Here is a 138,105-nt window from a genome sequence, read left to right on the forward strand (position 1 = left end):
TCATGAGGATCCATGGTTTGGAAACATGTTTTTTCAGTGCTGTGGCGCCACAAATTAATGGAGGCATGATTTTTCTAGTGCTGCCGATAGTCTAAGAAAGGATCTACAGCATAATGTTGGTTTGATTTCATTTCACCATAAAAATGATATGAATTCATGAGGATCCATGCTTTGGAACCCTGTTTTTGCATTGCTGAGGCGCCACGAATTCGTGGAGGCATGATTTTTGTAGTCCTGCCTGTAGTCTAAGACAGGATCTACAAAATAATACTGGTCTTATTTCATTTCAATGTAAAAATCATATGAATTCATGAAGATCTGTGTAGATCCAACTTTTACCCAGACCCGCATTTGTAAAAGATCCTGCCTTTACCAAACAAAGGGCAGTTCCTCAAAATGAAGTCCCCCCACCACCAAGCCCATTCCATATCACTCACTTCCTACCATCATAATAGACATACCTACCCCTATGCGGCTGCAAAGAGGCTTCTGATTCCACAGGGGAAATCGGCAAAGTCATCCTTGGTCTCTTATTGACAGGCTGATCATCTTCAAGGGCTGGCAGCGGGCGTTTTGAACATACAGGTCCCTCATCAGAGACCACCACAACTTCCAGGCGTGTTTTTTCCATAGAGGTTTAGGCCTCACTCCAAGACATTCAACTATGCACCCCTCTCTCCCTTCTCTGAAAACTCAGGAAACCTCGCTGGCCAATCTACAGGGGGAAAAGGGAAGCATCACCAACCTTCAGGGACTCTCCCAGAATTACAAGTAAGGTTGCCAACCTCCAGGTGGTGGCTGGCTGGAGATTTCCTGGGAATAGATTATCACCAGGCAACAGAGATCACTTGGAGAAAATGGCCACTTTGGAAGGTGGATACTATGGCATTATACCCCACTGAAATCCCTCCCCAATCCCCCCTTCACAGGCCCCATCCCCAAATTTTCCAGGTATTTCTCAATCCAGAGCTGCCAACCCTAATTATAACTGATACCTATACCAGGGAGCTTAGTTTCCCTGGGGAAAATGGCAGCTTCAGAGGTTGGACTATACGCCATCCCATCCCTGCTGTGTCCTCCTTTCCTTCCTAAATCTTATCCTCCCTAGCCCACCCTCCAGGGCTCCAGGAACTTCCCAACCCAGAGTTAACAATCCTAAAATTCCAACATCCAGGTTCTTTTCCTATGTTAATTATCTCCCCAAAGCTGCATAAAAGCTCATCTTTAAAACATTGACTGTGTTATGCACACTCTCTCCCCACACACAAATGGGCCTAACCTGTGGAAGACAAAGTTACCTCAAAGCAAATAAAAAGGGGTGAGAAAGAAAGAGCTCCTACCCAGGCTGAATTCCTTTTCCCCCTTAATCTGCCTTTGTGGAGGCGGGGCAGAAAGAAGCCAGCCCAAAAGGTGGAGTCTGAGAAGGGACTTCTTTCTGCATTTGCTAATATCAGGGCCACTCGCATGGTTTTTAAGGGCACACCAACAGCAGCTGCTCCATTCAATGGGATGAACACCAACACGAGCTCTTCCTGTTGGCAACAGAGGATAGGACTCTCAATAATGGGTTTAAATTAAGGGGGTGAGAAGTTACTGGCTGGATATTAGGAACAACTCTTTTTTACAAGCAAGAGTTGTTCAACAGTGGGATCAACTACTGAGGAAGGTGCTGAGCTCCCCCTCCCTGGCATTCTTTAAACAGCTGCTGGACAAAATGGCAGGTGTAGGCCCTTCCAACTCTGACTGTGATCACACACACTAAATACTGCACTTTCAATCCTCTTTCAATGCATTTTCCAACTGGATTTTGACAGTTCACACAGTAAAATCCAGCTGGAAAGTGCATTGAAAATGGATTGAAAGTGCATCATTTAGTGCGTATGATTGCAGCCTTAGATTCTATATTTTGCTTGCAGGGCAAGACATTGCTTGTGCATGTCCACTTTCATTGTGAATCCAAAGATGAGAAATCTTACCTGTTTAATTCATTTGAGGAGATTTTTAAGGAATGACCCATGGAATCTAACTTTAATCTATTACATTTCTATTTTGAATTGCAAATAATATGTGATAGTACACTTACTTTCCCAGCCTTGGGCCAAAAGAAAGACCCCCATCTTAGATTTAGAGCAGCAAAGAATATTCTGTTGTCAAGTAAACAAATGCAGCAAGGCAAATGCAGAGAGGGAGAGGGGCCCAGGCAGGGATCCTTGCTACAAGAATGCATGCAGTGAAGCTGCCCAAAAAGCCATCCTGAAAATGTTGAGAATGCCCCCATGGGAGCAGTGCTCTACTGTTTCAGCCAAAGATGTGATGCTTTTAAACATGCTTTTAATCCACTTTCAATGCACTTTGGGGATCATTTGCACTTGGAGGCATGGAGGTATCTGGATCAAATGAACAGCAAGTATCCAGACAAAGGCCTTTTTAGCCTGTCCAGCTTTACCTAACTTGGAGCTTTTTTAACAGTTCAGAATCAGCCACAGAAGAGAATTTGTGAATGCTGAGGGAGGGGGCGTCCTCCCCCAAAGCCTGGGTAGGATGGAGGGGCATCTGATCCTTCGCCCCCAGGGTTGCCCTTCCATCTTATCCAGCACTATGTGCTCTTTCATCTCAGTTTCATCTCTAGAGAGCCAGTTTTGTGTATTGCTTAAGTGCACAGACTCTTACCTGGGAGAACCAGGTTTGATTCCCCACTCTTCCACTTGCAGCTGCTGGAATAGCTCTCTCAGTCCCACCTACCTCACAGGGTGTCCGTTGTGGGTGGGTGGGTGGAGGGGGGAGGGAAAGGATATTGTGACCGCTCTGAGATTCAGAGTATAGGGCAGGATATAAATCCAATATCATCTTCTTCTTCAGTCAGAAGCTGCTACAGGGAACAGTAGTGGAGGGGAGGGGAGTCCATTCATCGCCCATTCTGCTGGAGATAGAGAGCCCCAAATTCACCCCTTAGAGTGGCCACACGAGAGAAGTCCAGTTGCTTCTTTTAAACCCTACAACAGAAATTTGTTTGATGCATTTGCTACATCTGAAGAGGTGCAAATGAAAAAGTAATGATTGCCTCTAAAATGGCAGGGAAGAAGGCCTGATGGCATGGGAAGGGGCTTATGGGGGCAGTGTCTCCATCTTTCAGTCTCACAGGGTAGGGAAATGCTGGAGATTTCAGAGTAGAGGCCGGGGAGAGTGGTGCAGTTTGGGAGGAGGGGAGAAGGAGAAGATTGGATTTATACCCCACCCTTCACTTGGAGTCTTCAGAGTGGCTTACAATCTCCTTTTCTGTCCCTACAACAGATGCTCTGGGAGGTAGGTGGGGTTGAGAGAGCTCTAAGAGAACTGCTCCTGAGAACACAGATTCTCCAGATTAGAGTCTACTGCTTTTAACCACTACACCAAACTGGCTATCTAGAAGGAAGAGGAGATTGGTTATACCCCACCCTTCAATCAGAGCGGTTTACAATCTCCTTCTCTTCCTCTCCCCACAACAGACACCTTGTGTGAGTTAGGTGGGGCTGAGAGAGCTCTTTAAGAACTGTGACTGATCTAAGGTCACCCAGCTGGCTGCATGTGGAGGAGTGAGGAATCAAACCTGGTTTTCCAGACTAGAGTCCACTGCTCTTAACCACTACACTGAACTGGCTCTCAGGATCATTGTGAGGTATATTGCCATAGAGTCCACCCTCCAAAGCAGCCATTTTCTCACCAGGGGAACCAATCTCTGTCACCTGGTAATTCTGGGAGATCTCCAGGCCCCAGTGGCCAAAGACCCACCCACTTCTTTCAAAGCAAAGGTGCAAAAGTACAATAACAGCTAGGGTGATAGCTGACAGGTCCCTTACAAACAGAACCACTCAAATTAGTTTAGGTAAGATTGGCGGGAACTCTAATCTCACCTGAAAGGATTTAAGTTGCTTCCAATCATGATATGAGGGGGGAGGACTTTCACTCCCTCTTTAATTAAAAAATAATAATTTCCAGTAACTATCCAGATTGGGGAGAGGAGGACTAGTCAGGCCAACAGAGCTAACCAGTTGGTAACCTGCTTCTTCCCCAGTTAAGTTTACCAGCTCCAGATTGGGAAATACCTAGAAAATTGGGGGGTAAACCTTGAGAAGGGCAGGGTTTGAGGAGGGACTTCAATGCAGTATAATGCCATAGAGTGCATCTTCCAAAGGGTCTGTTTTCTACAGGTGGACTGATCTCTTTCACCTGAAAATCAGTTATAACCTTGGGAAATCACCAGCCATCATCTGGAGGTTGGCAACCCTATCCCCAGCCCAGGCAGATATATGTAATTCCCCCTCTTCTTCTCCATGCATAGGCTTTGCTTCCGTGTTGGCCATCCTCCATAGGAAGCTTTTGTATTTTTACCTACATTCCATCTACTGTTCCTAGAAATTGAGGTCTGGTAGGAAGTCATTAATTAATTAAGCTAGAAACAAGTGAAAGGAGGCCGGGCTTGTAGAAGAAAGACTGCAGGGTTCCGTGAATGGAGGAAGGGGAGAGAAGCTATTGAGCTAGGCTGGTGGAGCAGAACTCTGGACTTACAGAGAAGCCTCTTTTGCTCAACCAAATTGTTATGTTCCCCACATCATCTTGCCTTTGCACTGAAAGGACTCAGCAAAAATATTTACGCTGCCACTTCTTAATTAGCAATTTACACCACTCAGGAGAGCCTGGAACTTGCTAACATGGTTTCACCTGGGAAGGGAGCAACACTTAACCTTAAATATGCTGTGGCTGTCTAGGTTGTTTTATGTATTTCTTTTGTTTACTTGATGTAAACCCCACTTTTCTCCCAAATGAGGCACCAAAGCAGGTCACATCATGCTCCCTTCCTCCATTTTATCCTCACAACAACCTTGTGAAGTAGGTGAGGCGGAGAGTATGTGACTGGCTCAAGGTCATTCAACTAACTTCCATGGTTTAGCTGGGATCTGAACCCGGGTCTCCTAGATCCTAGGCTAAAACTAACTACTGACATCACACTGGTTCTCTCTTCAGAGAACTCTACATTCCCCAGATTCTTTTTTACAGACTCCCGTGCCTTCAAAAGTAGTGCTGCACCAAAAACAGACAACCCCATAACTACTACAACAAAAAATCCTCCTCTTGGGTTGCCACCTGTTTACTCTCCTTTACTTTCTTGCCCCACAACAAACACCCTTGAGGTAGGTGGGGCTGAGAGAGCACTCACAGAAGCTGCCCTTTCAAGGACAACTCTGCAAGAACCATGGCTGACCCAAGGTGGGGAATCAAGCCTGGTTCTCCCAGATAAGAGTCCATGCACTTAACCACTACACCAAACTGGCTCTTAGGAGAGACCAAGTACGTAATCTTTTCATTGCTCCACATCTGCTTGGGCTGAACCCTGATGCCCAAAGCAAGTGCTGGGGCTAAGGATGATAAATCCTGCCTTAATTTGAGCCTTCTGCATGTAGTACTTCAAATGCAAAAACTCTGCTTACAGAACTCCTTCTAACAGTGAAATGATTAAAATATTTGCATACACTTTCTTTACACATGAACATTAACATGGCCGCCATCATCCAGCCCCATGACTGATCAAGAGTTCTTTGTAAGCCGCTCTGAGACCCCTTTGGGTAGTGAAGGGCAGGGTATAAAATCCAATCTCTTCTCTTCTCTACTCGTGATATCCTGGCCACAGTGAAAGCAAAGAAAATTCCTTTTGTCCATTGTACTCATTAATGAACAAACATAGATAGCCCTGACTCAGGAATGCCATTTTTGAGACAAGAAATTTACTGTCAAAGTGGTTGAGAAATTAAGCACTGGATAGGTTTTGATTGTGGCACTGTGGCAAAAATCCAAGCACCATGCTATTTTTACTTTGTAAAAATTTTATTGTACACACCCTTACAACAACCCTATGAGGTAGGTTGCTTTTATTACCACTTCATACATGGGAAACTGAGACAGGAATGCTGAGGTTACACAAAGGGTTACAATCCTTTGAAACCTGAACTTGAATCGCCACTGGACACAAATGGTCCCAGAATCTCTGTTCTACCCATTGGATTTTGTTTTGCCCTCCTTGATTTTATTAGTAATAACATGTACCAAATGTTTCTAAACATGCTTACTCACCTGTAAATCCTGCCACATTCAGCAGAACTTACTTAATTAAGAGAGCACAGCACTGAACTTAGTGGATTTGGTTCTAAGCAAACCCAGACAGGTTGCTAGTCTATCGCTTTTTCCCATGTAGTCAAAGTTTAGGTTTGCTATCTTCATCATCAACCCCTTGCTATGTTTTCCGTTGCCCCAGACGGTCAGGCCAGAACCAACGGGTTGAAATTAAATCAAAACAGTGTTTGACTAAACATTAGGAAGAAGTTCCTGACAGAGTGGTACCTCAGTGGAACAGGCTTCCTCTGGAGCTGGTGGGCTCCATAATTCCCTCTAAGCTGCGTTAGGGGATGCTGGTGCACAAAATTTTAACAGGCAGCTCAGGCATTTCTGCTTCAGCCCACAAAGCATTGTCTCCCATCCACTGGAAACAATGGAAGATGGGAGCACCTCATTCTGGGTACCATAGAATTGGACCCCCGGTACAGTCTTTTTAAAACTTGCACTGTTTTTTTAGGAGAGGCATCAGGAGTTATGCTGCAAATTTTGTGTCTCTATTTCAAAAAACAGCCCCTGGGATACCCCAGATTGATTCTCCATTATAGCCTGCTGACTATAATGGTCCCCATAGGCTACAATGGAGCTGGAAAAGAATTTTTGCACACCCTTGTTTTGTTTTTCGGTATGATTTGTAAGCTGCCTCAAGTCACAGGGAAAAGTGGTATATTTATAAATATATGAATAAATATGTAGTTTGGACAGGTTGATAACATTTAAGCAGCTTCCTGTTTGTTAGATTAAGTAGGGTTCTGACAGTGATTGTTTCTCCTCTGCGCTACTTGACCAGTAACGCTGGTTGCTATATTTCACTTTAAAAACCCTAAAGTAGACTGCAGGAGTTCCCTCTTCCCCAAAGTGCTGGTATGTTTTTTAAGGCTCAGCGCAAGCCAACGGTCCAAGGCCAGGTCTACCAATATAGTGGAAAGGAACAGGTCATCTGTTCTCCAGAGGCCAGGTCTATGAATGTCTACCAATATAGTGGACTGGGATGGGTAGACCTGATCTGGAGATCAGGTCTAACAATATAGTGGAAAGGGGAGGGCAGACCTGTTCTCCAGAGGCCAGGTCTACCAAAAAAGTGGACTAGGGCAGCTAGACCTGTTTTCCAGAGGACAGGTCTACCCATATAGTGGTAAGGGGTGAGTGAAATTTGACTTGATTCTGTTTTCTCTTATAACGTTTAAATTTTTCTCAAAATATAGTTTAAATATAATTTAAAAGAATTTATTCTTTCATTTTACAAGATTATGGAAATAATCTTCTAAAAAACTAATTTATGCAATAGTCAAATGTAGACTCGTTCACAACTTTAATGCTACTAGCTTTTTTTTGCTCATGAGGTAGAATTTCTGCTTACAACACTGTGGAGCTTACAGGCAGCTCAGGCATTTCTGTTTCAGCCCACATGTTGGGCTCTCCTTCTTTGGAGGTTTTTAAACAGAGGTTAGATGGCCATCTGACAGCAATGCTGATTCTGTGAACTTGGGCAGGTTATGAGACAGTGGGCAGGAAGACTTGCAGCAGTGCTTAGGTCTCGTGGTCCCTTCTTACATGCCCAAAGAAACGCTGATCACCACTTTGGGGTCAGGCAGCAATTTCTCTCCAGGACAGTATGGGCAGGGATCCTGGAGGTATTTTGCCATCTTCTGGGCATGGAACAGGGGTCGCTGGTGTGTGTGTGGGGGGAGGTAATTGTGAATTTCCTCCATTGTGAAGGGGGGTTGGACTAGATGACCCTGGAGGTCCCTTCCAACCTTACAAGTCTATGCCTCAAACACCAGCCTGATGCAAGCAGGAGAAACCTTTCCTATCTCAGTGCAAGGAATGCAATGGTGTAGTTAGGTAATTTTAGACTCTGGATAGGGGAAGCAGACATCAGACACAAAGCTGTAACTTGCTTTAGGGGACCCCCAGCTGAACCTTGGAATTGGGGTCTCAGACTGAAAATGGAACACTCATTGTTCCAATCGAAATGCCTCACCCGCTAACTCTGCATGGCATCACTATTGGCAGGAAGAGTCTCAAAGGCAGAGTGACTCCATGGATAAAGTCATAGGTACCAAGTCTTGCCATCCCTACCCAAAAAGATCTCCAATAGCAGACCCCCACCCAGGCATCCATCCACAGCTAGTGTCAGAGCTTGGGATGGTCAGGCACCTGCTGAGGCCCACAGCCAACCACAGTCACCTGGCCGAAACACTCTCACAAGGAAATGGGCTTGTGCAAAACTGGCTCCTGCAAAACTGTCCTAAAGCAAATGGCAACTGGGAAGGGCAACAAAAGAGCCACATCTGCATGATAGGGCTATCCTCCACCTCCCCAAGTGCTTCAAGACAGGACAGACTTCTGCCCCCAAGGAGCCCAGAGGGCAGAAGTCTCTGGTGGGGCACCTGCCCTGTCATAGTGAGGAACCTGCTGAGGCCTACAGGCCACCAGATGGCCTGCTACTGTCTAGAGATGCTTGGTCCATCCTCAGGAAATGGGAGATTCTTTCTGGGGTTCTGGTGACATCCCAGGGATCTCTTGGACAATCTCCCATTTTTCTGAAGGGATGAGTGCTTGGGGGAGTCAGGGAGGGAGTCATCTTTGCCAGGTCCCCCCTACTACCGGTGGAAGGTAGGGTTGCCAGCTCCAGGATGGAAAATTCCTGGAGATTTAGGGGTGGAGCTTGGGGAAGACAGGGACCTCAGTGGGAAACAATGCCATACAGTCTACCCTCCAAAGTATCTATTTTCTCCAGGGGAACTGATCTCTGTAGTCTGGAGATTAGGAGATCCCCAGGCCAGGCCTCACCTAGGGGTTGCCTTCCCTAGTTTGCAGGAAATGGGACCCTGCAGCTTTGCAGAGGCCCCTGGAGTTCATTCCTATTTCCTGCTTGGATAGCTGCTGGCAGAAGCACAGAAGTGACTGCGGAAGGCAACTTGGAGGCCATCTTGCCTAGGGACCACACAAGCCTATGGCAGGCCCTGCAATGACCAAGAGCTGGAGTAGGCAATATAGCTAGGTGAATCAGTAGTAGTCCAGCAGTTTCATACGTGATGGCGACAGAAGTCTTGTAGAAAGGTCTGCAGCTTTAAAGCAGTGGTCTTTCAACCTCTACTTCAAAGGAGACCACACCAGAATAAAGTGGCAGAGGGCTACCATGAGTGGCTTTGGATCCATCCTCATCTCCTTTCTTCAAACACAGATAGCAGGGCAGGAAGTTTTGCACAGTGGAGCCTCCATCAGTCCACTGGGATCTTGCTGGTCTAAGATCCCCTCGCTTGGCTCATGATCCTCCTGCCGCCTCTCATTCCAGTATGCATCAGCTACAAACAGTAGAGCAGCTAAAAGGATGCCAGCCCCGAGTCCAAGCCGCAACATGTTGGCCTTGGTGAAATCAGTGCTCCTGGAATGGGAATCTTTCAAGACACAGAGAGGGGAGAGGAAAATACTTTACATTACAACACAGCAAGAAGAACAGAATTTCTAAAAAGTTTCCAGAATACAAAGTAGGGGGGCAGGGTTGTTATTTTATGCGTAACACACCAAATCCTTGCATGGGCAACTCCAAAACGGGGCAGATAACATCCCTCCATGGGCTATTTTGGCTCAGGAGAATGTCATAGGTGGGGAGAGAAAAGGAGGAGACCTCCCCAGATACCATGGTCCTGAGCTTTTCACAAAGTTCATAGAAGCAGAGTCCCCCCGCCTTCCCCCAGCCTTCCTCAATAACTTCTCTCATGCCAACACAAGAGATAGTGGAGGAGCATATTGACCTCTCTCCCCACCCCCACTCCCCCATGATGGGTGATTGGCAACCCCATTTTACAACAGGACCCACACTTAACTTTTCAGCATCAACTCTTTCACCTCCCCTTGCATTGAGATTTTTCACTTGAAACACTCTGTCTCTCTTTTATTACAGCTGACTTATAGCAAACCTGTAGGGTTTTCAAGGCAAGAGATGTTCAGAGGTGGTTTGTCATCGCTTGCCTTTGCATCATGACCCCAGGTCCCAAGAGGTCTGCCATCCAAACACTCAGGGCTGACCCTACTTCACTTCTGAGATCTAATGATCTGGGCTATCCAGCCTGGGCCATCCAGGTCAGGGTTTTGTTTCTCTAGTACAGGGGTGGCCAAACTGTGGCTCCAGAGCCACATGTCGCTCTTTCACACATATCGTGCGACTTTCGAAGCTCCCACCACCCTGTTGGCCTGCATGGAGAAGGCATATCTCTCTTTAAATCGTTTCTCCAAGCCAAGCCAGCTGGCAGCTTAGAGAATACATTTAAAGTTCAAGTTGCTTTCTTTCCACCTCTCCGTCCCCTCTATTTTTGTTCCTTCCTTGTAGCTCTCAAACATCTGATGTTTATGTTTTGTGGCTCTCAAACATCTGATGTTTACTCTGTGTGGCTCTTATGTTAAGCAAGTTTGGCTACCCCTGTGCTAGTATATCTTTAACCTAAAAAACCATCCCTGTTTTTTTTAAAAAAAACAGTGGCAGACAAATGACTGCAGAGCAAATGGACAGAGTGTACAGTATGCAGAACCCCAAATGGGTAGCATCTGAGCAGAGAAGCTCGGGCAGCGATCTTGGACCGAAACAGTGGAATCCTAAATAGAATCATACCTTTCTAAGCCTGTTGACTTTTTGAAGGGTATAACTTTGTTTAGAGTTGCATGATAAGAATGTCACAGGCATGTCTCTATTTTCTTATTGAAATATTTGAGGGTATTTCATAGCTGAGAGGGAAGATGGCATGGGTACATCATGATCTCATCAGATCTCGGAAGCTAAGCAGGTCAATACTTGGAAGGGAGACCACCAAGGAAGGCTCTGCAGAGGAAGGCCATGCCAACCACCTCTATTTCTCATTTGCCTTGAAAGCCCCTAGCTGAGGTCTCCATAAGTCAGCTGTGACTTGATGGCATTTTAAACACACACATTTCATAGCTAAGATGCCCTCTATTCAACATGGGCGACTGAGAGTTTCTTCACTATGCCTTAGAACCTTGTTCTGGCATAGCAGACTCTAATGCTATCGTTTCCTGACTATATACTTATTGGGGCTCAAGGCTGACTCAGCCTTCCATCCTTCCAAGGTTGGTAAAATGAGTGCCCAGCTTGCTGGGGGGAAAGTGTAGATGACTGGAGAAGGCAATGGCAAACCACCCCGTAAAAAGTCTGCCATGAAAATGTTGTGATGAGACTTCAGCCCAGAGTCGGAAACAACTGGTGCTTGCACCTTTACCTTTTTATTTTGGTGCCTAGTAAGTGCCTGTTTGAGTATGGCTGCATATCACCCATTTTGCTTCCCCATCCTGTGGACCTCGTTGCATCCTCACCAGGTCCATCTTTCCATATGCACACATCATCCCCCCAATTTGTTCATCCCCCTAACTCTCTGTTCCCCTACACTTTCTCAGCATCTCCTGGGCTCACCTTGCGTCCACGCATCAGTGTCATTGAACTGATTTAAACTGTATTGACAGCTCAGCTCTCCTGTGATGGTACTGAGGGCCTCTTCAGTGAGGTTGAAGTTGGCAGTGCTGCCATCTTGCCAAGCTCTGGTCTCAGCAAACAGCTGCCCATCCTGGTAAAGATAGAACCAGCCTTCACTCTTGGACGGCGCTGAGCAATTCACGCGATATCTCCCTGCAGAGTCCAGCCATACCTCCTGGTAAATAGGGACTTCCCCTGCATTTGGAAGAAGAGACCAGACAGTTTATAAGACTGAAGTAAGAAATCTCAAGAAAACCTCAGTGATGTTACAGGGTTCCCACTCTTTTAGGAACAAGTTTCTAGTTCTCATAGTCATACAGCTGTACTTTTAAAAGATTAAAGCTGCAAAGGTATTTTCTGTCATTTTGAGTTGCTGGCCACAGCAACTCAACTTACCTCAGAGCATAACTGACAAATAACAAAGTAATTCCCATAAAGTCAGGGGTGGTCAGTGGACAACAGGGGTAGCTGCCCTGGGCCCCATGCTGAGTGGGGAGGCATTGGCCCACAGCCCCACCCATTAAAAAGAAGGGATATAGAAAAAGGAGAGCAGGTTCCTGCCACTGCTTGCACCTGTCCCACCTGGTGCTTGGGTAGCTGGCTTCTGCCAACAGCGGTGGCTCCTGCCCACCTTGAATAGGGTGAGAGCCACTCCTTGCATAGCCCTGGTGGTGGAGGCAGCAGAAGGAGCAGTTTGCCCAGGGCTTCAGACTCACAGATACCAACTGTGAATAAAGGAAATTTGGGGAAGTAGCAAGTGTGTGGTGAGCATGGGTAGGTTTAAACAATCCAGCATCCTTTCCTGCCTTTTTTGTACAAATGGCCAAAGAACTGTGCATTCAAACCATTCAAAATGCAAGTTTCAAAATCTCAGTTCTTTGCTGGGAACATTTTTGTCAAAGCTGGATGCCTGTAACCAATGGTGCATACTTTATTTTGAGAATATATTCTTTGTTGTTTGCTTTTCAGGACTGACAGTTTTGGAAGAGTACAAATGAAAAGCAAAGCTCACAGCCAATTGCTGCAAAATGGTCTTCTCTAGTGTAGGTGAGTTTTGGAAGAGTGTCAAGCACAGAGCATGCTTGTGGCCTCCGCTGCATCGTCTCTGCTTTCTTGGTTACAGGAAATCTTTGATTGCTATTATTATTAGCTACATCTATAGACCACCTTTCTCACTGGTGGATTACAAAACATAAAAGCAATTCAATCAGATAGCAAGAGCCTTCAATAAACAATGCAGTGGATCTAGAATTACAGAACTGGAAAACAATGAAAACAAAAATACATGAGATTCAGCGTTTAGAAACCATACTATATTCTGTATCCTCCTGTTCGCATCTTCTGATGCTTCCAGTATAAGCCAGTCTCAGCCTACAGCTACCATCATCCCTTGTAATGTTAGATTTCCGGCCCCCATCCTTCAGAAATACTAAGCTTTAATCAGCTGCAGGCTTGCAGTGGCTATAATTCAGCGGCAGAGCATCTGCTTTGTATGCAAAAGGTCCCGGATCCCAATTCCCAGGATTTCATTTAAAAGGCTCAGGCAGTAGGCAGGGTGAAAGCCCCAAGAGAGTTCCCAAAATAACAAAGGCCCAACCTGAGGCAGCACAAGCCTTCCAGGAAATTCCTTACTTGTTACTCTCAGCTGTACTGGGTTGCTGGCATTGGACCAGATGAAAGGTTCTGCAATGCTGTGGTAATAGCAGGTGTATCTGCCTGTGTCAGCCACGGAGACATTCTTCAAGAAGAATTCAGCAATGTAAGAGTCTCCCCGGGGGGTAACCTCCATTCGGAAGTCCCTGCCTTGGTAGAGGACATAGGCCACCCCTGGCAATGGAGCCCAACAGCGGATTGTCCAGTCCTGCCCTGTAGAGACCTCAGTACCAGGACTCACTGCGATGAATGGCCTCGGGTAATGATCTGCCGGAGACAGGAAAAAATCCATCTGCTGAATATCAGATCTTATTCTCTGCTGGCTTTCCTCTACACTCCTCAAGAGCTTCTTCTCTAGTAAAACCTTCCTAAAGCAGCCCAAGCTTGTGAGTCCAGGCTTATTTTTATGTTGCAAAAAACAATAGCAGGAACTTATCACTTTTGAATAGCCAAAGGAGGTCGACTTAAGCCCTGCTCCTGACACAGAAATCCCCAATTTTGTTGTAGTCACCATTGGTAGTGAAAAGTTCCATAAAGTCATAGCTGGCTTATGGCAACCGTGAGCCAGTTTGGTATAGTGGTTAAGTGTGCGGACTCTTGTCTGAGAGAACCAAGTTTGATTCCCCACTCATCCACTTGCAGCTGCTGGAATGGCCTTGGGTCAGCCATAGCTCTCATAGGAGTTGTCCTTGAAAAGGCAGCTGCTGTGAGAGCTCTCTCAGCCCTACCTACTTCACAGGGTGTCTTAGGAGGTGGGGAAGGTAAAGAAGATTGTGACTGCTCTGAGATTCAGATTAAGAGTATAAAGTAGGATATAAATCCAATATCATCTTCTTCTTCTTCTTCCTCTTCTTCCTCCCCCTCCTATCGCTAGTGATGGGCAGATGTGGCTTGTTATTGCCTGCCTCTGCATAATAATCCAGGCCAACGCCATGCTGGGAATTATTAGGAAGGGAATTGAAAACAAATCAGCCAGTATCATAATGCCCCTGTATAAATCGATAGTGTGGTCTCATTTGGAATACTGTGTACAATTCTGGTCACTGCACCTCAAAAAGGATAGTATAGTATTGGAAAAAGTCCAGAAAAGGGCAACTAGAATGATTAAAGTTTTGGAACACTTTCTCTGTGAAGAAAGGTTAAAACGCGTGGGGCTCTTTAGCTTGGAGAAACGTCGACTGCGGGGTGACATGATAGAGGTTTACAAGATTATGCATGGGATGGAGAAAGCAGAGAAAGAAGTACTTTTCTCCCTTTCTCACAATACAAGAACTTGTGGGCATTCAATGCAATTGCTGACCAGTAGGTTAGAACGGATAAAAGGAAGTACTTCTTCACCCAAAGGGTGATTAACATGTGGAATTCACAGCCACAGGATGTGGTGGAGGCTACAAGCATAGCCAGCTTCAAGAGGGGTTTGGATAAAAATATGGAGCAGAGGTTCATCAGTGACAGCCACAGCATATTATTGGAACTGTCTGGGACAGTGATGCTCCATATTCTTGGTGATTCGGGGGGGGGGGGGGGGGAGGGGCAAAGTGGAAGGGTTTCTAGCCCATTTGTGAACCTCCTTTTTTTGCCATTGTGTGGCACAGAGTGTTGGACTGGATGGGCCATTGACCTGATCCAACATGGCTTCTCTTATGTTCTTATGGCTTTCTTGGTGTTTCCCATGCAAATACTAACCAGGGCCCGGCTGATCCTGTCTGGTTTCCAAAATCTTATCAGATCAGGTTAGCCTGGACCATCCAGGTCATGGCACAATAACCATTACTTAAATTCAAAGTTCACACTCCTGGCCCATGCTTGAGCTGGCCAAGTAAACCATGCTGCCATTCAATATTTCCCAAATGTCCATTGTATCCTAACAACAACCCTGTGAGGTAGGTTAGGCTGAGAGTCTGTGACTGGCCCAAGGTCATCCACTGAGCTTCCATGGCAGAGCAGAGATTCAAACCTGGGCCTCCCAGATCCAAGTCTGACACGTTAACCACTATACCACACTGGCTCTCAGCTGTAATTCCAGATTTCCAGCCCCACCCTCCACCAGGAGGCTGGTAACCCTACATATATTATGTATTGACACTTGACCTTATTTACTGGTTTACATCAAAGGTAGGATTGGGCCTTAAAGCTTTTATTTTCTTGGAACCTGCCCTAACCCAGTGTTAGGCTAGGCTAGAATAAACAAACTGAATCTCAGTCCATTAGCATATTGGTCCCAATTCTTTCCTAAACACGAAGGCACCCAGGAGACTTCCAGAGATAAGTTCACCTGGAGAAAATGGCCACTTCGGAAGCTGGCCTGTATGCCATTATTTCCCATTTAAGTCCCATCCCTCCCCAAACCCCACCCTCTTCAAGCTCCACCCTCAGATTTTCCAGCTGACAACCCTGTCTTGTATCATGTAACCCTCTTATTGGCCCTCTTATTTCACCGGGCAAGTAACTCCTGGCCACTCACCTTCAGTGATATTTGCAGGGTCGCTGCGTGGGGAATGAACTGACTTCTCGGCCTCCCAAAGCTGATAGTTGCAATGGAATTGCTCACTGGAGCCAGAGCTGTGGACTATGAAGGTCACTTCGGACTCTGTGGGCAAGGCTTTCTTTTCAGCCACGGGTTCTTGGCTGCTTCCCTGATACAGGGAGAACAAACTGCCCGCATATTCCTCTGGAGATACACATCGAAAGTGGTGCTTTCCTTCTGGAGCCTGGTGCCAGAAGATAGACGGTTTTGGAAGAGCTAGAAGAGAAAAAGGGAGATTGGCAAATCCCAGTGATCATGGATTCAAGATTCCCACTCTCTTGGGAATGGACAAAAATTGAGAGCTGCAAGCAGTGTTCCCTCTAAGCTGAGTTCACGTGAGCTAGCTCACAGATTTTTTGGCCTCCAGCTCACACATTTTTGTCTTAGCTCAGGAAGGATGACCCCAGAGCACACTAATTTATGCAGTAGCTCACAACTCTAATGCCAGTAGCTCACAAAGTAGAATTTTTGCTCACAACTCTGCAGCTCAGAGGGAACATTGGCTGCAAGACACTCTGCTCAGCGGGCCTGACATTGGGCATTAGCTCACCTACTGCATTATCCCCCAAACTGGAAGCAATGCAGGAGGAGACAGTTGGTGAGCTGACCCAATCTGCCAAGGATGATGAGGGATCTGGGGCAAGTCACCCCCCTGAGACTTGGGCAGAGTTGCTAGGGCTTGCCTCTGCTTGTTCCTTGGCCTCTAGGGAAATTTCCCTGTAAGTTAAATGGCCAGTTCGCCTCCAGTTCCTTCCACCTCCTGCCATCAGATGTTAACCTACATGACTGAGCCAATCATAAGGTTTTCCTCAGGGTTCTAGCAATCGCCAGCTAGATGCCCCTGGGACGTTCACAGTCAGGACATAATACCTAGGCCTTGACATTCTCCTACCCCCTGCCCAACACACATTGTTTTTAATCCGGAAGGCTGTGAATAACTATTATCCATGGCGGGGGGGGGGGGGTGAATTAACATTTGATCTGATTAATAATTCTGGGAAACCTAAAGCATTATTATGTGTCATTAAAAAACAAACAAACATGTTTTTTGTTGTTAAGTCCCAGGTGATTTATGGTGACCCCATAGGATTTTCAAGGCAAGAGACATTCCGAGGTGGTTTGCCATTACATGCTTCTACCTAGCGACCCTGGGCCTGTGGTGGTCTCATCTCCCATCCAAATACTAACCAGGTCTGACCCTGACTTACTTCTGTGATCTGATGAGACCAGACTAGTCTGAGCTATCCAGTTCAAGGCTTACATATCATTAGGTTGGTCCAAATACAATGGATTGTGTTCTTGTTTTATTTTGAATTTTCCTTTTGGCCCAACAGAGCTGTAAGCAACGTATCCCACTGAAAGAGCTGTCTCCTGTTATTGTTTTTTTTTTTCATCCTCTTTTCAACTAATCTAAGCAGACGTCACCATATGTTGTGATAATGAATTCTGTAAGTTAATTATGCGGTGTGAAGACAAACTTCCTTTAAAAAAAATCTATCCTGAATCCACCCCATCACTTAAGGCAACTCTGAAGATGCCTTTTGACTCCCACCCTCTATTCTGATGAAGAGCCTATTGCCAGCCTGGGAAAGTTGGGTGCCTTTGCTCCCTGGCCCTCTCTTAAAATCACTGTCTTTATCCTCCACCCCCCAAAGACCCCAAACACTAGGCTCTTATATAATTAACCCATTCTTTTACATAAACATTATTTTTGCATGTTTGCAGACTGTGACCCTTCACTTCTTTTTCCTTAACTCAGAGGGTTCTTCCACTTATCTTCCTGGTTTAAGATTTATCACCATAGTTTCACGTCCCAAGGATTATCCCGAGGGAAAACAGAAAAATCTCAAGAGACACCTTCCTAACTACGCGTGGATATAGAGAGACAAATTGTACTCACAGATAGTAAGCAGTAAGAAGGGGAGAGTAACAGGCATCCTCAGAACATACAAGGCGTCTTCAAATGAGAACTAAAACATCTGGAACTCCAGGCACATAATGCTGTTCAGGAAATGATCCATCATCAACCACAGTGGAAAGAAAAATGGTACTTCTCTTTTTTGACAAAGGCAGGTGTAAATGAATGCTGATACAAAATTCACACACACACACTCGCCCTCCAGTCTATTTTATCTTGGGGACAAAAATCCTTCAGCGTGAGTTCTGAAACTGGACACAAAAACTGATGGAGAGTATTTCACAGTCAGTGAACTTCTATGTCTATAAATGTGCTTTTTTACTGGTGATAAGCAGCAGGGCTCTCAGAACCATCCCAGTGCCTGGATGCAGTCGTTCAGTGGTTAAGGGGGAGCTGGTTGAAGTTGAATTAATCCAAGACAGAGGTCATGTCGCTGGGAAGATGCTAGCTGGAGGCAGGGCTGGTCCTAGATTGTCTGGCACCCTAGGCAAGGCTAACTTCTGGTGCCCCCCTGCCCTGATAACATCACTGAGTCACACGGGGGGCACCCAACTTGGTGCCCCCAGAAGGCCGGCACCCTAGGCAATTGCCTAGTTTGCCTAGTGGCAGGGCCAACCCTGGCTGGAGGGTCACTCCCAAGACTCAGTAGTGTCCAGTTGACAGCTGTGGATTCTGTAAGGCCCCCTTAAGTGTGGCTGGATTCTGTGCTGTCATTGAATACACAAATGTCCATGGTAGCACAGTCAGTGTTTTTTCACCTATACCTAGCCTGCCAGCTGGCTCCTTATTTGTCTGGGTCAGACCTTGCCACATTGATCCTTGCTACGGTCCCCTTCAGACTGGACTACTGCAATTTGCTCTACATAGGGCTGCTCCTGAAAACACTTCAGAAACCTCAAGTGGTTCAGAATGCAGCTGCCAAGTTGCTGACTGGAACATTGTGGTGATCTTATATTACTCCAATTCTGTGGCAGCTGCACTGGCTACCAATATGTCACCAGATCCAATTAAAGCCCTTAATGGTCTGGGACCCTCATACCTATGGGACCACCTCTCCTGTTACAACTCCCTGTGCTTCTTTTGGTCATTGTCTAGGGGTCTCTTGCAGATGTGTGGCTCTAGGATGGCTCAATTAGTTGTTACCAGGCCTTCTCAGTTGTGGCCCCTACCCTGCGGAACCACTCTCCTATGACACCTGAGCCCTGCCAGACTTGTTTAGTTTCTGCAGGGCGCGCAAAGCTGAATTGTTTAGGTTGGTACCTGGAGGGTAACCACACGTTTGGGCTGTTTTAACAGTGGTATGGTGATAGCTGTGTGTTTTAATATTTTAATGTTAATCTTTTATATTTGTTATTGTGTTGTTTTAATGTTGTAAGTCACCAGGACACCCTTCCGGTGAACAGAAAAAGTCTAATGGTGATCCTCCATACTCAGAGGCAGTTCAACTCTGAATACAAGAAGTTGGGGCTATTGTCATCTTTCCTATCTACAGGTTTTCACAAGCTGGTTACTACCACCGGCCAGGGCTTTTTTTGAGCAGGAACACAGTTCTGGCTGACTAGGTGTCAGGGGGTGTAACTTAATACACAAATGAGTTTCTGCCGGGCTTTGCCTACAAAAAAGCCCTGTGCACATCAATGGTGGGGTAGGGGGTGTGGCCTAATATGCAAATGAGTCCATGCTGGGCCTTTTCTACAAAAAAAGCCCTGCTACCAGCTACTAGTTATTGGAGAGGAAATAGGTATAGCTAGATCTCTCCACCCTGGACTTCCTTGGTAGTTTCCCATCCAAATACTAATCAGGGCTGACTCTGCTTAACTTCCAAGATCTATGAGATCAGACTTGCCTGGCCTTAAACAAGCTGCCCCCTGTCAGCTTTAGCATTAAATCTGCAATATAACAATACTTGCCTTTCTTTGAGGACTGTTGTGAGACTGTATACATGCTAATTAGCATATTATTATTGTTTTAAAGACTGGGTTCAACCTGGAAATAGTAATAATAAGGATAGGGGGTGTCTCAGAGTAACCAGGGTCATCCCTTACAAGTTTGGTGACTTGATGGGGTTCCTGAGCTGGGGCATGCAACTTCTGAGTCAGCCTGTGCTCAGATCCCCGTCCCTTCAGACCCTAACTTCCAGATCCTGCTAAATTCTACTTTTCATTCTACAGCAACGTTCCAGAGCCAAGCAGAACAGAATATTTTTATCCGACCGTCCAGTTGTTTTGAAGGGGAACTGAACATGATGTGTCCTCTTTATGTCAAGACTGGACAACAGAATAAGTTTCCTTCCCTTCAGAGCTAGAAAAAAGTCCCTAATGACTCAAAGGAAGCAGCTGCTAGACAGTATACGAATGTGCGTGTATGACAGAAAGAGTGATTGTGTCTCTTTTGGGATTGGGAGGTTGGGGGGAGATGGGAATGTGATTCTTTGGAAAGATCATGGATCCTAAGGAGTTAATTGCTGAGAAGTTAAAAGGTTAATTCTGAAAGGAAAAAGGAAAGGTCCCCTGTGCAAGCACCAGTCATTTTCAACTCTGGGGTGATGTTGCTTTCACAATGTTTTCACGGCAGACTTTTTATGGGGTGGTTTGCCATTGCCTTCCCCAGTCTTTTACACTCCCCCCCCCCCCCCCCAGCAAGCTGGGTACTCATTTTACCGACCTCAGAAGAATGGAAGGCTGAGTCAACCTTGGGCCAGCTACCTGAATCCAACTTCCACCACAATCGAACTCAGGTCGTGAGCAGAGAGTTCAGACCATAGTACTGCAGTACTGCTGCTTTACCACAGGGACTAAAACATGGGGTCTAAAAAGCCCTTCCTGAAAAAGAGACAGCCCTGTTCTTCCAATCCTTTCTGAAATGTGAAGGGATTACTAAATGGGGAGAAAAATGCAGTTTGCACAAGCTCTGGGGGGTAGGGCTGCCTACCTCCAGGTGGACCCTGGAGATCTCCTTGGATTACAGCTGATCTCCAGGCTACTGAAATCGGGACAGGGTAAAAGCTGGAATCGCCCGGAATGGGCATAAAACAATGTAGACTGTCACAAAAAACACTGGGATACATCACAGACACTCGAGAACAATATTCTAGAACAGAAAAAGTGGAACTCACACGTCCTTATTACTCCATTCCAGACCAAAATGCCACCAGGACACCCCAGGACAGGCCAGAATGGGCATCAAACAACCTGGGCTGCCACAAAAAACATGGGCATGCATCACAGACACTCAAGAACAATATTCTAGAACAGAAAAAGTGGAACCCACATGTCCTTATTACTCCATTCCAGACCAAAATGCCACCAGGACACCCCAGAACAGGCTGGAATGGGCATCAAACAACCTGGGCTGCCACAAAAAACATGGGCATGCATCACAGACACTCAAGAACAATATGGGCCAAAATGCCTCCAGAATACCCCAGAACAGGCTGGAATGGGCATCAAACAACCTGGGCTGTCACAAAAAACACTGGCATGCATCACAGACACTCGAGAACAATATTCTAGAACAGAAAAAGAGGAACTCACACATCATTATTACCCTGTTCCGGGCCAAAATGCCTCCAGAACACCCCAGAACGGGCATCAAACAACCTAGGCTGCCACAAAAAAACACTGAGATGTATCACAGACACTAAAGAACAGTATTCCAGAACAGAAAAAGCAGAACTCACAGGTCCTTATTACCCCATTCCGGGTCAAAATGCCTCCAGAACACCCCGGAACAGGATTAAACAACCTGGGCTGCCACAAAAAACACGGCCATGCATCACAGACACTCGAGAACAATATTCTAGAACAGAAAATGCAGAACTCACTCATCCTTATTACCTTGTTCCGGGCCAAAAGGCCTCCAGAACTCCACGGAACATGCTTTAAACAATTAACGGAATAACATTTTGGAAATACAAATGCAAAAATGTCATTCTGTTATTTTCCTGTTCCAGCCAAAATGACTCCAAACTGGCTGGAATGAACATTTAACAAAAAAAGCTTAGCACCAACAAACATGGGATTCATTGAAGGCGCTTCAGAACGTTTTAGAAATCCAAATGCAGAAATACTGTGTACTTATTAACCTGTTGCAAGTTAAAATGCTTCTATAAATATTGTGTATTCATTTCCTCTTTCCAGGCCAAAATCTCTCTGGAACAGGCCAGAAAAATTATTAAACAACAGTTCCTGCAAGTTCCTTAGGTAGAGCTAGGAGCATGGAGAGATAGGAGTATAGGTTTTTACAGATATGAGGGATGTCTTGGTTTGTGGAAAAAGCTGAAAAGTAGATTTAAAAATGCAAATCATGTGCCACAGCATAGCCAACATATAGATTCCAGCAAGGGGATTTCAAACAACTGAGAAGCAGAGATGGTTTGCCATTGCTATACTATGCCACTTTCTGTCCCATCCAAACTAGCCATCAATGTTTAGGAGGCTGAAGTTGGTTCCTTATTCGCAGATCCTTATTCATTCCTTATTCGTGAATTCAACCAAAAACACTGAAGAGAGTTTGAAAGCTCTGAACCACAAAATAAGCTCTGGACCCCCATATATCAAACACTCCCTTGTTCAGGAGATTCTGCCCTTTTAGAAGACAAGTCCTGCCTCATGGTCCAATCAGCGGTTCTCGTGCCAGCTGCTCCAAAACAAGGTGCCCCCAGGACACTCAAACAGACAGACACTGGGGACAGGCTGTACCCCAAAACAATGTTTGGACCACCCCAAGTGACACATCCCCACACTCAGGACACTGTCCCCTGCAAGAAGACATGCAGTGCTGCCCAGTCCAAACAATGGTTCCGGTCCCACATGAGCATTTGGCCTGGAACACAATATTTTTGTGTCTGGATTTCCAGAATAGTATTCTATCGTGCAGTTAACACATCTCAGTTTGTCAGAGTACTATTATTTTTCTAATGCCTGTTCAACCCTGTTCTGGAGGCATTTTGGCCCAAAATGTGCTAATAAAGACCTGTGAGTTCTGTTTTTTTCTGTTGTAGAATATTGTTCTGGAGTGTCTGCGATGCATCCCAGTGTTTTTTGTGGCAGCCTAGGTTGTTTGATGCCCGTTCCGACTGTTCTGGGGTGTTCCAGAGGCATTTTGGCCCAGAACAGGCTAATAGAGACGTGTGAGTTCCACTTTTTCTTTTCTACAATGCTGTGCTCGAGTGACTGTGAGTCATCCCGGTGTCTTTTGTGGCAGCCTAGGTTGTTTGATGCCTGTTCCTGCCTGTTCCATGGAGTTCTGGAGGCCTTTTGGCCCGGAACGGGGTAATAAGGACGTGTGAGTTCCGCTTTTTCTGTTCTAGAATATTGTTCTCGAGTGTCTGTGATGCATGCCAGTGTTTTTTGTGACAGTCTACGTTGTTTTATGCCCGTTCCGGCATGTTCTGGGTGTTCCAGAGGCATTTTGGCCTGGAATGGGGTAATAAAGACGTGAGTTCCACTTTTTCTGTTCTAGAATATTGTTCTTAAGTGTCTGTGATGCATCCCAGTGTTTTTCGTGGCAGCCCAGGTTGTTTTATGCCCGTTCCGGTGTGTTCTGGGTGTTCCAGAGGCATTTTGGCCTAGAATGGGGTAATAAGGACATGTGAGTTCCGCTTGATCTGTTCTAGAATATTGTTCTCGAGTGCCTGTGATCCATCCCAGTGTTTTTTGTGACAGTCTACTTTGTTTTATGCCCATTCTGGGCTGCTCCAGCCCGATCCGGCTTTTACCCTGTCCCACTGAAATTGGTTCCCGTGGCGAAAATGGCTGCCATCAAGAGCAGCAAACTATGGCATCCCTCTGAGATTCCTCCCCTCACCCTGCCCTTCCCAAACTCCACCCCGACATATACTAGAGATTCCAAACCAGGAGTTGGCAACTGTACCTGGGGGTTACTCCTTTCCCGTTCCTATTTCCAGGTGAGTCAAACAGGCATCAATCAAGCGTCTATTATTTCTAGTCTGGGTCAGTTTCATTTTGAGATCACAGAGGGTAAAGGGCCGACGTACTACATCATGTCTAAAAGAAGCCCGAACAATTACCCTTTCTCCCTCAGGCCCAACGGGGGAATAGAATGGAAGAATATCGTAATTTTTTCTCGCTAATCGTTCCCCATACGAGAGTCGTCCCATCCCTACAAAGCTTGGGGAACAAGAGATAAAAGCCATACATCCTTGTCCCAGTATTGCTCCCTTTACGTTACGATTTGAGAAAGCAAAGGCGCTTATTGTGGATGCATGGAAGCAGCCTGAGAGGCGGAAAGTGAAAAAAAGAGCAGACTCCAGCCTTCTTTATTTATGACAACCTGCAAATGTTAATTAGATAGCAAACATCTGGATCTGCTGGAGAGATTAGGCCATAAACCCCGCTCTTTCCCTTCCCCCGGAGAAAATGATTTCAGCTTGCAAATATTTAAAAAGGCGCTACAAGACAAAGACGAAGGGAGGTAGACACCCAGCGGTACTTTGAAGGCATTTATTCTGCATGAGGGTTCGTGAGGCAGGGAGCCGCTATAAAACTACAATTCCCAGAATTCTGTGTGCTTGCCGGACCAGTGGAAAATGGCCGCTTTTAGCAGTAAGTATGGTAATAGTTGCGGTGCGTTTGCTTGGGGAGAAAATGGTCATTTGTGCTTACGTTAGGGCACTTAGGGGGATTCCCCCCCACCCTTGCAAAAGGCAGCATGGACTACGAATGGATTACAGATGTAGTAGTAAGTTGTTTCTAGCGGGTGGAATGAAATGCCAAGAGCGGAACATCGACAAATGACCTTTGGTCAGTGGAGAAGGGATGCTGGACTTGTGAGAGTGGAGAACATATATGATTGTTGAGTTTTGATGAACATCCAGTCCTCCGGATGCTTTTCCCCGAGAACATCAGCTTTGTTTCCATGAGATCCTTGACTCTGTTGTGGTTTAGAAAACCTTTCCAACGTCATGCTCCTATTTTGCTCATTAACTCTGTGAGATTGCTGCTTCTGATACTATTATGTCCATTTTACAGATATGAAAAGGGGGGTGGTTATGGGCAAACATTGATTTTGCTTGAGGCGATCCAAAGTCAAAATGTTTTGAGCATCTAGGGCCCCTGGTTCCCAGCACCCCGTCACGGCACATTAACCATAAAATGTGATGATCCCCTACCCCGCCATCTAGTCAAGCCTCAACAGATTAGCCCAGGAGTGCCCAAACTTGCTTAACATAAGAGCCATATGAAATACACATCAGATGTTTGAGAGCCACAAGACATTAATGTCGTAGGTAGGTAGGAAAATAGATGGGGAGGGAGAGGTGGAAAGAAAGCAATTTTAAATGCATTCTCCAAGCTGCTGCCTGGCTTGGAGAAGTGATTTAAAGAGACAAATGACTTCTCCAAGCTGCCTGATGGGTGGTGGGGGCTTTAAGAGCCATACAATATATGTGGAAGAGCCACATGTGGCTCCCGAGCCAGTTTGGCCACCCCTGCATTAGCCTCATAAAGCAACATTATAGTGCTTCACTGGAAGAGTGACGCTGCTTTCCTACTAGGTTGTTCCAGATGACTCTGTGTAGATGAGGCAAGTAACTAAGGGAAGATCAGAGTAAAACCTGTCTTTTAAACATCGTCTTTCCTGGGTTTCTGTAGCTCTCCATTTGCTGCTGCTGTTATGCATTGGACTCTGGTAGTCCTTTGAAATAGAACCAGCTATTTAAAACCATTCTGTTAATTATGCATGTTTCTGGTTACTTCCACAGAAATTGGTGCATTCCTGAAGAATGCCTGGGCCAAGGAACCTGTTATTGTGGTCTCTTTTGCCATTGGCATTGTAGGTAAGTGGGGCTTACCCATTTATCTCAGAAACCCTTACTGAAAACTCCCCTCCTTACAGCACATTCTCAGTGGTTATTAGACATGACTTCTAGATAAAACATCCAAGTTCAGAGACATTGAACCTCAGAATGCTAGTTGTGGGAGACAACAGTGAGGGGAAAGCTATTGGGCTGATCCAGATGCATCTTTGGTCTGATGCAACAGGGCTGTTTTTGTTTTGCTTAGCATGGGATATGTTCTTCATGCCTTGTTGACCCACATCTTTATTCTTCCTTTCCCTATTTCAGCTTTGACAATGCCCTTTGTCAGCCCCTACACGAAGTACAGCGCCATGATCAATAAGGCTATGCCGTACGTATATCCAGGTATAATCACCAATCTGTAATACCTGCTCTTTTCTGGTGCAATTTCTGTTTTTATAGGGAGAAAAGAAGCTATGTGAGTGTTTGACCTTGGTCTCTGTTGTGGGAAAGCTGAAAATGTAGGTGGAATATAAATATTTCAAGCAGTTTGGATATTTTTTTTTTTTTGCCATCAATGAGGTAAAAAGCTGTGAAGATAGATTCCCATGTGAGTTCCAGCTGCTTGAAAATAGGTGCACTCATGTAATTTTCTTTGAGTGGTTGGAGACAGTTACATGAATGGCAGATCTGCATAGTATGCCTCAGAAATACAGTTCATTTTCCCCTGAAAGAACCCAGAGTTGCCGGAGTCTTATTAAAACTGATTCCAGAGAACCTTAAAGAAAACAAGATGAAATCCGACAGACAAAAACAAAACACCGATCTGTTATCTTAAAATATCCCCCTAGAACTTCGCCAGTTTGTGAGTGTTTCTAGAAAACTACTGGGGGGGTGGAGATCTTAATTTCTGGAAAGCCTGTCCATAGTTTGGGAGCCACCACCATGAAGCCAGGGCAGTGGTCAATTTCCCCTGCTCATGAAGGACTTGCTTTGCTGACTGGGGTTACCAGGTACTTCCCAGCATAATAAACTCTTTTTTGTAAAAGCAGAGCCAGTTTGGTGTAGTGGTTAAGTGTGCGGACTCTTATCTGGGAGAACCGGGTTTGATTCCTCACTCCTCCACACACCTGCTGGAATGGCCTTGGGTCAGCCATAACTCTGGCAGAGGTTGTCCTTGAAAGGGTATCTGCTGTGAGAATCCTCTCAGCCCCACCCACCTCACAGGGTGTTGTGGGGGAGGAAGATAAAGGAAATTGTGAGCTACTCTGAGTGGAGGGCGGAATATAAATCCAGTGTCGTTGTCCAGTGTCATAAATGAGTGACGGCTAGGCACATTGAACAGCAGCTGGGAGACACAGTGTAGGAAGCTGCTCACAGATGCCCCTTTGGGCCTGTGGTTAAATCTGTGTGTGCGCTCCCTTCCTGGAAATAGTTTGCCTCATCGAAACTGAATATGTACCATTGTGCTTGATTCTCATTTCGCCTCCCTCCTTTCTCCACAGTGCCAATTCGGGATAATGGAAACATGCCTGATATTCCCTGCCATCCTTGTGACAAGGAAGGCCCAAGCCTCGAATGGCTGAAGAAGTTCTGAGACCTCACAAAAGGCATACTGAAGGGTCCACCAAACTCAACTGGCACCACATTACTACCTGCTGTTTTCTTCTAGATGTGCATCACTTCCAGAGTGTAATAAAACTGCTGTTAACTTGAAAGACAGTTTTGTGGAGTTTTTTAGGGAGCTTCTCCTTGATGGGAGAAACAGACTTTCTGAACTCCCCAGAGCGTGACTGGGTCAATGCGGTTCAGGTTTCATAGCTTCCTCCCTCAAGGTGTGCTTGGGAATTATACTTTTGCTGAGAAGGAGTTAAGAAGCCTCCTGTAATCCTCACAAAACAGCTGTAGTTGAACTTCTCTGGGCAAATCACTAGCACCTCCACGGCTCTTTCAAAGTCGTTTAGTAGGGAAAATATTTTCTGTTGATACCTGATGCTCACACAGCATTCCTCATTCAGGGCTACATTTTCCAAAGCTTTTTCATTTAAAGATTAAAATTTAAAAAGCCAAGTTTGTAGTGCTTACAGCTACAACAGTTAACTGGAACATGCATAGCACTGCCAAGGTAGGATTTTTGAGTACCTTGTACAGCTCAAATGATTCTAGTCACTTTTAAAACAGTATGCAGGAGCCATGGGTGGGTTGCCTCAGTAGACCTCAGTTGTCTCTCATCTTCCAGTCACAGAAGACTCACAGTGTGAGGAGACTTAGCACTTCTGTGGGTGGGCTCGACTATCTCCCCACTTCACTCTGCCAACATGGAAGACTTAGGAATGTTAACTACTAAATATACATCCCTTCCTCTTGTCTGATATTAAGCTGTACATCAGAAACAGAATCCATTCACATTTTAATATATACTGGCTTGAATAATTCTATTACACATTGACTGTCGAGTTTTATCATTTCACAAAATGTAGTGCAGTTGACTGTTAGTCTAGAGTTTCCCTAAGCAACACTGGCTCAGTTCTGATCAGGTAAAAGTTGCATGGTCCATTTTTCTGTCCCTTAAAAATGAAGAGATGCACACTTACAGGATCTTCATGGGAGAACAGAGTACTCTTAATCTAGGAAAAGGTGATTGAAGTGCAGGTATATAAAAATCTCCCCTTGAGGTTTGGCAAGGGAGCCATTGAGAGATCCAGCTTCAGTCAAAATCAGAACAAGCTCCAGGACTAGAGAACTTGGGATAATGAAGTAACTTGTCCTGAGGACTAGACTGCTGCCACGTAGGTGCTAAGACATCCTCTTGCTCACAGTGGAAATCCTCTTCAGTCTTTATCTGTGGTTACAACAAAACCAAACAGTTATTTGAAACATTCTCAGCCCAAAGATAGAACTGGCAACACTTGTGTGGGTACCATATTGGGGAAAAGCCACAGGTGTTATGATACAGCCATGTGGCTCCCAAGCCACTGAGTATCACAGGGCTAGAGATTTGCTTTAAAGCCAGAATCAGCCACTGTGCTGCTGATGTCTATGCTATACAAAAGAAGAAGAGAAGAAGACGACATTGGATTTATATCCCGCCCTCCACTCCAAAGAGTCTCAGAGCGGCTCACAATCTCCTTTGCCTTCCTCCCCCACAACAAACACCCTGTGAGGTGGGTGGGGCTGGAGAGGGCTCTCCCAGCAGCTGCCCTTTCAAGGACAACCTCTGCCAGAGCTATGGCTGACCCAAGGCCATGCTAGCAGGTGCAAGTGGAGGAGTGGGGAATCAAACCCAGTTCTCCCAGATAAGAGTCCGCACACTTAACCACTACACCAAACTGGCTCTCCAGAGTCTGTGACTGGCTGCCATGACATTAGGATACATTCCTGAAACATCACCTGGGAAGCCAGGGCAATATGGCCATCTGTCAAGATTAGCTGTGAAAGCTCCAATACCTGAGTTGGGAATTCTTCCATGGGAAGTAAGGCTGGTGCTGCTCGCCGCAACCTTGCTTCCTTTTCCTCTCGCACATGGCGCCGGCGCTTCTTACTGGTTGGCCCCTCAGTAGGTGAGGGACTCTCAGTTTCTTGGGTAGTTAAAGGCCCTGGAAGGCGCTTAGGGGTCTCTTTCTCAGGAGGTTCATTTTCTGTGTTGCCTGGTGTGGAGGCATCCATGCTGTGGTTTCCTTCATCCTAAAAAGAGAACAACTGAGCTAGAATTCTCAATTCTCACTCTTCTTTTCGTCTATAATAAGCTGCAGTGAAGGGAATTTGCTTGATTTCTTAAAATACAGGGTACAACTATAGGGGGAGCAGTCAAGTTAATCAGGGAAGTTTCCCATAGAGAGATGTAAGTTCAGAGCAACAGGCCACAAACCACTTTGAGCAGCTGGTGTTGAAAATTAGGGGTAGGAAGCAGTTATGGAGGACTACAAGGGATACAGGTAGGAAGGTGGAGCCTGTAGGAAGAAGGGTGGTCAATCTGGGGAGGCCACAAGAAGATCCCTTGGCCAATATGGGATACTGAGTTTTCAAAGTGGTCAGTGGTCCAAGAACTGGCAGTGTATTTCTTCTGTACCCTCTGCCATTTAAAATTTGGTCTTTTGCATCTTAAAGCAAATATTTCTTACCTCCAGAACTATATCAAGGTGGCCCTGCCTATAGTCATCACCATAGGAGTCCAGCACTCTCATGAGAGACCTGAATTGAAGAAAAAGCCTGTAAGGAAATCATCCTCAGGAAATGACATCAACACCCACTTTCTTCTAGTGAGAGGCTACGAACAGCAAGTCCTGACCTATTTGCTCACCTCCTTTCCTGTTTGAGCCTCAGTGTTATTCTCTGGACCTGATGCAGCCGATTTAACATCCTCTCATTCACCTGTAATCATCAGTAGAGTTCACAGGGAAACATAAGAATTGTATTTATTTTTTAAAATTATGAGACCATTTTACTCCCAGATAACCTGGAGCCAAGAAGAAGAACAATAAAATCAACACAAAATAACACAATTCTATGAGGAACAGAATTAGAACTACAGGAAGGAGGAGATTGGATTTATACCCCGCCTTTCACTTGGAGTCTCAGAGTGGCTTACAATCTTCTTTCCCCTCCTCTCCTGACAACAGAAACCCTGTTAGGCAGGTGGGGCTGAGAGAGCTCTTTGAGAGTGCAGCTCTGAGAGAACTGTGACTGATCGAAGGTCACTCAGCAAGTACATGTGGAGGAGTGGGGAATCAAACCCATATTAGAGTCCGCGCTCTCAACCACGATACCAAACTGGTAGCAAATCATAAGATCCAACAAGTAATTGCAATTATTCAGGACAACCATGAAGCAATTAGCTCAAGAAACCATGGGCTCTTCTAAAGCACTCTGGTTTTACAAGCCCTCCAAATCTGCAAGAGGTGTACATCTTTCAGAAGTATATTCCACAGCATGGGAGTTTGTTCCAGCCTTCCTTCCACCAAATTCTAATTAAAAAAACATTGGCACAAAACAGTTTAAAAATAAATTCAACCAAAAAAAATCCTAGCATTATACAAATTAAGCACAGTAAATAAAATATTCACAAATATGAACAAATGAAGCAAACCATCTAGCCCAGTACTGTTGTCTATCCTGATGGGCAGCAGCTTTCTAAGATTTCAGGAAGGAAAGATCTTTCTCCCCGGAACATCTACCAGAGACTCCAAGGACTAAGCCTGGGAACTTCTGCATGTAAAACATCTGCTCCACTACTGATCCACAGCCACATCCCCCAAAGCATCGTACAGATATCTTTTCTTTTTATTCGCTGAATTCATAGTAATTGATTTCCATGTGCTTTTAGTAACTACACTTAAATTATTTATGTTATTTACAGTCTGCCATTAGAGCCAAAAATGAAGCACAACTTACAGATGCATATTAATTACACCAAGTGGTATGTGACACTTGTTTCTCAATGCCAATTCTACATGTACACTGTAAACATCTACTGTGATTTAAAAAAAAAAAAATATCCCAGCTGGGTAGTTTTTATTTTCTGTCAAATCATAGCAAACTATGAAAGCACTATAGAGTCACCATAAGGCAAGAGAGTTCAGATCTGCCTTTATGTAGCACCCCAGGACTTCCTTGGAGTCTCCCATCCAAAATCCTAACCAGGGCAGAACCTGCTTACCTTCCGAGATAAGCCTAGTATGGGCTATTCAGGTCAGTTCGAGTCACCAGCTGGATTTTGCTGAGTCTGTTTAGTTTACTGTTGTAAACCACTGTGATTTTGGTAGGGTGAGCTAGAAAATTTAAAATAAGTACCTGCTCTAATTCCTTACAGTGCCGAGCAAGTGCCTGGCATTTACGTCGTGTCATTTCCTGCTGCCGCAACACTCCTTCCTCTTCCTCCTCCTCCTGCAGCCCTCCATCAGCAAATTCCACTTCTGTCTCTAGCTCACTCTCAAGAATATTACCACCAAAAAGAGGGGGAAGTGCCAGTTCTGAGCCAGGAGGCACTGAGAATTCTTCAAATCCTACACCCGCCATGCTCCTGAGCAGGGAAAGTAAAGGGAAAAGAAAGTGGCATATTGACTCGTGATGGTAACCTATCCATTATTCCACTGCTTCCCCCTCCAAAATGAATGCCTAATGGCAAGAAACAGTTTATTCAAACACATTTCCCAGTCCCTCTCCATACCACACTGAACAGAGTAAACAAAAAGAAAGGACTGTAATACAGTAATCAACAAACAGAGCAGCCAGTTTAGCATTTCACTACAAGGGATTTTTAAAAAAATTACCACTACTGAAATATATTTCTCCCAATATCCTTCCATACATGTACATATGCTATACATTTGTAAAACTGTTGTCAAATACTCAGATTTTCAAATTTCTGTGCACAGTAGGAACATTTTTTTTAAATGAATCCACTAAATTTTTGAAATCTAGTTTCTAATAAAAGTGTGTAATCTCAGCCAAAGAGGTTCCATCTGTAGAAAAAGAAATTATGTAGTATCTCACTAATTTGAACCCAGAATAAAGTTAGAGTCCAATGGCACCTTTAGGACCAACAAAGTTTTATTCAAGTTATGAGCTTTCACATGCCCACGCATTTCCTCAGATACACAGCAATGGAAGATAACCATTCAAAGTTACAAACAAAGGCTGAACAACAAATTAACTTGTAACATGATGCAAATTAGCATGTAACGTGATGAAGATATTTTAAGATATGTGGAGGCAAAACAGGAACAAGCTAAGTTCATAGGGTCATGTATCTGAAGAGGTGTGTATGCACACAAAAGTTCATACCTTGAATAAAACTTTGTTGGTCCTAAAGGTACCACTAGACTCTAACTTGTTCTATTGCTTCAGACCAACACGGCTGCCCACCTGGATCTGAACCCAGAATGATGTACAAACTGTCGTAGCCTTGGTTTTAAACTTTTTTGCAATCCCGATAGATACAATATACAATTTCGGAATCAGAAAGAACTGAATTGAGTGTCTCGGTCCCAGTTAAAGACCCAACTGAAAATGGCTGTGAATACTCGGCTCTCGTTTTGGACAGTCTCCAAGAGAAGAGCTGGACAAGATCCAAGGGCGTCTCTGACTGCTCCCCACGCACCAAACCCACCTAAAGATCACCTTTGCCAACGTCCACGACTCTTCCAAAGGATGCAAGAAAGTAATTCGTCGCACGTTGATTACGTACCAAAATCCACAGCAACCGTGCTAAATTCTTCAAACACAAGCTAATGAGGGGCGGGGCCACGAAAAGGAAAATGTCGCACTCCGATGGCGCCCAGCTTCCAGCGCGAAAATTCTCCCGAGCTCGCCAATAACCTAAACACGGGGGCGGGGCCTATTCGGTCGCCTCACTGAAAGTGGCTAGAGCAGTTGTGAAAGGAAGCTGGTGCCCGCGCGACAGAGGAACGTCGCGTCATCTCGCGTTCGCCGAGTATGCAAAATATAGAATTTTGTACTGTTTGAAACTCCGATAAAAACTGAAATTCGATACAGGCCACGGCTTCGTATGGACGACTAATGTGGCGCTCTAGGTCTTGGTTTTGTCTATGGTGAAATCTCTCTATACTTTCCATTGGAAAAAAGCCATTTCCGTTTTAGATCGGAAGTGCGGATTAGGTTGGCTGTGGTAACTCGCCGGCGTTCAGGCCTGGATAGTTGTCAAAAGTTCGTCGTAGAATAAAACGGAAGTCGAGGCTTTCATGAGGCAGCGCTCGGGGCAGCTGTCTGGGCGGGGCGGGGCCTGTGTGTGCTGATGCATAATATCTAAATAATAATAAATTCTAAAAATCTCGGCGGGGCGGGGCCACTCGTCAGTTCTACAAATCTATCAGAACAGTTACTGCTTCTCACTGAACGTAGCTACATGCGGTCCCACATCCAGTGCAAAATATACCATTGAAATAAATAAGGGTAGAGCGGTCTATTTGTGACCTGACGTAAAAGTGGATACCGGAAGTGATTCTCCACAGTCTATTTTGTTACCGTTGCGGGACTACAGGCGCTTTCTGATGACGGCGTAGAGTGACGGATTGCTGAGCGTATGGTGCACGTATTGTGGGACTGGAAGAGAGAAATTAGGTGTAGGAAAAGGAGAAGGCCAAAGGCTGTTGCCAGAGGTGCAGAAGAAGCAGGAATCTAAACTGGAAAGGAGGAGATTCTGACGCAAGTGAAGGCGGCGGCTCGTGTTTGGGTGTGTGCTTGCTCGGTGTGCGCTCAGAAGGAGGGATGTCGTACTGGAAGAAATTTGTTTGGTCCCCAGAATGCTTTTTAAAGAAGGGTGGGAGAGAGATATGATGGGTTGGTAGATGCACAGAGCTCTTGTTGTGGATGTAAAACAAGTAATACTCGATGCTGGTTGGCTGAGTGAGCTAGGTTGGAAAAATAATTGACATGGAGCTTGCTTACTGGATTTCAGCAGAAAGAGGTAGCACTGGTGGAAAAAGAGGTTCCTTTAGGGCTGAGTATTAAATGAGAAAAAGATAAGCTCTTTGGGAACTGTAGAGGAACTGGATGGGATTTAGCAGTTGAGGAATCTGCTGCATCAGTGTGTAGTATTACTAGATGTGCTACTTTCTGGGGATTTCTTGGGCACTGCTGCTGTCTGCAGGAGTACACAACAGTTGGAATTGCCGGATCAAACAAGGGCTGGATACACAAGGAAGTTTTCCCGTTCTATTGTTCATTCTCTTTTGCAGATTGATCCACCATGTCTTTAGCAGATGAGCTTCTGGCTGACCTTGAAGAGGCAGCTGAGGAAGAGGAAGGAAGCTTTGCAGATGAGGAGGATGAGCCTGCCATTGAGGATGTCCAAGAGGAGATGCAAATGGATCTGGCAACTGATTCAGTCAAGAGTATTGCCAAGCTTTGGGACAGCAAGATGGTAAGAGAAAAAAGCCCGTTTTGGTGTAGCTCAGCATTGCCCAGCTTGATGTTTATGGTGGGGGAGATGGTTCTGTGCAGCTGAGTTGCTAAATGCGGCATGATGGTCTCCATCTATACCAAAGAACAATCCACAGTTTATTGCTGAGTATTGTATTGTTAAAAAGAATTTGAAAAATCCATGCGTCTAACTCAGTGTAACATCAAGGATTACAATATGACAAAAGCATTTCAGTCAAAGCTTACGTTATATGCCTTCAGAGCAAAAATTCAATGTACAGAAGTCCTACTTCTCAGTATGCAGAGGATAATGTGCAAATAGCTTCGCTAGCCTTTTTTTTGTGATAAATTATCTGACATTTATTTGTCTACAAAGTTCCCATTGTCTGTTCACCTAGTAAGTCCTGCACCTGATTCCAACCTGACCATTTTCCATCAAAATTAAATAAAGCAGTTATTTCATGAACAAACATCAGCCTCTCATGTGCCATTATCAAACCAGGACCAAAATAAGGAGTATAGTCTTTCCCTTCAGTTCCCTAGGCTGGGTCAGCATCTCATAACATACATTTAAATGACTGGGTGGGACAGTGAGAGTAAAACAAGGAAAAGGGGAAAAAAGGGTTGCTCAGCAAGAAAGACGATAAAGAGGGTGATCTAAAATAAGGAACGGTTTTGAGGTTTGTTTTAGTCAATTATCTCTGTCTTAGAGGTTAAAATACATAGAAGAACTTGATTGGGGGTTAACTTAGCAGCTGGTCTCAAAGTATGATTAACAGCTTTTGGCATGTCCTCTTTGCAGTTTGCTGAAATCATGGTAAAGATTGAGGAATACATCAGCAAACAGCCCAAAGCATCAGAAGGTAATGAAACACCCCTGGTTCATCTTATTTTTTAAAGAGAACTGCGTGCAGCCCCTCCCCCCATTTCTTCAGTGTGGTGGCATCTGCTGCGGCTCTCCTTCACTCTGCAATATAAAGTACACACACTTAGCTTTAAATACCCCATATGGTTGCTTATTTTGTTGTTTTTTCTCCTTCCTAGTTCTAGGCCCAGTTGAGGCTGCTCCTGAATATAGAGTCATTGTGGATGCCAACAATCTTACAGTGGAGATTGAGAATGAGTTGAGTGAGTGCAGGGTCTTATTGCCTGCTTTTGTGGGGGGAGGGGGAAGAACAGTAGAGTATGTTGAGTATTATACCTGCTGTTGTTCAGTGATATATGGCTAGCAGATTGAGAGAGAGACTGGGTACAGTAGCAAGGGAGTGCAGTTGAGTAAGTAGAAGAGTTTAAGATGGGGAAGGGTTCATTTTTATTTATACTTCTGTTTTGTTTCTCCATTTTATCTTTACAACAATGATCCTGTGAGGAAGGGTAGGCTGAGAGAGACAAAGGGGTGGGCTACTGAGATCACACAGTGAGTTTCAAAGACAGAATAAGGAGTAAAACCTCATTGTCCCAGATATCCTACTCTGATCTTCTAACCACTACACCATTCTGGCTCTCTCTATGTGAGCCTAGTGCCTCAGATCAGTTTTGATGGAAGCTTTTGCTTTGCCAGGAAATCTTGTCTATGCTGGCCAATTTGTGAAGGGGTTTATTTCCTAACAGGATGCATGGGCTGGTATTTTCCTAGTGACTTGCTTTTGTTCTCTGGAATGTAAATATATCCTTGGTTGCTTTCTGTTTTGATGGGTCTCTTTTTGCCATTTCTCTCCAGACATTATTCACAAATTTATCCGGGATAAATACTCTAAGCGATTCCCAGAACTGGAATCCCTTGTTCCTAATGCTTTGGATTATATCCGAACTGTCAAGGTATTGGCTGTTTTGAAATATATGAAGTCTATCTAGGCTGTCTTGAAGAAGCTGGGGCTTCATGTGGGTAAATCATGTGCCCCACTTCTGGGTCATGCCTCCTTCCTTCTTTACAAAAGCTTAATCCAAAATTTCAAACCAGAATTCTTCAGGGGGAGGTCCAAGAGTTAAGTTTTGGTTGTAGTACATTTGCAGTATTTCCTAACCTAATATGTTCAGAGATCTTCAGTTTTAAGAAGTCCCTTTATTTATTCTTAAGATGTCTGTTGCTTGCAGGAACTGGGCAACAGCTTGGATAAATGCAAGAACAATGAAAACCTTCAACAGATCCTCACCAATGCTACCATTATGGTGGTTAGTGTCACAGCATCCACTACCCAAGGGTAAGAGGGGAATCTGAAGAACCCAAGCAAGCATTTGGGAGGTGAATGTGATGTGGCCTAAACTGATATGAAACAGAATAAGTGGAGAATAACAGAATTGTAAAGTAGGAGGAGTTTAGTGTCTGGGACAGGAGTGTTAACTTGAGTCCCTGCTGAGCTGTGAAAGCTCAAATGGTGGCTTTTTTCAAAAGTGTTCTGTGCATAGTTGATTTGTATACTTTTTTAGTCCATGCAAGAAAGGGAAAAGGAGACTAAAAATGTAAGATTGGTCTTTCATAGTATATTTTGGGGGCAAATAGTAATGTGAGCTACACTGTACCTGGAAATCTATGAATATTGCTGCTACCCCACCATGGATACAGAGGTATGCTTTCTTTCAAAAAGGAAGACTTGCAAGCCTTCAGAAGTATTTCAAGTACAGACATTTCATTCTCCAAGCCCCTTCCTGATACCTCTCCAGGTTGGGTTCCCCTATCCCTTTGTTCATTCTCTCATTTTGTAACGCATTTACCAAATAATGAAGAAATTGCTCCCAGTAATAGTTGTTGCTAATAATTGTGACTTTTGGAGTTAGATGTATATTCTTGTCCAAATGCACACAAATTTTGGGAGGAGGCATAACACAGGTAGAAGGTGAGATGGTTAACTGAGAGGAAAGCACAGCAGATATAACACACTGCAGACTTACACTTTGTAGAATTTAACAGGCAAAAATCACTGTGTGCTTCAAGGGTATAGAACAAATTGGTTGGATGCTAATTGAAGGGGTATTAGGTTGCAGTCTGATTAGAAGTGAAGTGTGTGTGTACTGGGCTGAGGCCATCTTTTGCTGCTCTTCTAGAGGCTTCCAGTGTGAATGTTCTGAACTCATGAGAAGCAGCTGCCAGGGTCTGTAATGGTAGCCTAGAGTACTTCTTTTTTGGGGGGGGGGGTGTTCTTAAAAGTTGATAAGGAGACTGAAAAAATCACAATGTCAATTCTAGTTAGAGCTTTTTTTAAAAAAACTTGCTGTCTCCTACAGGGAGCTGAAGCACAATGGCCGAATAGCTGGCCTTGAACATTGCCTTTCTCTCCCCACAGGCAACAGTTAACAGAAGAAGAACTGGAGCGCATTGAGGAGGCCTGTGACATGGCCCTGGAGCTGAATCAGTCCAAGCATCGCATCTATGAGTATGTGGAATCCCGCATGTCCTTCATTGCGCCCAACCTGTCCATCATTGTGGGGGCCTCCACTGCTGCAAAAATTATGGGTGAGACTCCAGAAGAGTTGGCTTTCATTAGATATGTGTGAATTTAGCATGTGTTGGGGACGGAATGGAGCTAATCCCTTGTGTGAAACCTTAGGTGCTTTCCCACATGCTGACTAATGTGCTTTCACTTCATTTTCAGTGCAGTTTAGTGATGGTTCACAAGTGGGTTTTTCTGTTTCACACAGTCAGATCTAGTTGCAAAGCGGTTTCTTGTGTTTCCCTTGTTCAGGAGAAATGAAGTGTGAAGTTCTCCAAGGGGGATGTGAAACAGTTCTTCAAAAAGTTTTTTCCCACCCCAGAATGTGGGAGGGTCTTTTCTTCACAATGAACCTGGCCATTAGCTTAGGTTAAGGTCCTCTTTTGGGTGCTCAAGATTATTCATTAGGGCAGGGGTCCCCAGCCTTTTCAAGGCTGCAGGAACATTTGAAATTTAGAGGGGGAGTAGTATGTGCCACCCCAAATTGCTGCTACAGGAGGTGCAGCAGAATGGAACAATCCCTCCTTATGCCTCCTGGGATGATGGAAATCTGAATGGGAAATGGAACTATATGTGGAATAAGGAAACCCCAGGCACTTAACAGTTCTCCTGATTAAAAACCATTTGAATAAGGGGAGCCAGTAATATGCCTTACCTTAAAATGGTCCCACCTACTTCATAAAAAGCTTGGGAGATGCCTTGATGCTCGTGGGCACCAAATTGGAAAACCCTGGTTTAGAAGAAGGCATTTGCAATAGAATTTTGTCTCTGTTGGAGGGAAATGCCAGGAGTGGCTGATCTAAAAACTGAAACCAACTTGGCCTCTTTGTCTTGGCTTGCTCATCCTCTATTTTCTTTGCTTACCAAGGTATCGCTGGTGGCCTGACAAACCTCTCCAAGATGCCCGCCTGTAACATCATGCTTCTGGGAGCCCAAAGGAAGACCCTCTCTGGATTTTCCAGCACTTCTGTCCTCCCTCATACTGGCTACATCTACCATAGTGACATTGTACAGTCGTTGCCTCCAGTATGTGCTGTCTCATAGCCCCCACACCCTGCCCAGTTGGTTTGTTAGCATGTGACCTTCTTCACAGAAATTAACAAGGCAGCCTTTGGTTTAATTCTCCCATTGCAGGATTTGCGGAGGAAGGCTGCTCGCTTGGTGGCTGCAAAATGCACACTGGCGGCACGTGTGGACAGCTTTCACGAAAGCCCAGAGGGGAAGGTAAGGACTATTGCATGCAGAAGGCAGAGGGCAGCTGGGAAATTGAAAAATGTACAGGTATAATTGAGGTACAATTGTGTCTCACAATAAGAATGTTAGAAGAATACTGGGAGCCGAAATTCACTCATTCTTTTAGAACAAAGGGGCTAGGATGGAATTGTCAGATCCAGGACCATGGGGAGAAGAGGATTTGTGGTGAGGGTCTCAGGCAGGGGTGGAGAGTGAGTTGTTAAAGCTGGGTAGGGCCAAGGAGCTGCAGTTCCTGACCCCTTCAGGGGTGGAAGACTGTGGGATGGGATGGGCAGAGGTGAGGTTCATTCCTGTAATCCAAACAACTCCTCTTCCCCCCCCCCCCAATTTCCATTACAATGCAGGTTGGTTATGACCTCAAGGAGGAGATTGAAAGAAAATTTGACAAGTGGCAGGAACCCCCTCCTGTTAAACAAGTGAAACCACTTCCTGCACCTTTGGATGGACAAAGGAAGAAGCGTGGAGGCCGAAGGTATGAGTGGAACAGGAAATAGCTTGAAGGGAAGAGCTGACAGATTTGGGACAGTTAAGGAAATGAAGCAGGATGGAATGTTGGGCATAAGTGTGAGGAAGGGAGATGTACATTTTTATTTGGCTTTCATAAAGTCTAGCATTTGTCACATTGGCTTTTATCTGTTCCTGGATGCTTGCCATTCATCTTGCTGATCTTGAACATTAGGTTTTCTTAGATCTCAAATAATTACAGACATTTAGTTATTACACTGAATACAATTCAGGCATCAAAATCTGAAGCCTTATTTCTCTCTTCACTGAATACAAGGGTCCCTAAGGGCCAATGTGGTGCCATACTAAAATCCAGGAGACCCAGGTTCAAACTCCCACTCTACCTTGGGCTAGTCACAAACACTCGGCCTAACCTACCTCACAAGGTTGTTGTGAGGATAAATGGAAAAGAGGTAAGGTCCCTGTTGAGAGAAAAGATGGGATGTAAATGGCGGGATGCAGATGAAGTAACAAAGTTGTGGGATCAAGCTAGTGGAAGACTCAGCTGTCTTCCACTAGCCTCACCTTGTGCTCCTTCGAAAGGCTTCCTGGCAGACAGACATAACCAGTTGTTGGCATAACAGAAAAAAACAACTCCAAAGGAATTTCAAAATGGGACATGCAAAACTTAGCTAAGAAAAGTGGGGCAAGGTATTTCCCTACCTGACTCCATTTTTAATTTCTTTCTCATTCACTGCTAGGTTACCTTGTTAACTTCCAGGTTTTTCTTTTGGGTTCATAAAATGCCTGCTTTATACTTTCAGGTATCGTAAGATGAAAGAGCGTCTGGGCTTGACAGAAATACGTAAGCAGGCAAACCGGATGAGCTTTGGAGAAGTAAGACATATCTTATGTCTTGTCTTCATGTGAAACTTCTTGGCTAGTTTTGTGGAATGGATGGTAGCTTAATCTTTGGCAAAATGAGGAGGAGGAAGCAGTTTCATTTGTGCCCAGGACAGATGATGTTTCACAGTCATGTTATGTAAGGAATGCTCTTCTGCCTTAGAAGATGAATGTGCTTTTGCTGTGTGCAGGTCCATTGTGCCTAAGTGATGGTTACATATTTGTACAATTGATGCACATAACTGTAAACAAGTAGGCTTCCCACTTTTTCTTCACAGAAGCATGTCGGGGAAAATACATAAAGAGTGTTTAGAGGATTAATTTTATTTATTAACAATTTTAAGAGTTGGTGTTTCCTGCAGTTCTGAGGTGCTTAACTATAACCAAACCAAGTGCAAGAGGGCCCCCTTCTGCCTTATGATTTTGTCTGCAGTCCTTTCATTCTTGTCAGATTGCATACCTAGTGATGGAATGTCTTCTAGAAAAAAAGCAGAATCCACAAGGAAATCCAAAGAAGTCTGTCCCTATTTGAGTTCTAATACATTTGGTATCAAGCTATACTGGTCCTCAAAGCACTTACAGTCTTTCACAATATATGTGTGGAGGGATATCTCCAGGAGAGGAGAAAAAACATTGGTTTGCTTTGTTCACCCACCCCCTTTTCTCTGGCTGGTCTTTCATTACATGTATTTTTAAGACTAACCTCTTGTCATCTTGGCTTTCTACCTTGTTTTTAAAAATGCCATGTATACCCAACTCCTTCCTCACCTTCTCTTTCCCTCCCTTTACCAGATTGAAGAAGATGCTTACCAGGAAGACCTTGGGTTTAGCCTGGGCCACCTGGGCAAATCAGGCAGTGGCCGTGTCCGACAGACACAAGTCAATGAAGCTACAAAGGCGCGGATCTCAAAGACTTTGCAGGTTAGGAAGCAGGGATTGGATGAAGGAATTTCAGGCACTGCCAGTCCTATCTTGGTGATATTCTCTGTAGTTGTGTGGGTATTGTTGATACTTGAGATAGCATTACTCTTGCGCACACAGGACCACATCAACTTCTATACTAACTGCAGTGTTGAGTAAGGTCCCATCTTACCTGTGGCACAATTATGTGGCATTTCTCTGTCCTGTTTTTGCTTTGTACTCCTCAAGGTCTCTCAGTGCAAGATACTCCACATGAGGCTGACCTTGAAGACTGTTCAGATGCTTCAGTTTGACATGATTGGGCATCTTTTTTTTGGCAACATTCACTGCTTAGTTTGATAGTGGGTGTGCAGAGTTGAATGCAACTAGATTGTTTGTGCAGAGCCTGAGAAGTGTTCCTTTTAATGTTAAAACAAAGCTTGTCTGTGACTTAAGACTGAATATACTGGAGTGATGAGGAATCTGTGGAGAGATGCAACAAACACCTCTTGAGCTATTTGAACAGCTTGTTCACCCCAGAATTGGCTACCTTCTCAGCTTTAGCTTCACTCTTCACTGCACCCTTGCAAAAGCCCCTGACATCTTCCTTTTTTGCATTTGTCTTCCTACCCAGCGTACACTCCAAAAGCAGAGTATGGTGTATGGAGGGAAGTCGACCATCCGGGACCGCTCCTCGGGTACTGCCTCCAGTGTGGCCTTCACTCCACTGCAGGTAAACCCTGTGATTGGGCTCATGTGTGTTGCCTTTTAAGCACTGGTAACAGAGGCTATGCTCCTTCAGGGGATGAGGAGATAGGAAGATCTAGGCTGTTGGCTGTTGATTGTGGGTGGCAGCATGTGCAGCACTCATGGGCACAGGAGAAGAAAAAAATCACCTTACAGAAGGCATGGACAGTGGAACTCACTGTCTTACAATTATGAATTATCATGATCTGCTTTGTGGCTTTTGGTGTTGGTTGAGGGAGAGGGGCTGTGGCTCAGTGGTAGAGCATCTCCTTGGCATGCAGAAGGTCCTGGGTTCAGTACCCTGGATTTCCAGTTAAAATGATCTGGCAGTAAGTGCTATGAAAACTGCTACATGAGACCCTAGACTATCAATCTGAGTAGACAGTATTGACTTTTAACGGGCCAAGGGTCTGATTCAGTGTAAGGCAGCTTTATGTGTGTGATGCTGAAGAGATGACAGCCTCAGGCTCTCTTGCTTTGCTGAGATATATCGTGCAAGCATTTGATGCCTGTCCAGGAATGTGCAAGTTATGGGCTGCATGAACTTCCCCTTGGACTCTGATTTTTCTCTCTCTGTCTGCCCTCCTCCAGGGTTTGGAGATCGTGAACCCACAAGCAGCTGAAAAGAAAGTCGCTGAAGCCAACCAAAAGTATTTCTCCAGCATGGCTGAGTTCTTAAAGGTGAAGAGTGAGAAGAGTGGAATCATGTCGACCTCCTAATCTTCTCTTCCTCCTGGCATGGATGCTGCTTCTCTTAATTTGCATAAAACAGATTCAGGTGGAAGGGTTCTGTATGCAGGAGGCGGGCCTTTCCTCATGGACTGACAAAGACTGGGGAGTTCTGAAGAAACGGGTGTCACCTCAGGATATCATGGGCCAAGTCCTCTTCATTATTTTTTTTCTTTTTTCACCAAAAGAATCTCTGTAGAGAACTTCCTGCTCTTGTTGCAGCTGTCTGTTGCGTAATAGAGAGCATAGCCCCAGGTCTCATTCCCAATCAGGTTGATACAGTGTGAGCTTTTTTTTTTTTTTAAGAGGCTTGGAAGGGCTAACTTAAGGTAGCAGCTGAGAAATGATTATACCCTCTGTCACTTTTGATCCTCCTATGTTAGACTTCCACTGGGGGAATCTAGAATTTTCCTTTTCTTGAAAACATTTCTATATCCTGGAGGATGAGGCCTGTGTCAGAGGAAATAAATTGAACAAGATGACTCTGGAGTGATGTTTAATCCCTTTGCTTGTTCAGTTGGGAGCCTCCAGCAATTGCTCCTTCACCTACTCCTGCCACTTGCTGCCAAAAGGAATCTTCTGATTGGTGTTGAATATACATCTCCATGTAGAAGTAGCTTTGTTTGCCCTGCATTTGGAGGGGAGGTGGGAACCCTGCTGGGACTTGGCAGATTATGATGAGTTACTGCATTGAATAAGGACACCAAACTAGTGAAGTAACTTGTATAGAGAAATCTGAACAGCACTGAATTGTTCCAGATAGCCCCATATGCATACAGATATACACAGGGTCCCCTCAAATATGCAAGAATGAATAGCTCTTCAGTAGATCAGAAGTGGTGCGGAAGAATTGGAAGATAACTGAATTGTGGCTCTCCCTGTACAATGCCTAAGCAAGAGACCACATTTTCATAGTGTTTTACCTGGTATTGTGGATGGGGAGAGAACAGATGCTACAAACTGTGGTTACCTGTTTTTTACAAGGAGGATGTCTGGCCTAAAAAAATTGCTTTCTATTTAGATTTGTATAGTCTAAGTTCAGGGACTCCTGGCAAGAAAGCAGCAGCTGAGTTTGTAGAGTGTATTTAAACAGCTGTAACATCAAATTTTATTTGTCTCAATGTGTGAATTTTTTTAAAAAAGAAAAATAGAAATAGAACTCCATTTGAACCTGTTTGTAATCCAGTTCTTTTGTCCAGGTGGTGGGGGTGGGCACTGGGCAAAACTAAGGGAATTCTCCAGATTTATCCTGTGATTTGTGTAGTTTTGTGACCTGAAAGCTTATTTGGCACTATAAACATCTTACCCTTTGCCCAGAACTTTACCTTTCTGAATTGGGACACAGAAATTAAAATGGGAGGGAGGGGGAGTTTTGATTTCTAGCCAGCCGACCAGTATATCTAGAAATAGATATACAATGGCTTTGTGCAGCTGTTATGTGCTGCTGCTATAGTATAGTTCTATAATTAGTTCCTGGGTGTTTTGGTCATGTTTCCTTCTGTGTCTCTTCCTAAACCACCAATCAATACAAAGTGTTCGGCTGTCCTGAGGCTATGACAGCAGTCCCTTAGAGCCCAGTCTTTGAGAAGATTGGCCATCATGCTTAGAGGTGTAGATTTTCCAAAGGGTGGTGCAGTGGGACAGGCCAGGGGCATGGAGGCAGGGGAAGATGGTTCATTTTGCCACTTAGGTGGCTCTTGGGTGGTGTTTACTGCCTGTGAAATGTATTGCACCATAAGTCAGCAAGTCTTTGTAACTTTATCTCTGGTCTTTTGTCTGCATCCTCATCTATGGCCTACTAGGTTGGGAAAGGGACAACTGGTCCCAACAATAAGCAATGGGAAGATTCTTTATTTCTTTGCTCAAATGTGGACAGGTTAGGAAATCTGTGTGTGTTATGTGTGGGTCAAGTTACCTTCGTTTTCGTCACCTGCGAAGAGTTCTTGCAAGAGAAATGTATTATTGTACAAACAACTGAAAACATCACCTACCTGCTCTCTAGGGGTGCTGGAGGGTTACTCTTCTTGAGTAAAGGGAAGTTGTTCCAGCCTGTCAGCTATGGACACTGTTGCACAACAGGCCGGGTCATGTTAAATGTATGTGAACTATTTTGATGGTGGCAAATTACAAGTTTATAATAATAAGGCTTGATTGGGACAAGCAGCAGTCCGGATTGAGAGTACTGCTGTTGGAGGCAGGTCATTTCTTCCCTTTTCATTGGCTGTTGTCAACGTAAGTAGCAAGTTCCATGGGCCAATTAAATGCCTTAGAAGCTATCGTCTGTTTCCTCCGCCCCCTTCCCTTCCTCCACTACCCCGCCCCAAAGACTCCCAGCCAATAAAAGAGAAGGGGTTTTTTTGGGACAATATGGTAATCCAATGGGAAAGCAACATGTGAAAGCTCGCTCGCTTTCTTACAAAGGGGAGGCCACAGCCGTTTCCGGAGCTGTATCCACGCCCTTTTCAAAGGAGCAACCAATTATTAAAGTCGTTAGGTTGAGTGATGGAAGTGAAATCCAGTAACACTTGGCTTGCTCAGGAGGCCTTGCGTAGCGAAAAAGCCAATTATCGAAGGGAATTGTTTGATGGGCACGTCTAATGTCCATTCGCTGATCCACTTTGTCACAAAGCCCACCCCATCAGCTTGTTTTTCGCGGACTTGGAGGCGTGGTTCTTCTGAATACATCCGCACCTACTTAGCCAATCAATACACGGAGAGGCTTTGACGGACATCTCCCTTGGACAAATAGGCCTTATCCATCCCTATAAGTGACAGCTGCGGCCGCGCAGCGTCGTCCCGCCCCTGTTTCCCTCCTCCGTCCCCCTTCACCAGCATCCAATCGTAACCGAAGTTGTGTTGAGCGGCGGGTGGCTAAACCCATAATTTCTGGGGAGAGGCGGGACTATAGGAACGAGAGGGGGGGAGGGTGCCGCCATCTTGGATGCCGCGGAGCCCGAAAGAGGGGGGGAGAGGGAAAGAGAGAGAGGGAAAGAGAGAGAGAGAGAGACCCGGACACCCGGAGCCGCCGGTGAGAGAGCGAGAAGGGGCGGGGCAAAGCCCTAGGGGCGGGGCCTAGGCGTACCTGCGGGAACTCCGTAGGGAGTGTGGCCAAAGGGGGTCTATAGGGGTTCTGTGGGGTGGGGGCTCTGTAGGGGAGGAGGTTTCTATAGGCGCCAGTGGGGGGATCTGTAGGCCAAAAGAGGCTATATAAGGATCTGGATGTTTCGTGGTGCAATTATGTGAACTAGCTATAAAAGGAGACGTGAGAACGCGACCCCATAGGAGGAACCGGCATCTATAGGGTGAGGTGGGAGTGGGACCATATGTATACGGAGGACGGCGGGAACCGGGGGCGGGGAGGATAGTGGTAGAAGGGAACCCTTGACGTTATATAGGGCCACGAGTGGAGGGGGGGGGGCTGTCAATGCTGAGATTCTGTAAGAAATGTGGACATGTACTTTTCTCATCTCATAGCTTAGGGGCTATCAGGGGCCTGCGAGCCTCTGTGCTAAACGACTATACGGAAGTTAACAGTCTGCAAAGAACTTCTCATGTGAAAGCCACCATCTTTCCTATGGGGCATGCAAGACTTGGTTGTGGGTGCATGCTGGGAGTTCTATAGGAACTCTGTGCCAGAGGGTTTCCAGTAGACTGTTGCAAGTGGGACGTCCTCTCTTAACTAGGATCGACAAGCTGCTTCAGGGTGACACCAGTCTGTAGTACTGAAGGACTCTCTGTGGCTCTCTCTGCAAGTTATCTAAATAACACACAGTAAAACACACTTACTGCTTATTTCCCCTTCTTGATTCTGCTTTTGCTAGTCAGGGCTATGGACAGAGACCTGGCAGTAGACACCCTTTCTCTGTTTACAAGAAATCTTCTGGGCTTTTGCAATTTCAGCAGACATTGCCCCCACACACACATTTTACAACCGGTATTTGCAGTCCTAACAGATAGACACTTGCTCTTTTCCCCACCTCAGAACTGAAAGCTGAGATTGTCAGGATGCTGAATTTTGTACTCATTACCAATGTCTTCATCGAATACACACAGTGACAGGATTCTGTATGATCTTTATTTCAATCATCTCAGCAGCACGGTACAGTTAGAACAGGGCCAGAACAGTCTCAGCAGTATGGTAATCCAGCTGCTTAAAAATGCCGGTGCCTGAACATCTTTTCCAGAGTGTGATGTAAAAACCGGGGCTCATAGGATAATAGGAGAATCTGAAATAAAAGTGCCAGCCTTGCAAGGTGGGTCATATCAATAATGCCTAGGTGATGGTAGACATGGTCAGCCCCAGTGTGATGCCTCTCAGTTCAGGACTCTGCAGCAAGTTTAAGTCTTGTAGAGTAGAGTGCTTCACGTTTTGGTTCCAGGTTCCCTCACTACCACTTCAGTGGATTTCAGGCAGTGGGCCTATGGATGACCTCTGTGAGAGTCGTTGCAGGCTAGAATAGCCTGGTATGGATGGATGAAAAGAAATCTGGCTCTGTAGAAGGCAGCTTTTGTAAATTCTGTTATTGCCATTTTTCAGAAAGGGTATAGAGGCCAACAGAGAGATTCTCTGTGACCCTGCATTGAGGCAGCTACTCAAATGCAGTTTGAATTCCCAAGTTTCCTGGGACAATATTACAATATTCTAATGATGAGGCAGTCCCTAGAATACATGACACTTGAAAGCAGAACGTTACCAAAAGATAAAATCAAGAGATATGTTAATCTTAGGTGGTGTGGTGACCACATTCCCTTTTATGTTGTTGTTTCTTGTTTCTTTTTGTTTTTGAAGTATAAAATCCAGATATTTTTCATCAGAGCAGCACTACTGCTGCCACAAAATTGCTTTTCCTCAACACTTGACACTGTAGTGTGCAGTTGCTGAGGAAACGTGATTTTCCTATAATGAGTACCAGGTCAATTGCTATTGTGACTGCATTGTGGAAGCTCGTTGTTTATGTGCCATGGGGCCAACCTATGGGACAGTATCCATGCCATCATTTGAGATGAAAAATGTAAATTCCTCCCTTCCGTGCTATTGTGTTAGAGGCCTATTTAGCTATAGAATTTTTTTTAAAACCCAATTTTTAAAGCCTGTGCAGCTTCTTGGTGTATCGCCAATGTATAGCAGCTCCCACTGAAACCAAACATAAAAGAAGCTAATATAGGCAAGACCGTTCCTTTCTGTACAGAAAAGCATCCTGTCCCCCATAGCTTACCTCACTTTTCCTATTTTTGTAGGTGTTTTTGGTTTGCTGCTGTCAGTGTCCTTGCCCCCAAATATTGAGAGCAGGAACTCTTTTAATTTAATCTTTTTGATATCATTTGTTTGATATTTATCAGATGTCACCTGCAGTTGAGAGAAGATGTCTGGCCAGGCTGTTGCCTCAAGCTAAGTTGTCCCCACCAAAGGGTCACACAACAGTGGGGCTCCAGTGCTGGTAGGCTGGTCGCACGCTGAAATGTGTCAGGCTAACCAGGGCCCAGCAAATAGGAGAGAACAGCAGTACCCCAGCCTGTGGGTCCTGATCCAAGAATGGGTCATGACGCATGTGAATGTTGTCCTGGGCTTTTGCAGGTTCACAGATTCGTTCCTGTGCTGTTTTTGTTCTTGTCCTTTTTTAACATAGAACCACGGGGCTTAGAGCACTATGTGGGGCAGGGAAGAGGAGCAAGAGTTGATTTCCTCATCCCTGTTGTTATTTAGCCCTAACCTGAGTAGGCCAGGCTAGCCTGATCTCATCAGATCTCAGAAAGTAAGCAGGGTTGGCTCTGGTTAGTACTGGGATGGGAGACCTTCAAGGAATACCAGGGTTGTGATGCAGAGGCAGGCAATGGGAAACCACCTCTGTTAGTCTCTTGCCCTGAAAACCCTATGGGGTTGTCTTAAGTCTGCTGCAACCTGATGGCAAGAACAAACAAAAAAAATATTAAAAATTATTGTCAGAATTTGCACATGGCAGCTTGCGGCTGGATACCTTAAAATCAGTACTGTGTTTCCTGGTAGACTTCTTGCAGCTCCTCTATAGCAAGTCCCCATTCCATGTGTATCCCATGTTGTGGGGACTCCAGAGTGCTATGAGGGAGAATTGTGCAAAAGAATCACCAGTAGTTTGCTTTGCAAGGATTAAGTGGATGAGCTGTGGGATGACTGGTTAGAGCTGTAAATTATCTCATAATTGTGAGTCTGTTAATTGTCAGCAGAATGTTATTGAAGCCACCATAAACAACTCCACTCCTGGGCCATGTTTTCAAGACAACCCACAGCAGCCACAGGGCACTGGGGCTGTTCTTGAAGGGTGCCGGACTGGAAGCAAGTCTCATCAAATGAAACTGGACATGCTTCTGGGTAAACAAGCATTGGATTGTCTGCTCTACAGATGCCTCTCTTCCCCTAGCAGTCTGGTGACATCCCCTCTAGCAAACCCCCCAAATAATTCCAGATATTCGTTTTGCAGCAAGATTGGTGGCTGGGAGCCTCTAGATCTGTTTTTAGGTAACCAGAGAACGGGAATAGAGAGAATATTCTCTCTCCAAACTTGGCTCATCCTATGAAATCGTGGCTCAGGACAGTCAAAACAAAATGTTTCTAGTTACATTGCATTGTTAGCCTGTAGAATTTTTATTGCCACAAAATATAGGGGTGGAAACAATGTGAGAAGAGACTTTAAAAATCAAACTAAGTTTTGGAAGACAAATCCAGGTGGGCAGCCATGTCGGTCTGAAGCAATAGAACAAAGTTGGAGTCTGTTGGCACCTTTCAGACCAACAAAATTTTGGGAATGTTAAGCTTTCATGTGCTGAAAGCGCACTTCATTGGACAAAAGTATGGGATGGAATTAGCAGTCCTACATATATAGAATTAGCGAATTAGTATGCAAAATCTTGAAAATGTTTTTAGCAGGTGCTGCTGGACTCCAACTTTGTTCTAAGTTTTGGAAGGTAATCTTATCATTCACATCTATTACTTCTTCATAGCAACTATTTGTTTTAATATTTGGACCTGAGGAGCAATGGTTTGTGCTAACTTCTTGGCATCATGATTTGTTCTTTTTTTCCTGAGAATTTAGCCAAGATTTGACTTCTGCTTGGAGTATTTGGTTTTTCCATTCATTCTTTTAAAAAAAGTTCTTTGTGCTGGATCAGGTCCAGCCATTCTTGCACACACACTCCTTAATCAGTGGTTGAATGCTGTGCAAAAATAGGTTTCTTCCCTTGCTCTGCCTGGATTCCTCTCTGTGATTGTAGACAGTCATACTTCTCAAGGTGTTCTTTCCACTATTTACCAAGACACACTGCCGTTCAGGCTGCGCATACTAAGTCTTTTCTCTCTTCCAAAACAATGAAGGAAAAGATGAAATTTTGCATCAAAATGCCAGGAGCTGGGCTTGGAAGAAGGGTGGGGGGGAGAAAGAAATGATACGTTTAAAATCAATTTTTAATTCATGGGGTTGGATCTCACAGACAGAATGGGAGTCAGTTTTCACAGCTTCTCCCCTCTTGCTGCAAACCTCTGACCCCTCCATGCTGTTCCCGGGGGTCCCTCATCCTTGAGGAGTAGCATGGGTGGGGACATTTTGGGCTGCATTGGGAGGGGGGAGGCAAAAGAAGTCATGCTCTGCTAACTGAAACATAATCTCGATCCAAGCCACAAGTTAAACTGTAAATGCTGTACAAACCTATACCACCGACCTCTGATAACTGAACCTGTGGCCCATTTTGATGGAGCACATTTCATGCCAGCCACTGTTGGGCCAATCCCTTGTTTCTTCTTTTAAGATTCTGGTTTTGGACATCTGCACCAAGGCTCAACAGTTCAGATAATTGACCAAGCCTAACTTGCTCACCTGTGTAGTAGAAGCTACAATGTAGTTGCAAACGGAGATGTTTTAATTGCTATAGCAACCATTTAGTATGCTGGCTTCTTCCAGTAGCAGAAAGTTAGTGACCAGATTTAAATCAGCCCTTGTGGTTGGTGATTTTTATCAGTCCCTCCCTGGCCATGTACAGAGCCCCGTGGCACAGAGTGTTAAAGCTGCAGTACTGCAGACCTAAGTTCGATCCCAGTGGAAACTGATTTCAGGTAGCCGGCTCAGGTTTTCCATCCTTCCGAGGTCAGTAAAATGAGTACCCAGCTTTGCTGAGGGGAAAGTGTAAATGACTGGGGAAGGCAATGGCAAACCACCCCATAAAAAGTCTGTGAAAGCAAAGTCACCCCAGAGTCGGAAACGACTGGTGCTTGCACAGGGGACCTTTCCTTCCTTCCCTGGCCATGTATAAGGCAGGCCCAGTTTGCAGAGAAGCCTATCAGTGTCTACCAAGTTATCCTGTGACTTCCCAAAAGCATGCCAGAGACTTCTTTAAAGAGAAGTGGCAGACTTGCATCTCAGAAAAGTGGGAATGTGTTGGGTGTTCTTGACAAAACAGGACAATAGCAGAGCCTTACCAGGCCCAGCCACACTACATATTAACCTATTAGGTGCTCAAAAACATATTCTGGGATTCTTTGCAACAAGCAAAGTGTCAAACTGATCTAGAAGAGGTTCTGGATAATAGAAATTTTGAAAATCAGTAGGCTGGTATTTTGAACAGATGGTGGTAAAACAGTAGTTCTGCTATAGTCAGAGAATCAAAACTTGCCAAATAAGTTCACCCAAAGACTCACAACAAAGCCCTTGGAAGGGATCTGTTCGTTTACAGTTGTCTTGCAAAAAGCTCAGGAATTCTGCTATCCAAGCCATAGAGACTGGGGGAGCGATCCATGTTCCCATTTGCTTAGCAATGAGGAAAAGGCCTCACTAAGAGTTGGTGTTGATAGTTGGGAGTGGGGGGGTTGTGCCTGATGATGCTTTAGTCTAGCCTGGGTCGGGACCAGAAGAAAGTGGGCCAGGCCTGCTCCTGTGCTGTAAAACAAGGAACTTGATGTGCAGAAGTCAGGACTGTTTTTAGCTGCTTCATGTCTACAGGCAAAAAGTCCCTGTTAAAGACATTGTAGCTGGGTTTTTTGTTTTGTTTTTTACAGTACTGAAGTCTAGCTCTCTTTCTCTGGGCAGCTCTTTTCCTGTCCACCTTCCTCCCTAGCTTCCTGCAGAATAACAGAGTTTTAATTTTGCTCCATAGCAGATGGAGAATGAATAGGGTATATTTAAAAGGTGTGAGCACTGATTTCAGGCGAGACAGTTGTCTGCTTACTGGAGAGGAACTCTTTGATCTTAGTGGAATTTACTTGTGACTAACTGACGTTGGATCGGGCTGCGTGTGTTTCAAAGGCAGCTCTAGGCCCAAGTCTCTTGCTTGTTAAAATGGGCATCAGGAGTTTGTATCCAGGTCCACAGTTGCCTTTTTGGGCCTTTCTTTCTCGTATGTGTGTGTGTGTACCTAGAAGTCATGGTGACCTCAAGTGACTGACCCCTACTAGAGGCCTGGAGGATATTCAGAAAAGTGGCTGCATAAAGCCTGCCCCTGTTCTCCTGACTGCTGGTATTCTAAGAAGGTCTCCCATCCAAGTACTTGCCAGAGTCGACCCTGCTCAGCTTCTGAGATCTGACAAGATCGGGTTTGCTTGGGCTATCCGGGTCAGGGCGTCTTTGGGGTCCTTTCTGAAGAGAGGGTTATTTGTACTGAAGAGGGCCAGCTTGGAGGTGTGGACCCCTGACTACCTTGGGAGGGACAAATGGCTGCATAGGGTCTTATCAATGGAGAACAGATACATTGGACCACCAAGCCCCACCCCACCCCCAGCCCGCCTCTCAAAGGAAGGCACAAAACAGGCAAGTAGAAAAGGATCAGGGGCCCAGCAGGAGGTGGAATCTTTGGGAAGAGAAGCGAGTTCTAGCAATTTGGGTTGCACTGACAGCAGAATTCAGTCCCAAGGCAGTACAATGGACTGGGCTGCATCAGACGAACAAGGAATGCATTTTTAAATGTATGTCTATATAAAACAACTCTCCCTCCCCCATTCCCTGAAGGTAGAAAACCAGCAAAGCAAAGAACAGGCTGAAGTAGAACTTTTCCCCATGGAAATAATTTTCTGTTTTTACAAAAGTAGGCAAATTTTTGTTTTTAAAAAAAAAAACCTTGGAGGAATATCCCTAAATTATATCACACACACCACCTGCTGCTCTAATGACACTTATAGGGGGTCCCTCAAGAGGAGGAGCCAGATACTCAGTGCTCCAGCTCTTGTCATTTATGCAGAGGGTCCAGCTCTCAAACATTACCTCTCTCATGAGGTCTCTCTGAGACAGCAGGGTTGGTGGTGATCTCGACAGTGCCGGGTTAGACGGCCAGTGATCTTCATGCAGTAGAATGCAGCTTGAGATGTTCACAGCTCGGTCCCATCTTCTGCCTCATATTGCTTCCTGGTAGGAAAAAAAAATGCACACCAAAATTTAGTTCTATTTCTGCTCAAATCCACAAGACTTCTGAGTTTTCAAAGAAGGGAACAGAAGCTGGGGGGAGAGCCGAGAAGATTGCAGAACTCTGGGCCACTAGGCTGAGCTAGTAGACATTTACGCTGGCTCATCTTCCCGGGAATAGCAGTGTAAATAGTTTGTGGTGTCTCCCCAGCCTGATCAAAAAAACTTTTTTTCCATCCAGTTTGCAAGCATGCTCACCTGGATATGATTTTTTAAAAAAATCATCTCCCAAAAGTTAATGGGCAAAGGCTAGAGATTGGTCAGGCTGCCACCTTTTTTTAAATAGAAAAACTCCTGTACCTTTAACAGCTGCAGACAAGAAAACAAGTAATTGAGACAGGCTCTTGATATGAATGTAACAATGAAGAAAGCTTTACCTGTTGGATTTCTGCTTAAGATGAGACTGTTAAAGGGGGAGATGTGGCCAGACCAGCAGTCACATTGGGAAGCCAGAGGTTATGTTACCTTGATACCCGCTCTTCAGCATCAGTTGCTCTGGGCTGCAGCTTTGGGTACCAGGGTACTTCCACAGCTGGTTCTCTGGGTGCCTAGCATGCCTTCTGCTATGACTGGCTGCTGGGTGGGGGAGAAGGAAGGTGAGGCTCTTCCTCTTGCTAGTCATGTGTTTTCCTCACCTGCACAGGAACCTGGCTGGAGAGAAGCAGAGAGCAAGCACCCAGGGGCCACTAGGTAAGTTGCAGGCCTTACATTGCTTTCTTTGGAAGGCTCTGGGCTCCGCCGCTTAAAGCAACACAGCTAAATAACAGAGTCTGGAAAGACAGACACCCCTTTCCCCACCCTGAAGCTTCCCTCCTCCCTATCCAGGTTGCAAATACACCTGGGAGAGGCTTCCCAATGAAGGTGCAAGGAAGACTCTTTGCGTTTCAACTTTGGCAACTAGTTTTTACTCCACACCCCCAATGAATCAGCAAAATACACCCACCAAGACTTACCCCCAAGCTGTTTTGAGTTGTGAACGGTCCCAGTTTGGCCCATGCAAACTAATCACAGCAACAGGCAGGCCAAATTTAAATGGGAGTTCAGGCTTGCTCAGCCACCAGAGAAGGAGCCGGGGAGCCATTGCTTAGGGGCACCAGCCCCAGTTGAGCCCACTCCCTGAGTCATTGGGAAGGGAAGCGCTGATTGGGCAGAGTCAACAAATCAGTTTTCCTCCTCCTTTTTGGTATTAAAGTAGAGGCCCTCCCCCACTTGCAAGGCCTGGGGCAAGGGATGGTGCCATAGAACACGACTTAAGTGCCCTGTAACAAGTTTACTGCCTCAAAGGGATCCTAGAGGTGATGGCAGGTGAGTGGGCATAACCCCTCCACTAAAGCCACCCCAAGCTAGGATAACCACTTTTTAACTCAAATATAGCTGCTGGAATTGCCTATCCTGGCATATACAATAAAGGGTTACCTTTACCTGCTGAACTTCTGCCTGTTGCACAGTTGAGTGGAGTCCTGCCAGAAACAAACGCTGCCATCTTTAAATTGTGACTGTCCTAGCTTCTGTGTGGCTGAGACCCCGTGTATTGTGGCAGTTAGAATGCTGGGCCAAGGAGTCCTGGATTCAAATCCCCGCTCAGCCATTGGAGCTCGGGGGCTGGTTTTGTGGGATAGAAATTGCGGTAGGCTGGAGTACCTACTCAAAGCATCCCCATCCCCAGTCCTTCTGGATGCCACCTCTTCCTGTACATGAACAGACGGCCAGTGTTATCATCATGTGTGCAACAGGCAGAATTCCACCAGGGATGTTGCTTCCGGCACACCAGTGTGGAGGTAGAGGAAGTCTTGCTCACAGTTGCTCATGGCAGCAAGCCTCACTCTGCACGTTTGGTTTTTTGAAATGCCCCTCCTGCTGCCTCACCCCTGTGTTCCTTGCTTCCCTCCCACTGGGGGGCGCCTTTTCACCTGACCTCACTTCCTAACCTGTATCTCTTGCTTGCTCTCCTTGAAAGAATCAACGCTCTATAAAGTATGAAGAGAGCCCCTCTATAGTGAAGGAAACATGGCAGACAAGAGGAAGCTACAAGGTAAGAGAGTCTCCGGGATCCTTTCACCACTTCTGCCTCAGCTGGGCGCTTGGGCTCTCTGGTTAAGAGGGCGGGGCTGTTGTCCTAGAGAGGCAGGCCCTTCTGGGTCTTGCTGGCTAAAGGGGGACAGAAGCAGGGGACCTGAACAGCAGAGAAACCAGGTCGCGTACCTGTTCTAGAAGCTGCTTTGGAACAGTAGAAAGTGAAATCTGTGTGAAATGGAGGGAGGGAGTGGGAGGAGCTTTGGATTCTCAGATGTTGGGTGTGTATTTTAGTGGACTGAATAGTCAAGGAGGGGGGGAGAGAGAAAAAGAAGAGATCTAGTACTTCCAGATTCTCAACTTTAATGGGAGGGGGGAGGAGGACAGGCAGGAGCTGAGCTTAATGAGCTGGGGATGGCAGATCGTTGCTGTGATTGCTCTGAGCAGCCCTCCTCTCTTCCCACTCCCAGGTGAGATTGATCGGTGTTTGAAAAAGGTGTCCGAAGGAGTGGAGCAGTTTGAAGACATCTGGCAAAAGGTGAGAATAGTGGGCTCTCTCCTTTAGTCCTTTCCTGCTCTACGCTGGACTCCCTAATCAATGTGTCTCATCCAATTGTGATTTTCTTTTGGCTGGCCCAGGGGAAGTTTTGGTTCCTCTTTTGCCTTTTAAAAAACTTTCATTGCTGTGGTTTTCCCTCCCTGCTTATTGCTGTGATGTGATCTTTGCTCCTCCCGTGGCATCTGGTCTCTGAACTTTTATCATGTCCTTTTTCTCTCATTATGTTGTAGCTCCACAATGCAGCTAACGCTAACCAGAAGGAGAAATATGAAGCCGATCTGAAAAAGGAGATTAAAAAACTCCAGGTAAGCGTCTGCTGCTGCTTTCGAGATTCTTTGCTACCCGACTCTTGGAGAATGGAATTAGGTGCCTTGCTTTGTTGGGGAGGAAGACATCTTGAGAACTAGAGCTCCAGGAGAGCTGACAGAGCTGTTCTCTTAGGCTGGTTAAAGCAGTGGGGTTATTACGGACCAAATCTCCTTTGTTCCCGCTGCTGGTTTGGGGCAGGTGACTAGTAATTCATTCTTTCCTTGGTTTTTTACTCTAACCATTATTCTCCACTGCTGAAATCTGTGCGTGGCTATGTCGGGGGGGGGGGGGGAGTCTCTTTTGAATCTCCCCACCCCCGTTCAACTTACCTTCTTCTGCAGAGATTGAGGGACCAGATCAAGACGTGGGTTGCATCCAATGAGATTAAGGACAAAAGGCAGCTAATAGAAAACCGGAAACTCATTGAGACGGTAAGAGGAGAAAAAGTCTGCTGTTTCCTTGATTCCAGAGTTTTGCCCTGAACTTATGTTGTCCCTTGGAGATGTGCTTAACACTTGGTCTGCCATTTTTCCCTGGGTCTTGCTGCCTCCTTGGCCTTCCAGTCAGCTGGATTTGGTTCTTCGTGCCTGATAACGTGTGGGTTTAGTTTTGCTTAGTTCCTCCCCCACATGGCTGCTATTGGCTAGCTGGCTTGCCTTTGTGAGGTCACACTGCCTGTTAGCCATCACAGTCCAGATCTAGGCTGGGTGAGCTGCTGAACGGAGGTTCTGTTGGGAGCCCCGAGTCATCTCGGTGCAGGTCTTCTGCGTGAGGCAGCATGGGATAGAGAGTAAGGAGAGGGGCAGTAGAGGGGTGCCTAGAGTTTGGGAGAGGGCACCTGTGGGAACTAAGCCCTTGGGTGAAAGAGTATGGTCAATAGCTGCTTTTATCTAGAGCATGTTGGTTTTGTCTTTCTCATGCTTGTGTGAAGTCATACTCTGCCTGGCACAATGCAGATGCGTGGGGCCCATCCATACTTTCTAGTGCAGGGCTAGAGAGGCCAAGTGGTGTGCCTTCCTCTTCACCTTTATCTGGGTGGTCACTGACCAATACTGTGCATCTGTAGTACTTACTGCCAAGTGTCAGTGTGTCGCTGAGGTCATTCAGATTGGGGGTGCTGCTTTGGGCATTAAATGCAACATGTACATTTACTAGCGTGCATGTTTGTGCGGCTTCTACAACCACCGTGTCTTGGCAAATAGCATTTTGGGTAGACACAAGAATTTTTATGGGCCCTCCATGTTAAAATGTAATATGCAAAGCTGTTCTGAGTAGCATTTCTTATGCTCAGGGGTTTGCATCTGAATAATGGAATCAAATGGCTCTTTCCAGGATGGTGGTATTTCATGAAGTACAATCACTAGCTTGGTGTGCATTTGTTTGCAGAGGTGTCAAGATAAAAAAGAGCTGTTGTGGAAGTTGCCCATGTAGTTAGAAGAGTAGGGCTGAAAGCCAGGATTCCTGGGTAGAAAAGAATCCTTGTGAATTCCAGCAGATGACTGGGGAGGTAGGATTGGCAGGAAGATTCCCAGAAGGCTATGAAGTTGGGAGGGGGGGGCAGTGTTTTGTGTGTGTGTCTGGCAGTGGAATTAGATGATAAAGTCCAGAGGTGGTAAATTGGGATGGGGGAATACCATTCTTAAATGTTTTCCCCCATGCAAGATTTCTCTCCAGAAAGACAACTTAGTTCTGAAAGAGCTACAAGATTTCCTATGTTGATTTCCCTGCCAGAAGGGAAGTAGCACAGTAAGGAGCCAGGACTGAGCTAGGCTACAGTCTTCCTAGCTGTGCTCATTTTGTACTTGCAGAGTGATCTTTAAATGTAGGAAGCATTCCAAAATTGCTATCCCTTGTCTGCCACCCTGAAGTGGTATAGTCCATTCTGCTGCCGTTTTCCTGCACGTGTGGATCCATCTGGGCTGTGCGTTCAGGAAGAGCAGAGTGGCATAGTCCTATCAAGGCTGTGCCTCTTCAGAATTCCGGAGAAGAGGGGGTTCAAATTTGTTCTCTCTTCTCAATACATTTTAAAGAATTGTACTGATTTTATTTTAGGCATGGCAGATTAAAATCCTCACTCTGTGAGTATGCATTGGGTTGAAAGCCAAGGCCATTTATGGTCTTCTGTCTCTACAGCTGTGGACCCAAAAGTGTGTGCGTGAGAGAGAGAGAGAGAAAGAGTCAGACAGAGTTCTGCATGAAACAGCCTGTGGGCACAGGGTGGAGGGCAACATGGCTGCCACAGGAGGCAGAACCAAATCAGGGAGGGAGATTGATCATAGCTCTAAGTAACACTTTAACATTTCATGCAGGAACTCTATTCAGTAGGATGTCTTTTGAAATGAACATTTAGAAAAGGATTTGCTTGCCGTACGCAACGCAGCAAAGATCCTTGTGCTTTTAAAAACGCTGCGCAGCCAATCAGATTTCCAGTGGCCCTGCTGGGCAAAAGCCCTACCCAACTCTGCCCATTTTGTGAATCACTTGGTGGGCACTACCTTGGGGACCTCTGCTCTCGTGCCCTGTGTCTGTCTCCCTTATTGCCCTCCTGGGTTTCTGTCCCTCCCCTCCGAAAGGCTCGCAGAAGCGGAATGGCCTTGGACGCTCCCTTGTCCTTGGGTCTGCTCCCTGCCTGAGCAAAGCTTGCTGAGCCTTCTGCTTCTCTCCTTCCAGCAAATGGAGCGGTTCAAGGTAGTGGAGCGCGAGACCAAGACGAAAGCCTACTCCAAGGAGGGGCTGGGCCTGGCACAGAAAGTGGACCCAGCCCAGAAGGAGAAGGAAGAAGTCGGGCAGTGGCTGACGGTGAGAATGAGGCCAGGCTGGCTGGGGAAAGTGGGTTGGAGTAGCTGCCTTTAGTACAAGATTCGGAGGCATAAGGAGGGAGCAGAGAAACTCTACTTTTTTTTAGATTATTTTAATAAGAGGCCCATATTTAAAGCATCGCTTTTGTTTCTTTCAAATATTTCATTGCATTTAAATTGTCAGATCAGAAGGTCATACGTATTGTTAGTGTGATCGTGCACCATATATATAACATAACAAGCTAAATAGTTTACACCTTAAAACTGATTATAAAGTTTTAACCTTCATATGAAAATGTACATATCTCATTTATTCAAACTTATTAACGATGAACTAAAGGATAAAGCATCGCTTTTTACGGCATTGGAGAGCTACAATGAGCCAAGTCAGGCTCAGTGGCTCTTCTAGCATTGCAGCATCTAACTGTGGCTGATGGAGGCTATCTGAGGTCTTGGGGAGAGGGAAGCTTCATCCTGGTCCTGCCCACTGAGAAGCCTGGGAAGACTTCTGCTTGTCCAGTGGGGTGGTTTCGCTTTGTTTCCTTTGGCTCCTGCATGGCTCTTGGGAGAGCTTACCTTTAGAATGGAGGTCAGGATGTGAGAGCAGGGTTGTGACTCAGTGGTAGAGTGTATGCGCAGAGTGCAGAACGTCCCTGGTTCAGTCCCTGGTGTCTCCAGTTAAAGAATTTGGCGGTAGGTGCTTTTAAAAGATCTCTGTCTGAGACCCTGGAGCACTGTTGCCTGTGAGAGCAGATGAACCGATGGTCTGATTCAGTCTGATTCATGGTCTGATTCAGGCTTCATGTGTTCAAGAGGCATTGTTATAACAGAAAGGGGGAAAGTTGCAGAAGTTGAAGGCGGTTGTGAGCTCCAGTAGTAAACAGTATCAGGGAATGGAGTACACCTGTGAGAGTGAGAGAGCTGGAGCCAAAAGAGTGTCTAGTCCTTTCGCCTGCTACGAGGCATTTTACGGGATGTCATAACCTGTAACCCATTCATTGTTGGTGGTTTTACTTATGTGACTAGTCTTTTGAGTGCAAGGAGCAAAGATTGAATAGGAAGTGATCTGTATGCCTCCTTTCTCTCTCGCTCTCCCTTCCGTAGAATACCATAGACACCTTGAACATGCAAGTGGATCAGTTTGAGAGTGAAGTGGAGTCACTCTCGGTCCAGACGCGGAAGAAGAAAGGAGACAAGGATGTGAGTTGATGGGCATCCTGAGAGGCTGTGTGCCTGGAGCATGTATGGGAGGGAGGTAGCATGACTTGCCGATTAAAATCAGCTGGAAACTTCTGGGTTCTTATGGACAGGATTAGAATCCTAGAATCATAGAGTTGGAAGGTACCTCTAGGGTCATCTAGTCCAACCCCCTGCACAATGCAGGAAACTCACAAACACTTCCCCCTAATTCACAGGATCTTCAGGATTGGGAAACAGAGAGCCCAGACAGGGTGAAAGGAAGGCACAGAAGCCAAGTTATGAGTTATCCAAGTGGGGGAATTGCCAGCCATTGATCTATTGGCGGGAGGGGGGGAATCTGTATTGGGTTTTGTTTAGTGCAAAAGGCGTTAATGATTTTCCTTTGGGGTTGGAGTTGGAAGGGAAGCACTGATTCTGGAAAAGGACTGAAGGTTGGCATTTATTTTTCTTAACCCTGTCTCAAAACCCTGGGGTGCATAAAGACATTTGGAAACCACCAGCACTTATGCACTTCTGTGCGTGCCTGCACTGAATTATTTCTAGACTGGATGCGGTGAGGGAAGGGCTTAGGACCCAGGATCCTTTGGTCCTCAGCCCTGTTCCCATGCTCCTGCTCCTTCTCTTCCCTGATCTGCAGAAGCAAGACCGGATTGAGGGCTTGAAGCGACACATTGAGAAGCATCGGTACCATATTCGGATGCTGGAGACCATCCTGCGTATGCTGGACAACGACTCCATCATGGTGGACTCCATCCGCAAGATCAAGGACGATGTGGAGTACTACGTGGATTCCTCGCAGGACCCTGATTTTGAGGAGAACGAGTTCCTCTATGATGACCTCGACTTAGAAGACATTCGTAAGTGCCTCTGTCAGGCAGGCTGATTTGGGGTAGTGGTGTCTGTTACCATTGGGGAGGGGTTGTCGCTCAAGTGCTAGAGCATCTGCTTGGCATGCAGAAGTTCCCAGGCATGGTTCCTGGCATCTCCAGGTAAAAGGGCCAGGTAGTAGGTAATATGAAAGACCTCTGTCTGAGACCTTGGACAGCTGCTGGCAGCCTGAGTAAACAATATTGACTTTGATACTGGACTCTAGGATAGTTAGGTGGATAGGGAACTGGACTAGCGAAAACTTTCTTACAGTGGGAGTTGTTCAACAGTGGAATCAGCCCCCAAGGGAGGTGGTGAGCTCCCCCTCACTGGCAGTCTTTAAGCAGAGGCTAGACAAACATTTGCTGGGGATGCTGTAGGCTGGGGTGGCCAAACTGTGGCTTGACAGCTACATGTGGCTGTTTTACACATATTGTGTAGCTCTTGAAACTTCCACTGCCCTGTTGGCTAGCTTGGAGAAGGCATTTATCTCTTTAAATAATTTCTTCAGCCAACAGCTTTGAGAATGCATTTAAACAACTGACTTTATTGTATGTGGTTCTTACGTTAAGCAAGTTTGGCCACTGCTGGTCAATGCTGATCTTGCATGGAGCAGGGGGTTGGACTAGATGGCCTGTATAGATGGTCTGTATGGCCCCTTCCAACTCTATGATGGTATGATGGGCCAAGAGTCTGATTCAGTACAGGGCTGCTTCATGTGTCTGTGGGGTGAAACTTGATTTGGGTCTCAGCAAGCCTCATTGCTTGAAGTATTGCAGGGCTTGTTATGGGTAGTTGAAAGGGTCATAAACCCAAACCAGTCAGGTCAACCAGGTTTCTTCCTCCTCTCTTACAATCCATTCCTCTGGGGGCTATTTTGAGGACATTTTTTACCCACCACCACACACACCAGCTGCAGCCTTTCCTTCACAGACACGGATGCTTCATTTGATGAGGGTTTGCTGTAGTTCTTCGCAAGGATTATTGCTAAAGAAGTGTGCTAGCTCATCTGCCGATTGAAACTGTGCTGTTTGGCTGGTTACTTGGTGGGAATTCTTGCTTCCACAGAGGAGGGAGGTGGGCATGATAAAGGCTGTGTGTGCCAAGATACTTCAAGATGTGCAAGCTTCTGTAATTTTTCTTTGGAGATAGAGAAACAAGATCGGTTGGTGGGATTTGGTAAAAAGGATACAACTTACTACTTTAAAAAAAAATGCAGTACCCCACTGCTGCCACCATGTAAAGGTAATTTTCTGTCCCAGCCTTCTGACAGGGCTGCAATTCAGCAAGGGGAGCTCACTTGGGGGGCTGGCGAAGAAAACTTTTAGCTTAGCCCTCAAGTGAAGCCTACTGTTGGTGAGCTTGCACTGCAATAGTTGTAGATGACTCCTGGCCTTGTTTTGGTCAGTTAGCTTCTCTTTGCTCTTCACCCTGCAGCACAGGCCCTGGTAGCCACTTCCCCACCCAGCCACAGCCACATGGAGGATGAAATGTTCAACCAGTCTAGCAGCACGCCCACGTCCACCACGTCGAGCTCCCCGATCCCCCCCAGCCCTGCAAACTGCACAACGGTAAGGAGGCTTTGTTGACATCCCATTTTTCTGCCCATCGGCTGGACCCAAAGCAGCTCTTTTTGGGCGAATGATAATGGGGGTGGGTGTACGCTTATGGAGTCCTTTAGAAAGGCAGATTGTAGCCCAACTTCCTCGGTCTCTGGCTAACTATTCCTCTTGGAGCATCACTGAATTTAACCTCCCCTTAGGAAAACTCTGAAGATGACAAGAAACGGGGACGGTCAACGGACAGCGAAGTGAGTCAAGTGAGTGTGGGGCCCAGGGCTCATCTCCTAGTGGGTTTGAGGGCAAGGCAAAAGGAAAGGGGATGGTGACCCAGTTGTATCACTTCTGACATGCTATGGTCCTCTTGTGGATTCAGTACTCCTTCCCAAAATGCACAGTGTTTACTATGGGGAATGCCTATGAACCTAAGTCTCCTCTCTGTCTTAGAACATAAGAAAAGCCATATTGGATCAGGCCAGTGGCCCCTCCAGTCCAACACTGTGTCACATGGTGGCCAAAACCCAAGTGCCATACCAACAGGGCCCTGTTGCCCCCCAAGCATTAATAATACAGAATACCACCACCCAGACATAGTGTTCCACCTATATCTTGTGGCTAATAGCTGCTGATGGACCTCTGCTCCATATGTTTATCCACTCCCCCCTTTAAGCTGCCTATGCTTGAAGCCACCACCACTTCCAGTGGCAGTGGATTCCATGTGTTAATTATTCTTTGGGTGAAGAAGTACTTCCTGTCATCTGTTCTAAGCTTACTGCTCATTAACTTGATTGAGTGCCCACAAGTTCTTGTATTATGAGAAAGGAAGAAAAGTATTTCATTCTCTACCTGTTCTTTCCCATGCATAAATCTGTAAACCTCTCTCATGTCACGCCTCAGTCATCACTTCTCCAAACTAAAAAGCCTTAAGCTCTTTTACCTTTCTCGTGGCGCAGAGTGGTAAAGCTGCAGAACTGCAGTCAGAGCCCTCTGCTCATGACCGGAGTTCAATCCCAGTGGAAGCTGGTTCAGGTAGCCAGCTCCAGGTTGACTCGGCCTTCCATCCTTCTGAGGTCGGTAAAATGAGTACCCAGCTTGCTGGAGGGGAAAGTGTAGATGACTGGGGAAGGCAATGGCAAACCACCCCGTAAAAAGTCTGCCGTGAAAACATTGTGAAAACGTCACTCCGGAGTCGAAAATGACTGTTGCTTGCACAGGGGCTACCTTTACCTTTTTTATAGGGAAGGTGCTCCATCCTCTTAATAATTTTCATTGCCCTTTTCTGCCCTTTTCCCAGTGCTATAACATCTTCTGTTTTCTCTCCCTTACCCAGTCGCCAGCGAAGAACGGTTCAAAGAGCCTCCACAACAACCACCATCAGCCGCCACCCGCCATCCCCCCCAGCTACCCGATGGGCAGCAGCTCCAGCACTTCGTCCTCGCTGGGGAACGGGCCCGGCTCCAACAGCAATGGGACTGTGGCTGGCAGTGGAAATGTGAGCAGCAAAGCTAACCCGCCAGCAGGGCATGCGCCCACCACCCCAACTCCATACGCCCAGGCTGTGGCACCTCCACCCACCAGCACCAATGCCTCTCAACCCAGGCCCCCCAGCACGCAGCAGAATGCCAGCAAACAGAACGGGGCGACCAGTGAGTGTCTGCGTTGGGGGTGGGACTGGGGGTGGCTCTTGCTTCAGATTCTCCATAGGGGCAAAAGTAGCAATTTTTCTGCTTCTTGAAGTTGCTGAGATTAATAACTAGGGTTGCCAACCTCCAGGTGGTGGCTGGAGAACCCCTGTTATAGCTGATGTCCATGTAGCAGAGATGAGTTCACCTGGTGAAAACGGCTGCTTTGGAAAGTGGACTGTATGTCATTATACCCTGTTGAAATTCCACCCTGCCCTTCCAAAGCTCCAGCCCAAAAATCTTCAGGTATTTCCCAGTCTGGATCTGGCAGTTCTACCTGGGACCCATTTTTAGTTCCATTTTACAACTTGAGCCCCAGTTCTAACTCTTAGAAGGCATCTCTTTCCCTCTCTTTCTTGGAGATTTATCTAGACTGCAAATAGTCATGGGTAGGGAGCCCTCGGAATCAGGGTTTCATATTTTCTTCCTATGTGGGCTGGATCAACAGGTATCTCCTCACAGAAATCTTAGGAGCTGCCCTACACAGTGGTTCCCAGGTGAAGAAAAACTTGGACAGTCCCTCTTGTACAGAAGCAGTGTGAATGGGTGTCATTCAGACATGCCCCTTCCCCCACCCACTTGTGTCACTGACACAGTCCATCTTGTGGAACTTGACCAGTGGGTTGGAGACCAGTGCTGGAAGGAGCCTGAGTTTCTTCATCTCTCTCTGTGTAATGCCGTGCCTTGTCTGTGCTGCATCAGGGCGTAAATGAAACGACTAGCAGGCCCTGGACCTCAAAGGGTTTGTTAATTGTAAAGGGTTTTTTTAACAGCGGGGAAAGAACAGAGTGGTACAAAAAAGCAAGAGAGACATGTAAGCCAAAGCACTTGTGCATGCGAGCCAGTTTGATGAAGTGGTTAAGTGTGCAGGCTCTTTTCTGAGAGAACCAGTTTTGATTCCCCACTCCTCCACTTGCACCTGCTGGAATGGCCTTGGGTCAGCCATAGCTTTTGTAGGAGTTGTCCTTGAAAGGGCAGCTGCTGTGAGAGCCTTCTCAGGGTGTCTGTTGTGGGGGAGGAAGGTAAAGGAGATTGTGACCACTCTGAGACTCTGAAATTCAGAGTAGAAGATGGGATATAAATCTAATATCATCATCATCATGCTAGGGTTGCCAGTCTGCAGTGGAGGCTGGAGATCTCCCGGAATTACAACTGATCTCCAGACTACATATATCAATTTATTAATTTGAACATTCTTCCGTTTCTTGGAGAAAATGGCCGCTTTGGAAAGTGGATTACCTGTCATTGTGCCCTCTCTCAGGCTTCACCACTCCAAATCCCCAGGTATTTTCTGAACCTGGAGTTGGCAGCCTTTCTTGCACCAGGCACATCTACTTAGAAATAATGTCCACTGTTTTCAGGGAGGCTTGTTCCCACATAAACATAAGGATTTGCAACTGGGGGGAGGGAGTTGCCATTGAGAGTTAAGGTTGACAGGTGAAATAGTTCTAACTTAACCTGGAGGGGGGTTGAAAATGTCCTGTCCCTTTAATAGAGCATAGATGTCTGCAAGGAGGTAAAAAACGTCCCACTAAGCCTCTACTAAGAGGGACAACACATTTTCCTCCAGGGCATTTGGCAGCCCTAGGGTTAAGCCAAGGACTTCAGTTAAGGTATGACGGGGGTGGAGGGGGGGAGAGAGGTGTGGTGGAGGGTTTTTCCAGGTCTGAAGAGCAATACACAAGTATAGCCATTTGTTACTTTAAAACTAAATTTTTATTTTTAAAAAAACCATGGTTGTTGAAGAAAAGTGAAATGTGGGGTGTTTTTTCCGTTTGTTTTTCCAAAATACGCAATTGCCGGGGTCAGCTGAAGACTCTCTGGGAACTTGAGTGCATTCTGGCCTGCTTTTCTTTTAAGAGCCCCAAGTGGGGATTTCCACAGGTGTGGCAGTGACGAGGCACCTGCTGGCAGCTGCAGAGCTCTTAAAGGGGCAGGAGCCACGGTCTGACTAGAACATGGCTTGCCCTTGGTGGTGACAGCTGGCGACAGGGCCGACCCCAGGTCTGCCTCTGTCCTCTACAGACTTATTTGCCCAGTCTCTCTGCCTCTGTCCCTGTTTTCTGTCTCTGCAAGACAGCTGAGAAGCTGTGTTGAGCACTTGGGGGTTTCCATCTTGTTCGCTGGCAACACTGCCAGGCAGCGCTGTCTCAGAAGACATGAAGACAGCATGTTTTGCCCGCTGCCTTCTGCACACCGAGATGCTGTCAGAGGCTGAAGAGCAGGCCAGACGGGGTCAGTTGGGAACCCAAGTGGCAGTGCCATGAGAGAGGCTACTACAGAGTGGGAGTGGGCTGAGGCAGGTGGGGGCTGTTGTGTCCCCTCACATGCCATTTGTGGCTGGGTAAGCAAGTGAACCTTGGTCATGGAAGTGCTTTTCTCTGGTCTGTGTAAGCTTCATAGGTTGCTTAGCTCGAAACTGGAAGCCAGGGGCTTATCCTTTTTTGTCTCCTGGGCAGGTTACAGCTCTGTGGTAGCCGACAGCAACTCAGACTCGACATTAAGCAGCAGCAGCCAATCCTTGCCTAACCAGACGGTGTCGCACAACCCGCCCAGCGCTTCCACGTGAGTTTCCCCTTCCAACATGACTGTGTCTGTACCCTTTCTTTTTCTTCCCTACCCTGGGAGGCATTTTAGGAGCTTACCAAATATAGTTACCAACCAGCCTAAGAAAAAACTCAAAAGTCATCTGATTTCTTTCACAGTTCTTTGGATTTGGCTCAAATTTTGCCTTTTCAGTAAAAACTTCTATGAAGGCTCTGGTAGTGACAAAGAATTGCCTACGTCAGGGGTGTCAAACATACAACCTGCGAGCCGTAACTGGCTCTCTCTCATACTTCCTTCTCTGGGGCTGCCACCACCACTGCATTGCAGCTCGCTTTTGCCCAGCTCCCTCTTCCTGGTTCCTGCAGGAGAGAACCAAGCCAAGCCTCCCCTTCCTTCTATTGGCTGAGCACTCCTCCTTTGGAAGGAAGGGATGGGGAGAGAAAGGAAAAGCGAGTGCTCGTGCAGGACAAAGAGCAAAGCCTGACTCCCATGGATCCCTTAAGATCAACAAAGTTTTATTTCAGGTATAATCCTTTGTTTTCTTCTTCAAAGGGAAGGAGGGTGGATGGATGGGTAGATAGATGGATTCTTCTGCCAAGCCCAATTTTACATTGAGATTGCCCTGCTATTTTCTTTGAGACTTGGTAGGTCTGTGTCTCTCTCTCACGCGCGTGCACACACAAACACACGTATGTGTGTTAAAAGCAAGGACACATTGGGATAAGGGGAAAGGAGAATAAAAAGGAAATTATTGTGGCTTATTCTGGAAAAGTTTTTTAGATTTCTTAGTGCCTATCTGGGATTTTGTTTTATTTCAAAAAGACCCTGATTAGGAATTAGAACACTTGGATTGGATTCCATTGTTTAATGACTGGAAGTAGATGGTTAAGCATTTACAAATACATTTATGGTTCTGTATGTTCCAGTTCAACACATTTCCCTTCTGGCTGCCTTTCTTCACTTCCTCTTTGCTTCTGATGCACTAGCATTGATTTTGCCCAGACTGAAAGCAATGTGTTATTTCACTTGGAGAGACCCCCCCACTCCATTTTAAGCAGATGAAGGAATGTAACAGCACACTTGTCATCTTAGAGGAAAGGAGCAAAAACCCAGTAGCACCTGACAGAACTTGTGGCAGAGCTTTCATGAGTCACTGCTCAAACACGGCTAGAATGGGAGTCCATTGGTCTTTATATCTTGGAAAGCAGAGTAATTTCAGATGCCAAATTGCAATAGCAGGTGTTGGTAATAAGACAGGAAACCTAAATCTCAATTCAGTCCTGGAGGATTCATTGATCATCATTATCGGTTGCAATTCAGCAGCCTGTTTGTAATCTGCCTTTGAAATTCCTTTTTTAAGAACTGCTACACTTAGGTCCTGCAGTTTCTAATGTCAGACTTACATCCACTTATTCTTAGCATGCTCCTGGATTAAATCCTCCTGGACCCAATTGAGACCTAAGTTTCCTGTCTCATTACCAATGCTGATATCTCCACACCTACTACCCCTCTGCATTTCACACAGTCCTAAAGCTTGCTATTGTGATTCACCTGCTCTTGCCATTCAGTATCTAAAATTACTTTTATAAAGTCTATCTCAATGGTACCTTATCGTACATTTTACGGCATAACCTGGCCTGACAAAGGGGCATTTTTGTCAGATATGGCTCTCATAACAAATGAGTTTGACACCTCTGGTCTAGGTCATTCCTGTTCCATTGGTCTGTTTCTCAAAAACACCTCAGGGGCTGCTTGCAATCCCAGGGTAAAATATAAAGCAACATAATCAAGTGCCAGATGACCTGATTTTATACTGTGAATTTTAGAGTTCTGGTAAAACTGGAGTCACCTTAAAGACTAACAGTTTATTCCAGCAAAAGCTTCTATAAGATACACCTGGGGAAGCGAGCTTAACTCTCAAAAGCTCATGCTGAGATAAATGTTGTTAGTGTTTCAAGTGCAGCCGGACTCCTGTTTTATTTTTAGCAGCTACAGACTTAACACTGTTCCCCATTTGGAAGTAAAACTGGGTCAAAATCTATAAAGAGTAATAAGGAAACTACTTTCTAGAGTCAACATCAACCAGCATCAGTTTTGCCAGTCTCAGTTGCTGGTCTCCCAGAAGGGCAGAAGACAGGGAGGCCAAGCAGGCCTCTATGGCCAGAGGGCTCCACATTACAAGGGAGTGGCTGAGAGGGGTTCAGTCTTGAGTGCCTGCAAACTTTAATTTGGAAAAGGCTTCCTCTTGGCAGAGTGCCCTCAAAAGATGGCACCCGTAGGCAATCCCAGAATCTCTGTCAGGAGAAGAGCTGGTTTGATGTAGTGGTTAAGTGCATGGATTTTTATCTGGTAGAACCAGGTTTGATTCCTCACTCCTCCACTTGCAGCTGCTGGAATAGCCTTGGGTCAGCCATAGCTCTCATAGGAGTTGTCCATGAAACGGCAGCTGCTGTGAGAGTCCTCTCAGCCCTACCCACCTCACAGGGTGTCTGTTGTGGGGGAAGGAGATAAAGGAGATTGTAAGCCGCCCTGAGTCTCTGATTCCGAGAGAAGGGCAGGGTATAAATCTGCAATTCCTCATCTTTTATTTGCTGTAGAGGAAGAGGGGAGAGAAGATTGTGTAAATTGGGTTTGGCTAGTCTGTAGAAACCCTGACCTTAATGGCCCAGGCTAGCCCGATCTCATAAGATCTCAGAAACTAGGTTGGTTGAGTCCTTGTTCGTTTTTGGAGGGGAGACTAGCAAGGAAGTCCAAGGTTGCTACACAGAGGCAGGCCACCTCTGAACGCCTCTTGCCTTTATAGACCTTCAGGGTTGCCATAACTTGACTGTGACTCAACGGCATTTTCCACCACCATCAGACCGTAGAAGGTCACAGAATTATGGAGAGTATTGGAGCTCAGTTCTTTGGGAATATAAATTCAGATATCAGCAGCATCGTTCACACACTGTGAAGCTTACTCTTCAACATTATTACGGCAAGAAGCTTGGGTTTTAAGTAAAAGAGAGCTGAAGTTCTCTGCAGTCTGTGGTTTTATTCCTCCATGCTCATTCAGAAGTAAAATATAAGGAAATGTATAGAATTTGGGTTTGTGTTCATCCCAAATTCTGATTCTCACCCCATTATAGTACCCTGCTCCCTTAAAATCACAGAAGCCTGAATGCCCTGCCTCAGTGCCCTCCTTTCCTGAGAGCTGGGTGGTGTGGGTCCTCACAACCTTCACATTTCTCCTCCTCACTCCTTCTGCAGGAAAGAGCCGAGTGCAGCTCCCCAGCCGCCCAGTGGTGGCAACAGCACTGGATCCAGCCTCCTGGTGCCTCTGACTGCCAACCCACCTGCCTCACCCACTCCCAGCTTCTCTGACAGCAAGCCTGCCCAGACACTGCTCAACGGGCCACCCCAGTTCAGCTCCACGCCTGAGATCAAGGTGAGAAGCCTGCTGTGCTCCATGCTAGATAGTGAATAGTAACTGTAATATTGCCCGTGGGGAGCGGGTAGGGTATATCCCTGCATCATCCTCTTAGCAACCTAGGTTAGGCTGAGAGTTTGGGTCAATATCACCCAATGGGGGTTTTTTTGGGTTGATTTGGACTCCAGTCTTCTGCCACAGTAGGTGCTGCATCACAATGACTCTTAGCGGTGCTCTGAAAAAACAAGCTGCCTTCTCTTTCTTTCAGTATCATTTAGGGATGAGCTCAAACCAAATCGTGATTCATGCTAAAAATGGCAGATTTGTGGTTGTCCTGAACTAGTTTGTCTGAACCCACCACTCTTGAACACAAAAACGAAGTGGTCTTTTTTCTTGGCATGTCATTTGGTTCATTTTTCGAGACAGCCTGGCATGATTCCCCAGCCTCCCCCTGCCCCCCCCTTCTAGTCAGTTTCCAGTGAAACTGACTAGATGAGGGGCAGCTTCTTTGGGGGGCTGTAGCTCAGCCCCTTGAAATCCAGTTCGCACCAGACTTGGGGAGCAGGTAGAGGAGAATCTGCTGAAGCGTTTGCCACAAGTTTGGTGTCTTGGGAGCTGTTTTACATAATTTTCCCAAACCAAAGGAACCATAAATTGTTCAGGAAATTGGAAAAAACATGAACTGAACTGAACCACCAAATCAGGCAACGCAACAAACCATGCAAGGAAACAAACCACCATTTTCAGGTTCTGTGCCCATCCATAATATTTTGTGTTTTGTCCTCTGCTTTGCAGGCACCTGAGCCTCTAAGTACACTGAAGTCAATGGCTGAGAGGGCAGCGATTGGCTCCAGCATAGAGGACCCCGTGCCATCTCTTCATCTCGCCGAAAGGGGTAAGCAAGAAGGGGGCACCTGCTGTGTGGATCACTGGGGGGGGGCACGTGAAGGGTTGTGTGTGTAGAATTATGTCTGTGTGTAAAACTATGCCTGTATCAATGTAGTCTGGGTACACATTGGAGTCCTTCAAAAAACAGCGTGTTAACAAGCATGCTCCTGGGTCAGAAGCTTATTTTCCTGAAGATCTGCTTTGAAGGAAGATGGTCTAATGACATCACAAATAAAAAGGGGATGGGTGTGTTTGCATGGCATTCACAAGGTCCTGAGTTCAGTGCCCAGCAGCTCCAGTGAAGGGATCATGTAGATGAAAGACCTCCACCTGAGGTTCCAGAGAGCCACCATCAGGCAGACTGGACCTTGATAGACCTCTGGGCTGACTCAGTCAGAGGTGGCTTCATGAACTGGTGTTGGTCTAAGGACTGCAGTCCTCTGCTCATCTTGCCCATCCCAGGCTTGGCAAGTCCACTTTCCCCATTTTATCTTAAAAGAACTGAAGGGGCCTGGTGCTCCTGCCCTCAAGGATGAATTTGGCCCTGGTGCTTCCAGCTGCTTAGCCTAGATTCTAAGGAATGAAATTAAGAGAACCAGTGCCTAACCTGTGGGAAGTCAGTCTTCCTGTGGAAAATAAGATGAAGCTGCCAGGGAGGAGATAGCTGCGGGATCTGTGCTCCAGGAGGAGGTTTCCTGGGGTCGAGGACCTCAACAGGGGAGTGGGGAAAACCCTTAAAGGGGTAGTGATAACAAATAGTTTCAAAAGAAAGTTCTGTCTGGAGAGAGCTTGAATGGTATACTGAGGCATGGCCCTTCTGACCTCCTTTCCTCCATTTTCCCCTCAGCTGACATCTTAATCACTAGCGCGACCTCCCAGCCGGCCTCCAACCAGCCCCCCATCCAGCTATCTGAGGTGAACATCCCCCTTTCTCTTGGGGTGTGCCCCTTGGGGCCTGTGCCTCTCACCAAGGAGCAGCAGTACCAACAGGCCATGGAGGAAGCGGCCTGGCACCACATGCCTCACCCCTCTGATTCAGAAAGGATCAGGTAAGGAGGTCGGCTTTCCTCTTGTCCTCCTCTGTCATCGCCTTCGGCCAACAAAGCAAAGGCTGGATAAAATGTTTTAAAATATTCTGGGGCTTGGCTAATAAATTTCCCGGATCCCTGGCGTTGACTATGACTGTCCTGGCCCAGTCAGTTCACCAATTGTGCATGCCTGCATTTTTGGCTGCTGTCTCCAAAGTTACATTAGTCTGCAGTAGAAAAGCAAGATTGGAGTAGCACCTTATAGATAAGCGAGATTTGGGGGATGTAAGTTTTCCAGACTCCTGATACCTCTTGAAAGCTTACACCCCCAAAATCTCATTGGTCTCAAAGGCGCTACTGGACTTGAATCAGGCTCTTCTGTTGGTCTTTCCCCTTGGATAGATCTGGGAGCCAGGGGGCTTGTTTCTCCTTGCAGACTTACTGATTCTGACTTCTCTGTTTTGTTTTGTTCTCTCCCCTCCCATCCCCACGCACCTCTTTAGGCAATACCTGCCTCGGAACCCATGCCCAACCCCTCCATACCACCACCAGATGCCTCCCCCACACTCCGACACGGTGGAGTTCTACCAGCGCCTCTCCACAGAGACCCTTTTCTTCATCTTCTACTATCTGGAGGTGAGTAGCTGACTCTTCCTCTTCCTTTGGTTAGGAACAAGGCACCTCTTTCTCTCATTGGAGTTATTCTGTTTATGAGGCACACGTCCCCAACCATTTAGATTGTCCCTCTTTCTCTCCCCCCCAACTTTGAAGGGTACAAAGGCACAATATCTGGCAGCAAAGGCACTGAAGAAACAGTCGTGGCGCTTCCATACCAAGTACATGATGTGGTTCCAGCGACACGAAGAACCCAAGACCATCACTGATGAATTTGAGCAGGTAAGGCATTGGGGAGGGGGGAGGTGGCTTCAGAACTGCTAGCATGGGGAGGTCGAGATATAAATCCAAGAAATAAAATTAAAATACAGCATTAGCTATTTCATACAGCAGTCAATGGATTCCACACCATCTCTTCCTTCTCCCCGTACCTCCCTTCCCCATTAAGAAGCATTGAAGATTTATACCCCACCCTTCTCTCTGAATTAGAGACTCAGAGCGGCTTACAATCTTCTATATTTTCTCCCCCCACAACAGACACCCTGTGAGGTGGGTGGGGCTGAGAGGGCTCTCACAGCAGCTGCCCTTTCAAGGACAACCTCTGCCAGAGCTATGGCTAACCCAAGGCCATTCCAGCAGGTGCAAATGGAGGAGTGGGGAATCAAACCTAGTTCTCCCAGATAAGACTCCGCACACTTATTAAGAGGAAGTATGCCATAGAGAAGGGCTGTGTATGTGGTATTGGCCTTCCAGAGAAACTGTTGGCCACTGTATTATGAGACATGCTGGACTATGGACCATTGGTCTGATCTAGCAGGACCCTTCTTATGTTTGGGGCGGGAGGGGGGGGAGCATCACAAGGGTAGCCAGATGGAAGAAACAAATGCTGCCCCTGCAAAATCCGAAGCATTCTGCAGGTAACAGCTTACACCCTTACCTCTGTAGTCACCGATACTCTCTCTAAGCTATGGAGTCTTGTGAGTAAAAGTTCTGCTTTGTGAGCTACTAGCATTAAAACTGTGAGCAACTGCATAAATTAGTTTGCTCTGGGGCCATTTTTCCTGAGCTATGACAAAAATGTGTGAGCTGGAGGCTAATAAACTGTGAGCTAGCTCACACTAACTCAGCTTAGAGGGAACACTGGTAGTCACCAGTCCCTCTCCCATCAGTGCCTTAAAAGTTAAATGAGGACTTTGTGAACTTCCACATGCTGCTTTGAATCTTGGTTGCTCATTGCAAATGCAGAGCATGTGCCAGCTGGGTTTGAAACAGCCACACAGGAACACCCTACTGGGGTTTGTAGCCCCCACTCATGCATTAGAAAGGGGAAAACCTGAGACCTGTCCAAGTTGGAAATCGGAACAGATGTGTGCTTTTTCTCCTCCTCCCTGGTTTCTCTGTTTATCGGAGAGGGAGATGGGTGTGGGTGGCCAAGCTGAGTTATTGGTGGCAGAAAGGCAGGATATAAATTTTGTAAAATAAAAGTATTTGTACTACTGCTTTGCTTAAGCAGTTTCTGCTTCTAGTAAACTCAAAAGCCACTTCATACTGAAAAGCTGAGCACTTGACTGGAGCTCCCCAACAGTGGAGAGAGGTTTGATTTTGTTCTGCTTCTGTCTAGGGCACTTACATCTACTTTGACTATGAGAAATGGGGCCAGCGCAAAAAGGAAGGTTTCACCTTTGAATACCGCTACCTGGAAGATCGGGACCTGCAGTGATGCCCTGGGGCCAGCAGGGGGTGCCAAGCCTTCCTTCCTGAAATAACTGCAGTGCGCAAGGAGCAGCGGCCAAGGGAGAGAGACCAACCAGTCCCCCATCTCACCCCACTTCCCCCCACCCCCATCCCAGAACACAACCTGGGGGGCATGGGGGTGAGCCGCACGTTAAAAAAAAATTGCATGCACGTTTTAAAGTGACCGCGGGACGGAGGAGGGGCGGCGGCAGTGGCAGGATTCTCTTCTGCCTTTCCCTTATTCTCTTCAGCCTACAATGCATACGAAGAGGTCAGAAAAATTGGGGGAGGGGGATGGTTTTCCCCTGCGTGCACCAGCTTGGGCTGAGAGAATGGAGATTAAAAAAAACACAATTCCTCCCCAATCTCCATTTTTTTTTCTCCTGGGGTGCATGTCCCAAATTAGATCATTTATGCCCTTTTCTATTGCAGCAAATATGAAATAGACCCCTCCCCACCACCTCTCTGTGCCAATTTGATCCCATATGTGCATGATATGGAGGGTGCAGGGCCCTGTGAAGGGTAACTTAAAAGTTGGAAGTGTTGGGAGCCGTGTAGGAAAGCTCCCTTCCAGCCATGCCAACTTGTCGCTGCTGAAAATTGGAAAGAGGTAAAAGGATAAAACGGCACTCAGCACCACGAGTTCTTAAGGACTGGCACCTTCTGTGAACAACTTTGCTTCCTTAAGTAGTGATGGAGGAGCGGGGACATATTGTCCCTCTGCCCTCATCCTACCTTGGTGTGGAAGAACTCTGTACATTTCTGGGTTTGAGGAATCCTCTAAATTCATTTCCTTCACTGCCGCTCTGTCTTAAGGAGTCCCCCAGTGCTGCTTGTCTACTCCCCCCAGTATTCCCAACTTTGTTACCCCCCCCCCCCAAAAAAAACTGGTTATCTGAGCTCATGATGTCATCCACTACTTCTCCTAAAGAGGCACCCTCCCTCCTTGATTACTTGCAATTTATTCCTGATTGGAGGGGGAAAGACTGGGGGGGGGGGGAGAGAGAAGGGAAGGAAGAGCAGGGGGAGGGGGAAGACAGCTGCGTTCACTCCCATCTCTCATCCACCCCCCCTGAACTGGAGCACCCCGCCCATGCCGCTGTTTAAGATATTTTTTCGTAAGCCTATTTTCGTTTTGGAAAATATTTATGAATAAATAGTTTTATATGAGTGTTCTTCTCTTGCAGAGAAACGGGAGACCAAAAAGAAAAAAACTGTGTGTGTGTGTGTGTGTGCGCATGGGTTGAGGGGGAGACAAAGATGATAAAAGAATCCTAACTCAGTAACCTTTCCTTCTCCCACCTATCCCCTTGCATGTTAAAGAGGTAAGAGCTGTGGTTGACTGATATAGACACCAGAATCGGCTTAACACCCAGCCTGAATTTGCAGGAGAAACTGAAAGCTACCGTTGGCGTTGCTGTAGGACTCAGCATCATGGTAGTGAAAAAAATTATATCTTTTGCAGTGATGCCAAGAGTGGAAAACCAGTTTTTACACTGGAAGTGATGGTATGTATTACTCTAGGTTTTTGCTACCCAAATGGCTTTGACTTAATGTTGCAGGTTGACCTGGTGCAGCCTACACAGAGGGTCCTCTTTGCCCTTCATTGTCCAACTAAAACATTCTCCATATCAGTTTGCAAACACTCTGCTGTGCCAGGAAAAGCTGAAGGCGCACAAGCTTAGTACTATCTTGTCACTTCTTCCCTCAGATTAGCAACAGTCAAATAAGCCCCCCATGCCTTTTTCAGCTGCCACTGCCTACATTTGCCAAACCATCTATTTGTAACAACCAGGAGTAGACACTTATTGGGTACCGGTTTGGTATTCTCTTCAGATTAGGGTAAGCAAAACTTAGTAGGATAAGACAGGTACAGGCTCCTAAGCAGTGGTTACTATCTGGATGCTGTGACCTCAATACATGGATGATCTGCACTCGAGAGCAGCTGGGGGAAGGGATCTAATAGTCAATTATGACAGGGAAGAACACCTGGTGGAGAGAAGTGGAAGTGCCCAAGGTGGGGATACCAGTAGCCTGCTGGTTCTTCTGTCTGCAGCAGTACCAAGAAGGGGACAGTGGCTCTAACAGCTTTTAGCTATACCACTTCCAGCTTCTAGTGATGAGGGTTGTGAGATTACAGGTCTAAACAAGTTCTGTCTCTCCTCTCCCCCAGTGAAGGAAGCTTTTATTTAAGAAGAAGCACTGGCATTTCACTTCGTTGTAGGAAAAGGTGGCATTTCTGCACATTAGTCTTCCCAGCCCAGGACTGACTAGCCCTGCTTTCCATTCAGTGCAGCTGATACCTGTTTGTAAGGCTGGCAAGCAGGGAATGGGATCAGGTCTGTTCCCTCCTGTTATCAACTGATGAAGTCAAATGGTGACAAAAGATCTCCTCCCCCCATCAAGACTTACATTCAGGCCCTTACCAATTTTTTTTAAACTAAATTATGTATGTTGCAAGCCTTGGTTCTTCCTCTCTCACCTTGGCTATGGTTGGAACTACATTAATTTGCTAGATTTCAGCAGAGAGGTCCTTCCTTCTGCCTCCTGCCTAGTTACCAGCTGGGAGTGGCTGCAGTAGGCATTAGCAGCTTCAGAGCTTGCCTCTGTATTGCATGAGCCAGCAGTGCTACCGCTTAGGCCCAAGGTTTTATAGAAACAAAAGACACTGGAGGCTGTGTCTTTCCTTTGCACAAGGAAATCTTAAAAGTAAGTTGTGCTGTTTTATAATTATGCTTCAGGTACCCCCACAGTTAAACTGATATGGGTTTTGTCTTTTATAGTCAGAATTAAGGGTAGACATACAAAACCTGAAACCCGCCAAGAACTTCACTATCTACCTGTTCTTGTGGTGGCACACTGGTACTAAAAACTGGTTTCTGGCAGCTGTAGCGTAGCCCATTTACGAAGATGTTCTGACACACAAACTGGCTGTGGTATGAACCTCATTACTAGTCTTTTTTCAGCCCTCTGAAGTTTCTAAAGCTGCTGTCCATAGCAGAAGGTGAACAGATGTTAGCTGTCCGCCCCACCTCAGGCAATCTTGGATGATGAAAAAAGCTGCTTCCTTCAGCCTCCCAGAGCAGAAGACGGCACTAACAGGTCTCCTCAGGGCTGCTGCCAGCTGGCTAATACCGATACTACTGCACAAGCAGGGCTTCTCTCACTGTGGCTCCCAGACCCTCTTCCTTGCCAGCTGTGGGTGGAACTGAGAGTTGTAGCCACGTTTCCTTTCATCTACTTCCTCCTCGGCTTCCCTGGGAAGCAGTTTTCCTGCTTTCTGAGCCAGAAGAACCTCTGCCCGGGCTCGTTCTGTCTGCTCCCGACGCAGCCGCTCCTGCCGTAGCTTCTCCAGAGTGGAGGAGGAGGAGGATAGAGAAGAAGGTCTGTAGAAGAAGTGGGAGAGGCGGTTAGAAGTCAAAGCCCACACTGGATGTAGAGAAGTTCCCCAATCCTTGCCACCCATAACAGTCAGGAAGAAGGCAGAAAACAGTACAAGTTGTGTTCGCTTGATATGTTTTTAAGTATTGGTGGTCAGTGATGTGTTTTCCACAACTGGCGGCTTCAACAGCATGCAGAAGCATGCATGGCTGTAGCACAGTTTTTACCACTGATATGAACCCAAACCACAATTAGTTCCACTTTGAGAGTGAATTTAACAGCTCTGGATATTACAGGAAAGTGTAAGGGAAAAAATGGTAACACCCCTCCCCCCACTTCTTCCTGGCCAGTCCGCATAGCAGTGGACTATGGGGAAGTGGTCCTGACAGTTTCCTGCCAGCCAATATCCGGGATCCCTGCCACCTCCTGCTTTTAGCAGAGGAGCAAGAACTCCTTTCATTCTTTGACAATCTCTGGCCCTGTTTTTGGGAGTAGAACGCAGATGCAACACAAAGCATCCAGTTACTTGTTTTTGTTTTTATCAATGCCCCTTTTTGAGGAGAGGATTTTGTCCTCAAGTGCTTTTTTCAGAGAAATATCTTCTTTAGAGCCATTTAGGCCTGTTCATACACTACTGTGTTTGGAGGAAAGACTCTCTTAGGTGCATTACCTAAATCTCCTTCTACAGGCTGGTTTGGTGCTGGTGGGAAGGGAAGCATCCAGCCCTTTCCATGTGCCCTCTAAACAAGCAAATACTATTGAATATACCAGCAGCACATACCCCCCTCTGCTTTCCTTTTGTTTCTGCTCCGCTTTCCCTTTCTTTCCTTCCTTCTGGGAGCTCTTCTTTTTGTGCAGATGCCTTTCCATTTCAACCAGAGGGTCCAGCTTCCCTTTCAGCTTCACATCCTTGGCAACAGCCTCACTGCGTTCTGGGGGTTTTTGGTACCAAGGCTGACTAGTCTGGGCCTCTGCTGCGCTCTGGCCCAAGTAAGTGAGGATCCCCAAAGCCTTTTCCCGTCGCTCCTGCAGAGAATCAAGAACAACCAGCTGTAAGAGAGCCAGTTTGGTGTAGTGGTTAAGTGTGCGGATTCTTATCTGGGAGAACCTGGTTTGATTCCCCACTCCTCCACTTGCAGCTGCTGGAATGGCCTTGGGTCAGCCATAGCTCACGTAGGAGTTGTCCTTAAAAGGGCAGCAGCTCTAAGAGCTCTCTCAGCCCCACCTTACCTCATAGGGGTGGAGGTAAAGGAGGTTGTGACCTCTCTGAGATTCAGAGTATAGGATGGGATATAAATCCAATAGCATCATCATCTTACCTCTCAACATATGCTAAAGTGTTACACACGAACTATTTGTATAGCTTCAGAATGTACTTTCATCTCACTCTGCCCTTAACCAAGCTCAGAGAAGGTTCCAGTAGACTTTCATCCAGGTATTTATCACCTCTACCACTTGCTATGCTACAGTATTTCAAAATCATTCTCCTTCGGGTTCCTTATAGCCTCAGATTAAGCAGGAAGATCTTAATTGGAGTTAACCACTCAGCTTCTACTGAAAGGTGAATGGAAAATTCTAGCTTCCCCAGCCAGTACTATGAAAAGCTGGTTAAATGGGTACCAAATTTACATCGCAATCTCTGCAGCTCGCCCTATAAAATGATGAAACGTACCCTAGTCTGGAGTTAATAAACTGGTTAAATCTAGAATAAACCACAAAGGTCTACATGTGCTTATTCTTAGAGAAGAGCATAAAGAACACTGAAGTCTGAACTAAGCAAAACAGTGAAGGGCTCCAAACTTTGTATATTCAAAGGATATACATATAGAGTATTATGTTAAAAGCCCTGTTTTCTCCTCTCTGCTGCCCAGATCACCTCAACTCCAAGCAATTTCCATGTTTGGACCACTGGGTAGTGCTACTTGGCTAGGCCCTGAGCGCTCTTGGCTACTGAGCTAGTAGCGGCAGGGAACAAAGCTTGCTTGATCCTGCTTCTCTCTTGCCCCCCTTACCTTCTCTTGCCGCTTCTCCTCCTCATGTTCTTTGTTTCCAACCTCTTGCAATTCATGGAAAAAGTTGATGTGTTGCGAGGGCCCTTCTGAGCCAGGGGACAGAAGGTCTGAGCTGCTGCTGTCGCTTCCTGGGACTGACAAGCGTGCTTTCTTACGCAAGAATTCAGTCCGAGCCTACAAGGAAGAGGAGGAAAGATGGTTCTAAAGGAGCAATTGGGTTTTTTGCCTGTAGTGCCCCCTCTCCATCTCCAGTTACTTCTGCAAAATATGAGCCTCATCAAAAACTCCCAAGGAAACTCAGCAGTCATAGAATAAGAAGACAAGTCTTGTGGATTAAAATCTGGTTAATTAACAGGAAACAGAGTGAGTATAAATGGACAGTTTTCACAGTGGAGGGTGGTAAGTGGGGTACTGCAGGGCTCTACTAGATCTGGTGCTTTTTAACCTGTTCCTTAATGATTTAGAGTTGGCAGTAAGCAGTGAAGTAGCTAAGTTTGCAGATGGCACTGCTCAGGGTGGTGAGAACCAGGGAGGAATGAGTACTACAGAGGGATCTGTAGAGTCTGGGCAAATGGACATCAATGTGACAAATGAGTTGCAACATGTGCAAGTCAAACTAGTGCACACGAGTTAAAGGCAAATGCTATGCTGGGGATTACTAGGAAGGGGGTTGAAAACAAATCAGCAAGTACCATAATGCCTCTGTATAAATCTATGGTTTGGCTTCATTTGTAATACTGTGTGCAGTTCTGGTCACTGCACTTCAAAAAAGATATTACAGCACTGGAAAAGGTGCAGAAAAGGGCAACTAAAATTATTATGAGAATGGAACACCTCGTATGAAGAAAAAAAAGTGATGAGGGCAAGGGTGGCCACATGTGACTCTTTCACACATACTGTGTGGCTCTTAAAACCACCACCACCTCATTGGCTGGCTAGGAGAAGTAATTTCTCTCTTTCAATCACTTCACCAAGCCAGCTGGTGGCTTGGAGAATGTATTTAAAGCTAAAGTTGCTTTTTTCCCACTTCTCCCTCCCTCCACCCATTTATTTGTCTTCCTGCCTGTCTTACAGCTCTCAAACATCTGACGTTCATGTCTTGTGGCTCTCAAACATCTGACATTTATTCCATGTGGCTCTTACGTTAAGCAAGTTTGGCCATCCCTGGATTAGGGCTTTTAACTTGAAGAAACAGTGACTAAGGGGTAATATGATAGAGGTTTCCAAAATTATGCATGGGATACAGAAGGTAGAGAAAGAAGTACTTTTCTGTCTCACAGTACAAGAACTCATGGACATTCAGTGAAATTAATAAACAGTAGGCTTAGAATAGATAACCTAAAGAATAATTAACACATGGAATTCACTGCTGCAGGAAGTGGTAGCGGCGGCTATAAGTACAGCTTCAAGAGAAGATTAGATAAACATATGGAGCAGAGGTCCCTCAGTACAGCAGATGGAACACTGCATCTGGGCCAGTGAGGCTCTGTATTCAAATGCTTTGGGGGCAACAGTGGGAGGGCTTCTGGAGTTCTCCCCCCTCCCCACTGGACCTGTGTTTTGGCCACTGTCCGACACACAGTGCACTAGATGAGCCATTGCCCTGATCCAACATGGCTTCTCTTATGCTCAGTTGCCTTTTCCTTCTTCTGCTTCTCTTACACCTTACAAGGAGGGAAAGAAGAGAAGGGGAAGCAGCTAGGCTCCTTAATATCTTGATATCTTGTTAGTATCTCCAGCTAACAAACCTTAAGTAGCAATGCTACTTGAAAAGTAGCAAATGGACCGTCCCTGGAGCCCCTCAAAATCAACATGTTTAGATTCACCTGTGGATGTGGGGGGAAATCCACAAGAACTGCTGTCAGAATAATATGTTCTTGTTTTAAGGTTCCCCAAGATTCAAACTAGCTGCCCCAAATCTCAGTTTAGGCATGAAATTCACAAGGTAGCCTTGGCTAGTTACGTGGCAGAACTGTTGTAACTAAGTTACCCAATCTACATTTTTATTTTATTTGACTTCATTTTACCGCACTTTTCTTCCCCAATGAGCACCCAAAAGGGCTTATATCGTTCTACTCTCGTATCTACCACTTTCGGCTCTCTAGAAGAACATCAGCCTTTAAATCGGGAATTAAACGGAGGCAGTCTTTCACACTTCCGTTACGACGATGGTTCAGCCTAGACAGGATGTTTTTTCCCTTTAACCTGTGGGAAATAAACGCATGCGCAACAGTTATTGCCTGCGGCCGTGCATAAATACTAAGCAGACAGCGCATGCGGGGTAAGGACTACTCGCCTCCTGTTCAGCAAGCAGGACTCGGGCTTCCCGCTTTTGCCGCTCGGCTTCGGCCTCCGCTTCGTCCCGCCGCACTCGGGCGACGTTGTCCTTGTTCCTCACATGCCACGACTTCTTCGGAAGGATATTCATAGCTGCTTTAATTTCGGAGTCCCACTCCGCTTCCTCTCAACTTCCGCTTCCGCAATAGCTTTCGCTTCTCCAATTGGCTGCGACTTGTCTCCGTTTTCCGATTGGAGGGGGGTGGGACAAAGGCGGTCGTGACGTCCTACAAACTCACGGGGTGTTCTGATTGGTTGGGGATCATTTCACCCTTTTGTGTTGACTGCTGCAGAACCGTCTCCATACTGATTAATGAGATGGGCAAATTTTTTGAAATATTTTGGTGAAGGTCAGATTGCTGTGGTGCTTGGCTCGTGCATCATATCTTTACTAATAGAACAGGTAACGTTAGTATTAATAAACCCAGTATAACATTTTAAAAATTCTCTTTTATCTAAGCGGGGATGGCTCATTCTGTAATTTGGGAATCATGTAGAAGAGAGATTTTGATCAGCGCCCTGATGCTAGATGTGAGTGACACCTAGTAAAATTACGTGCAGGTCTGACAGGGAAAAATCTTAACTCAGAGTTAGGCTTTTGCGGTCTAATATAAAGACTGTCAAATGTTCTGCAACTTCACACAATAATTAGTATTACTGACTGTATAAATAACATTTTATTTTCTACAGTGGTTGAAAGTGCTTCAGTACATTCAGTGAGCCTTATCACAACAACCTTAAAGTTCGACTGGTGGTATTCCCATGTTACATACTGGTGGAGCTCAGGCTGCTGAGAGATAGCTTACAGGGGCTTTGAACAAAGAAGAAACTTCAAATGCAGGCATTCCAAACCCAAGTCTAATTTGAAACCCCTCCCCCCCCATATCAAACAGCCCAAAGCATGTTTACTTTTAAATTTATGAGTTAATTTTTATGCCAAGCTCAAGGCAGCATTCTCCATTTTATCCTCACAACCACCCTGTTAGGTAGGTTCATCTGATAGAAAATTACTGCCCCAAGGTCAGTCAGCCTGTTTCATGATGGCAATTTTAAGCTGGGTGTACATCAGTCTGGCTTTCTCTTTACTTTGAAATAAACTCCAGAGAATTAGACTTGAAATTTTACACAATAGAGTCACATTTTAACAAATGTTCTTAATTCACAATTGATGTAGAAATATTTGCATAATGTGTTTTTAGAAGTAACTTATTCAAATTTACCTTTTAATGCAAAAAACCCTGACTTTTTACCCACATCCTATATTCCCTTATGGAAATGCAAATTCCCCTTAAAATTCTGATATTTCATAATATTTTAAATCAGAATGTCAAAAGTTTGCATTGCAGTTCATTTTACAGTTCTTTAAAGTTTAGTACAGACGTTGGTCTCAAGAGTCAGATGCAAGAATTCTTATGCTTCCCTCATGAGAAGGCAAAAAATGCATTATTGCAGAGCAGTTTCAACTGGATTGATAACTGTTGCAAAATAACTTAAGAATAAAAGGCTGCAGCATCCAGAAGCAGAACTGGAGGGCATGAGTTGGCAGAATCAATACAGTAAAAATCAATGGTATCCAACAGTTCCTTCTGGTAAGGAGAATATATATCTTGTCATCGTTCTTCTGCTTCATTGGCTCAACTCGGAGATCTGCTTCACTAAGAAAAGCTTGTCCTGACCCTCCTGAATACAATAAAAAGAGAAAACAGCTGGAAAGAAATGACCTGTACATTTCATTTTTCCTGCTATTCCATATCAGGCTAGTGGGACCAAATGTTACCAAGCATTTTTTTTCCAGAATTTGTTCTTTTATACAGAAAAGTCCTCTCATTTTGCAGCTGCCCATAGAGAATAGCTCCAGTGTTCTTCAGGGAAATGGCAGCTGCAGTTCTCTCAGAATTAGAACTGATGAGTGAGGGGGAGAGTTCCCCTTCACCTTTAGGGAAGTCCAGTCACAAAACCAACTTGGAAAGTGGCTTTAAAATGGTGAAAGGTAGTGACAGATAGAAAAAATGTTCTTGCATCATTTCAGATCCTGCTCCACCTGAGCTTAATCCTGTTTAGTCTGACTGGCAAGAAGACCTAAAAGTGGAAGTCCAACCCAGCCCTCCTATTTGGGAAGGCAAGGATTAAAGCAGCATGTGCCTAAACTGTGACCTCACTCATTTCGGTGGCTTCCCATGTCAGGCCCCAACCATTTGGCAGTTTCTGATCCTGAACCAGCCAATGCAAGAGGTGGGTTTCTGACTCTTGCCCATTCTCCATGATGCCTCTTGTCAACAACTCACCAGCTGGAGCTGTCCTTTCAGACCTTTGACCATAGAGCTGTAGGAGCCAGCAAGAACCACGAGGTAGAACATGAGGATGCTTGAAGATGAAGGCAAAGGAGAGGGGATAGGGAGAACAACATGGTGTCAATGCGTGTGCTTCTCTCCCTAGGATGCAGAAATCTGGCATCCTTCTCTCTTCTCCCTTCCTGTCCCCATTCCCAGAACCCAGATGTCCACCTCAATTACCCCCTCACCTCAGCAACAGGAACAAGGGTGCCGCAAAGGCCAGAGAGCCTACAAACATCAGGAATTCCTGGGCAGTTGGCGGTAGCTGAGAAATGGCATTGGAGACTATATTCCACATGGTGGGCTCACCTCGAAATGGGCCACAGGCTTTTGAAGGGGACAAACTATAGGAGAGAGAGAACAGAGATATAACTGAAGCGTTAGGGGGAGTGAAAGACAAATGCATTTATTTATTACAGTTTTATAATCATATATACTTCTAGCTCAAGGAGGCTTATAAAACAACCCAATCACAAGAACACAATTTATTGCCAACTACGCTGGGGAGCAGCATCTCTAGTGACCACCAAAAGCTATGGAATGACAGCCAAAGCTGACCAGTAGCCTCCTGGCAGAAGGAACTTGGATTCTGCTTTGGGCAAAGATTCAGGCTAGGCAGCAAATTGTGCCCCCCCCCCCCCCAGCAGAGCTTCTGTGCCTTTAATTTTGCAAGGCGACCAGAAAAATTACAAATGCCCATCATGCAGCAGCTGTTACAGACATAAGAGCTCCCCATTTCCACTACAGCTGCCACCAGCACTTGCCTAGATTGAATTATCACATCAGGCTAAGGATAGTCAAACAGTTCCATAAACATGAAGCAAGGCTGGAGATGGCTCTCCACATAGGGTGGAGGACATCTGTCTCAAATGCCCCTGGTTTGAGGCTGTGGCTTACAGTTGCCCCTCTGGATCTTGATTCTCATTTGGTTTTGCTTCTGTACTACCTCCTCTCTCCTGTCTGGAATTCTCAACTAAGAGGCTGGGCAAGGGTCTTATACTTACACAAACATGCTGTACAAGGCAGGGACGCAAGAAATAGTTAGACCCAAGAGCAAAACCAACAGGAAAAAGAAATTGGAGCTGGAGGCCCGAAATGTCCGTTCAGCCGGCCGACAGTTGGCATAGAGGGTTAGCTAGAAAGGAGGAAGAAAATATGCAATGGGCTAAGTAAGAGCTCAAGAGACCTAGTTCATACCCCACTGCCAGCCAGGAGAAGCTGGGAATCCTTTAACATCATTAATTCCTAGAATGAGGTGCAACAGAATCTCCGAAACAACACATCTTATAAGGCCCTGTTCCAAGGCAGAATCACAGTGAGTAACAACAAGAAATGAAGCAGCAAAGAAGGAGGTCCATCTGGCTGTCATTTAAGAAGAAAGGTGAGGACTTTTGGCAGACCCAACTCAATAGACTGGCAGCTCTGGGGTTGCTTGGAAGCTTATCAGGGGCCCTTCAATGAGGATAGCAAGCTTTTCCTTTTAAGTTAAAAAGAATACATGAGGAAAGTCTCCAGCTTTGACTTTTCCTTGCTGTTCTGGTTTTCTATTTACCAGAGATATTTTAAGTTTTGCTGTGTTTTTTATGCAGAGGGGAGTATTAAAATATGGCACCCAACCTCAAGCCTGAAATATGATGGAACTCATTCTGTTCCTTTCAGAATTTAGCCACCTTATTCTGCCATATGATGTAGGCCAATTCATCTAGAACCTGCCTCAGAATCCCCTGAAATGTGCAGGGATGCCCTCACTGATAGGCAAGGCTTTCTCAGCAGATGTCAATGTGAAAAGGGTTTCTTGAAGGCAGGACACTGAATGTGCATAAGACTCCAAATCCCCTCTCTTACTGTGTACTGTTTCCAGCTTCACCCCATCAGGGCACATGCTCTCTTTGAACCCAGAAGTCTTTGCTCACAAGCGTATCTCCACTCACGACTCACCTTTTTCATGTAAAATATCAGAATATATTTTAGAGTGTTGAGCACAGGCAGCAGGGGGCAGAAGAGAGCACCCGTCCAGCACAAGGTCTGTCCGTACACCAGATCCAGGACATTGGCAGGCACCATGAACTCTTGCTGACCCCATAATTTTACTAATGGGCAGGAGGGTAGATATGTCACCAACATTCTGGAATACAAACAAGGAAAATGAGCAGATGTGGATTATGCAAAGCTGAGACCCTCAGAGTAGTGAACGCAACTAGAGAGATTGGTGGCATAAGATGGCTTCATATGTTCAGGCGCCCTTTGACCTTTACTGAAGTCTGGCTTGTGTGATTCCAGAATCCAAGTGCCTTAGGCACAGCTGCCACTAGGAAAACTGATATTTCACGCTAAATACTGAAAGCACACTTGAGCATCTTGGTTTTTTGTGAGTGCTGCTCCTGTGGAATAAAATGGGGAAGAATGTTTTATTCTAGTCACTGCGAGCTTCCTTTTAACATCATTGGTGTGGGGGAAAGCACAACAAGGGCTCTTGAGCCTTAATTAGATGAAACAAAAAGTTCTATTGATTCCCTACCCTTGTGCACCAACTAAAATTAATTTCCAGCGTTGTCGATACAAGGACTACTGTGTTCTTCCGTGGCTCTCTGACTTTTAAGGGATCTACATGTTTTGTCTGTAGTCAGGGCCAAACTACAAGTTTAGGTTTTTAACAAGGTGTGCGGAATGGCTTTTAATAAATAAAAGAGTCCAAACAGGCGCAGGGGAAGAGTTCTGCCATTTTCACATATCAAAACAGCATGGGGGGGGGGGACTTATTTCCCTGTTTTTGCTGCTTTGTATGCACAGACTAAAGAGCCCCATGGCACAGAGTGTTAAAGCCACAGTACTGAAGTAATAAGGTCTGCTCACGATGTGAGTTCAATCCTGGCAGAAGCTGGGTTCAAGTAGCTGGCTCGAGGTTGACTCAGCCTTCCATCCTTCCGAGGTCGGTAAAATGAGTACCCAGCTTGCTGGGGGAAAGTGTAGATGACTGGGGAAGGCAATGGCAAACCACCCCATAAAAATCCTGCCGTAAAATACTTGCGAAAGCAATGTCACCTCAGAGTCAGAAACCACTGGTGCTTGCACAGGGGACTACCTTTACCTTTTATGCACAAACTACTCCACGTGGAGCAGCAAAACCAGTGTTTTTTTGGTGTCAGAAAATGGCAGGTGCCCTGCCCCCTCACTATGATGGTGGTGCTCAGCTGCTCTGTGGCTGCAGGGAACCCAAGTCGGGTCTGGGGAATCCTAGCTGGTTAAAAACCCAAGCGTGCTGTTTGCCCTTTAGAGAAGCACTGGGCCAACCTCTGCTTTTTGAATTTTCAATGGGATAACTGCATTTTTTTTTCTTGCAAGCATGCCAAGGTGCAGTCTGATACCAGCTAGCTGCACGCTGTGCCTGCTGAAGTTCTGCAGTCATCCTATGGATTACACAGGTCCTAACACCATTGCCAGTTTGATGTAGTGGTTAAGTGTGTGGACTCTTATCTGGGAGAACCAGGTCTGACTCCCCACTCCTCCACTTGCACCTGCTGGAATGGCCTTGGGTCAGCCATAACTCTGGCAGAGGTTGTCCTTGAAGGGCAGCTGCTGTGAGACCCCTCTCAGCCCCACCCACCTGACCGAGTGTCTGTTGTGGGGGAGAAAGATAAAGGAGATTGTGAGCTGCTCTGAGACTGAGATTCAGAGTGGAGGGTGGGATATAAATCCAATATCTTCTTCACCATGGCCTGAAAGAACTCCCATCCCCCTCACCATTTTTTGTTTCTAACATCCAGCCAGATGAAGAGTTCCGGAGCACCCAAAAGCTTATGCACTGCTTTTTGGATCATTTGAGTTGGTCTTAATGAAAAATATCACAATGCTTTTGTTTTGGGATTTGGAATTGGAACCGATGCTATGTTTGCAAACAGGCCTAGAGAAAAATGTCCTGTCCCTTTAATAGAGGCTCTCCTGATCTTTCAGATCTCAGAAGCTAAGCAGAATCAGCCTTGGTTAGTGTTTGGATGGGTGGCCACCACAGAATCCCAGGCAATTGCAAATCACCTCTGAATGCCTCTTGCCTTGAAAACCCTATGGGGTTGCCATAAGTTGGCTGTGCCTTGATGGGACTTTATACACACACGTACAAAGTGTAGAAATGAGCCACAAAAGCTTTAAATGGCATGGAGGTAAATAACATCCCAGTAAGCTTCTATTGAGACTACCTTTACCTTTTTAAAGCTTCTGTTAAAGAGAAGGGACGGTGGCTCAGTGGTAGAGCATCTGCTTGGTAAACAGAAGATCCCAGGTTCAATCCCCAGCATCTCCAACTAAAAGGGTCCAGGCAAATAGGCATGAAAAACCTTAGCTTGAGACCCTAGAGAGCCGCTGCCGCTCTGAGTAGATAATACTGACTTTGATGGACCGAGGGTCTGATTCAGTATAAGGCAGCTTCATATGTTCAAGGATATTTTTCGTGGGCAACCCTAACTGCCTAGATAATGTTTAAATTCCTTTCAACCACATGTTTCCATAAACATCTTGGAAGAACAGCTAAACCAAGGGTGGCCAAACTGTGGCTCAGGAGCCACATGTGGCTCTTTCACACATATTGTGTGGCTCTCAGAGTCCGCACCAGCCTGTTGGCCAGCTTGGAGAAGGCATTGCTCTCTTTAAATCAGTTCTTCAAGCCAGCCAGCAGCTTGGGGGAATGCATTTAGAGTTAAAGTTGCTTTCTTTCCACCTCTCCTTTCCCAAATCTATTTGCCTTCTTTCCTTCCTTCTTGTCCTGTGGCTCTCAAACATCTGACGGTCATGTCCTGTGGCTTTCAAACATCTGACATTTACTCTATGTGGCTATTACATTAAGCAAGTTTGGCCACCCCTGAGCTAAACCCATGCTTACCAAAGAGTAAAAAGGCAACAACCCCCCTCCCCCAAATCCTAAATCAGATTATTTCATACTAGCTAGAAGACAACCTTATGCCCATCTATGTGACACAGAACTGGCAAAACTTACTTTCTTGGAAATTCCACCAGCAACATCACGAGCAACATGATCAGCAGGTCGAAGATCAATAGTTTGAACATTTCCTGACCCACTGAAGTCTCCCAACACTGGAAGGACAAAAAGAACCATCTCAGGCCTCATCTGGCTCAATCACTGACAAGGCCTTCGTTCTCATCTTCCCTGCAGCTCTCCCAGAAATCCTGATAGCTATTTGCCCTTTACAGGGTTGCCAGGTCTAGGTTGGGAAATTCCTGGAGACTTGGCAGTGGCGCCTGGAAAGAACAGGGTTTGGGAAAGGGAAGGGCCTCAGCAGAATGAATGCCATAGAGTCCGTTCTCCAAAGCAGCCATTTTAACCAGGTCAGCAGTAGTCTGGAGATCAGTTATAATTCTGGGAGATCTCGAGGCCTCACCTGCAGAACTAAGTTTGCCAGCTCTAGGCTGGGAAATACCTAGAATTTTTCTTTTTGGGGGGGAGGGGGGAGGAGGGGAGCCTGAGGTTTTGAGAGGGGAAGGACTTCAGTGGGGTATAATGCCATGGAGTCCATCTTCCAAAGAGGCTATTTTCTCCAGGTGAGCTGATATCTGTTACTTGGAGATCAATTGTAATAGTGGGAGATCTTCAGCCACCACGTGGAGGTTGGCAACCTTGTGCAGGACAGAAACCGTAGTAACATCACATTGGTTTCTATATATCCTGGGCATGATTTTTTCTAAGCCTGGCCCCCAGCTAGCTCCCTTCTGAAAGTAATCGGGATTCCTCAGCCTACTAGGCAAGGCCAAACCTTTGGCTTAGCCACCGCAGTGACAATTTGAGTTGGTGGTACAATAAAGATGGTGCCAGTGCATCCCAGAGGCCTGGTTAGCACTAGCTAGAAGCAGTATGAGAGGAAGAAATCAATATGCTTTGCTTGGACAGGGCAGAGAACCAATCTAGATCTGGTACTACCATTGGGTTTCACTCTCCACTCAAGAATCTAGGCTCTGCCTATCCAGCCCAGGCAAGCCTGAACACATCAGATCTTGGAAGCCAAGCAAGGCTGACTCTGGCTAGTACTTGGATGGGAGACCTCCTTGAAATACCAGCAGTCTGGAAGACAGGGGCAGGCTTTATCCAGTCACCTCTCTGAACATCCCCCAGGCCTCCAGTAGAGGTCACCAGAAGTCGTCATGGTTTCCAGGGATGCATGCATGCATGCACGCACGCACGCACACACACATTAAACCTAGGCTTTGACCTCCTGGTTCTCCTCACCAGGAATTGGTGGCTGTATCCACAGTCCTTGCATTCTTGATGTTGCAGGTCCCCATTACAAGTGATCTGGGACCAAAGTGAGATAAGAAGAACCACCAGGCTTGCAAGTCGTAGGAAGACAGTCCTACCAGACAGAAAAACAGCATAGTTATCAACTGAAAAGCAATGATCTGGCCGTGTTTTTTCTAAGGTCAGCTTGCCAAGTAAGATTGCCAGCTTCCAGGTGAGATCTGGAATTCTCCTGGTTTATTGTTTTATCACGCTGTTGTGACCCGCCTTGAGCACACTAGTGGGGGATGGCAGGAAGTAAACTTCATGAAATAATAAATTAATATTTCTCCTTTATTACATGTTCTTTGTTGTTTTCCATTTCCTAATTTGACCCAGTTCAAGTGACAGCTTTTTGTTACCTTTTGGTACACATCTTTTTGTTCTTTGCTCCATTTGCTGTTGGCTAAACAAAGGGCAATTTCTATTTCCCTCCTCTGTCCTTCGTCTCCTGCTACTCCCTTGTCTCTGGAACTCACCACCATTTGTGCTTCCCCCTTCTCATAACTGTTCAAAGCATCTGAAAAGGCACTTATTCCATCATTAGTGAAATCTGCCTCTCTTTTGGCTGCGACCTTCAGTTTTCTGTCCTGTTCCCCTTTCATTTTGGTCTTTTGAAAAATAACTAGCCTGTGAATGACAGGATTGTTCATTTTACCAGTTTGATGTAGTGAGAGCCAGTTTGGTGTAGTGGTTAAGTGCGTGGACTCTTAATTGGGAGAACTGGGTTTGATTTCCCACTCCTCCACTTGCACCTGCTGGAATGGCCTTGGGTCAGCCATAGCTCTTGTAGGAGTTGTCCTTGAAAGGGCAGCTGCTGCAAGAGCTCTCTCAGCCCCACCTGCCTCACAGGATGTCTGTTGGTGGGGGGAAGGTAAAGGAGATCGTGACCACTCTGAGACTCAGAGATTCAGAGTATAGGGCAGGATATAAATCCAATATCTTCTACCTTGTTTATTGTACTGCATCTACCTTTTAAGGCACAATATCATCATCATCTTTACAGCTAGCTGCCTGTATTCCTCATGTACACCATGTCCCACAGAATATCCAGCACCTCCTGTACAGACTGTACCTGAGAAGAGTGATTTTGATTTCAAAGCTGAGCGGATATTTCTCTAGTTGCACAATGACCCCAAAAATCATTGGGATAAGAAGGTTTGCAACTGTGATGACAGCAGATGGGAGATAAGCTGCCAGCAGCTCCAAGATAATTTGACCTTTGACTGGAGAGTTCACCTACACAAAGACAGAGAATTCTGGATTAGATAATCATAACAGAAAGAGGACGAGAGGAATTCGTCATCTCCTTTCTTAAGATGCTCTGGCAGAAGTTCAACAGGTGCAACAATAGGGAGACCCACTCCTGTTGAATATCTGCTTGTCACACAACTCAGGAGAGTTTCTATCCATAGATTTTCAGCACCTGGCTGGCTGGTCCAGATGGTATAAGAACTGGCTTCCCTTTTGGTCCAGGTTCCCTTTCCCAGCATGCCCCCAAATGGCAGTGCAGTTACTGAACCCACCATCTGCTAAATCAGAGGGCAGGAGTTTGTTGTTTGTTTGTTTGTTTTTTTTGGGGGGGGGGGGGGTTCCTGCCCCAACCAGCAATAGCAAAGGTCCTGATGGGGAGACTACATGTGGAAGCTACTTCTTTACCGATCCCACAAGCTGCTGGGAATATTCAGTCGCCAAGTAGATGCAGAAAAAGCCTCCAGCCAACAGGCCTAAGACCAGAATGTTGAGCAGGCCTCGAAGTATGTAGAGAGTGACTCGTTGTTTTGTAGTCTGCTCTGCCAGGCGCCTGCGGAGCATCTCCTCCTCGAGATCCATCTGCAGGGAGAAAGAGACTCCTTACTAGCATCCCCAAATGGAACCTTCCGTGATAATAATTCCAGAGGGAACGGCATCAGTTTTATAGAAAAATAATAAAGTTGCTGTTGCAACTCCTATTTACCAAAATGGAAGGACATTGAGCAGATATCTCTGCCAACATGGTTGATGTAAGCTAAAACCCGGAAGAAAAAGATCTCAGAAACCCAGTGTTACACTGGTATAGCAAGTCCTATCAGAGGTGAAGTTTTCTGATGGAGTTTATTTTTATCTTGCCTTGCCTTGCCTTCAAGGAGTTGTGGCCAGTCAATAACACGCCCCTTCCTTCCACACTAACTTTTGTCCTCACAACCTTGTGAGGGAAGTTGAACATAATGTGATCAAAGAGTGGTGATTTTATTTATTTATTTAATTCCATTTATATCCTGCCCTCCCCGCCGAAGCGGGCTCAGGGCGGCTTACATGGTCATGCATGTGCATGAGTATGAACATATAATAGGACATAAAAACCATAAAACAGTTAAAAACATAGAAAAATTGACATTTCAGTGCTATGATCTTAGGTTTCAGATTAATGTTTTCTGTGAAGCAGATCTTAGATGATCTTTTCTGCTGCTGCTGCTATAAAACAGATTGCAAGAGGAGGCCCATATGTTACCTGGAAACTGTAGTGGCCGGCAATCTAGTTTGCAAATGCCTGGTGGAAGAGTGCCATCTCACAGGCCCTGTGAGCTCTTGCAAGGCTCTCTAGTCTGACATTCTAAACAGCTGGCAATGAAGCAAGCAACCTGTAGTTTGTCAGGTAGAGCAAGACGTAACCAGGCCCAAAGGTTGTTTGATGTGTAACCATGTATTACGTTTTCCTCATGTCTTCCCCAATTCCTGTGCAATTAGACATGTGTTGCAAGATCTCTGCCAGAAACTTAATTCTCAGGCATGGGGATGGGTGTCTGATTTGGATCAGGACCACAGCACATCCATGCGTGCATGGGAATTAAGTCGCCAGCATGGAACTCACAACAGACATGTGGGAGAATGTGAGGAAAATGTAATGTGTAATTAGATCTTTCTTTTGTATGCCAGTGTAGAGAGCACGAAACAAGAGGATCCCATTGGATACTGGTGCCTGCTGTTGTGTGTTATCCTGAGCCCTTTGTTAGAGATCTTTGATCTCCATTTAACCACGTTATCTTTCTCTTCTCCCTTAATATAAGCCTGAGGGCTGATTCTGATGCCCAGTACTGAAAATGAGGAAAAGGCAGCATACAGCCTGATACAATAATGAGGCATCTCATGCAGGAGGTACAGTTTGAACTGGTTCCCATAAAATTATCCTTTTTTGTTGGCCTGGGGTCACTATGTGCTGTATAGCTTTGTGGAAAACTGAGACTTTGTGCAACAGAAAATCATGACTCATCTTGAAGGGGACTGGTGAATGGGCATGGGGGTATATGACTTGCAGTATGCCAAAGCTGGGGGCTGACCTGCCCTGCCCTGGATAACCTGAGCTAGCCTGATATTGCCATATCCTGGCAGGATTGACCCTTGTTAGTATTTGGAGGGGAGACCACCAAGGAAGTCCAGGGCCACGATCCAGAGGCAGGCATGAGCCATCTGTGACTTGACAGCAAAAAAAGAAAAAAGAGGCTGGGGAGCAGGAAGCAGGTATGCAAATGTCAAGAGACTTGTATGTCATTCAAAGTTTTAAGGAATTGGGTGCCAGGAACCCACAACTTCCTACTAGTCTCCTTGAAAGCCAAGCCCAGGTACCCCAGCACTCTGCGATATCTGTTTCCAGCCTCTCTGGCATTGTCAATTAGCCTTACCCGCAGTTCATAGCGAATACTCTTGTGTCTTAACTGCACTGCGCTGGGTTGCATCAGGCCAAAATCCCAGCCAGCAAAAATCTTGTTACTGTAGGATCCAAGGGAAGCATCTTCACTAACTAGGCTGTGTTTGAGGGAATACACTGACCTAAGGAAGGAAGAGCAGAGAGAACAGGCATTGAAATAAGACTCATCCTCCAGCTGGGAGATGCAGCTACCTCCCAGTTCTCTCACCTCCGTACAATCCATATCAGACAGAAGAGGAGGTAGAAGAAGGCTGTGAGAAGATAGGCAAGGGGGACGTTGTATGAGAAGTTGACAAAATCGACTGCTGAATTTTGGTATTTGCCATAGAACAGGTAGGTGAGTTCCATGAAACCCTATAGGGAGATAAGCACATGCAAAACTGACCACTGCTGAAAATGGGTCAGGGCAGCCCTTTTTGGGGATGTTCTTGGGATACAGTCCCTCACCTGGCCTGACAGAAGATCCATGATATAGGAAAAGAAGCTGACCAAGCCATAGACTGCGGGGTTGTAATGCAGACAAGAGGCATTCACTGAAAGGAAAGGGGAAAGAATGAATTAATTTCCCCAGCCCCAGAGAATCCAGGAGTTAACTGAAGTTGTTATAAACCCTACTATCAAATCCAGGAGTCCCAGAAAAAATGATTTAGCATAACATACTCTAATCTGTCCTGTTTTCCAAAGGTGTGCTACAGAAGCACAAAATCTGTCAATACAGTGAAGGGGAAGCTAGACCTGCAGAATTTCTGCCTCCTGCTCTGCTATTCAAGGTACAGAAGAGAAAGGATCTTGTTAGAGCCAGTTTGGTGTAGTGGTTAGGAGGGCACTTTAATCTGGGAGAACCAGTTTGATTCCCCACTCCACATGCAGCTGCTGATATGACCTTGGGTCAGGTACAAGTTCTCTCAGAGCAATTCGAGAGAGAGCTCTCTCAGCCCCACCTACCTCACAGGGTGTCTGTTGTGGGGAGGGGAAGAGAAAGGAGATTGTAAACTTCTCTGAGACTCCAACTGTAGGACAGGGTATAACTCAAATCTCATCTTCTGCCACTTTTTACACACAGGTTTGCTCGTAGTTCAGGTAGCCAGCTCGAGGTTAACTCAGCCTTCCATTCTTCTGAGGTCGCTAAAATGAGTACCCAGCTTGCTGGGGGGAAAGTGTAGATGACTGGGGAAAGCAATGGCAAACCACCCCATAAAAAGTCTGCCGTGAAAATGTGAAAGCAACATCACCCCAGAGTTGGAAATGACTGGTGCTTGCACAGGGGACCTTTCCTTTCCTTACTCACAGTTAAAGGGGTCATTTTGTAGAAAAATAGGTGGTAGAGCTCATCCAGGAATTCTTATGCAGCTGCACATACTATTCAATGGACAAGGAGTTGGAACTCTCAGAAGGAGGAGGTGGAACTCTCAGAAAGGTTCAGGAGCTGTGCTTCTGTGAGCTCCCACTGAATTTGAGGCCTGGTTTGAGTGCCAACCTGCAACAATTTTTCTCTGAGTTTTCTCATGTCCTTGTTTTCCTGTGTTGCTTCTCTGTGCTTTCTCAAATCACCTTTGATCGAATTTGAGAAAGCACAGAGCAAGACAAACTGAAAACCAGAATGCAAAGAAACTCAGACAAAACCCTCTGCAGATTGACACCTAAATTGTGCGGGGAAAACTTTGTGTGAAAAGACCCAAATATAAAAATAAGTATACAAACAATTGTAGGCATTTCAGCTCACTCTGATATCTGAAATAGTTTCTTCTTCAAAGAATCTGGGATTTCTGGTTTATAATAGACCTACCAGAGGTGTTGCTGGTATGACTAGTCCAATTGAGGTGGAGAGCCTCAAATGCCACGTTGGGAGCGACCACAAATCCCACCACCAGGAAGGAGGCAACAAAGTTCATCAAGATCAAGAACCGCAGGAAGCTGAAGTACGACTGGATCCCTGTTCCAAAGTGGCCTTTGGGGAGCAAAAAACAAGAGGTGACAATGTTAGGACAGCCAGTGCAACCTGCCCCCCAGCCTGATTCTGTGGGGACAATTGAGCACCTCTCCTACCTTCAATGTGGCGCAGCGTGCTCTTCCACATCACAGCGTATGACATCACCGCGCCCACCTGGCTCTTGAAGTGGCGTAGAGTCCGTCTTTTCCCCACGCGCCAGAGCTGCAAACCACTCAGCCTGTTGACTGCCTGCTCCTGCAGTACCCTGAGGAAAACCCAAAAGTCTTGTGCATGCTTCAGAACATAAGAAGATCCCTGCTGGATCAGACCAGTGGTATTCCATCTAGTCCAGCATCCTGTCTCACACAATGGCCAGATAGTTCCTCTGGAGGTCCAACAACAGGGCAAAGAGGCTGAGGCCTTCCCGTGATGTTGCCTCCTGGCACTGGTATTCAAAGTCTGACTGCCTCTGAACTTGGAAGTTCCTTTTAGTCACCATGGCAAATAGCCACAATAGGTCTATCAGTCTAGGTATCCACTGATAGACCTATCCTCCACACTTGGACCTTTGCTTCTTGAAGGTTATTAAAGAGAGACCCACAGCTTTCCTTAACTTACAAAATCTCCCACAGAAACATGGCAGTGGAAGGTGTTATCAAGTCACAGGTGACTTATGGTGACCCCTTGTGGTTTTCAAGGGAAGAGACATTCAGAGGTGGTTTTGCTATTGCCTGCCTCTGTGTAGCAACCCTGATCTTTCTTGGTGGTCTCCCAGCCAAGTACTAACCAGGGCCAAATCCTGCTTAGCTTTCATGATCAGATGAAATTGGGCTAGCCTGGGTCATCCAGGTCGGGGCTCACAGAAACACACCAATTACGAGCCGGTGTTGGTGGAAGATAGTGCTTTGCTGATCAATCCACCCATTAAGAGAGATTGCACCTCCTTAGCAACCATCTATGTGTGCTCAGAAGTCAACTCACCTTTCAGAACCAGTTAATGGAGCCCCTGTTTTCTTCCCAGGTTTTGTTTCCCAGAATCCTTTGCCACAAGGACACTCAAGAACCCCTGGATGAAGCTGCTCAATGATTTTAGATATCTATCCCCTTTACCCCCTCCTTGAGAACCCAGGCATCTTTTAAACCCCCTCCACCCCAAAAAAGAACCCAGCTGATACCTGAGCCTCCGTTTTTCCTCAAGGCAGAGGGGTAGCTCTCTCAGAGGTTTTCTGTCTTCTTCTTCCTCCCCCTCTACATAAGGTAGCACCTGTTCCTGGGGATCCACTGAGGGCTTCAGTGCCCCCTCCAAAGCCTCTCCCCAGGCCTCTGCCTTGTTGCCACGGAAACGCAGGGTCTGGTTGCTTGGTAGCTGGAGAAAGAGAGATGGGCTACGGCGACCCAGGCCAGACCCTGGAGAAAGGATGCAGAATGAGATTTGGTGCATACATGGGTCAGAGAGAAGCAGTCCACCTGATAACAAGTCCCCTGATATTAAAGGAGAGTCCATAAACCACAGTTTGTCACAGTCAGAGAGGATCACTTCATAAGAGTTTGAGAGCCAGTGTGATTTATTGGGATATTATCTGGGAGACCCACATTTGAATCCCTATGGAATCTCATTGGGCGATCTTGAGCCAGAAGTCAGCCTAACCTACCTCACAGGGTTGTGAGTAGGCTTCCCAACCCCCCCCCCCCCGCCCTGGCGGGGGACTCCAGAATGTATAGCCTCCTCCCCCGGTCTCCAAAAGTCCAGAAGCGGGGGGAGGGGGGGAACTTCATGCCACTCTCCCGGAGAGAGCCTGCCTGATTCCCTGCACCCACCGAAGGCTCGGCACTGGAGTCCAGTCCTCACCCAGGCATGCTAAGCAAGAGCCGAAAAAGAAGGGAAGGGAGGGGGTGTGTGTGTGTGTCCTGTCCTGTTAGTAAGGAAGATTTGTAGAGGTGGTTGGTGTGTAAATAAACATTCCTTCCAGGCACAGAGAGAGGGAGATCTAGCAAACATTTTCTCATCACACAAACCTGCCCTGTGCCTTCACTGCAGAACAGAAAGGCATGAGGTGTTCTTGATGAGATTTTGAATGATGCATGAACTGATAAACTGCCTTGCCCTCAACCTGTCAGCAGCAACTTCTGCAGAACTTTGCAGTAGAATACTTATTGAGAACTTTTGGGGTTGTTTTGCCTTTAAGAAGAAAAGCCTCTCTTCCAGAACAGGAAGTGCAGTGGATGTGTGTGCAGGCAAGGAGTAGTCTTCTGACGCTGTTTTGCTCTGCGACTAAGGTGCTTTCTAAAGCTTGATTTTAAATGATTTAAGGTATCGGTTTAGAGTGCTTAAGTTTTCGTTTTATGTGCTTCTCAGCCGGGCTGGCTAAGCGCAGCCCCAGCCTTGTGTTCTTGTGGAGACTGTTTATTTTTTCATTGTCTTATCTGATTTATTGCCTCCTCTGCTTTTATTGCCCCATGTTCAGCTTAACTTTGGTATATGCTGGCCCGGGTGTCTGGAACATTCTGAAGAAATTTGTCTTAATTTTTAAAACCTTGCTAAAACTTTGAACCCAGTGGCACCTTTAAGACCAACAAAGTTTAATTCAAGGTATATTTTTTCATGTGCAAGCATACTTATTCAACTGATTTGCAGATTACAGAAGTCATTTTCACTTGAGAAAATGGGTGTTAAAACTAACCTATTTTTATTTGCTAGCATTGTTTAGCTGAGTTAATTATCCTGCTCTCCTTCCCCCCCCCCTTAAGATATAGCAGTTTTTTTATCACAACAAACACACCAAACAAACCAATCCTATAACGACTGTGGGGAGGGATTTTCCAGGTAAAGATCAGATAGTTTGACAGGAATTGTATTTTTTGTGAAAAGGAAGCAATATAGTTTATTGCATTATGAATATGTTGGTTCTAGATGACTTTTAAACATATTTTTGAGCAATGTTTCCTCTAAGCTGAGTTAGTGTGAGCTAGTTCAGTTTTTAGTTTCCAGCTCACACATTTTGGTCTTATCTCAGGAAAAATGGCCCCACATGAAACTAATTTATGCAGGAGCTCATGACTTCAATGCCAATAGCTTACAAAGTAGATTTTTTGCTCACATGACCCCACAGTTTAGAGGGAACATTGCTTCTGAGTCTCAGGTGTTCTAAATGCAGTACTGCAGATATTGTTTTGATATTGTGTTCTTTTCTAATCCCACTAAATGAAAAGATGAATAACTGATACTTGAAAGTATTTCCTGGAATTATGGCATATCTCCAGATTACAAAGTCAATTTCTGCTGGAGAAAATGGATGCTTTGGAGGGTGGACTTTGGGAGCATTGTAATCCACTAAGTTCCGTGTCCTCCCCAGGCTCCACCTCCAAGTCTCCAGGAATACCCCAACCTGGAGCTGGCAACCCTACTCCTGCCTCTGGTCAGTGACAGGTCCTGGCAACCCTAGAGCTATTCTATTACATGATGGTAACCAGAGCTGCTTATTAGGATTTTTGGTAGGGGTGATATATGCAAACCTCCACTCCCAATTGCTAGACATAGAGGAGGACATAATATGCTCTAGTGTGCATATAAGAATTTTCTCTGCTGTGAATTATCTTAAGCTTCCAAATTGCCAAGTTCCTGAAGCATAAAGAGCTACAAATTCTTTTTTGTGGCAAAGAGAATGCAACTGAGAAATACCTGACCACAGAATTACCAGAGGTATAATAGAGCTACTTAGGCTTGTAATTGTGTTTGACCTGAGAAGACAGCAGTAACTAAGTCTTACTAGGTTGGGAATGGCTTCCACTGTTTAAGAGGGAAGCCCATATCTGTTTTGAATTAAGTGACATTATTTAGCAAGCTTTCATCCAAATTTGTCAATTAGAATCTTATCATTTGAATTGAGTCTAGCACTAAAGTCTCTCTCTCCCCCCCCCCCTTTAGAATCAGGTGTACTGGAGTATCTAATAAAAGTTCTTCAATAAAAAATTCAGATTAATTACAGCACCTTGCTATATCTGATCATTTTTGCTGGGGAGGGATATATACATTTAGTATTAGAAGAGACCCCATTTTGAAGTGTAGGAGGATAGCCATTGCCCATGGGTTTGAATTTTTTAGATGGACACATTCAATTTAAGTGATGTAGAAATTAGGATTCCTAAACCCCCATGAAGGGTTTTAGAGGTGGGGTTTGATGCAGTGTGCTGGAAGTGATATAGAGGAGTGAAGCTCAGGAAGTGACATCACTTGACCTTTGACTTGGAAGTGATGTCACTTCCTTGCTCCTGGCTCCACCCCCAAAGTCCCCAGATATTTCTTAAATTGGACTTGGCAACCCTAGTTGTGAGGATAAACTGGAGTAGGGGAGAACAATCTTTGGTCCCCCATGGGAGAGAAAAGCAGGTTATAGCTATCTAATTAATAAAGTGATTCAAAGAGAGTCATTATGCATTGCCACCTGCAGAGCTTCATGGTTGGGCAGGGATTCCAGGGCCCTGCTGGATCAGACCCAAGTTAATCCAGATGCCAGTAGGGGCTTCCTAAGTGCTTCTGGGGAGTTCCTGAGAGGGTGCAAAGACATGGACCTCCCCTTCCAGTTGCTTCTTAGCCATTGATATTCAGGGGCATAGCTTAACCAAGATACTTAAATCCAGAGACAGGAGGTGTGAACAAGGCAGATTTTCTGCAAACCAGAAAAGGATCCCAGTTTTGCAGAAAAATAAAAATAAAATACTTTGGGGGCTTTAAAAATTATAAAAGGAATACCTGTAGCTTTAAGCAACAGATTCCCCTAGGCAACCACAGTATTCCAGGCTGGGTTCTGTCAGCAAATGGCAGGGAGAGGGCCTGGGGCCTCTCCCTGGCCTATTTTGGCCTTTGGAGGAGGATTTGTTAGGGCCAGGCCTGAGTTAGGGTTGCCAGCTCCAGGTTGGGAAGTTCCTGGAGATTTTGTGGTGGAGTCTGAGAAGGGCAGAGTTTGAAGAGAGGCAAGGCCTCAGCTGGATGTAATGCCATTTAGTCCACCCTTCAAAGCAGCCATTTTCTCCAGGGGGACAGATCTCTTTCATCTAGAGTTCAGTTGTGAGAGGAAACTCCAGGTCCCACCAGAAGGTTGGCAACCACAGGCCTGGCAGCATCCTAGGGTTGCCAAGTCCAATTCAAAAAATATCTGGGGACTTTGGGGGTGGAGCCAGGAGACATTAGGGGTGGAGCCAAGATCAAGGCTGTGACAAGCATAATTGCTCCAAAGGGAGTTCTGGCCATCACATTTAAAGGGACTGCACACCTTTTCAATTCCTTCCTTCCATAGGAAATAATGAAGGCTAGGGGCACCTTCTTTTGGGGCTCATAAAATTGGACCCCATGGTCCAATCTTTTTGAAACTTGGGGGGTATTTTGGGGAAAGACACTAGATGCTATACTGAAAATCTGGTGCCTCTACCCCAAAAAACAACCCCCCAGAGCCCCAGATACACACGGATCAATTCTCCATGATTTTCTATGGGAATAAATCTCCATAGGGAATAATAGAGTTCCCAGCAGACATTTCCCTCCCCCACCCCGCTTTCTGACGACCCTGAAGCGGGGGGAGGGTCTCCAAACCGGGGGATCCCCTGCCCCCACCTGGGGATTGGCAACCCTACTTCTGTGACCTGACTTACTACTGTTAAACAGCAGCCACCTTATGAAAGCCTGTGTGGTAAAGCGGTTAGAACTTCAGACTAGGGACTGGGGGACCAGATTCGAATCCCCATCTTGCTGTGGAAGCCTTCTGGTTCCATTGTGGGTCAAATTTCATTTAAATATTTATGCAACATTTGCACATACTCTAATACTGCTCATACAGCTATTGCCTTAAGCAGAACTTAGAACCAAAAATTATTTTAAAAGAACAATATTAATTCTTAATTTATTTGAATATTACACCTATGAATTTTGCCACAGAGAAGATGACAAAATCATTTGTATCTAATAGTAGTCATGACACCTGGGCTCACACATTTAGCAATTCTGTATTTTTGAGTAAAGGGATGACTAGATTAGTCCTCACCTTGTTAAATGCAGGGCACTCCATAATCATGTTAAATAGTTTTGATTTTATCATATGAGTATCTACACTTTCTATTAGAGTACGATACTCCATTATATCTGCCCTCCAAAACTGCTGAAGGAAGAGTATTCATTCTTGCCAAAGTAAAAGCTCTTCTTAGATTTGGGGCTGTCAATTGATTAAAAAAATATTTTGACAGTTGTATTGGGAGGCCAATTCCCAAACAGAGTGATGAGCAGGCCTTGTGTGCCCTAACAGACGGTGCATCTTTACACACTCTTTGTCTTATAATATATTCAGTATTTACATTCAATAGTCAATATTTAACTATTTATACTGTATTTAAATATTTATACTGCACTTTTCTCTCCAACGGGGACCCAAAGTGGCCTATAGTATCTTTCTCTGCTCCTCCATTTTATCCTCACAACAATCTTGCAAGGTAGGTTAGACTGAGAAAGTACATCTGGCTCTAAGTCCACCTAACAAGCTTCCAGGGCATAGTGTCTGCATCTGTGTCGTCCAGATCCCAAGCCAGCACTTTAACACTACACCTTGCTGGTTCTTTTAAAGATTGTTTCTGTCTAGATCCTGTCATATTCTTACGCTCTCAATGACCACAGTTTATCTATGTTTATCCCACTCTTCCTTTAAATGTACATGTGTACACTTAAGGGAGGTGTACATGTAGACTTCCTTCTCTCATTTGATTCTCACAACACTGTTAGGGAGGCTAGGCTCAGAGTAGGTCTAGGCCCAATGTTACCCAGTGAGCTCCACAGCACACTAGGGTTTGAACCTGTGTCTTTCCAGTCCCCTTACCTGTAATACCTACATTACACTGTGTGTCCCTTACCTTTGAGGGCAAGCCTCTTAATCCAAGGCCATTTTAATACCCACTATCCTGTGCGTTTGCTTCAAGCTCATAACTGGAACTGAGAAAATAATCTTGCCAAACAGCCGAAGGGTTCCAACAGACACAGCGGAATGAAACTGCTAGAAATCCTTGACTCCAGCCAGTACCCCTAGAGGAGGAAGCTTACCCCACCCCCGTACCTGCTTCATTGCTCCTGGTCCCCAGACTCCTTTCCCGGCTGTCCTCCATGGCTACAAATTAGTCTGTGGTCGTGCTATGTACTTCACCCCTTGTCAACAGCAAGAGGTGGAACAAGGAACAAGGAAGTGAGAAGGCACGGGCTGGCATGGATTAATGATTTCTTCGGATGGTTTGCCCCAAAGACAAAGGCAGCTGCTTGGCAAAGAGTTGCAGGAACAGAGACTGAGATGCAGTTAACTTTCCAAAGTAGAGCTGCCCCTTGGACCTTCAAATTTTGAAAGAAAGCCTTTCCCTACCTTGTATAGCATCTGATCTGGGCTCGCCACCCATGAATACACAGCAGAGTGCTACAAGTGATCCATCTCCTCAGCAAGCGTTCCTGTATTATGCTGGTTTGCAAATACTTAATTGCTTTTCATCAGGGCTTTTGGGTAGAAAACCCCAGCAGGAATTCATTTGTATATTAGGCCACAGCCCTGATAATACCATTGTTCCGCACAGGCCTTTTTTTGGTAGAAAAAGCCCAGCAGGGACTCATTTGCATATTAGGCCACACCCCTGATGCCCAGCCAGCCGGAACTGCGTTCCTGCTCAAAAAAAGTCCTGCTTTTCATACTTCATATATTCCTGTGTATGCTTGAAACATCTTAGAGGGCTGCCTCGAAACAGGAAGCACCCACAGTCCTCTGTGATAAAAGACGCGGATGCTCTAAATCATGGCATCTCCTCACAACTTTCCTGGCTCTGCCCACTAAGTGTTTATAGGAAGTGGGTGGAACTAGGTGAGGCTTTTGTTCAGCAAGGCTTCTGATTAATCATTAGAGAATTGATCAGCTGTGCAGTTTTTTGAAATGTCATTTTGGCAGCAGCCAGCACAGCATGAGGATCTTCCTTGTGTGACTGAAGGCAAATGGCAACAGCTGTTTTCGTGGCTGGCTTTGCCTCCTGCACTGGGAAATACCTGGAGATTTTGGGGCTGGAGTCTGCAGGGGCAGGGTTTGGGGAAGGAGGGGCCACAGCAGGGTACAGTGCCTAGAACCCACCCTCCCAAACAGCCATTTTCTACAGAACTGATCTTCCGTCATCTGGAGATCAATTCTAATACCAGCTCTCCATGCCCCACCTGAAGGCTGGCAACCCTGGCTGCACCTGTCATGCTATATCACAACTCCAAAGGTACTTGCAGGCTCAAATAGGTTGAGGACTCCTGATCTAAATTAATGTACACATCCATGAAATATGCAACATAAACAGTGGTCTAGTTCCGCAGAGGCACTGGTTCAAGCCTTCTTGAAGGTGAGAATCTTGGGAACCTCCCAACTAGACCCATGCAGTTTCCATATCCCTGCGCCACACACACTTAAGCCTGAGGAGATTAGAGGCGTGAGATGTTCAGCATGATTTCAGTGACTTTGGCCCAGGCTGGTGACTCTGACTGAGCCAGGTCAGTGGATCCAGGATCAGCCCGTTATCTTCGCATATTTTACTGCTTTGTGCTCGTCTAAATCAGGGGCATTGAACTCATTTGTTATGAAGGCCAGATCTGACATAAATGAAACCTTGCTGGGCCAGGCCATGTGTGTACCTAGTTAAGATTAGCTAGGAGAGATATGAGCTTTTAAAAGGACACAAACACAAGATTTAAAAAAAAAAACTTAAAATGAAACATGCTTAAAACATTAGCACTTGTTGGTCTTATAGGTGCTTTCATTGTATTTCTCCCAGGGGATCCCAGGAACTGGGCAAAGGAAGTTCTGTCTCTTCCCCTCCCTCCCCAGGAGACGGAGGCGCCTCAGCCAATGGAGAAAATCAAGGTTTTGCTCTGTAGCTTCTGTGTAATTAAGCAAGCCTTGTAAAGCAAGCTGAGATGCAAAACATAGTAGAGAGGGAGAAGGAAGCAGACAAGAGCCAGTTGCGTATTTGACACACTTGGTCTAAACTGTACTTTTGTGTTTCCTTGTGAGCTGCTCTGAGCCCGTGGTGGGTAGAAAAACCTAAACGATACTCTCAGCCACCAATTCACCAGACTCCCTTAGGTAGGCCACTTAAGACTTAGGGTGATTCAGGGGCTAGACTGCTGGACTAGGCCTGGAAAGGGCCAGGTTCTGGTCCCTGCTCAGATCATTCAGTGCCACTGAGCACTCTTTTCAGCCTAATCTACCTCGCAGGATTGTTGCTTACACAATGGGAGAAACAACTAATGCCATCCAGACCAAACTTGCTATTCTTTCAGTTTGTTAATTTCACTATTTTACCATTGGATTCTAAATTTGTACTATTTTGCATGCTTAACCACTGCCCCACCAGCTACTCACGGTACCACATTTCGTCTGATGAAGTATACATGCTCCCAAAAGCTTACATTCTGAATGAAACTTTGTTGGTCTTAAAGGTGCCATTGGACTCCAACTTTGCTCTATTGCTTCATACAAACACGGCTGCCCACCTGGATCTATGTACACCACTCTGAGATGAAGGATGGAGACATGATCCTCTCAGACGAAGTTTTTCTCCTGAGCAATAATGTTGTATATGGAATACTGAAGGTGCTGTCTGAAGCATTGCGCTGTTACTGCTCTGTGGAGAATCCAAGATCAGTTTGGCTTGCTTGGAACAGGAGCTGTAATGCTATTGCCAAAATGTGTACACAGACAGGATGGAGAAGGATCTGGGTTGGGTCACGTGACTGATACACAAACAGTGAACAATATCTTTCATAGCAAGTACAAAAGCTGAAATAGATGAGTGGAGTTGGTTGCGTTTTTCAGTGAAGGATTCTGGGATTAATATCAACACAAACTCACTTTCTATGGCAGCAACTGAGCAGCTTCAATCCAGTTGTTCACAAGGGGAATGGGGATGGGGAGAGAGCCCCCATGGTTTTCAAGGCCACAGACTTATCCTTTAGTGCCCTCTACAGCATACATAGGGAACTGAGTTGAAAAGACAAGCATTACCAAACTTTTATTTCTCATTCAAGTTCCCAACCCAGCTACAGTAGCCTTAGCTATGAAGTACGGTTGCAGTCAAGCCAGATCAGGTTTTCTTTAACTTCCTCAAGCTTCCATCCCCCCCAAGAGGGAAGCAAAAATGACGCCGATGATACAATTTTGTTTCTGTAACATAAACCCCCCCCCACTTTCAACGTCCACAAACCGTATTCTGTCCAAGCCCCCACCCCAAGCATCACCTGCGCTTCTTTAATACTGAATTCTGCAGTCGAAGGCCCAAACCACCATGGCTCAGCTGTTACAGTTGCAGCGCTCGAACCAGTCTTTGGCAGTATGTGAAATTTCACTACAGTCCTCGTTCCCTTCTATGTCAATGAAAGGCAAGCCAGCTGTCCTCTTGCAGGGTCGGATGCATCAATGCAGCTCCCAGAACCTCACCCCTGCTTGGGGAGGGGTCATTGATTCAGGGCACAGAAAGGCCGACGGGGGTTTGTACAAGCCCATTATGCCATGTAGTTGTCAACACTTGAGCTGTGGCTTTACCACCCCTCCCCCCCATTAGGTGACTGAACTTTACTGTTCACTCATGCCTACTCCCTCTCCAAAAACACACCTTCGGAGACTACAGCTGTAGAACGTGTATGTGTGTGTGCGTACGCACACATATATGTATATATAAAACACATGTTTTTTTAAAAAATACCAGCCAGGAGCTTGGAAGAAGCAGGCAAGAATTAAGAGACCAGCTCATTCCTACAAGGTCCTGTCTTGCTCCTGGGTAAAAATGGCTTGAGGTTTGGGGAGGAAAGAAACAAAACCTTTTACAGCAGGCAGCTGTTAGGAGTCAGGACTGCTGGGTGCAGCGTAGAAGCCAAAAGATAAAATCTAACAGGCAAAAAGACTAGAAGGGAAGATTTTCCTGGGGAAAGAAGGATGCCTAGAGAGTTATTGCAGATGACAACTCTGTGTGTGTGTGTGTGTGTCAGGATTCTAGCAGGGGAGCAGGTGCTGAGAGGGCTGGTTTCCATTTAGGGACCTCTAATGCTGGTTTTCAACAGTGGGGAGAAGCAAAAACAAAAGAGAGAGTCTTGTGTCGCTTCCCCGGTCTCCAGGACTCCAGGGAGTGCCCCACCTTGTGGGCTTTGTCGACCTCTACTGGCCACCCCTTGCCTTGGCCCCATCACTCCTTCCGCTGGGGGTTCTGCACAGCTCCATCTCTGCCTTTTGGAGAGCCGCTCCGGTCCCTCCGGCCACCTTCCAACAGCTTTCCCAGCAGGAAGAAGGCCACAGCCCCGATATGGATGCAGTAATAGATGGCGCTCCAGTAGTGGACGGTGTCCTCAAAGGTGAGCAGCACGAAGCCCATGCACATGTAGTCGTAGGCCCGCATCTTCAAGAACCACTGCACCCAGTCGCCGTAGAGACGCCCTGCAGGGGAGAGGTGTTTCAAGAAGCCGCTCTCCATTGCACCTTCAGCCGCCAGGCAAAGTGGGATGGTCAGGAAGCTGAGGTAGTAGCCAGGGTGAATCCCATGCCAGTACGCAGAGATCAGCATTGTCCAGGCACTCCTGGGTAGAAAGGAGACATCAGCCCTAAAATTCTCCCCTCCTGTCAGCCCACAGATCCCAGAATCCTTCATTAGATCCCCTGCCTCTTTCCATCATCAATCCCTAACACTTTCTCTGTTGCCTTTATCAATCAACTGCACAATTGCCCCTTCTCAAGCCAAACCCAGGGATCTTTCAAAGACAATGGCTCTTGCTCATTCCATCGTTCTAGGAAATTTCTTGCCACAAAGTGAAGTGGCCTACTATCCTCCCAGTATCTCACATCACTTCCCTGTAGGTTTCACAGCAACCATCAAATATTTCAGAAGTAATCACTATGTTCCTTATGAAAAATAGAAAGTTTTGTGGATTGCTTGTATTTTTATTTCCTGTCTTCCCCTTCTCCATCATGATTCATCTACACTCCTCTCCATGCAAGCTTACTGTTCAACATTTATTCCTGCTATTCAGAATCCACTTTACCCATTTTGGACAAAATGAATTCATCAGCTCCTTCCATTTCTTCGTTCTACCAACAAACCACTGCCCTTTTCCCATTTTTCCCAGAATTAGTTTCATTGTAACCAGGGCTTTCTGTGTAGCAGGAACTCCTTTGCATCTTAGGCCACCCACCCCTGATGTAGCCAATCCTCCAAGAGCTTACAAGGCTCTTAGTTCAGGGCCTACTGTAAGCTCTTGGAGGACTGGCTACATCAGGGAGGTGTGGCCTAATATGCAAAGGAGTTCCTGCTACAAAAAAGCCCTGATTGTAAGCCTTGAAATAGCTATCTAAATTTCTGTCTTACTCACTCACTATACAGTCGCTTGCATAATTCTCAGCTACACACTCCTGCCTGCTCTCCATCGCTCCTGGAATTGTCTGCCAGCTTTTCAGTTAACGTCTATCCTACAATACTTTCTGACTGCACCAATAAAAAGGTTCTTCACACTCTTAAGTTGATATGGAAGCAATTTACTGTAGGACTTGACAATTCACCCTTCCTCAAAGCCCACGCCCAGCAGGCCTGCAAGAGACTTTCTTCTCCCTCTCTAAAATCTTCTTGTATCCCTTGCTCTGCAATTTAGCTCTACACACCTACACCCACCCATAGAATACTTCTTACCTCATGACGTAGGAACGAACAGGTGCGCTTTTGTAAATGTACTGTGCCAGCCACCACTGTACGGTCATGTTCCAGTAGCGCATACCATCCTTTACCTTGACGCAGAAGTCCGTGCCATGTGGGTCAATGTTCTTAATTGTCTCATAGTCATAGGTGATGCTCAACGCCTCCCCATCAGCTGATCTACTTGGAAGAAAAAGGAAGGGAGGGATTTTCATGTTTTCGTATCCTTCTCTATTGACTACTTCAGTGCCATGTACATGATGGCCTTAATGACTGTTCAGAAACTTTAAAAACTTTCATAGCTGAGCATGCACTTTGGTCCATATACATCCCGCCTCAGCTCTGCCAAAATCTGCCAGATCTAAAGCATAAAGGAAGTGCTCAGAAACATCCTCCAGTTCCTCCAAAATCGGCCACATCTAAAGCATACTGGAAGTGCTCAGAAGGGTTTCTATTTACCTAGCTGTTCAATTGATTTTTATGGATAGGTAGATCAATGGCTCTCTCACTTTCTCAGGTTGGTACTGCATAATGGACTGCTTATTTACTCTCTCCAAAGCCACTGTGAGCTCATGTGGAAAGGGTTAGATTACATCTGCCCCCCCCCCGCCTTCCTCTGGAGTGTGTGGTGTGGCTTGCTAAGGTTCAGTCATGGGCTCTGCTCTCTGCATGTTGTTCTGCAAGTGAAATCAGTGGATGTGTCACAACTCTGACTGTTGCTCTTTTCACTGCTGTTCACAACTTTTACCAAAGCTGTAAAATGCAAAAGACACACACAGCTATTTTGAAAGAACACAGAGCAATGCTAAGACCTGTAACTGCTCCAGAGAGCTAGTGCATGGTAAGAGATCCTGCTGTGGAAACACAGCTTTTGCAACACACATTGGCAGCAGGTAGAGTGTTAGCCTAAGAGTAGGAAGACTCAAGTTCAAATCCTTACCTGGCAACCTTGGGCCAGTCACCTTCTCTCAACCTAACCTACCCTGTAGGGTTGTGTTGTGTGGATGATATGAGGGAAGGGAGATGCATAAAAAGGAAGGGTGGGATAAAAATATGATATCGGATTCCAGAACAGGCAGGATGAGCAAGTATGGGTGTGTATGTGTGAAGTGCCGTCAAGTCACAGACAACTCACGGCCACCCCAGCAAGGGGCTTTTCAAGGCAAGTGAGAAGCAGAGAGGGTTTGCCATTGCAGAGTATTTCTTGGAGGTCTTCCTTCCTTGCTTAGCTCCCGAGATTTGAACAGATCAAGTTGTATTGTGCCGCCTTCCTTCCCTTGCAACACAAAAAAGAATCACAGGAGGCAAAATACAAAGAAAACCGTGGAAGATAACTAAAGGCATTCACTATCCAATGAAGTCTATTTCCATAAAATGCAATAACAACAACAACCTTGCATGTATGAGTAGCATTCTTATCGTATTGTATGGAAACAGAATTTATTGGACAGTGAATGCCTTTAGTTATTTTTTACGTCTTTCTTTGTAGTTTGTCTTCCTTCCCTTGAGCAAGGATAGGATCAATTAATTCATGTTGCCCAATTTATGGGCAGAATTTGACTACACATAGGTGCTTGCGTTTCATTACCCACAATCCTGTGAAAAAGCAAGGGACTACACCCTGGCATCACAAGAGAAGAAAGGCTGCATGTTCTGTTTCCACGACAATTCTCCAAACTGCTTCAGACTGGCTATAGGGCCTCACTCCAGAAACGGAACGTCTCTGTGACTCACCTGCTGAGAGGCTCATATTCCACAGTGGGGCCCCCGCCTGATCGGGATTTGGTAGCAACCGGGTAAGCCCCAAAGGCAGCCGCGATACAAGCACCTTCGGCACACAGCCAGGCCACATAGAAACGCATGCGGAAGACGAAAAAGACGGGCATCATGTAGAAGAGGCGGAAAGGAAGTCCTCGCTCGTAGAAGGTGTCGCTTCGGACGTAGTCAAGGGGAAAGAAGTGAGAGACCACCAGGAAAGCAACCCCAAAGATGGGGATCATTTTAGATCTGGAAAGCAGAGGTTGCCAGCTGGGGATAGCTGATGAGTCGGGCTGGTTCAGCCAGTCATAGTGAGTACGGTAGCGATAAAACGGGCCTGGGTACGAGAACAAAGGCAGACTCAGACCACATTCCCAATCAGGGGTGTACCCCATGATGCAGTAATACATTTTAGTGACTTAGCAGTCTATGTCATGTGGGCCCAGGGGAACGGTTCCAAGTGTCCAGTAGCCTAGTCCTAGGTCTTTTGGAAAGAGTCCAGCAGACAGCCAAAACCTTCCAGATCTCAGTTTTCCCTGAACTGCGAATGCTAAAAGTTAGCAGCAGAACTATTTGAAAATGTGCAGCTGTTTTCAGGATGCAACCATTAAAAGCCACCGTACAAACTGGATAGACAACAAAACAGAAATAATGACAGGAGGTAAAGAAACAGAAACATGTTTGTACACACACATACACACACAACAGAAAATACGACCCAAACAAAAAGCAGAAAGAGACAAGCACAGCAGACGGCAAACGTGAAATTCTAATTCCTCTCTTCTTTTGATCTGCCATCTTTCATGGTCTTCCAAAAGAGACAAAACAGAAAACAGCAACATCTGGGGATGCTCTCTCCCCCCCACAAGTGGTTATAAGGCAGGGACATTCAATGGATCAAAGTGGTCCCAACCATGATTCACACAACTAAATAAGCCAGCATGGCTGTTAAAAGGCGAAATCACTATGGCTGTTTGGACACACATACACACATTCCGCCCTGCCCTGTTAGGTAACTCAGGTACCTGTCATGAGCCCCACATAGCAATAACTGTAGCATAGGATCTCCACCAGTCCTGGCATTTTGGGGATCACGCCAATCACAGGAGACTTGCTAAATGATGCCACTTCCTGCTTCTTTGCTTGGGTGAATTCTTGCACTTCGTTGGCCAAGCTCACCATCTGGGAGACACAGAGACTACTATGGAAATGAACTTCCTAGAGAAGCCCTTCCCACCCCCTTCCCCAGTACAACTGGCTACCTTGAGAGTGAGCAAGAGTTGTATGGCATTGGTGTATGGTGTTGGGTCTGGGAAACCGAAGTATGCAACAGTGCGGAAAAAGAGCAGGTAAGAAAATGTCCAACCGAGCGTCAGGTAGTGGCAAGACCTAGTGTGAAAAGAGAGAAGCCATAAATAGAAATGATTAATGTTTCTCAATCACCCCGTGCAAAAAGTGTCAATTTCTCATTAACAAGAATCTCCATTTGCAAGACCCCCCAACTCTAGCTTTTGGAGAAGTCCAATCTCTTGGCCCTGTGTGCCAACTCACTGGAAGACTCCTTTCTCTAAAGACCACACGATATTTCTCCTTTGTTTGACCTCAGATCTCACAAGATGATGATGATATTGGATTTATATCCTGCCCTTCACTCTGAATCTCAGAGTGACTCAGTCTCCTTTATTTCCCCACCCCCCACAACAGACACCCTGTGAGGTAGGTGGAGCTGAGAGAGCTCTCACAGCAGCTGCCCTTTCAAGGACAAGCTCTGCAAGAGTGATGGCTGACCCAAGCCCATTGCAGCAGCTGCAAGTGGAGGAGTGGGGAATCAAACCTGGTTCTCCCAGATAAGAGTCTGTGCACTTAATAATAATAATAATAATAATAAATTTTTATTTGTATCCCGCCCTCCCCGCCTAGGCAGGCTCAGGGCGGCTAACAGCATTTCATAAAACATACAATAATAAATAACCTTTAAATTTAACAATATAAAACTTTAAGTTTAACAACAAGTTTAACAACAACATTAAAAACCAGTCAATACAATTAAAATAACTTGGTCTGACAGTGCCGATGGTGTATGACGCTAGTTCTGTCAGTTTATACATTCTATACAATTTACATAGCGGTATAAGTCTTTAACTAGAATAAGATCCTTAATTACACCAACCATTAACCATTACACCAAACTGGCTCTCACAGTTTGGGAAGAGTTTCTCTAGGAAGTTCATTTTCCATGGCAGTCTCTGTGTCTTTCAGATGGTGACAACTAGAAGACCAAGGAGTCTCAGTTCCCCTTCCCTGGATCCAAGTTTTGTTTCCTGGGCCCCAGAGATTCAGACTGCTTGGTGGCTCTCATAATCCTTTGCAGTAGCCCAAACTACATTCCTTTCCCAGAAGGTTCCTCCCAGTCTCCACTTAAACTCCCAGGGCTTCCCAGCCTACCCAGAGAAGCCGGAACTTCCACAGTCCCCTGCACAGAGTACAACCTGCTCCATTACCTGGGAGAGAGACTGATGATAAGCCATGTCCCGAGGATGGTGACCAGTGAGTGGAGGGCGTGGATGTGGCAGGTAGTCAGCACAAGCAAAAGCCCTGCAGCTGCCCCTCCAAACTTCTTGGTCCTCAGCCCTGCAGGGAAGAAAAGGAACAAATGTGATGCAGTCAAGTACATACAAGCATGGGTGATCACATCCCACACACACACAGTGGCACATCCCCCTTTTCCCCCAGTGAACAAATACAGGCGTGCATCATGGACCACTATGGATCCAAACCCACTCCTTTCAGGACACACGCACAAGCCTCCAAACTGAATCCAAGGAACAAGAGATGGGCCCTAAGAAAGTCGTCACAATCACCACCTCAGTAATGTGTTATTAAAATAAAAAAAGATTTTGTGTTTCCCTTCAAAAAAGACACTGATCAATGTTTAACTTGCTAAACATGCCAGGAATTTAAGCCTCTTTAAACCAGGGGGTGGGGGGAGAAAAAGATTTATCAAACAAGATGGGGGGCAGTTGAATACCTGAGGGCGGGGAGCAGGGCTCTCCCCCGCAACAAAGAAACCCCCAACAACACGCTAGCTCCTGGAGGGTAGGGGGGAAGATACACCTATCTTCAAGCTACTGAGTTTCAACCACTGCTGATCAATACAATGGCCTTGACAGGAATTTAACTCTGGTTCTGAATGTCTGATGGAGTAAGCAGAGCTCTCACCCGATTGTTTTACCTTCTTGACACCCTCCAACCAATTATAATCTTCCTCCCTCCTTGAAGGTCTTGGCACATTCTCACATCTTTGTGATGGCACTGAGACTTAATCCACATCTCAGTTCCCTGCGAGTCCCTCTCAAGGTTGGGACCAGGCAGCCCGCTCTGTTGTGGTGAGGCAAGGTCTTCCTTCCCCCTACTTAAACAACCCCCAGGTCTAGCACTCACCCCCTTTCTTGAAGAGAAAACCAATGGGGATGGAGACGAGAAGCACCATCAAGTAGGTCATTTCTTCAGGTGACATGATTGCTGGTGAATCTTCCCCAAGTCAGAAAAGGCTGAATTCTGGAGGGTGGAGGAGGAGAGAAAAAACAGGTGAGTTTCTAGAGAAGTTATGAGTCAGTAGGTTAAAAGCAGGAAGTCTAGGATCCTTGTGTCAAAAAGTCTGGGACTCCACAGTCAGCACTAAAGGATGCTGAAATTTCATGTGTTCCAGCAATAGATCCTGATGAGAATGCGGTCTGGATAGTAAATAATCTTATTTTAAATATAAATAAGACGAAGGAAATTATAGTGGATTACAGGAAGAATAGTTTGGACACCCAGCCGTTGTTTATTGATGGTGTTATGGTAGAACAGGTGACAGAATGGAAGTTTCTGGGAATTACCATGAAACAGGATCTAACATGGGGGGCAAATACTTTAGCTCTAGAGAAAAAGGCCCAGCAACGACTATACTACTTAAGACTCTTAAGATCACTACAACTGTCAGGGAGTCTGCTGGTTGCCTTTTATCGTAGTTCCATTGAGAGCATTTTATCTTATTGCCTCTGCGCGTGGTTTGGGAGCTGCACGGAAGCAGAGAGAAGGGTGCTCCAAAGAGTGATGAGAAGAGCACAAAAGATTTGTGGATGTTCTCTCCCCTCATTGGTGGATCTGTATAATATGGCATGTAAAAGGAAGATACAAATGATCCTAAGGGACCATTCACATCTGGGCCATTTGCTTTTTGAGATCTTACCGTCAGGTAGACGATATAGAGTGTTGAAGGCTAGGACAAACAGATTTAAGGACAGTTTCTATCCAAGTGCTGTGGTTAGGTTAAATGCAGGGTTATGAAGGATTATCTGTTTTAGATGTATTTAATGGTTTAAATGGTTTTAATGGTTTTATGAATGTTTATCCGTTTTAGATGTATTTAAATGGTTTTAATGGTTTAAATGGTTTATGAATATGTGTGTTTGATGTGTTGGTATGTTGTGGAAGAGCACCTCATTTCGTTGCTCTCTTTTTGTTGAGAACAATGACAATAAATTCATCTCATCTCATTCATCTCATCTCATTCTCATAGTTACAGCAAGAAGATGGCTAGTAATACTGGATTTCTAGGGGTGGCACCCCAAAGGGTCAGAGTGGGGGATTGTAGCCAGAAATCCAGGTCTACATACAGTTTTCCACCTTTTGACTCCAACAACTTCAAATTAGGGTTGTGAGTCACCACCACCCCTGACAAGCACTCCTGTGCCTTCAACAGCTGCCTGACCCACAAAAACATAAGAAGCGATGGCTTTCCATATCTTTTCAGCTTCAGGCCAGGAAAAGGAGTTCTTGTCAGAATCTCTGCCTGTCTGGCAGTGACTAAGGCATCAGAGCTCTGCCAGGAAAAAAAGCTGGGGTGGGGGGGAGAGAAGAGGAAGAGGAGGAAATTGGATTTATACCCCAGCCTTCACTTGGAGTCTCAGAATGGCTTACAATCTCCTTCCCTTCCTCACAACAGACACCGTGTCAGGTAGGTGGGGCTGCAGAACAGCTCTGAGAGAGCTATGACTGACCCAAAGTCACTCCAGCAGCTGCATGTGCAGGAGTGGGCAATCAAACCTGGTTCTCCCAGATAAAGAGTCCACATATTTAACCACTAAACCAAAATGACACACAAAACATGATACTCTAAGGGCAGAAGAGTTTACCCTTTGATTAAGCAGGAAAAGGATGATCCTAAGGTGCCAAGAAGGGATGAATTTGGGCTGCTCAAGCCCCTCAGGGGTGCTTCCAAGAACTGAAAGTGGACTAACAGGATACAGCAGGAATAAGGAAAGCAACTCCACGAGTCCTTGTTTACTACGGAAGAAAAGGGAGTAGATATGCAACCAGGGAAGCTGTGCAAAGATTTAACAGACAGGATTGCCAAATGTGGTACCTTTAAGAAGAGAAGTTTACACAGCTAAGAAGCCACAATTGGTGAAAACCCCTCTTTAAGGTAGAGCTATTCCTCCCCGCTTAGGTCCCAATTTCTAACATTAAATCTGTGTAAACAGACCATAATTTAAATCCCTCCGGAGAGCAGGGTCCTACAGCCGATCACACCCAGTTCCATTGCCGTGCTCTGTCTTGCACAAACATCCCTGCCCCCACACAACTTTCTCCCAGTGGCCTGTGCCGATGTCCTTGTCTCTTTAATCCCTCGCTGTCTCACTACCCTGGCTTTCTATATTTACATAGAAATCCTTGGGCCAGATTAAAGGGTAGGGATACCAAGGGCTTTTAGATGCACCAGCCCTGCTGTGGAGAACCCTGGAATCCTAATCCCCATGGGCTCTGCCGCAGTGAATTCATCAACTACCCCTGACTGCGGTAAAGTTAAAACACCCAAACAAACCGCGGTGAGAACTTCATGTATGTTCAGTTTAGCTTCCTACAATGAGATGTATTCTGTGGAACAATAAATAAAGCTTTGTACTTCTACTGAGGATCACGGAGAGAAAATAAGATCCTTGATTAAAATAATGGACACCGCAACCGAAATCCCCAAGCACCACGGCAACCTGGGGTTTGTCAAGGTCTGACTTGCCCATGCGGCTTTACATGTGTCCAGAGAGTCTTCTTTAATCTGTGCCTTACTGAGCACCTACTTTCCCCAATACACCAGAGATCTGTAGGCCACATATCTGTTGCGCTGCCATGTTATGGTTGCACCTGCAGCTGCTTTGTACGGGTAGCAGCTCAATTTCAACAAGACACTGGGGTACCCTCCAACCAACTATACTGGGGGCATGCATAACCACACAGGTAAGTTCCTCTTGCCTATCAGAGTTACATTTAAATTGGGCCTATTCAATTGGCAAGTATTGAACAGGTACAATCATGGTTAAACTCAGCACTGCAGGATAAAGCCAAGGAAACAAAGCTACAAAACCAAAGACTGAAGAAATGGGGGGAGGGGAGAAGAAGGGGGGACAGGTAGGAAACAAAGAACACAGGTAGCTACTTTATGTTGTCACATCTGATCTATCTACCTACATCGACTGGCAGCAGCTCTCCAGGGTCCCAGGTCGAGATCTTTCACATCAACTGCTACCTGATCCTTTAAACTGGAGATGCCAGGGATTGAACTTGCGACCTTCTGCCTGCATACTAAGCAGATGCTCTACTACTGAGACCTTGTATGATGGGAAAAGTGAAACAGAAGAGGCCAAGATTGGAAGGGAAACCAAAGAGGCCAAGAGAGAGCATTGAAGGATGCAGAGAGAGAGCGCTGTGGGGGTTAAGGAAGGAATAGTTAAGAGATGGAATTGCAGAGATCAGTAGGATGGGAAGACAAAATGGAACAACTAAACTGGACCAAGACTGATAGAAGATAATGGGGTGGATCTAACCACCCTATATGTCCAGCTTAAGTGTCTCTTCCTCTAAAGGAAGAACTACTTAAGTTTCAGAAGGTTTCATGCTTGAGCCAAATGAAAAAATTGAATGAATTTTGTTCAGTGGAGTAATAGGATCTACCCTAATGTGCATTACTGTGGAATATGCCTCCAGGAAGGGGAAAGAAGAGAATTTTGTGTGATGCTAGAAGATGCTATTTTTTAAGACTAGGAAAACTTCTCCTTGAAATGTTGATTGAACCTCAAAGTCCTGGCTGAATAATGTTTGCCCAATACCATATTTACTCAAAAGGAAAATGAATCTGAATGTTGAAATGACTCCCTTAAAAATATTATACATATAAAAAATTATTATTGGACATAACTGAAACATATATGCAAATAAGATAACCTTTTTTTTGATGGCATGCCTGCAGAAAAAAGTCTTGCATCTGAGTAAATACTGTGAATAATTAGCAAAGACATTTCTAGAAAACATAAGGGCATCATTGTTTTAACCCCTGCCAGAATCTGTCTCAGTCGCTTCCCAAGCCAGTGAAAACTTAAGCTTCCAGCTTGGCTTTAAGGTTTAGGAGATAACAAAATTGAGACTGCTCCAGGGTAAAGTCTGGGAATAAGGGGAGAAAACAGCGTTATCAAGCCTAGACAAATCTCTGAGCACACGCAGAGTGTATTCCTTGCAGCAGAATGCAGCAGTATTAGCAAATCAGACAAGGGAAAATCACCCATTATTCCTGTAAGCAAAATAACATTAAGAGCAAAAAATAAACAAAACTGAAACATAATTAAAATCCTGAGGATTCTTTTTATAGCAGGGCAGGGTTTTCGGCGGGGGTGAGATCTCTGACCTGAAGAAGAAAAAAGGAACTAGCAATGAGACTCACAGGGCGGGTTCTGCACACGACGGTGTGGAAGCTGCAACAAAAACACCTTTCTTCTAGAAAGGAGGCCTTCCGAGCGCTTGAGTCAGCGACTACCGGCCAAGCGGCTGTACATCTATCGATCTTCCCAACCACCCACTGGATACTAGAATAATTCCTCCTGGATAAACCAGACCTACAGGGTTATTTCTCCCCACCCCAAAGAAAACAAGAGTCACATCGATGCAGAGTTGTGGGGCTATCCGAAAACTTGCACTCACTCATCTATTACATTTTGGGCCGGTCCTAACAATGGCTATGTGTTTTTAGGGCAACGCACAGCTTCCCTTCTCCTCGGCCTCATTTCTAACCATCAACTGTGGTAGGGCTCTGATCTCCTATTCGAGGAGATGGTTAAGTGACCTGGCACCTCGCCCTAGGCCCCTGGCTTCAAAGCCCCCAGATTCCTCTTTCGCCCACTAAACCCAGGAGGAGTCCCGGCTCCCGGGATCCCCCTTGGTCTAACCCCCCCCCCCCCCCCAAGGCACGAACCCCCGTTCCAGGTCACTCTGCGTGCGATCCTTTCCCACGTGCAGAGGTGGATTTGGAGGGAGGGATCGGCCCGGCTGCTTAGGAACTTGTGAGCCGATCACGACCTTCCGAAACCCATTTCGGAGACGGGCAAGTCCACCCGCCCTCGGCTTGCCTCCTTGCAAAATTACCCGCCTCCCCTCTTCCTGGCTTGCTCGGCCGCTTCCTGCCTCTCTTGCACGGCTTCCTCTTCTTCTGGGCAAGAACGAACCCGGGGGTGGGTTTCCTTCTCCCCTCGCCCGTCCTCCTCCTCCTCCATTGCACCGCCTCCGGCTCCCGGAGCAGCTATTGGCGCTTCTTGCATGATCTATTGGTCAAAGTATCTATCACTCAGGGATGATCAAAGGGGCGGGGACTGGGGGGAAAAGGATTCCCGGGTGTGCGCGCAAAACTGCCTGATGAGTTGAAAACGCAAGGCGTGGGCGCGGATCCCCGGGCTTGCAAGACGAGGTCAGCGTGCTGGGAGGGGAAGGATCCGGACTACCGAGGGAGGGGGTTGGAGATCGGATGACTCAGGAGCAGGGATGCAGGCAACAGGCACTGCTGTTTTCTTTTCTTTGGAAGCAGAAAGAAAGAAAAAGCAAGCCCCTGTTCTCTTACTTACAAATTATCCGCGGCCTGTTTACTCGGGGGAAGCCTCACGTAGTCCTGCGAGTTTTACTGCAAAGCAGAATCGCAGCCTAAGGTAGTGAATGCATTGGGGGGAAAGTGTTGATCGAGATGCGATCATGCAAAATGCGAACTGTGTAGCAGCAGAAGCTCTTAAGATGACACATCTGTATCTGTAACGTTTTAGTTAAGGGAATAAGTTGTGCACTTCTGGAAGACAATGGTGCGTTAGGGGCCTTTGTTAAGTGGTATTATATAGTTTTTAAATGTTTTTCCAGATTTCTTCTGCAAAGGCAGAGGGAGAACGTTTGGATTAGTTAGCACTGGGCAACCACAGCTGCCTCTCAACACAGGTAAGGGATCATACGTTGTCGGGTGGAAGTTGGAAGAGGCTTGGAGATTTGGGGAAGGAAGGTTGGAAGAGGCCTGGGGATTTTGGGGAGGGAGCCTGAGGAGGACAGTGATCCCAGTGGGTTGGAGTGTCACAGAGTTGACCCTCCAAAGCATCCGTTTTCGTTAGAAGAACTGATGTTTGGAGATGAGCTGTAATTCCAGGGGGTCGCCAAGTCCCACCTGGAGGCTGGCATCCCTAAATGTACATAATGCAACCTGTTCACACCACAGCATCAGGCGCATTTGGAGGCTGCTGGGAAACATCTGCAAACAACAGCCTCACCTCTAAGGCCCATGAATCTCACAATTGTTTCTCCTTGGTTTTCTTTCCAGAGAAAGACCCATACAGGCTCTGTTATGATCCGAATTCATGTCCTGGAGGAAAAGGCTTTTGTGTGGAATTCCAGTGATGCACAGCGTATCCGAGAAGAACACCGCATTGTTGGTACACTGGTTGGGGCGCTGGCTCGGAAGCCACAGCAGAATGCGAGGCTGGGCCTTCCCCTCCAGTTGCTCCCAGAAGAGACCCGGCTGTTGGCAGAGAAGGGGGTGGCGACCTTGCTTAAAAACCTGACTTTACAGCCCCTGGCAGATGATGCAGGCCAGGTAATGGCTGATCTGATCTTCGACAGTCCCCTACAAGGATAAACCCCATATCCCTCCTGGTAGATCTGGTGTTGGCTTGGATGAGTGTAAAAGATGGACCATACAGATACCATTGTCTCCGTAGAATGGATCAGTATTTTGCCATCTTTTCAGACCCAGGAGCCCTCCTACACCTTGAATGACAGGATGGGCTCTACCAGTTAAGTCTTCCCTCCTATTTGCCTGTTTCCTCCCACCCCCCAATCTCTTTTTAGGGAACCCAGAGGCAAAGAATGGCTAAAGTCCTTGTTTCGTAGAGGTATAAGAAGAGGGAAATCCTACAGTGCAGCAGAGGGTAACAAAGCTCCATCTACCAAAACATTTTCTTCCACACTGAAGGATGGTTGAAAATAAAGCCACTCACTATTCCTTCCCCTTCTCTTTAAGCCTGTTAGGTTAAAACATGATCCAGTGGCAGGTTGATAAACATATGTCCATCACATAGAATCATAAAATTGGAAGGAACCTCCAAGGTCATCTAGTCCAACCCCCTGCCCAATGCATGGAATTCACAAATTCCACCCTGCCCCCCCGTCAATAGTGACCCCTGTTCAATGCACAGAAGATGGCAAAAAAACTTCCAGGATCTCTGCCCAAACTGGTCTGGAGAAAAATACCTTCCTTATCCCAAAGTGGCAATTGACATTTCCCTGGGCATGTAAGAAAGGGCCACAGGCACCAAGCCCTGATGCAACCCTTCCTGTCCTCCCCCACATGATCTGCCTAAATTCTTTTAATCTCCAGCTCTACCATGTTTTTCTTCTGTGCTCTGCCTTACTAATAATAATAATAATATTTTATTTTTATATCCCGCCCTCCCCGCCAGGCGGGCTCAGGGCGGCTAACAGACATGGGGTCTGTGTGTGTTCCAACTAGTGCTGGGAAGGCATCTGCTGGCTTTTTTATACTCAAAGGAAAGGGGCTTTTTCTGTGTCCCAGTTGCCTTTGCTGCAGAGTAGTGGGTTAACTCCACTATGTCCTGAACCCCCCTCTCCCTTATTTACCTGAATGCCCAGTTTCATGAAGACTTCCGAGGAACTTGAAAACCCAGGATTTTGGCTGGAACTTCAGTTCCCAAGAGCCAATTTAAAAATGCAGGCAGGCAAGTGAAACACTCTTTATGACTTCCTGCTCTCCATCCATCACGTTCCCAATGCACCGGTATTTGGGGAGCAATGTTCCCTCTAAGCTGTGGAGCAAAAATTCCACTTTGTGAGCTACTGGCATTAAAGTTGTGAGTGAGCAATTTTGTTACTGCATAATTCAGTTTCCTCTTGAGCCATCCTTCCTGAGGACAAAAATGTGTGAGCTGGAGGCTAAAAAACTGAGCAAGCTCACACTAACTCAGTTTAGAGGGAACACTGTTGGGGATCAGGACACTTGTGGCTTGCATGGCTCCCTGGTCCTCTCCCCAGAGTATACAAATTCTTCTTTATTTTTTTATTCCTAGTTGGGGTGAGGAACTAATCCAGACTTTTCAACAGTTCCAGAAATGGATCTGGGGAAAAGTCTGAAGTTAGAAATCTGGCCAACCTGACACATTTGCAGTAACCCTGTGGAAATGGATAAAATGCAGTTTGAGGCCCAAACTCTGGGACGCAGAAGTGGAGAAAGGGTGGCACTGAGCTTGCCTGCCTGCGTTTGCAGGATCCCTTGTTCTTGGAGGCTGTGGCTGCCTACGAAAAGGAGCAAGAGGAGAGCTATCAGGAGCAACTCAGACTTGCTGGTGAACAAAGGAAGGCCTTGATGGGCACTCTGGCTGAACGCATAGCGGAGGGTCGGGCAAAGAAACGGCAACGGAGAGGGGAAGAAGCAAGTGAGTGTAGTTCTTCTGCTATATGGGGCCTTTGCATTGGGTAAGGAGATGGGGAGAGTCCGGAAGGATATGAAAACAGCTAGACTGGCCTGGATGAATCCTATATCTCCCTTCTCTATCCATGGCAAGGATGCTGGAAACATCCCACATGATACTATAAATATTCCTTAATTCCATTTCTGGCTTTGAAGGTGTTAGGATTCCATACATTAGCACTGAAGCTGTGAATGCTATAAACAGAAACAAGTTTTCCCACTTTCTGTCATAACCTTTGAATCACCTAATGAAATTAAAAGCAGATGGTGAGAAAACTGTCCTTTGCAGAGCAGATAATTTTGTGTTAAGGGGCACTGCCAGAAGACATGGTGGCAGCTACTAGCTTAAAAGGGGGATTGGATGTTCATGGAGGAAGAGGACTATCAGCTGCTATGGAGCATGATAAGAAAGAGAATGGAACCTCCAGGGCTTTTTTTGTAAGAGAAACTCCTTTGCATATTAGAGTCATGGAGTAAAAGGACAGGTCCTCTTGTGGATCAAAAACTGGCTGAGTAATAGGAAGCAGAGAGTGAGTATAAATGGGCAGTCTTCGCAGTGGAGGACGGTAAGCAGTGGGATGCCGCAGGGCTCGGTACTGGGTCCCATGCTCTTTAACTTGTTCATAAATGATTTAGAGTTTGGAGTGAGCAGTGAAGTGGCCAAGTTTGCGGATGACACTAAATTGTTCAGGGTGGTGAGAACCAGAGAGGATTGTGAGGCACTCCAGAGGGATCTGTTGAGTCTGGGTGAGTGGGCGTCAGCGTGGCAGATGCGGTTCAATGTGGCCAAGTGCAAAGTAATGCACATTGGGGCTAAGAATCCCAGCTACAAATACAAGTTGATGGGGTGTGAACTGGCAGAGACTGACCAAGAGAGAGATCTTGGGGTCGTGGTAGATAACTCACTGAAAATGTCAAGACAGTGTGCGTTTGCAATAAAAAAGGCCAACGCCATGCTGGGAATTATTAGGAAGGGAATTGAAAACAAATCAGCCAGTATCATAATGTTCCTGTATAAATCGATGGTGCGGTCTCATTTGGAGTACTGTGTGCAGTTCTGGTCACCACACCTCAAAAAGGATATTATAGCATTGGAGAAAGTCCAGAAAAGGGCAACTAGAATGATTAAAGGGCTGGAACACTTTCCCTATGAAGAAAGGTTTAAATGCTTGGGACTCTTTAGCTTGGAAAAACATCGACTGCGGGGTGACATGATAGAGGTTTGCAAGATAAAGCATGGGATGGAGAAAGTAGAGAAAGAAGTACTTTTCTCCCTTTCTCACAATACAAGAACTCGTGGGCATTCAATGAAATTGCTGAGCAGACAGGTTAAAACGGATAAAAGGAAGTACTTCTTCACCCAAAGGGTGATTAACATTTGGAATTCACTGCCACAGGAGGTGGTGGCAGCCACAAGCATAGCCACCTTCAAGAGGGGTTTAGATAGAAATATGGAGCAGAGGTCCATCAGTGGCTATTAGCCACAGTGTGTGTGTGTGTGTATATATATATATAAATTTTTTTTGCCACTTTGTGACACAAGAGTGTTGGACTGGATGGGCCATTGGCCTGATCTAACATGGCTTCTCTTATGTTCTTATGTTATGTTCTTATTAGGGCTCTCCTGATGTAGCCAGTCCTCCAAGAGCTTACAGGGCTCTTAACACAGGGCCTACTGTAAGCTCCAGGAGGATTGGCTACATTAGGGATTTGTGGCCTAATATGCTAAGGAGTTCCTGCTACAAAAAAAGCCCTGGGAACTTCCCTATATTATGGCAGTATACCTCCAACCAGGGCTTTTTTTTTAACTCCTTTGCATATTAGACCCCCCCCCTCCGTTGTAGCCAATCTTCAAGAGTTTACAGTAGGCCCTTTACTAAGAGCCCTGTAAGCTTCTGGAGGATTGGCTATATCAAGTGTGTGTGGCCTAATATGCAAAGGAGTTCCTGCTAAAAAAAAAAGCCCTGCCTCCAGCTGACAGATGCCAGAGACAAACAGGCTGTTGGCTTGTGGACTTCCTAGATACATTTGGCTGGCCGCTGCTAGAAATGAGATGTGGGAGGCCTTGGATGGATCAAGCAGCACTTCGGAGGTAGCATTATATGCACCAAATGTGCTGCAGAGCATCCTACATCTTGACTCTTATTTTTGAATTTTTATTTCTAAATTTAGATTTTGGTACTGTCAACAGCCACCATAATTTACAGTGATATTCTCTGCTCACTGGGTGTATGTGTTTCAACCAGAACTCAGCCTAAACTGAGAATGTAAGAGCAACCATGCTAGATCAAAGAAATCTTCCATTTAATCCAGCAATGGACTAGGCTCAGTTCTGGACTCTTTAGGTTTTTCCTAAAGAATTAATTAGCTGTCAGTTTTTAACTTGTATACTGTTTTTATGATACTTTTTACATCTGGGTTAGGGCAATTAACAAATCTAATAAATAATAATAGTAGTAGCTCAGATAAATCTTTTTTGCCATAATACTGAAAACCAATTATCTGGAAGTTTAAAAACTGTGCATATGGGTCTATTTTGAATTGGTAATGTAAGCAGCTTCTTATTCGGTATTTATCATCATGTACATACGAAATAAAAAGAAATTAAAAGTTGCTCAGACTAGGCATAAACTTGATTTGTATTTGTTCTTTCTCCTCTCGCCAGTGGTTTTATTTGCATGGTGTTCTTAATTATTATTTTATGTCTCCTTATAATGAAAGGTTATTTTCAAATGTTGTTCTGGGTCTCTGACCTGCATCTCCAAGAACTGTTTCTGAGGTTAATGGCTCCTAAAACAATTTATATACAACCATAACATATCGTTTATGTAGAAATGCATCCTGAGCGCAGGTGATATCTAATGTTCCCTCTAAGCTGGGAACACATGGAGTCGTGTGAGCAAAAATTCTGTTTTGCGAACTACTGGCATTAAAGCTGTGAGCTACTGCATAAATTAGTTTGCTCCAGGGCCATATTCCCTGAGCTAAGACAAAAATGTGTGAGCTGGAGGCTCATCTTAGAACAGGGGTGGTCAAACTTGCTTAATGCAAGAGCCACATAGAATAAGGGAGGGAGGAAAATAGATGGGGGAGGGGGAAATAAAGCAACTTTAACATTAAATGTATTCTCCAACCTGCTGGCTGGCTTGGAGAAGTGATTTAAAGAGACAAATGCTTTCTTCAAGCAGGCCAATGGGGCAGTGGGGGCTTCGAGAGCTGCACAATATGTGTGAAAGAGCCACTTGTGGCTCCTGAGCCGCAATTTGGCCATCCTGGCTTAGAGGGAACAGAGGTGATACCTGTAGATACCTTAAATAGCTAGGAGGAATGTTGCTAGAAATGTTTCTCCATCCAGTTTTTCCATGCTGGATGCAGGAATATTCACTTTTGCTTTTTTCCCCAGATCCTCTGTCAGAACCTGCAGACCTGGAACCTCGTTTTGTGTTTCCCCGGGAAGCTATGATGGTCCAACTCCCAACAGAGCGGACCCAACGAGGACAAGAAGAGGAGGTGGACTGGCGTTTGCCCTCCAAAGAGTGGCCATACAGTGGACAACCAGAGCACGAGATGCGTTACCGTGTTTTCCAGAACCTTTGGGAACGAGGCTACTATATCACCAGTGGGAGCAAATTTGGGGGCGACTTCCTTGTTTATCCAGGTAGAGAAAATGACTGGGGCTGGCAGGGAGTTGGCGGTACTGTAGTTAAAACGTATTAAAAATCTGGAGTAAGGACATATCTGTAGGAAATTATTAAGCTTCCCATCAGTTTTCCTGTCCCACAGTCCCAGCAGCAGACTTTCAATCATGCCTGTCATAGCTATTTGGTGTAGTGGTTAAGTGTGCAGACTCTAATCTGGGAGGTTTGATTCCCCACTCCTTCACGTGCAGTTGCTGATGTGACCTTGGTCAGTTCAGTTCTGGAAAGAGCTGCTTTCTTGAAAGAGCTCTCTCAACCCCACCTACCACACAGGGAGAGGAAGGGAAAGGAGATTGTAAGCTGCTCTGAGACTCCAAGTAAGGGACAGGATCAGTGTTCCCTCTAGGCTGAGTTAGTGTGAGCTAGCTCACCATTTTTTAGCCTCTGGCTCATGCATTTTTATCTCAGCTCAGGAAAAATAGTCCTAGAGCAAGCTAATTTATGCAGTAGCTCACAACTTTAATGCTAGTGACTCACGAAGTAGAATTTTTGCTCACAAAACTACAGCTTAGAGGGAACATTGGACAGGATACAAATCTAATCTCTTCTGCTCCCAGTCTCTAGGGAATGGCAGTTAGCAGAGAAATCTTTCAGAGCCTCACTTGCAGAACTGACACTCCCAGAGTTCATATGGGGTTTGTTAGCCTCGGAGAAGTGCATAATACTTGTGTTCGGACATAGAGACATTATTGCTATGCAGGAACATGCACCCATTTGTTCTTGAATATAAAGAGATCTTTCCTAAGTGAGACTGGGCATTCTTTCTCTGGTAATCCTTCTGCCTCCCACCCTAACAGGTGACCCCATGAGGTTCCATGCCCATTTTATCGCCCTCTGCATGCCTCGAGATGCGCCCCTCTCCTTATGTGACATCATCAGCGTGGGACGGCTTGGCAGCAATGTCAAGAAGACGGTTCTTCTCTGCTCTGTGGACGAGGACGGGACTGTGGCATACACATCTTTGCAGTGGAGTGGGATGCAGTGAGAACAGACTGGCTGTCATTAACGTGTGCTAAGACTGCTGAGGTCTTGCTGTGTCATTCCAACAAGTGAGGGGTTCGTGTTCCTCATCCAAGGCTGCCCCAGGCTGCCTTGCCTCATAAGCAGTCCTTATTCAACATTTCAACTGCAGAAGCAGTTGCAATAATTCTTAGCCGTTCTAGAGGCAGCTGCAGAGCGTGGAGTGGGGTAGGAGCGCTCCATATCTAGAAAGGGATAGATTGTGTTTCTGCCAGGCTGCCACCGACATCCTTGGCCACAGTATGAAAGTAACATCTCTTTTTAGCCCTGCCTTGTCTCTTTTACCTGCTCAGAGCTGAGAGGGCAGGGAATATTATCTGGAAACAAAAGCAGTTCTCGCCTTAGGTGGCCAACACAATGAAGTAATTCCAACTGTGTAGTACTATGCTAATATGTTTTTTATTACTTTAAAGTACAATAATTGTGCTGTTATACACTTCATATCCGCTTCAGGGAACACTAACATGATAATCAACACGGAGGTACCCATTGAGTCTGTACACCCAAAGGGCTAAATTCCAGTGCCCTACAGTGGAAAAAGTTCCAGTGGTACCGAAAGCTGCACTGAAGTCTCTTCCAAATCTGATAATGATGGGTAGGGTTTCTGAAAATATGGGAGTTCACTGCAGCTTTTTGGTACTACTGGAACTGTTTCCACCTGAAGCCCTTTGGATCTATACAAGCACAACAGACACTCTCCTTGTTGACTGTCATGTTATCGTTCCCTGTAGTGATTATGATGTGAATAATGACACAAATATTGTATTTTAAGGAGATAAAAACATTGTATTATATGCTACATAGCTGAAACTACTTCACTGTATTGGCTCTTTACAGCTGTGGTTTCTTTGGTTTGTTCATGTGGTCAATAGTAGCTCTCTTTATTTTTACGATACAAATATGGGGTATCAGATGAGCCCTTCTGCCAGCAAGACAGATGCTTCTTTGAGGGCCAGGCCTGCAGGCAGCTAAGCAGCTCAGAAGGTGCACAGAACCACATAAAAGAGTCTGGCAGAAGGGACCAATTGCAAATAATTTATTTGATTAAATGCAAATCTTCCTGTTCTAGCTTGTTCTTTGTAGAGGAACTTATGTTTGGAGGGATTCAGCCAAATGGATCTTCCCTCCACTTGAGGAAGCTGTTTTGGCACAGAATGAGAGAACTGTTTAAAATTGACACACAGCTAATTCTGTCACTGGAAGACAGAAAAGCAGAGGATCCTCGTTGCCAGCTTAGGTGAGGGTAGCTGTGGAGACTTCCTTTCCTAAATGAATTAATTCAGCCCACAAAAGAAGCCGTTTTGAAAAGTTTCGAGTCCACAGGATGATCTCCATCTTGAAATAGGCACCGCGGAAGGGTCATCTGAAGAAAGCCAGTCTGAAGTTATCAGGGGACAAGAAGCTGCCATTTTGAAAGCCTCTCCTCTCAGACACTGATCGTTCGAAAGATGTTGAAGCCAGACAGTGCCGTGGTGACGAGGATGCCAGGGCACTGGGGATGCCAGTGCAGCTCCTTAATGTCATTCTCTCCTTGGTGAACAAACAGCAACTGGGGTGGGATGGAGGCCAAAACAGGGTCCTCACCCTCATCTGTGTTGTCTCGCTCCACAGCCAAGTCCCACTGAGTCACCTGGTCATCGGCACCAGATGCCGCAAACACGCCACTGTCCGTAGGGTGCCATTCAACAGAGGTGATGGGGGCCGTGTGCTGCTTGAAGGTGGCAACAGGCAAACCATTCTATGGAGAGAGGAAAGATCAAAAGGATTGTTTGGGCCGAGGGTTGGCAATAGCGGCCAAAAACTGGGAGGGCGGAAAAAAGATGCAGCATGCAGCAGTGAAAGTAACTTACCTTGAACTGCCGCAGGTCCCATATTTTTAGGGCTCCATCATCACCACCACTAACAATAAAGGGCTCATTTCGGTTCCAGCTGATTACATTGACATCTGCGTTGTGTGCCTGGCTGGTGGTCAGCATGCAAGCTTGCCCGGGGGCTGCCCTTATATCCCAGATCTTGATGGAGGCATCCGCAGAGCATGATGCAAAAACCTGTCCCAAAAACAAGGTGAAGGGATTGGTACACAAGGCACAGCTGTAACCTCATCCAGTGACAAGACTCCTATGAATCCGTATAGCTTAGCATCAGAAGCACTCAGTGCCTTGCAGATCTGTATAAGCTTTGCTTTGCATATTTTGATCACTGCTTGGAAGTGGTGCAGAGTAAAGGTTACTAGTATCTAGGTTACTGCTAGGTACTAGTAATCTCTGCTCTGCACCGCCTCCAAGCAGTGATCAAAATATGCAAAGCAAAGCTTATACAGATGCTCACTTTGCAACTGATGTTGAACATATGAACATATGAAGCTGCCTTATACTGAATCAGACCCTTGGTCCATCAAAGTCAGTATTGTCTTCTCAGACTGGCAGCGGCTCTCCAGGGTCTCAAGCTGAGGATTTTCACACCTATTTGCCTGGACGCTTTTTTGGAGATGCCAGGGATTGAACCTGGGACCTTCTGCTTCCCAAGCAGATGCTCAACCACTGAGCCACAGTTCCTCCCCAGCATATCTAATGCTGCAAGGCCACAGCATGGTTAATTTAAAAATGCACAGAAGCTCTTTAATGCTAACCGTCTTTCCACCATTTAGAGCACATCTTAATAATGAGGACATAGAAAAACTGAAGCAAAAAAGGCTTTTTCTAAAGTTGGGTGGTGGGGGGTTTGTTTTCCAGAGCATTCACATTCTCACGGCATATGTACAATGGGGCAATGATTGCTCTGAGGTCCCTGCAGAATTTGTATGCAGCTAGAACTCACTGTGGCTTCATTCGGAGACCACTGCAAGTCTTCCACTGACGAAGTGTGGGCAGTGAAAGGCCGCTGATCTACAAACCACGAGCCATCCTCCTTAGGTGTCCACAAATGGATATTTTTGTTGCAGTCTCCAGTTAGAAGAGTACCTGAAATGGAATACACCGAGTATCTTGAATTGTAGTCCAACTGCCTTAAAGTCTTCCCATTTTTTTGGCAAGGCCAATGACAGCCTGCACCCCTAGCATTCCCCGTCCCAATTACCTGGTTTCTTGGGGGACCAGTCCATGGCAAACCCTTCTGTCATATGCCCAGCAAAGGAGAAGATGGGTTTGATTTTAGCCTGCTGTTCTCGCAGGAAGTAAGCCATCATTTGAGAGTCTGACACAGCAACTAGGGCATCTTGTAGGTTGTATAGTTCCACCTGACCTTTCTCAGACCAAACAGCTGCAATCTGTGACCCACCGAATTCTGTCACCTATTAATAAAAAAACAGATTTATTAGATTGGAGAGCTGGGCTACAGAGAATAGAAGATGGTTAACTGGGCAGGGAGTGTGAGTCATACCTGAACTCTGTTAATGCCCCCATAATGGGGGATCATGGCCAGTTCCAGCTGGGGTTTCTTCTCTTCATCTTCGTCATCATCTTCACTGTCACTGCTGCTCTCTGACCCCAAACCTTCCTTCCTGGCTTGTTTGGTCCCGTGGAGGTTGTGCATTTTCATAACCATCAATCTAATTGGGGAGTGGGGAGGAGATAATGGTATTTATAAGCAGATTCATGCCTGTGATCACTTAAACAGTGGTTGCTAGTTCACTGGTTGAGAGGCCCATCCTATATTTTATTGGAACATCTTTAACCACCTCTGAAAACAGATTTGAGGCAGTCTCACCTGTTGGCGTTGGCAGTTTCAGCCTGGGTTCCAGCACAAAGGAGAATACTCAATGGGTAGGTGGTTCGATTGTCGCCAAGAGAATCTTGCAAGATGTCAAAACTCAAGCAAGGAGCACCTGGGTTTAGGCAGGAAAAAAAAGAATCTGAATTTCTATCACAATACTCGTCCCATAGTCTTGTCACTAATTCAGTTCTCTTTTAGACATTCAACTGCATCTTTAGAAAAGTGGTCAAAGGGCATTAACGGGCCACTTACATGTTTCAAGTGATCACTTGTATACGCTCTGGGTCCTCTTAATCTTACCTAATAACTGAGTAGTGTAATAACTTGATCATCAACCTGCCTCCAGGTATGTTTGTGGAAGAAGTATCTCTCAACCTAAACCCTGCCAATCCCAGCACATCTAAGGCTCACAGGACTCTCACACCAGAGTCATAATCCAAATTCATGCCGCCCAGTTGGTTCCCATCTGCAGCACCCCATATTTCTGATCAACACATCATATTTATATATACCCAACCCTCCCAGCAGCTATCCCTTTCCACTCCCAAATGCAGAGTCCAAATACACAGCTTTCTCACCTGTTCCTGCACGGTGGTATAGCCGGTATGCTCCTTCATCCATTACCAATTCTTCTCCAGACGCTGGGGGAGGACCCTGCCCGGGCACATAGACCCCTCTTCCTTGAGCCTTCCCTTTCTCTTCTTCTCCCCCTGGAATCTTCTCTTCCATTTCCATGTCTTCCTCTCCCTCATTGCTGCTGGAGCCGCTACTTTCCTCATTCCATGTGCTAGCGTCTTCCATCTTGCATAAGGGCAATAGCTCCGCCTACCTGTATTCTAGGGAGATTCAGCATCCCCAACTTCCGTTGTATTTCTGCGCATGCTCATACTGGGTTCCCAAGAGGGGAGTGCCATTTTGGAAAAGGGAAAGGAAGCCTGTAACCGTTTGGGAAAGTGATCAGAAATCCCTCCCGCTAGAGGTTCAAAGACATGACCTCCACCCCAAAAGCCCTTAACGGTCAAACTATCCCACCCCCCGCCGCGGCAATCAAAATGTAGGTCAGGACGTGCAAGAGCTGTATGAAGTAGCGCGGGAAGGAACTTCATTTTGTTCATAGAGTCACTAGGATCGCCATCTTTATTAATGGGAATCGGTCTCTACTCTTAGATGCGCAGTGGGACAGGGGGAAAACTTTTATTTTTAGAGATGGAGTGGGATGATTTTTCTGAGCCCTAGGCGCAGGGCCCTAGCTAGAATTTGGAAGGGGGGGGGGGTTACATTTTTCGGGGGGCACTGATGTCCTGCCCAGTGCCCCAAACAACCGTCCCTCTAGTGGTTCCCTCCCTGCTTGCCTCTCTCTCTTGCCACTGCACTTCCCTCCCCCCTCCCCAAACCAACTTGCTTCTGGGTTGGGGGCAGAAGCAGCCCCCAGCGCCCCCCCCCACGTTTAAGGGCCCGTGGATCAGCTGTTTCACGGGCCCTTTAACTTGTGCAGGGGCTGGGGACTGCGGAGGGTTGCAGCGAGCTCTCCAACACCCTCTCTTCCCCACCAGTGTGGGCCTGCAACAGAAGCAGGGCCTCTGAAACAGCTGATCCACAGGCCCTTTAAGTAGCGGCGGAGAGGCTGGGGGCTGCTTCTGCTGCCGGGAGCGGCTCCAGGGTGAACAGATCCTAGGCAGGTGACCCCCCCCCCCACGACCCCCCAGCCCCACACTGCTCACCCCCACCCGCTGCCACGGTGCTCCGCTTGCGTAGGCGGTTCTAATCGAAAACAAGACTCCGCTGGCTAGGCCAGTACCTACAAGGGGGCCTGTGGGGGCACAGCCCCCCTACTTCTGGAAGAGGCCTCTTGACTCTGGGGCCCCAACCAGCCCCTGGGGCCTCTGCCATGGTTCTAGGGCAGTGGAGAGGGGGAAAAGGTAAAAGTCGGATCTACACGGATCTTCATGAATTCATATGATTTTTACACTGAAATGAAATCAAACCACTTTAATCCTATAGATCCTGTCTTAGACTATAGGCAGGACCACAAAAATCATGCCTCCACGAATTCGTGGCGCCTCAGCAATGCAAAAACTGGCTTCCAAAGCACGGATCCTCATGAATTCATATGATTTTTATGGAGAAATGAAATCAAACCACCATTATGTTGTAGATCCTGTCTTAGACTATAGGCAGCACCAGAAAAATCATGCCTCCACGAATTTGTGGCGCCATAGCACTGAAAAAACATGTTTCCAAACCACGGATCCTCATGGATCCTCATGATTTTTGCTTTGGGCCACCCCAAGATAACCAGCCAATCACATATCATGTCCATGGGCAGATGTTGCACCACAGAAATCGTGGATCCACGTGTTCGTGGCAGCGCCAGGGACCAAAAACTTGCTTTTGGACCACGGATCCTCATGAATCCACATGATTTTTGCCTTGGATCCCCCCAAGCCATCCATCCAGTCATATATCATGTCCATGGGCACAGTTTACACCACAGAAATCATGGATCCACGGCTTCGTGGCAGCGCCGGGGACCAAAAACTTGCTTTTGGACCACGGATCCTCATGGATCCACATGATTTTTGCCTTGGATCCCCCCAAGCCATCCATCCAGTCATATATTATGTCCATGGGCACAGCTTACACCACAGAAATCATGGATCCACGGCTTCGTGGCAGCACCAGGGACCAGAACTTACTTTTGGACCACGGATCCTCATGGATCCACATGATTTTTGCCTTGGATCCCCCCAAGCCGTCCATCCAGTCATATATCATGTCCATGGGCACAGTTTACACCACAGAAATCATGGATCCACGGCTTCGTGGCAGCGCCAGGGACCAAAAACTTGCTTTTGGACCACAGATCCTCTTGGATCCACATGATTTTTTACTTGGATCCCCCCAAGCCATCCATCCAGTCATATATATGTCCATGGGCACAGTTTACACCACAGAAATCATGGATCCACGGCTTCGTGGCAGCGCCAGGGACCAAAAACTTGCTTTTGGACCACGGATCCTCATGGATCCACATGATTTTTGCCTTGGATCTCCCCCAAGCCGTCCATCCAGTCATATATTATGTCCATGGGCACAGCTTACACCACAGAAATCATGGATCCACGGCTTCGTGGCAGCGCCAGGGACCAAAAACTTGCTTTTGGACCACGGATCCTCATGGATCCACATGATTTTTGCCTTGGATCCCCCCAAGCCATCCATCCAGTCATATATCATGTCCATGGGCACAGTTTACACCACAGAAATCATGGATCCACGGCTTCGTGGCAGCGCCAGGGACCAAAAACGTGCTTTTGGACCACGGATCCTCATGGATCCACATGATTTTTGCCTTGGATCCCCCCAAGCCGTCCATCCAGTCATATATCATGTCCATGGGCACAGCTTACACCACAGAAATCATGGATCCACGGCTTCGTGGCAGCGCCAGGGACCAAAAACTTGCTTTTGGACCACGGATCCTCATGGATCCACATGATTTTTGCCTTGGATCCCCCCAAGCCATCCATCAAGTCATATATCATGTCCATGGGCACAGTTTACACCACAAAAATCATGGATCCACGGCTTCGTGGCAGCGCCAGGGACCAAAAACGTGCTTTTCGACCACGGATCCTCATGGATCCACATGATTTTTGCCTTGGATCCCCCCAAGCCGTCCATCCAGTCATATATCATGTCCATGGGCACAGTTTACACCACAGAAATCATGGATCCACGGCTTCATGGCAGCGCCAGGGACCAAAAACTTGCTTTTGGACCACGGATCCTCATGGATCCACATGATTTTTGCCTTGGATCCCCCCAAGCCGTCCATCCAGTCATATATTATGTCCATGGGCACAGCTTACACCACAGAAATCATGGATCCACGGCTTCGTGGCAGCGCCAGGGACCAAAAACTTGCTTTTGGACCATGGATCCTCATGGATCCACATGATTTTTGCCTTGGATCCCCCCAAGCCATCCATCCAGTCATATATCATGTCCATGGGCACAGTTTACACCACAGAAATCATGGATCCACGGCTTCGTGGCAGCGCCAGGGACCAAAAACGTGCTTTTGGACCACGGATCCTCATGGATCCACATGATTTTTGCCTTGGATCCCCCCAAGCCATCCATCCAGTCATATATCATGTCCATGGGCACAGCTTACACCACAGAAATCATGGATCCACGGCTTCGTGGCAGTGCCAGGGACCAAAAACTTGCTTTTGGACCACGGATCCTCATGGATCCACATGATTTTTGCCTTGGATCCCCCCAAGCCATCCATCAAGTCATATATCATGTCCATGGGCACAGTTTACACCACAGAAATCATGGATCCACGGCTTCGTGGCAGCTCCAGAAATCAAAAACTTGGTTATAAACCACGGATCCTCATGGATCCACGTGATTTCTGCTTCGGACCCCCCAAGCCCTCCACCCAGTCACATATCATGTCCATGGGCAGAGCTCTCACCACAGAAATCATGGATCCACGGCTTCGTGGCAGCGCTAGGGCCCAAAAACTTGCTTTTGGACCACGGATCCTCATGGATCCACATGATTTCTGCTTTGGATCCCCCAAGCCCTCAAACCAATCACATACCATGTCCATGAGCAGAGTCTGCACCACAGAAATCGTGGATCCATGGCTTCGTGGCAGCGCCAGGGACCAAAAACTTGCTTTTGGACCACGGATCCTCATGGATCCACGTGATTTTTGCTTCGAATCCCTCCAAGCCCTCCATCCAGTCACATATGATGTCCATGGGCACAGTTTACACCACAGAAATCATGGATCCATGGTTTCGTGGCTGCGCCAGGGACCAAAAACTTGGTTTTGGACCACGGATCCTCATGGTTCCATGTGATTTCTGCTTCGGATCCCCCCAAACCCTCCATCCAGGCACTTATCATGTCCATAGGCAGTGTTTGCACCACAGAAAATGTGGATCCACAGCTTCGTGGCAGCGCCAGGGACCAAATACTTGCTTTTGGACCACGGATCCTCATGGATCCACGTGATTTCTGCTTCGGAACCCCCAAGCCCTCCATGCAATCACATATCATGTCCATGGGCAGAGTTTCCACCACAGAAATCATGGATCCACAGTTTCGTGGCAGCGCCAGAAATCAAAAACTTGGTTATGAACCACCGATCCTCATGGATCCACTTGATTTTTGCCTTGGATCCCCCCAAGCCCTCCATACAGTCATATATCATGTCCATGGGCAGAGTTTTCACCACAGAATTGGTCGATCCACGGCTTCGTGGCAGCGCCAGGGACCAAAACTTGCTTTTGGACCATAGATCCTCATGGATCCACATGATTTTTGCGTTGGATTCCACCATGATTTTTGGCAGACCTTGCACCACAGGAATGACAGGTCCATGGCTTTGTGCCGGTACCAAGGAGCCAAAATATGGTTTTGAAGTGCGGATCCTTCTTGATCTTAAAGTTATTTGCGTTGGATCAAGGAAAACTCGACATTATACCACATGTAACATCCATGGTCATAGCTTGCTGAACAACTATCACACATTCACAATTTTATTGTTCACCACACTCATTATCCATCCAGATGTCACGTCTATGTCCAGCGTTTGCAAAATACAAATTGGATTTCGAGTACCTTGTATGATGTCACAGTGTGGTTACATACTTTGAAACACTTAATCTTCATGAGTTCTGTGACTTTTCATTTTTGAATAGTTGGGCTCATCATGCATGGTCCCCCTGAGGTTTCTTTCACATCGCACAGCACGTCCATGACCACAGAATAACCCACGAAAACCTCAGAACACTGCCAAGATGCCAAACACTGCTTCAGCTACTTTGAGGCTTGTGCATTACGACATCACACCAATGTCTACAGGATGACCAAACAAAAAAAATCTGTAATGTCTCTACCTTATCAAGGACACCACAGTAACATGAGAAATCATATCATATCCATACCTTTCACTGTAAATAACTGCATTCTGAACTTTCTGATGCCACTGAGTTGCAAACTATCCAAGGCAGATATTGTAATGGTCTTATCTTTGACTTCAAAACATCTTGCTCACTAGATAGAGGCCACCAAATTAGAATAATGGAATCATAGAGTTGGAAGGGACCTCCAGGGTCATCTAGTCCAACCAACCCCCTGCACAATGCAGGAAACTCACAAACATCTCCCCCTAAACTCACAGGATCTTCATTGCTGTCAGATGGCCATCTAGCCTCTGTTTAAACACGTCCAAGGAAGGAGAGCCCACCACGTCCCGAGGAGGAAGCCTGTTCAACTGAGAAATTGCTAACGATCAGGAAATTCTTCCTGATGTTGAGCGGAAACCACTTTTGATCTCAACCGCTTCTGGTCCTACCTTCCAGGGCCACAGGAAACAATTCCACACAAGGCAAACACAATTTATCACCAAAAACCAAGTGTCCACATCATGTTCAGTGATTGTGTCACTTTACTCTGCTGTGGTTAGGACCCTACCAGACTACTGCATTCATTTTGGGGCACCACAGGTTAATAACGAAATATGTCCAGAGGAGGGCAATGGAGATGATGAGGGACATGGAGACCAAGTCCTATGAGGAAAGATTGAAGGAGCTCGGTCTGTTTAGCTTGGAGAGGAGACAACTGAGGGGTGATATGATCACCATCTTCAAGTACTTCAAGGGCTGTCATATAGCGGATGGTGTGGAATTGTTTTCTGTGGCCCCAGAAGGTGGGACCAGAACCAATGGGTTGAAATTAAATGAAAAGAGTTTCCAGCTCAACATGAGGAAGAACTTCCTGACCGTTAGAGCGGTCCTCAGTGGAACAGGCTTCCTCAGGTGGTGGTGGGCTCTGCTTCCCTGGAGGTTTTTCAACAGAGGCTAGATGGGCATCTGACAGCAATGAAGATCCTGTGAATGTTGGGGAAGGTGTTTGTGAGTTTCCTGCATTGTGCAGGGAGTTGGACTAGATGACCCTGGAGGTCCCTTCCAACTCTATGATTCTATACAATTCTATTA

The 138,105-nt window shown here is 46.0% G+C and overlaps 10 protein-coding genes across 21 annotated transcripts; 4 read left to right on the forward strand and 6 right to left on the reverse strand.

Moving 5' to 3' along the window:
* Positions 1–9,324: 9,324 nt before the first annotated feature.
* Positions 9,325–13,577, reverse strand: OSCAR (osteoclast associated Ig-like receptor). Its single transcript, XM_060254985.1, has 3 exons — positions 13,265–13,577; positions 11,573–11,827; positions 9,325–9,548 (listed from the first exon to the last, which is right to left on the reverse strand). Exons 1-3 carry the CDS (start codon positions 13,575–13,577, stop codon positions 9,325–9,327), a joined length of 792 nt encoding a protein of 263 aa, XP_060110968.1.
* A 10,466-nt stretch (positions 13,578–24,043) lies between these two features.
* On the forward strand, positions 24,044–27,207 carry NDUFA3 (NADH:ubiquinone oxidoreductase subunit A3). Of its 2 annotated transcripts, none has more exons than XM_060256344.1 (4): positions 24,044–24,296; positions 25,454–25,528; positions 25,817–25,894; positions 26,995–27,207. In XM_060256344.1, exons 1-4 carry the CDS (start codon positions 24,281–24,283, stop codon positions 27,084–27,086), a joined length of 261 nt encoding a protein of 86 aa, XP_060112327.1. In that variant the 5' UTR covers positions 24,044–24,280; the 3' UTR covers positions 27,087–27,207. The 2 variants fall into 2 exon arrangements, with proteins under 2 accessions (XP_060112327.1, XP_060112326.1); XM_060256343.1 differs by having other exon boundaries at positions 24,295–24,432.
* Positions 27,208–27,882: 675 nt separating this feature from the next.
* TFPT (TCF3 fusion partner) lies at positions 27,883–33,163 on the reverse strand. 4 transcript variants are annotated; one of them, XM_060256347.1, is made up of 6 exons: positions 32,598–33,163; positions 31,280–31,508; positions 29,790–29,860; positions 29,611–29,680; positions 28,937–29,173; positions 27,883–28,331 (listed from the first exon to the last, which is right to left on the reverse strand). In XM_060256347.1, exons 2-6 carry the CDS (start codon positions 31,502–31,504, stop codon positions 28,197–28,199), a joined length of 738 nt encoding a protein of 245 aa, XP_060112330.1. In that variant the 5' UTR covers positions 31,505–31,508; positions 32,598–33,163; the 3' UTR covers positions 27,883–28,196. The 4 variants fall into 4 exon arrangements, with proteins under 4 accessions (XP_060112330.1, XP_060112331.1, XP_060112332.1 ...); XM_060256348.1 differs by having other exon boundaries at positions 32,609–33,081; XM_060256349.1 differs by having other exon boundaries at positions 32,676–33,045.
* PRPF31 (pre-mRNA processing factor 31) lies at positions 33,087–43,948 on the forward strand. Of its 2 annotated transcripts, none has more exons than XM_060256345.1 (14): positions 33,087–33,680; positions 34,186–34,370; positions 35,172–35,232; positions 35,414–35,497; positions 36,090–36,187; positions 36,464–36,570; positions 37,651–37,820; positions 38,666–38,823; positions 38,932–39,021; positions 39,396–39,523; positions 40,320–40,392; positions 41,191–41,319; positions 41,933–42,031; positions 42,637–43,948. In XM_060256345.1, exons 2-14 carry the CDS (start codon positions 34,197–34,199, stop codon positions 42,763–42,765), a joined length of 1,500 nt encoding a protein of 499 aa, XP_060112328.1. In that variant the 5' UTR covers positions 33,087–33,680; positions 34,186–34,196; the 3' UTR covers positions 42,766–43,948. The 2 variants fall into 2 exon arrangements, with proteins under 2 accessions (XP_060112328.1, XP_060112329.1); XM_060256346.1 differs by having other exon boundaries at positions 33,628–33,672.
* A 1,732-nt stretch (positions 43,949–45,680) lies between these two features.
* Positions 45,681–75,567, forward strand: CNOT3 (CCR4-NOT transcription complex subunit 3). 3 transcript variants are annotated; one of them, XM_060256351.1, is made up of 19 exons: positions 45,681–45,802; positions 53,833–53,879; positions 55,147–55,221; positions 55,673–55,740; positions 55,992–56,066; positions 56,412–56,501; positions 58,741–58,869; positions 59,973–60,068; positions 60,706–60,925; positions 62,373–62,506; positions 62,698–62,754; positions 63,825–64,140; positions 66,636–66,741; positions 69,973–70,150; positions 70,928–71,027; positions 71,868–72,069; positions 72,552–72,684; positions 72,820–72,945; positions 74,285–75,567. In XM_060256351.1, the coding sequence occupies exons 3-19, from the start codon at positions 55,197–55,199 to the stop codon at positions 74,381–74,383; spliced, it is 2,154 nt and encodes a 717-aa protein (XP_060112334.1). In that variant the 5' UTR covers positions 45,681–45,802; positions 53,833–53,879; positions 55,147–55,196; the 3' UTR covers positions 74,384–75,567. The 3 variants fall into 3 exon arrangements, with proteins under 3 accessions (XP_060112334.1, XP_060112337.1, XP_060112335.1); XM_060256354.1 differs by having other exon boundaries at positions 45,702–45,802; positions 62,698–62,745; XM_060256352.1 differs by lacking the exons at positions 45,681–45,802; positions 53,833–53,879 and adding an exon at positions 54,462–54,484.
* A 1,512-nt stretch (positions 75,568–77,079) lies between these two features.
* Positions 77,080–82,311, reverse strand: LENG1 (leukocyte receptor cluster member 1). Its single transcript, XM_060256355.1, has 4 exons — positions 82,087–82,311; positions 79,791–79,964; positions 78,560–78,804; positions 77,080–77,783 (listed from the first exon to the last, which is right to left on the reverse strand). Exons 1-4 carry the CDS (start codon positions 82,216–82,218, stop codon positions 77,561–77,563), a joined length of 774 nt encoding a protein of 257 aa, XP_060112338.1. The 5' UTR covers positions 82,219–82,311; the 3' UTR covers positions 77,080–77,560.
* A 1,312-nt stretch (positions 82,312–83,623) lies between these two features.
* TMC4 (transmembrane channel like 4) lies at positions 83,624–103,596 on the reverse strand. 2 transcript variants are annotated; one of them, XM_060256356.1, is made up of 16 exons: positions 103,447–103,596; positions 97,531–97,762; positions 96,472–96,620; positions 96,212–96,373; positions 94,873–94,958; positions 94,634–94,779; positions 94,400–94,547; positions 92,400–92,573; positions 91,816–91,979; positions 90,693–90,816; positions 89,448–89,545; positions 86,399–86,585; positions 85,465–85,595; positions 84,649–84,804; positions 84,413–84,491; positions 83,624–83,807 (listed from the first exon to the last, which is right to left on the reverse strand). In XM_060256356.1, exons 1-16 carry the CDS (start codon positions 103,493–103,495, stop codon positions 83,754–83,756), a joined length of 2,139 nt encoding a protein of 712 aa, XP_060112339.1. In that variant the 5' UTR covers positions 103,496–103,596; the 3' UTR covers positions 83,624–83,753. The 2 variants fall into 2 exon arrangements, with proteins under 2 accessions (XP_060112339.1, XP_060112340.1); XM_060256357.1 differs by lacking the exon at positions 97,531–97,762 and having other exon boundaries at positions 103,447–103,503.
* Positions 103,597–106,385: 2,789 nt separating this feature from the next.
* On the reverse strand, positions 106,386–114,395 carry MBOAT7 (membrane bound O-acyltransferase domain containing 7). Its single transcript, XM_060256186.1, has 7 exons — positions 114,272–114,395; positions 113,332–113,461; positions 112,093–112,219; positions 111,856–112,012; positions 110,807–111,167; positions 109,070–109,252; positions 106,386–107,966 (listed from the first exon to the last, which is right to left on the reverse strand). The coding sequence occupies exons 1-7, from the start codon at positions 114,345–114,347 to the stop codon at positions 107,579–107,581; spliced, it is 1,422 nt and encodes a 473-aa protein (XP_060112169.1). The 5' UTR covers positions 114,348–114,395; the 3' UTR covers positions 106,386–107,578.
* A 4,911-nt stretch (positions 114,396–119,306) lies between these two features.
* TSEN34 (tRNA splicing endonuclease subunit 34) lies at positions 119,307–128,434 on the forward strand. Of its 4 annotated transcripts, none has more exons than XM_060255430.1 (6): positions 119,307–119,370; positions 120,041–120,115; positions 120,489–120,761; positions 122,448–122,616; positions 126,055–126,309; positions 127,147–128,434. In XM_060255430.1, the coding sequence occupies exons 3-6, from the start codon at positions 120,513–120,515 to the stop codon at positions 127,332–127,334; spliced, it is 861 nt and encodes a 286-aa protein (XP_060111413.1). In that variant the 5' UTR covers positions 119,307–119,370; positions 120,041–120,115; positions 120,489–120,512; the 3' UTR covers positions 127,335–128,434. The 4 variants fall into 4 exon arrangements, with proteins under 4 accessions (XP_060111413.1, XP_060111411.1, XP_060111414.1 ...); XM_060255428.1 differs by having other exon boundaries at positions 119,349–119,472; XM_060255429.1 differs by lacking the exon at positions 119,307–119,370 and adding an exon at positions 119,504–119,603.
* GRWD1 (glutamate rich WD repeat containing 1) lies at positions 128,391–131,970 on the reverse strand. The gene is made up of 7 exons (XM_060255427.1): positions 131,659–131,970; positions 131,075–131,192; positions 130,748–130,916; positions 130,445–130,658; positions 130,187–130,329; positions 129,220–129,417; positions 128,391–129,107 (listed from the first exon to the last, which is right to left on the reverse strand). Exons 1-7 carry the CDS (start codon positions 131,879–131,881, stop codon positions 128,796–128,798), a joined length of 1,377 nt encoding a protein of 458 aa, XP_060111410.1. The 5' UTR covers positions 131,882–131,970; the 3' UTR covers positions 128,391–128,795.
* Positions 131,971–138,105: the final 6,135 nt, after the last annotated feature.

This window comes from Heteronotia binoei, chromosome 15, assembly GCF_032191835.1.
Source record: "Heteronotia binoei isolate CCM8104 ecotype False Entrance Well chromosome 15, APGP_CSIRO_Hbin_v1, whole genome shotgun sequence".
Taxonomy (NCBI): Eukaryota; Metazoa; Chordata; class Lepidosauria; order Squamata; family Gekkonidae; genus Heteronotia; species Heteronotia binoei.

Bases quoted from the DNA above. Each gene is read 5' to 3' on its own strand.
- OSCAR (XM_060254985.1), bottom strand. From the start codon at position 13,577: ATGGATTTTTTCCTGTCTCCGGCAGATCATTACCCGAGGCCATTCATC. The intron at 11,828-13,264 runs GTAAGGAATTTC...TTCCAAATGCAG, and splicing joins AGTACAGCTGAGAGTAACAA to GGGAAGTCCCTATTTACCAG. The intron at 9,549-11,572 runs GTGAGCCCAGGA...GTGTCTTGAAAG, and splicing joins CACTGATGCGTGGACGCAAG to ATTCCCATTCCAGGAGCACT.
- NDUFA3 (XM_060256343.1), top strand. From the start codon at position 24,303: ATGGTAATAGTTGCGGTGCGTTTGCTTGGGGAGAAAATGGTCATTTGT. The intron at 25,529-25,816 runs GTAAGTGGGGCT...TCCCTATTTCAG, and splicing joins TTTTGCCATTGGCATTGTAG to CTTTGACAATGCCCTTTGTC. The intron at 25,895-26,994 runs GTATAATCACCA...CTTTCTCCACAG, and splicing joins TATGCCGTACGTATATCCAG to TGCCAATTCGGGATAATGGA.
- TFPT (XM_060256347.1), bottom strand. From the start codon at position 31,504: ATGGCGGGTGTAGGATTTGAAGAATTCTCAGTGCCTCCTGGCTCAGAA. The intron at 29,861-31,279 runs GTACTTATTTTA...TGATGATTACAG, and splicing joins ACTGTAAGGAATTAGAGCAG to GTGAATGAGAGGATGTTAAA. The intron at 29,681-29,789 runs GTGAGCAAATAG...TCTTCAATTCAG, and splicing joins AGGCTCAAACAGGAAAGGAG to GTCTCTCATGAGAGTGCTGG.
- PRPF31 (XM_060256345.1), top strand. From the start codon at position 34,197: ATGTCTTTAGCAGATGAGCTTCTGGCTGACCTTGAAGAGGCAGCTGAG. The intron at 34,371-35,171 runs GTAAGAGAAAAA...TCCTCTTTGCAG, and splicing joins AGCTTTGGGACAGCAAGATG to TTTGCTGAAATCATGGTAAA. The intron at 38,824-38,931 runs GTATGTGCTGTC...CTCCCATTGCAG, and splicing joins TTGTACAGTCGTTGCCTCCA to GATTTGCGGAGGAAGGCTGC.
- CNOT3 (XM_060256351.1), top strand. From the start codon at position 55,197: ATGGCAGACAAGAGGAAGCTACAAG. The intron at 62,507-62,697 runs GTAAGGAGGCTT...ACCTCCCCTTAG, and splicing joins GCCCTGCAAACTGCACAACG to GAAAACTCTGAAGATGACAA. The intron at 66,742-69,972 runs GTGAGTTTCCCC...CTCCTTCTGCAG, and splicing joins AACCCGCCCAGCGCTTCCAC to GAAAGAGCCGAGTGCAGCTC.
- LENG1 (XM_060256355.1), bottom strand. From the start codon at position 82,218: ATGAATATCCTTCCGAAGAAGTCGTGGCATGTGAGGAACAAGGACAAC. The intron at 79,965-82,086 runs GCGAGTAGTCCT...TCTTCCTTGTAG, and splicing joins TCCTGCTTGCTGAACAGGAG to GCTCGGACTGAATTCTTGCG. The intron at 77,784-78,559 runs GTATGTGCTGCT...CTTCTTCTACAG, and splicing joins CAAAAGGAAAGCAGAGGGGG to ACCTTCTTCTCTATCCTCCT.
- TMC4 (XM_060256356.1), bottom strand. From the start codon at position 103,495: ATGGAGGACAGCCGGGAAAGGAGTCTGGGGACCAGGAGCAATGAAGCA. The intron at 96,374-96,471 runs GTAGGAGAGGTG...TGCTCCCCAAAG, and splicing joins CACGCTGCGCCACATTGAAG to GCCACTTTGGAACAGGGATC. The intron at 94,959-96,211 runs GTAGGTCTATTA...CTTTCCTTTCAG, and splicing joins TCATACCAGCAACACCTCTG to TGAATGCCTCTTGTCTGCAT.
- MBOAT7 (XM_060256186.1), bottom strand. From the start codon at position 114,347: ATGTCACCTGAAGAAATGACCTACTTGATGGTGCTTCTCGTCTCCATC. The intron at 112,220-113,331 runs GTAATGGAGCAG...TTTTCACACTAG, and splicing joins ATCATCAGTCTCTCTCCCAG to GTCTTGCCACTACCTGACGC. The intron at 107,967-109,069 runs GTAAGAAGTATT...CTTTCTACCCAG, and splicing joins GTTCGTTCCTACGTCATGAG to GAGTGCCTGGACAATGCTGA.
- TSEN34 (XM_060255430.1), top strand. From the start codon at position 120,513: ATGATCCGAATTCATGTCCTGGAGGAAAAGGCTTTTGTGTGGAATTCC. The intron at 120,762-122,447 runs GTAATGGCTGAT...CTGCGTTTGCAG, and splicing joins TGGCAGATGATGCAGGCCAG to GATCCCTTGTTCTTGGAGGC. The intron at 122,617-126,054 runs GTGAGTGTAGTT...TTTTTTCCCCAG, and splicing joins ACGGAGAGGGGAAGAAGCAA to ATCCTCTGTCAGAACCTGCA.
- GRWD1 (XM_060255427.1), bottom strand. From the start codon at position 131,881: ATGGAAGACGCTAGCACATGGAATGAGGAAAGTAGCGGCTCCAGCAGC. The intron at 130,917-131,074 runs GTGAGACTGCCT...CTCCCCAATTAG, and splicing joins GAAACTGCCAACGCCAACAG to ATTGATGGTTATGAAAATGC. The intron at 130,659-130,747 runs GTATGACTCACA...TTTTATTAATAG, and splicing joins GGGGCATTAACAGAGTTCAG to GTGACAGAATTCGGTGGGTC.